At 38.6% G+C, this 120,000-nt stretch overlaps 6 protein-coding genes and 2 pseudogenes across 12 annotated transcripts; 5 read left to right on the top strand and 3 right to left on the bottom strand.

The window, feature by feature from the left end:
- Nucleotides 1–4,302: 4,302 nt before the first annotated feature.
- On the top strand, nt 4,303–16,763 carry LOC146452427 (uncharacterized). Of its 6 annotated transcripts, none has more exons than XM_085097903.1 (11): nt 4,303–4,477; nt 5,180–5,232; nt 5,836–6,004; nt 6,507–6,544; nt 6,904–7,046; nt 7,768–7,818; nt 11,598–11,763; nt 12,609–12,668; nt 13,382–13,606; nt 14,267–14,317; nt 16,358–16,763. In XM_085097903.1, exons 8-11 carry the CDS (start codon nt 12,612–12,614, stop codon nt 16,571–16,573), a joined length of 549 nt encoding a protein of 182 aa, XP_084954029.1. In that variant the 5' UTR covers nt 4,303–4,477; nt 5,180–5,232; nt 5,836–6,004; nt 6,507–6,544; nt 6,904–7,046; nt 7,768–7,818; nt 11,598–11,763; nt 12,609–12,611; the 3' UTR covers nt 16,574–16,763. The 6 variants fall into 6 exon arrangements, with proteins under 6 accessions (XP_084954029.1, XP_084954027.1, XP_084954030.1 ...); XM_085097901.1 differs by lacking the exon at nt 4,303–4,477 and adding an exon at nt 4,590–4,927; XM_085097904.1 differs by lacking the exons at nt 4,303–4,477; nt 5,180–5,232; nt 5,836–6,004 and adding an exon at nt 6,067–6,285.
- Nucleotides 16,764–26,695: 9,932 nt separating this feature from the next.
- Nucleotides 26,696–35,594, top strand: LOC146452426 (gamma-crystallin D-like; annotated as a pseudogene).
- Nucleotides 35,595–38,820: 3,226 nt separating this feature from the next.
- On the top strand, nt 38,821–46,828 carry LOC146452425 (uncharacterized). The gene is made up of 4 exons (XM_085097898.1): nt 38,821–39,236; nt 39,862–40,086; nt 40,873–40,923; nt 46,542–46,828. Exons 1-4 carry the CDS (start codon nt 39,162–39,164, stop codon nt 46,797–46,799), a joined length of 609 nt encoding a protein of 202 aa, XP_084954024.1. The 5' UTR covers nt 38,821–39,161; the 3' UTR covers nt 46,800–46,828.
- Nucleotides 46,829–48,818: 1,990 nt separating this feature from the next.
- LOC146452424 (uncharacterized) lies at nt 48,819–49,712 on the top strand. The gene is made up of 3 exons (XM_085097906.1): nt 48,819–48,919; nt 49,087–49,149; nt 49,344–49,712. Exons 2-3 carry the CDS (start codon nt 49,090–49,092, stop codon nt 49,551–49,553), a joined length of 270 nt encoding a protein of 89 aa, XP_084954032.1. The 5' UTR covers nt 48,819–48,919; nt 49,087–49,089; the 3' UTR covers nt 49,554–49,712.
- Nucleotides 49,713–64,544: 14,832 nt separating this feature from the next.
- On the bottom strand, nt 64,545–79,418 carry LOC146452423 (endoplasmic reticulum aminopeptidase 1-like). The gene is made up of 17 exons (XM_085097891.1): nt 79,332–79,418; nt 78,449–78,508; nt 77,613–77,735; nt 77,061–77,111; nt 73,731–73,993; nt 72,952–73,181; nt 72,289–72,438; nt 70,952–71,103; nt 70,276–70,389; nt 69,288–69,422; nt 68,091–68,156; nt 67,932–67,997; nt 67,373–67,560; nt 66,519–66,601; nt 65,529–65,659; nt 65,100–65,155; nt 64,545–64,612 (listed from the first exon to the last, which is right to left on the bottom strand). The coding sequence occupies exons 1-15, from the start codon at nt 79,416–79,418 to the stop codon at nt 65,574–65,576; spliced, it is 1,854 nt and encodes a 617-aa protein (XP_084954017.1). The 3' UTR covers nt 64,545–64,612; nt 65,100–65,155; nt 65,529–65,573.
- Nucleotides 79,419–85,007: 5,589 nt separating this feature from the next.
- On the top strand, nt 85,008–91,953 carry LOC146452422 (uncharacterized; annotated as a pseudogene). Its single transcript, XR_014859749.1, has 8 exons — nt 85,008–85,129; nt 85,391–85,456; nt 85,696–85,752; nt 85,912–85,980; nt 86,211–86,267; nt 86,508–86,552; nt 87,161–91,035; nt 91,131–91,953. The product of XR_014859749.1 is annotated as an uncharacterized LOC146452422 (transcript).
- A 2,921-nt stretch (nt 91,954–94,874) lies between these two features.
- LOC146452421 (uncharacterized protein F54H12.2-like) lies at nt 94,875–96,209 on the bottom strand. The gene has a single exon (XM_085097890.1). The coding sequence runs from the start codon at nt 96,207–96,209 to the stop codon at nt 94,875–94,877; it is 1,335 nt and encodes a 444-aa protein (XP_084954016.1).
- Nucleotides 96,210–101,752: 5,543 nt separating this feature from the next.
- LOC146452420 (uncharacterized) lies at nt 101,753–102,277 on the bottom strand. The gene has a single exon (XM_085097889.1). The coding sequence runs from the start codon at nt 102,275–102,277 to the stop codon at nt 101,753–101,755; it is 525 nt and encodes a 174-aa protein (XP_084954015.1).
- Nucleotides 102,278–120,000: the final 17,723 nt, after the last annotated feature.

The raw sequence follows: 120,000 nt of genomic DNA, 5'->3' as shown, positions 1-120,000 counted from the left end.
GTATCAGCTCCTACAACAGTGTAGACCTTCACTGCAGCAGTTCCAACAAATGCCATTTCGTTATTTGTTTCTTGTCAAGAAGCAGGCGCGCTAGGTGCCAGAAAAGCTGTAGCAGCTTCAACAGCAACGCCAGCAACAAGCAAAGCTGAAGCAACGCTATGACCACTACGAGAGGCTAACCAACAGTTTCACCTTCAGCAGCATTTTCAGCAGGTTCAGTAACCGTCACACGGTTCCTTCTTTGCTGCACAAATAATTATAACTTTTGAGATTGACTTTGTGGAAATGTTTTGAGCGATTAGCCAACTCGACGAGATACTCCATTTTGATGGAAGTTCTGCAAATGCTGTCGATTTCATTTAAACTTGAGCAAAGCTGCCATTTTCTTTCATGAACCTCCTCGCGCAGTGAAATGTTACAAATTTTTTCTTTAACAAATAAAGATCGTCTTCAGCTTTTCTGCTATGGTTGTTTTGAATCCTGCTCAATCTTGCAGAAAATAATCGCCTCATTTAAGTTTCAATGTCTTCGGATTGTGATAATATTTGTACAAAACGATTTTAGACAAATTCGACAGCGTTAATCAGAATGTGTTGCTCGAGTACTTTTATATTTATCCCAGTGGTTTGGGGGGAGTGAAAGTGCCCGGTTAACTTACATTCGTAACTAATTTCGTATTCAAGAAAACGCCATCAAACTTTGTAACTTCTTTCAATTTTGTTAGCAACAATTTGTCATGATACTTTGCTGTTCACGTGATTTGATGATGATGATGATGATGATAGTCTCGACAAACGGGCAACACACGTGTCCTTTGAGCTTTTGTTAGCGCCAATGGCTGTGTTGGCCCCACCGCATTTTTTATGATTGTGAAACAGGACGAAGTGAATGAACGAACTTTAGATAGACACCAGGGACGAGTTGCATAAAACTTAACGGCGGGAGTAAATGCTACTGTCAGACGTTAAAATACTGAATGTGACTGGGATGAATGTCTGGCGTTAGCAGTTACACCCGACGTTAAATTTTATGCAAGTCGTCCCCGGGGTGGTCAATGAAAGTGCTGTGAGCCGGGGCCTACGTTTGGCAACTGCATCTGACACGGATGTTTTCCAATTTGATTGGTTTGGTTGTTAGTACAAACTTTTAATTTTTCCATTGCAAGCTCAACATTTTAGTATCATTTTACCATTTCTTCATTGCTTTTCATTACTTTGAGTTTTGTAAGATTTTAGAGAAACCGGAGATGGAAAATCACATATGGCCGACGTTCAAAACCTACGACGAAATTGCCACTTCATACAACGCTAACTAACTAATTTGGCGGGCGTAACAGGAGAGACTTTTGACATATTAATATACCCTCAAGTTTAATTGTCTTGGTTTTCATTCTCAAGAAGATAAGAAGGGCGCTAAGTATGTCGCCCTTCCTAAGGGTTAGGAAGGCTAAAACAGCCCAAGGAGAGCACTATAGAACACGGAACATTGCACTCGCATTGGAATAGATCCTGTCCCTCTGCTATAAGTTTACTTATAGTCTACAGTTGGTGGCCCTTTGGGTGGTAAAAGGGGTTGAAAGTAGGGGAAATTAAAATAATAGTTAAAAAATGTCGATAGCGTGTTATATTTGGAACGGAAAAAGCTTGAAAGGGGCGGTAGCAAATCCAGATCGATTCCGTGGACTTTTTTCTTTTTGCCTGCTCAAATTTTAGAGAAGGGAAAAGTCCATGAAATGAAGGTTGGCAAGCGGGAAGTTCTAAGATCTCTCTTTGCTCCAGTATACAGTACACAAGGTATAAACACATGAAGAAGTATAGCCACGGACAGCTGTTCATCCTGGTTAGAACTCATTAGCATAGCGGGAACGTAAAAGGGGGAAAAGCCAAGCTGCGAGGTCCCATACAGGATTAAAATTATGGATTCGAGAATTAACTCTTGGGTGTATGTTAAATGGGCTCAGTAAACCCATAAAAAAATCCTTTTACTTTCGTAAAAGGAATTTTTTGGGACTACTTTTCGACTACGCTTGGTAACCGTTCACGAATGTAACGGGTGTGACCCGATGACAAGGGGACAAAAGTCCACTTATCAGGCAGAGAACAGAGCTCCAGCTGGGTAAGGAACATCATTTTGAAGTTTTTGGCACTCAGTATTTAGGATTCAGCACTTATTCGAAAAAGGTTAGCTTTTGTTTATTGTGATGCAGGCGCAGATCTAAGATAAACCGTGATCGATTTCTGAAACAAGGCGCGCCGAAGGTGGGGAAGTCTCTAGTGGAGGAAGGGGGCATGGCTGCCGCCGGGAATTTTTTTGGATTTTAACCCCTAAGTCCCCTTTCCTGGGTTTGTTAGTCATTCAGACAGGATATCGGTAAGTTCCACTCTCCTCAGATGAAGCCTTGTGAATCAGCGGATTATTTCATGAAAATCAATTTTCACACTATAGTGGATTTGTGGCAAGACAAGTCCTGCCAATCTCCGGTCCATGACATGGTGCTTCGCAAGTATGTTTTCATTCGCCTCAAAGCTGGCACATTTCTCTCACGCTCGCATACAGTGACTGGTAAAGTTGGAAATAGCTATAGGCTTAAAAAACCCCACGGCCAGAGCGTGTCTAGGCCCGAAAATTGGAAAAACAATTGTCCAATGCAAACCATTTCCGAGATTTCAACTTTGAAATGTATATTAATTAAAAAATATAAATTTATTATGAAAAATCTGACCGATTTCCGTACTGAACGGTACGTGGAAACCGGTATGGATTCGCGCCTCGTGATGAGTAACTCTATATTAATTCATTAAAAATTACAACCTTCCGTAGCGTAGTCCTCCTTGATATAGTGATTAACGATAGAAGAAACATGTGAGAAAAACGAAACGACCGACTCGAATTCGAGTGAATGTCCAAGGTCTGTTTGAGAGATGGAAACGGATGTTAACCGAAAATTGGGCCGAAAATTCTTTCTGCTTGCGGCAGTGTGAACATTTGTACCTTATAATGATAATAATAATAATAATAATAATAATAATAATAATAATAATAATAATAATAATAAAATCACCTATAGAGCGCCGTGTCCACTAATTTCTCAAAGCGCTGTACAACAATGGTTAAACTATAAAATACAGAGCTATTATCAGGAAATTATAATTAACTAAACTACAAATAACTAGACATCATAAGCCAATTTAAATAAGTATGTCTTCAACTGCGTCTTGAACTGGTCAACAGAGGTAACACTCCTGAGTTCAATTGATTCCATAGCCTAGCAGCAACAAAGCTCTATCACCATACGTCTTTAACCAAGATTTAGGCATTGCTAAAAGATTCTGAGAACTAGAGCGAAGTAAACGTGAACTATTATGGTAGTGTGAAAGTTCAGATAGGTAGGTTGGTGCCAATCCATTAAGGCACTTGTAGACTAAAAGCAATATTTTAAGATGTATGCAATAGTTTAGCGGTAGCCAGTGAAGTTTAAACATGATAGGAGTAATATGGTCAAACTGCTTAGTTAACATAACAATGCTTGCAGCAGTAGTTTGTATTAATCTCATGCTTTATCAGATACAGGATTGGACAACTGTCAGTCAGCTGTGCACAAAATTCCGGTCATGGTCGGGATCACCTGCTAGCCAGAAGTTATTCAAGTAAGAGAATTGTCATATGCTGCGAGAGCAGACGCCTTTGCCGGTTTTTGTTTCACCGGAAAAGGTGAAAAAACCACTCGGGTGCGGCTCTTGTTGGGTTAACACAGGAGCTTAGGCAGAGCAAACAGTCGTTGTTTCGCGGTGCCACCACTCGAGACCTTGAGTGTCGTAAAACCCAAACTAAAGCAATTATATTTTTGTCAATAACACTCAATAATAGACGCAAACAGCGCAATGAACAAATCTAAAATAGATCTGTTCTCGAAGCAAATACATGTAACCTGCGCCAAGCGCGGGAAAACACGTGCGAGCAAGGTACGATTGGTTTGGGTTTTGTTTTCCATTGGTTGAAAAATTGGCGCGAGTTTTGCCAGCCAATCACAGGGCGTATTTATACGTACTAAAGTCCTAATTTTAGGAATTGCTCAGAGGGTTTTAAAATGAATAAACCTCTTCATTCTTGGCTTGCTAGTATTTCAGCTGAAAATGCCATAAATATTTCACGCTGTTGCCCTGACACTTTGCTTCTTGCATGGCCAAATGTTTATTTTTGGGACAATGATGCTTCAGGCTTTGTTTACTATAATCGCCATAAGATCAGTACCTATAAACATTTTTCCGTTTGCGCACACAAGAAACATTTTAGACAAACAACGTTTCCAATCCGCAATAATCTTTCCTATTTCTTAACACGCCTTATGATACCGGTAGAAGAACTTCAGACTTGCATGTAATGAAGAGTCAAATTGATTTTAGACCAAGCAGTGAAGGGCATTGGCAAATGATAATTTAGTTCCTGTCTTAGGACGTTTCTCGTTACTTTCCGGGAGGTAGGTTAATTTAATCTGTTATAAGGACGAAGGTAAGACGTATGCGGCAATAGAACTTCAACACGGAAAAAATCTATTTCGGACACGGAGAACATTTAATTTGCGTCAGATCACCAAAGTGATTGACGTCGTTATTCCCAAGGTCTCTGAGAACCCGGAAACATTGTTTATCCAAAACAAGTTTCGCAAACGGAGGAATAGTTTATATTGGGGAAACAGAATATTGCTGAAAAGAATGAGAAACATTGAGGAAACACTGGTTGTACGTGGCAATGTTTCTTTTTGTCAGCGGGAATTTAAAATCATGCATGGATGATTGGTTGCATCCAAGTTCGGGTTACTTTGTACTCGGTCATATACATATGTGTTTCGTTGTACCACGCACAGGGTTTCAATATCGTTGCAGGATGCTCGAATTGAATGGAAAGTTGTTTCAAAATAGATAAAGAGGTATTGTAAATCCGTTTGAAAACAGTTTAGTTAAGATTCTCCTCATATAACCAACAGTGCACTACTGGAAAGAGACAATATTTTCCACTGTTAATTGATCTGAGTTTAAGACTTCCTTTATCCAGAATCAAACATATCGCGTGCATGCATGCTTTAGTGTTAAACCAAAGGTGCCGCCGATCGAGCTTTGACTGTTTTGAACAGAAGTATAATTAAATAATAGGATAACGGCGCATAACTTTTTTTTTTTAGGGAAACACTGAAGCCGATACGTTCCAAGCGTTCCGTGTTGTTTTGATTACAAGGTATGGAACACCAAATATAAGCATCCCCACTGATTAATTGTATCATAGGTAACTGGAGTTCTATTTTGAATAGCCGAGCACCCATAGGCTCGTTTCGGTAAACAATGGTGATCGTGAATATCTCGGTTAGGAAAGACATTACCGGCTTTAGGAGTTCGGATTAAACTGTGAAGGAAAACGAGCGTTTTCTTTGTCGAAAGGTCACCTGAAACTTTCGCAACATGGAAAACCCAATCCCTTTTACTTTTAGAGACGTAAAGAGGTCATTAAAAATTCGAAAAAGGCCATCTCCCAACAACAGCTCGTGAATTAAAAGCCTTCAGTTCCCCGAAAGGTTTTGGGGAAATTTAAATTTACGGGCAAAAGAACCCAAATAGCTCGAACTATGTTAACTGAATGCACAAATGTGCCTTTTACTTGTTGACAAGGCCATAAAATAATGTCAGGAATGAAGGAAACAACACTATTTTGCTTTAATGTTCTCGTTTCATGCATCTGTTGTAAACTGGGCAAATTCTGAACCTAAAATCGCAACAAACCCTTCGAACAATTTTTAAAACATTTCAGTATATTCCCAACTTTGTTTGCGTCTATCTGTTACAGAAAAACCCCAAGAAAGAACGGAAAAGAATAAAACTGGAGGTTTAACTTCCGGTATTTCTGAAACTGAGTGTGTGGGAAGCTCAAGAGCTGATCTATGACGTGCCTATTTGTTGATTTGATCTGCCTACGGCAGGATGAAATGTATAGTACAAAATGATGAAGATCTATGGTATATACACAGCTTGTCAGTAAAAGCCCGTTGGTGTACACATGTATTGCAAATGGCACGCTACGATTCACTCCACTTTGTTTTGAATGATCAGTATAGCACTTATTGTAATCGCTTTTAACCTGTATTAGTTGACTTCTCTGAAATTCGAAGTTTCGCCAAAACATAACATTTCAGTTATATTGATAGATTAAGCACAAGGAAACTATACTGATCAATTCGGCAGAGCGCGGGAATGCGGATGCTTTGATCAGTAAACAGGAACACTTTTAGGCAAACGGGTACGTGCTGTTGACGGCTTTGAATTGACGTCAAGTCGAGTCGATTCGATAGTATAACATCCTTTTGACTCAACTTACAGTTTTAAAACAGACTTTGTTACCAAAACTTGAACATGTGTATGGAATAATAATAAGATTGCATGCACCACGAGAAACGCATTCAGGACATACACTGTAATTTTACTGTTTATCCGAGATGCCTATTTTGTCCATGTTATCAGGGACATCAAGTTGCAAGTGATCCGGAAAAGCACATAAGGTAATAGGCACGATTTAGACGATTTACTTGTCACCCAGTACCTTTCGGCAGTTAAGTTACCAACTTTTCTCGCTATTATTATCTTTTTAAAAGGGATTTCAGCAGTGGTCGTGAAAAATCTTCGACCTCATACGCTAATGACAAACGGAATTTTGTAGGCTGTACGAGAATGCTACCTGACCTTATTTCGTATTTTCAACGACCTAATATGCCTCTTTGAAAAAAGGATTCCGTTTTTTCCGTTTTTATGTGTCCTTGAGAAAGAGAACCTTTCTCGCATAGGATAGAAAACAATGTAATGTTGCTTGAAGATCCTGTACTATTTTACAGTCTTTGATAAAATATCCTTAAAATTATAGGAACTGCATGAAGATTCGCTTGACCTGACACCAGATTTCCACTGCCCATGCATGAAGTGAAGTTTTGAACAGGCGCTACACCAGCTTGGATTCCATGGGCCTAGGAAATGCGGAAGAACATTAGAAGGTTCTTTGAGGATGAGGTAAGATTTGTTTGAATTATGGCTTGAAATTATAAATCAGACTGAAATAATATAATGACAGCCAAGAAGTTCTTATGGCGAGTAAACATCTCTGGTTATAACAGCTCAAACCCCAATCTCCACAAGTGATGGTTAAAAAATACGAAATTAATATTTAATTGGAAACTAATCTCTGAAACATGGCACTTGGTTCAATTATACTGAGGCAAGAAGCAATGTTCTGTATATATTTGTTGAAGTCTGCTTGCGTGCTCTTGTCGTTGTCAAGACCATCGAAACCGTACGGCTACGTTGCACGTTGCACACTTATTCCATACCGCCAGGTGAGCGAGCGTAAACAGTACAAAAGCGTTGATTGTATGTCTGGTGTCTTGGGAAAGAGATATTCTCTTAACATATAGCATATTTCCAAAGGATCATTGATGTACTCAGTGAAATTAATTCGAGCAGTTCCTTGTCCAGTATCAACCCAGGATAGACCATTTCAATGTTCGGCGTAATAACAGTTAAAATCAAAGGGAATGAAGTTAACACTTAGCATTTTGAAAAAATCAGGAGTTAATTGTTTTACCAGGATTATACCTGTAGACGCATTTTCCGATTGTACAGTATGTCGCCATGAACAAGATATCGTCACAAACGCACTTAGCAATGGCGTTGTAAAATTTACTGAGGGACGTAGATTAAAGTTAATTTTCCGGTATTTTTTCTTTTTTTGCAGACTGTGACTGTGATATTGTATGAGGATGTAGGCTGTGGAGGAACAAGATGAGTAAGGCTCAGTCCGATGTTAATCAATTATCAGTAACACTGAAAAACTATGTTGCACTATAAATAAGGAAATAGTAAATTCTTTAGAAGTGAATGGTCCGTTTTACTCTGACGCAGAGGTGAGTTGCAATATTAAATTGGGTACGCCACTGCTGAACCATCATTTTAAGTTCTTTCCACGGTCAAACCATCATTATTATCAGCGAACGTGAAACAGTCGGATGAAATCGCACTTAAACTACTCTACGTATTTCCAAAAGGTGTGGATAGTAGCAGATATGTCCATATTCTAAGAAACCACACAACACTTTATCATTTTGGTTTACACTATATATTCAACTCTGTGCTTTGTAATTTAAACTGAAGATGACAGAAATTTCTGTCGAAACATGTTTTCAAATTGGAAAAGTGTTGTGTGGTTTCTTAGAATATCTACATATTTATGGTTTAAGTGGTCGTAACAAGACTACATTCTCCTCCACAGCGAAGATTGAGACGCCTGCGTCTTATCTGTGAATATCTGTTTAAAAGGCCTTTGATCGCCTCAGAAATCCAGATTTAGTTTTAAAGAAAATCTAAAGTTTTCCTCCGCACAATGTCAGCACAATGTCAGCTCAACGTTTCGTAATACTTGAAAACTAATCCATTTCGTTTTCAGAGGGGCAAAAATCTCGGTATTTAAAATGCGAAGTAAAGTTAGCTGATATTTTTGTAACGCCAACAACACGCAGGTCGTAAATTTGCAAAATAAGATGCCTTTTCCTAAAACTTTCTACGGCTTAAATTTTCAGCTAACTGAGCTATTCCAACAGACCAAACTGTATTAGCTTACGTAAACACGCCTTTAAAATGCCACAAAACGATCAGGGAACACAGAAGACAACATTTTAAGTGTTTCGCTTAAACGTTCTTGGGTCAGGCCCTGAGTTTGCTTCCTTCAGTGATTTTATACCAAATAAAAGACGTGATCTACGAAAACGTTGCTTTGTGGTAGTTTTCAGTACTTAGTTGATGTTGGGTGCCGTTTGTACGTCTACAGAGTGATGATAATTCAGTGAACACAACTTGGATATTATTATTCATTTATAAGCTTTTGTTTGTCTCGTCGGTTGGTAACGAAGCATCAGTTGCTTAAAAGAGACCAGCCAGAGGTTTTCATTACTGTGTAAAAGTCCTGACTTAGCGGGATATGAGGAGACAACGAGCTGTGAAACATAATGCAGCACTAAATTCAGTTATATTTTAAACGATCTGAAGTCATCTTCTATACGCCGGCGTCGTTTAAAGGTTGACTTCTATTACCATTTCGTGACGTTGACTGTGCCTAAAGCTTGCTTGGGCTTAGTGTACCTAAATGTGTATACACTCGACAAGTTACTTTTCTCGAATAGCTCTCCAACTACTGAGGAGACAACGAGCTGTGAAACATAATGCAGCACCAATTTCAGTTATATTTTAAACGGATCAGTCATCTTCCACATACCGGCGTCGTTTGAAGGTTAAATTCTATTACCATTTCGTCAAGTTGAGTGGTGCCTAAAGCTTGCATGGGCTTAGTGTACCTATAAATGTGTATACACTCCACAAGTTACTTTTCTTGAATATAGCTCTCCCTGTCCGCATAGTCCTATTTTACGACAGGAGAACTTTTGCCATCTGTGACTTTTCCGGACGGATGTACTTTCAACTCAAACTTAATAAGTTTGTGTCTTCCTCTTTTTAATATTTTTGTCCGTGTTCGTCAATTTTAGATGGTCCACTAAAAGCTTTGATTTCTTACCGAATGGCCTTAAACGACAGCAGAACGAAGAGGTTCAGTGTCTTGGCAGTAGGGGAAAATTGCGTCAACTGGTCACACAGTTGAAAATTTCCCACATCCCCTGCTCATCAGAAAAGTAGATGTTCAAATTTCAAGCAAACTAATTCCAGCATTTATCCGTGACTCTAGATTTCTTTGATTAGAATTCAAATCTATACAGTTGGTGTCAGTTATATGAAATTTTGATACCATTTTGACAGAATGCATTGTGCATATTGTACTGAAAGGGATCCGGGTCGTCTTGTTTTCGTTTCACGGCTCTCGGTAAAGCGGCTTGTAGGAAGTAAGGTCCTTTTGTGAATCTAGATGTTCGTATGAACGCGGAACAAAACATTTCACCACTTGAACTCTATTTAACTACGGAGCTGTCTGTACCGACAGTGAAATCAGTTATGGTAACTTGGAAATCGTGGTCTCAAAAAAAAAATTGTTCGCTTTGATCGAATCGATCTTTATGCTTTGAAGTTCTATCCTCGCATGCATGGGTAGGCTTGGTGGTAACAATTTAGATTAATCGATTCCCCAGAAAACAAATAAAAGTATACCGACAACAACAACAATAACAACATAGTCGTGAATCATAAAGATATCATACGCCAAGCTGATGCACTCAGTTAGTGTTTGGTCTGAAAAAAGAGTTACACACGCATGCCCCAGTAAGAGGAGATTGTTTATTAAATGCAGATGTTGGTTGCATCCAGGATTGGGGTTGTACCATGTTATATACGTAAGTTTTACTATTTTGTTTGATGCGCAGTGTTTTCTAAAGTCGTTCGTTCTCCAAGCGCACGATGAACTCGCGTAGTTGAGTAGAAAATAAGTTGTCTCGAAATCGTAGATGATAGAGGTTGGACGCAGTCACAGTATTAGTCAGTTTTTATACATTTCAAGGTTCTTTTCGAAATACTGTTGTATTTTTGACTGTGCTTCAAATTGGAAAACACATTTCCTGGTTTTCTTTTTCGCTCAAATTATTATTATTATTTTTAACGGCCTCTCCCCAAATTTTATTTTTGATTGAGGTCATTTCCATTCACCCCACACTTTGGAAAACAAAATTTGTCGAATTCTTGCGTAAGAGGATTGCTTTCATGTCATAAAATTGCTTCATCTGGCCACACCATCAGCTGTTAGTGCGTGAAAAAATTCTTCCGTTTCCAAAATTCTTGGCAAGCTTTGGCCGTTTAATGATCTTATCTTCCCCTAATACCACATGCCACGTGGAAGAATGCAAATCTACAGTGTTGGTATGTGTCCCAGTGGGACTAGCGAGGTGCCTAAGGGGGTTCATTTAATAAAACTATGCGTATGTGGTGATTAGTTGATTTAATAGCTTTAGCCAACTCCACACAGAATAGCAGAAACGTTTTGTGACCATATATGGTAAAAAAAGCCTACCACATTCATTACATGTGTGGGTGCATCAGAACCGATACGGTTTTCTTATGAAATTGGTTGCGTTTGTATCAAAACAAAGTCAACTCAAAACTGTAAAATGCGCTTTTTATTCAAACTGCTGTTACGCAGTGTATATGATACTTTGCTCGGATATTTTTCATATGCATAGTTTACAAGAGGATAATTTTTTTGTTATCTGACGAGTTTTATTTCGTTTGTATTAAGTATATTGGGAAAATAGCTAAACTAACATCATCCTTTGTCGATCTAGATCTTCTACTAGACGCATGGAATAAGGCACATAATTAATGAAGAGAGGATAAGTTTCAATGAAAAAAGTGCTTTGGTCAGAAAGCGTGTCAATAAAGCCCATCTGGATTGCAAGAAATGCGCCTCGATTCACTCCACTTTTTGTGGCTAATGCGAACCAATTTTAAGATTTCCCTGAAATTTGAGGTTTCTGCAAGAAAAAAACAACATTTCAGTTATCGATATTAATAGGTTTTTGACCTTAAACATCTTGAAAGCAAACGATGATTTTTTTGTCTGTCCGGTATACTTAGAAAACTACTTGAGACAGCACCCGGACACCAATGCGGACACTTCTCAAAACAGGAACAGTTGGAATGAGTTTGCTCACTTCAAATTGACCTACTAAGTTGATCATCTGGCGATATAACATCCTTTCGACCCAACCTACAGCATTTAAGCAGCTTTTGACGCCAAAAGGTAAAGATTTAGATGGAACAATAACAAGAACGCGCGCACGTGACCAGCCCATTTAGGAGAGTGAACAATGAATTTTTGCTGTTTGTTAATTGGCTCATGTTGCTTAAAAGAATACTGACTTGAGAGCGAACTGAAACTCTTAAACGCAACAGGTAGCTCGAATCATCGTTGGTTAAACACCAAGGTGGGATTTACGTGTCACCGATCGATTTCACTTAAGTCGCCATCTTTTCCCGTTACTAGCTCAGCATTAAATAAATTTTGAGTTGGTGTGTATAATCTGCCACCTCGAACGCTATAAGCACTGTTATATTTAGTAAACTTCCTCCACATCCTCAGTTTAGCTCAATACTGAGATATGATTCATTTTTACATTATTTTTCTAATTTAACATTTTTAAGCCGGCAGTCGATGAGTAGTTTTCCGGCAAGATCATCCAGTAATAGTATGCTAGTTCGTAACGAACAAGAACCTAACAAAATTAGGATATCATCGAATTTTATTACTTTTCTATTTCGACATAAAGTTTCTATTTACAAAACCGCGATTCGCTTTACTGACAATGAAATTTAACGTAAAATTCTTCCTGTTTTTGACAATCCTCTGTATGGGTTTTCAATCGTTCACTGAAGACTGACCAGATCATCATTGGGAATGAAAATAAATTGATCGTTGTTTTCACTTGAATTTGCTGGTTGTTAAAATTGCAATTACTCAAGAAGTTTTGTTCAGCTATAACTGTGAGGTTTGTGTAGCCTTGGGGAATTCTTTTTCAACTTTTTCAAAAAACAAAAATTTGGAAAAAGTTCGTACATGGTCATTAATCCATAATGTTTTCCTTTCAGACCATGAGTCAAGTCACTGGTTATTTATATGAGAATGAAGAATACGGCGGGAAAGAACAAGTAAGACATAACCAGTTCTAAAAACGTATTCTCAGGGTAGTATGTGACCGAGTTTTGTGCTGAGAAATGCAGATTAAGTGTTGGAAGTATATGCGACTTAAATGTTGAAGCATAGCACACTGTGTAACATAACGTTCCCAGAGTTTTGCATAATGAAGACTTATTAAAAAATTTAAGCAAAATACTTCAAATATATATCATCTCTTGTTTTCCAAGCTCGTTTTAAGGTCCTTGAAAAGAGATATTTATGTACGCTAATACAATTTGATCTGCTCGGATCCCTAACTTAGGCTGAATTTTTTAGTCTCCTTGAATAGCGGTTAACCTTAGATCATGTTCTGAAATTTCATAGCAAGTTTTGTTTCACACTCTTAACGGCATTTTTTGTCCCTTCAATGTAACAGGAAGAAATTTTCTCAGCGTCACGAAAATTGTAGGTAAGACATTATACCAAAGAAAACGCTTGTTTTTGTTTAAAATTAAATCCAAATTTCTGAGGCGCTTAATTAAGGCGAACATATATTGGGCACACTACTCTTTTGTACCCCCAATTTAAAACTAAATCAGGATAGTTCTCTTTTGACATTATCTCGAGAATAAAGAAATAGGCACTAAGGGATCGGATAGACGAAAAACCTGCAACGATCAATCCATTTTTTTTTTACTGTTAACTGTACTTCTTGTAGTCATTAAAATCATCTTTTACATTGTAGAAATTACGTGAAGATTCCACAGATCGTAACGACCTGACACCTGACTTCCCAAACGGAGTGAACTCGATTAAAATGATGGAAAACGCGAAGAAATTGGAAGTGTTTACTGAAAAGAGTTATCACGGAGCGAAAGTCACCTTAGATCCCGGTCGGCGCTACACAAGTTTAAATGCCATGGGCCTAGAAAATCCTGTAAAGAGCATGAGGAAATTCCCTGCCGAAAAGGTAAAATTTGTATAAATTATGCTTGAAACAATCCAACTTCCCATTGGAATTACAGCTTAAAATTTCGAATGCTAAAGAGAATAGGAAAGGCAAATTTTTCAACATAATACTTAAAATGTTGTCTCCTGTGTTCCCAGGCCCTCTTATTAAGACGTAAGCTATAAATACAGATTGTCGTGTTCGGATTCTTTAGCTCATTTGAAAATGTAAGTTGCCCAGAGTTTTGGAAAACGGACTTTTCTCCCCTTAATTTACTAGCTGTTGATCGGTGTTTTTTGCTGGGAATTTTGGGCTGTCATTTTAAACTATAGCTTTTTTTTAAAGACTAAATCCAAATTTCCGAGTCGATTAAGGCTTTCCAAACAGGTGTCCAGTGAAAATGAACGAACCCGGTTGGATGCCCCCTAAAGTACTATTGACTTGATGTGCTGTGTAATTAGATGGACTGGCGGCTATTTGTCCAATACACTGAACAGTTCTGTATGAAACCCAGGATTGCCTTATCCTGAAGACAGTCTAATGTTCGCACTAACGAACGAAATAAAATACAATACAATACCAGGGTTATACAGACGCACTTTTCTTAATGTTACATGCTATGATAACGTCATGAAAACATCAGAAACAGCGTGGTAAAATAATTATTGTTATTTGTTACAGACTGCAACTGTGGTATTGTATGAGGATGAAGGATACGGCGGCAACAGAAAAGTAAGGCTTAAACAAATGCTACTAAGATTGAAGACATACCGTGTAGCATGAAAATTTTGCGGGTTCTAATTTTTGCGGATTTTGCGGATTGACCTCGATCCGCAAAAATTAGTTCCCGCACAAAAAAACCCCGCAAAATAAAACGCCACAAAAATTAACTCCCTTCAGTCAAATTAAAAACTCCGCTTTTAATAGACTTGTACCACTTGGGCGATATACATTGGACTTAAACAAGAACATTAACATGATTTTCCACTGGAAAAAAGCAACCCGAGCTTAGATACATATGGTAGTCTGTAGTCTGTATTTTTAAACCGTATTAATGAAACAGTGTTTTGTTGTGCATGGTAGGGGTGGGCTTTTTGTTTGGTCAGTGTTGTTTTTTAGTCCTTTTGCACAGTAAGGTATTACAGTGATGTGTCTCTAATATGTTAGTAGAGTGAACTGTGACTCAACATACAATAAAAGTTGAAAATATTAAGGTTTCTTCCACTTAAACGTTCTGTTGCTTGAACAGAGAATCGCAAAAATTAGTTCCCGCAAACCACAAAAAATCGCCAATCCGCAAAAGAACAACAACAACAACAACAATTTATTCAGGTATTTCCATATCTATACATGGCATTACCTAAGTTAGTTATTCAAATGTATAAAATTACAAGTTTTAGTACGATTTACTTAGGAAATAACCTTTTGTATCTAAACTTCATAATATCGAAAATGAAAGCAGCAACTGATCTGCAAATGAAGGGGTCTATACTATTAAAAAGAAACAAAATTTTTGAGTTGACGTCTAAGTCTTTAAAAGAGTTATATTTTTGAATGACGTCGTCAAAAATTTCGAACGGAAATTATTATAAACTATACAAGAGAATAAAACATGAGATTCATTTTCAATTTCGTTAGATTGACACAACGAACAAACTCTCAAATTTTCGGGAGTCTTGGGGACAGTGTGCCTTCCTATTTCAATGCGTAACCGATGGTTCCGCTAGCGAAATTTATTAATAGCAGTTCTGTGAAGAGGATTTTTTATAAAGTCTAAAAATACAGCTTTTTTGGTATCTGTTTTAAAAGTGTTGTAAAAAACAAGTTTTGTCTTAGTTTTAAGAAGTAAGAGTTGGTGATTAATTGAAGTTTTCCACAAATTTTGATTGATGTGAATTTATCAGCCATTTCTTTGGAAAAATGTAGACATCGTTTTGCAATATTACTATCTGGCAAAGTTTGCAGATGAAGCCAAAATTTGAAAATGGAAATGTCTATAGTCAGTTTTAACGGCAATCTACCTAGTTCATTTCTGGCTGCAACATTTGGACATTGCTTATTTACGCCTAAAGATTGTTTACAAAGGAAAATATGGGTTCTTTCAGTTACATCTTTTACCCAAGAATTAAAATCATCTTTATCATAAATCCCCCATATTTCTGATCCGTAAAGAAGGGTGGGTAAAAAGAGTGAATTAAAAAAGTTTATTTGTGATATCAATTGGTACTTTTGAGAAATCTAAATAACGACGAGTAGCAAAGAAAGATCGTCTTACTTTATCCTTTAGATTTACTTTACAAGTTTTAAAGTTTCCATTAGAAGAAAAGTTTATTCCGAGATAAGTGTAATTGCTTACAATTTCAATGCTCTGTTTATTAATCTGAAAACAATGTTCATGAATGATTGATTTCCCATATTTCTTCTGAAATATCATAACTTTTGTTTTCTTTGGATTTATAGATAATAGCCAATGATCACAATATTCTGAGAAAATAGAGAGTTGCTTTTGCAGGCCTTCAGCTGAGTGAGAAATCAAAACTAAGTCATCGGCATAGAGTAAACAATTTAGGAGGGAACCATTAGGTAAAACTATAGGATCTGTGCCATCACGGTCAAAATATTCATGCTACACGGTATATAATATACTTCCTTAAAAGTTTTATAAAAATACAACTTTTTGGAATTGTCAACAGCATGCTTCCAGTATTAAAGATACATCTCGTCTGGTATCGTTGTTTTATTACGTTAACATAATACTTGATTTTATTGCAGGAACTTAATAAAGATTCTCCAGACTCAGTGAACCTGACGAGTGATTTCCCCAATGGAGCCAAGTCGATTACTGTGGAAAAAGCGGCCATGAAATGGCAGGTGTTTACTCAAGTGGGTTATCAAGGAGCGAGCGTAACTTTAGATCCCGGTCGGCACTACACAAATTTAGATGCCATGGGCCTGGGAAGCCCTGTTAAAAGCATGCGGAAAAGATAATACCGCCGTTTCCGCTTAAGCTGTTGTACAATGATCAATGAAACTTTGTGATATTTGCCGTCGTTATACACCGCACTGCTGTCACGGTGTGCGGCTTATTAAGTCAGGTCGCTGACTTGTATTATGTTCTTCGCAACAGTAATTTGTACCTAGTTGAACACGAGATAAATAAAAAGCTACTTGTGCGCTATTTTTTTTAGCATTTACTTGATATTGGGTGTCATGTTGTTAGTTTACAAGGTAATTCAATAATTCAGCAAACACAGCGAAACTGAAATGATTGTCAGTTTGCCAATTGCGTTCTAAGTATTTTACTAGCCGAACTTCTCTTTCAGCTTTTCACATATGCCGGCTTTAATTATCGTTTTCAAAACTCGTAACATAAAAATATACTTGGTGAAAAGAAGTCAAGAAACTCTTATTTCTGAGTTCTCATATTTTAGATTGAATGTTTGATATATGGTATTGGAGAATCAAGTCTCTTGTCGTTATGTTCAGATGTCCCTAGATTTGAAAAATAGACGAATGTTGGTTTATCAACAGAGTTGATAACTAAAGGTAAATTGGCCACCGAAAAGAGATTCGAGTGCATGCTGACGTTTCTAAATCTGCATTTTTCTTTTCTCCAGGTCTTTCCTTTTCTTGTACTGAAGTCTTATATGACTCGGAACTCAGTAATAGCATTAATTTCTTACCGTATGGTATTTCCGAAGACATGACTGAACAGGTTTGTGGTTTGATAATGCTAGATCACCGTTATCACGGGGAGGTCAGTGTAAATCGGCGACGCAGTTTAATAGTTTTCCTTTCCGTCACCCATTCAGGCAGATATTAATTAAAATATCGTGCAAACAAACTCCAGCACTTCTAGGTAAGAGCCGGGCTAGTTTCTAAAGAGACTGTGGAGCGATGAGAGATTCATGACAGTATGCGTTTTGTATAGAATTGGCAGGGCTGTTTTTCGTTTTATTCTTTATATCACGTAACTATATAAGCTAACTTACAGGGTACAAAGAGAGTTGAATGACTAGACTCTCTTTTGCTATATCGCTATATTGAGCTACGACGTTTGCGCAAATAGATGAAGGACAATCGTCAGTTGTTGTCTTTACGAAGTTCCATGTACAAGGCAACCTGAAAACAACGTTTTTTACATCACTTTCTAAAGCAAAATTTTCTCTTCGCTCGAATTGATTTTTCCGCTTTGAAGTTCTATTTTGATATGCATTGTTAAGTTTGGTCATAACAAGTGAGTTCAAGTTATCTTAGAAAACGAATAAAATTCTACCAAAACAGTATCAAAGCCTTAGGTACGATATCATTTGCCGATCAGGGCCCGGTTGTTCGGAAGCCGATTAACGTTAATCCCCGACTCAAAGCTAACCGAGGTTTTCTTCTCGCTCGCTAAAATTGTTTTCAAAAGCCAATTTTAAGCTGACGGCAAAGAAAAGTCTACGTCCAAACTCTTTTGGAAGAATCTTTATCGATAAGTAATAAAACTTGAATCAAAGTTCACGTTAGGATTAGCTTAATTGGGCTTTGAACAACTGAGCCCAGGGGAGTAAAGTGCAAACAGCGTTCGTTATATAAGCATGTTACTTGGAGAAACACTTTGTCTGTAGGACGCCTTTACGTATAGGCGCGTCCTTAATCTGGGCGAGTTGCATCCAAGATGGAAACGGATGTTAACCGAAAATTGGTCCCAAAATATCTTTCTGCTTGCGGCAGTGTGAACATGCATTTGTACCTTATAATAATAATAATAATAATAATAATAATAATAATAATAATAATAATAATAATAATAATAATAATAATAATAATAATAATAATAATAATAATAAAATCACTTATTGAGCGCTGTGTCCACTAATTGCTCAAAGCGCTGTACAACAATGGGCTATAAAATACAAACTAATAGCTATTATAATGAAATTAACTAAACTACAAATAACTAGACATCATAAGCCAATTTAAATAAGCATGTCTTCAACTGCGTCTTGAACTGGTCAACAGAGGTAACACTCCTGAGTTCAAGAGGCAATTGATTCCATAGCCTAGCAGCAACTACAGAAAAAGCTCTATCACCATACGTCTTTAACCTAGATTTAGGCACAGCTAATAGATTCTGAGAACTAGAACGAAGTAAACGTGAACTATTGTGGTAGTGTAAAAGTTCAGATAGGTAGGTTGGTGCAAAGCCATTAAGGCACTTGTAGACTAAAAGCAATGTTTTAAAATGTATGCGATAGTTTAGCGGTATCCAGTGAAACTTAAGCATGATAGGAGTAAAATGGTCAAACATGTCAAACCGCCAGTTAGTTGACTAAGTAACAATGCGTGCGGCAGTATTTTGTATTAATCTCATGCTTTATACAGGATTGGACAACTGTCAGTCAGCTGTGCACATAATTCCGGTCATGGTCGGGATCACCTGCTAGCCAGAAGTTTTTCAAGTAATAGAATTCCCATATGCTGCGAGCTGACGCCTTTGCCGGTTTTTGTTTCGCCGGAAAAGGTGAAAAAACCACTCGGGTGCGGCTCTTGTTGTGTTTATGCAGGCGCTTAGGCAGAGCAGACACTCGTCGTTTGGCGGTGCCATCACTTGAGACCTTGACCAAACGAAAGCAATTATACTTTTGTCAATAACAATCAACAATAGACGCGAACAACGCAATGAACAAATCTAAAATAGATCTATTCTCGAAGCAAATACATGTAACCAGCGCCAAGCGCGGGAAAACTCGTGCAAGCAAGGTACGATTGGTTTGGGTTTTGCTTTTCATTGGTTGAGAAGTTGGCGCGAGTTTTGCCAACCAATCACAAGGCGTACTTATACTTACTAAAGTCCCAATTTTAGGAATTGCTCAGAGGGTTGTAAAATAAATAAACCTCATTTTGGTTTGCTAGTTTATCAGCTCAAAATGCCCTAAATATTTCACGCTGTTTCCCAGAAACTTTGCTTCTTGGCCAACTGTTTATTGTTCGGACAATCATGCTTCAGGCTTGTTCCCCACAAACTATAATGTCCATAAGATACCTATTACCATTTTTCCTTTTGCGAACACAAGAAAAAATTTAGATAAACAACGTTTCCAATGTGCGATAATGTTTCCTATTTCTTAAGACGCCTTATGATACCGGTAGAAGGAGTTCTGTCCTGCATGTAATGAAGGGTCAAATTCATTTGATTTTAGACCAAGCACTGAAGGGCATTGGCAAATGATAATTTAGTTCCTGTCTTGGGACGTTTCTCGTTCCTTACTGCGAGATAGGTTGACTTAATCTATTATGTAGACTAAGGTAAGACGTAATAATAGAGCTTTAACGCGGAAATATCTATTTCGGACACGGAGAACATTTAATTCGGCGTCATATCGCGGAAGTCGACGTTATTCCCAAGGTCTCTGTGAACCCGGAAACATTGTTTATCCAAAACAAGTTTCTTGTTTCCGCAAACGGAAAAATAGTTTATATTGCAGAAACAGAATATTTCTGAAAAGAATGAGAAACATTGAGGAAACACTCGTTGTGCGCAGCAATGTTTCTCTTTGTCAGCGGGAATCTAAAATCATGCATGGATGATTGGTTGCATCCAAGTTCGGTTTACTTTGTACTCGGTCATATACGTATGTGTTTCTTTGTACCATGCACAGGGTTTCAATATCATTGCAGGATGCTTGAATTGAATGGAATTGGAAAGTTGTTTCAAAATAGATCAGGTGGCATTGTCAATCAGTTTGAAAACAGTTTAGTTAAGATTCTCCTCATCTGATCAGCAGTGCGTAGGTTCAAATCTAACTTCAAACATTTTGTTACACAATTTTACAGTTTGTTTTCCAGTGGATTTTGTTCCAAATTGGCTCATGTTTCATGGCCGTTTTGCAGTCACCCCATACTTTGGTGGTAAACTGCACCGCCGGATTACTTAGTAATGTTGTTTACAGTTACGAAAGGTTTTTGTTGATGTTAGCTCAAACTTATTGCTTCGCTGTGACGTATTATCCACTGTTAATTGATCTGAGTTAAAGAATTTTCCTTTATCCAGAATTAAACATATCGCGTGCATGCATGCTTTAGTGTGTAACCAAAGGTGCCGGCGATCGAGCACAGAGATTTTGAACCAAATTTAAGTAGATAGGATAACGGTGCATAACCTTTTTTTTTTTCAGGGCAACACTGAAGCCGATACGTTCCAAGCGTTCCGTGTTGTTTTGATTACAAGGTATGGAACACTAAATATAAGCATCCCTAACTCTCTGGCTCCACTGATTAACTGTATTATAGGTAACTGGAGTTCTATTTTAAATAGCCGAGCACCCAGGGGTTCGTTTTGGTGAACAATGGTGATCTTGAATATCTTGGTACGGAAAGACATTACCCGCTTCAGGAATTCGGATTAAAATGTGAAGGAAAACAAGCGCTTTCTTCATTAAAAGGTCACCATTAACTTTCGCAACATGGAAAACCCAGTTCCTTTTATTTTTAGAGAGGCAAAGGCGTCATTAAAAATGCGGAAAAAGGCCATCTCCCAACAACAGCTCGTGAATTAAAAGTCTTCAGTTCCCCGAAAGGTTTTAGGGAAATTTAAATTTACGGGCAAAAGAACCCAAATAGCTCGAACTATGTGAACTAAATGCACAAATGTGCCTTTTACTTGTTGACAAGGCCATAAAATGATGTCAGGAATGAAGGAAACAACACTATTTTGCTTTAATGTCTCGTTGCGTGCATCTGTTGTAAACTGAGCAAATTCTGAACCTAAAATCGCAATCCGGCAATATCACACAACAAACCCTTCGAACAATTTTTAAAACATTTCAGTATATTCCCAACTTTGTTTGCGTCTATCTGTTACAGAAAAACCCCAAGGGAGAACGAAAAAGAATAAAACGGGAGGTTTAACTTCCTGTATTTCTGAAACTGAGTGTATGGGAAGCTCAAGAGCTGATCTATGACGTGCCTATATTTGTTGATTTGATCTGTCTACGGCAGGATGAAATGTATAGTACAAAATGATGAAGATCTATGGTATATACACAGCTTGTCAGTAAAAGCCTGTTAGTATATACATGTATTGCAAATGCCACGCTACGATTCACTCCACTTTGTTTTGAATGATCAGTACACCACTTATTGTAATCGCTTTTAACCTATATTAGCGACTTCCCTGAAATTCGAAGTTTCGCCAAAACATAGCATTTTAGTTATCTTGATAGATTAAATGCAAGGAAACTATACTGATCAATTCGGCAGAGCGCGGGAATGCGGACGCATTGATCAGTAAACAGGAACACTTTTAGGCAAACGGGTTCGTGCTGTTAACTTTGAATTGACGTCATGTTGAGTATTCGATAGTATAACATCCTTTTGACTCAAATAACAGTTTTAAAACAGACTTTGTTACCAAAACGTGAATATGTATATGGGATAATAATAAGATTGCATGCACAACGAGAAACTCATTCAGGACATACACTGTAATTTTACTGTTTATCGGAGATGCCTATTTTGTCCGTGTTTTCAGGGACATCAAGTTGCAAGTGATCCGGAAACGCACATAAGGTAACAGGCACGATTTAGACGATTCACTTGTCACCCAGTACCTTTCGCCAAAGTTGCCATCTTTTCTTGTTATTATTATCTTTTTAAAAGGGATTTCAGCAGTGGTCGCGTGAAAATCTTCGACCTCATACGTTAATAGGGGCATCGAATGGTCCCAGTCAATTTTAAAGTGCTCGCAAAATTTGGCCTTTGCTTGAATTGCTCGCAAACGTTACACGGGCGCTCGCTTGCTCGTGCTCGCAAAATTTTTGCAACTGCTCGCATGCTCGCATTCTCGTTAACATGTGATCGATTGTTCGAAATTTCGTTATCCTGCTTTGCACTTATTTTTCATACATATATAAACGATCAATTAGTTATGATATGGTTAAAACAAAAGGTTGAAACATCCCAAGTTACCTCTGGCTTCAGTCTTTCTTCAACAGTAAGCCTGTAACTGTTTTGGAGGCGCTGTATGTATTATGGGAAAACGCACGAAGCTCTGTGATAAGCATTTCGTTTATTGGTTTATTCTTTATCATATATCATCGTCGCAGACTTTCTGCTTGAGAGGGGTGCAGTTCCGCGGTTCAAATATGGGATCTTTCATCTATTCACTTGACGTAATTTGGCATCAAGCAGGGCACAATTAGTACAATTGGCTGTAAGATGCTGGGACTGGTTGAACCGCCCTAACTTTGCACCCATTGTTCTGTTTTGGAGGTGTTAGCCAGATTATTAGCTATTACTTGGCGCAAAACAACGTATCCTGTTAATAAAAGAGGGATTCCGGCAAGCGGAAAATTTGCGAAGTACCCGAAGTGCTCGCTGCTCGCCATCTGTATTTTTCTAAAGTGCTCGCTGCTCGCAAGGAAAATTTGACAACTGCTCGTGCTCGCAAAAATAAACACACCGCTCGCATGCTCGCAAATTCTCGCAAAGACCATTCGATACCCCTGCTATCTCACAACGAAACGTCGTAAGCTGTACGAGAATGCTAGCTGACCTTACTTCGTATTTTCAACGACCTGATATCCACTTTCGAAAAAAGGAACCCGTTTTTCAGTATTACGTGATATTTTGGTCCAAAGGCTATATTTTGATTTGTCCTTGGGAAAGAGAACCTTTCTCGCATAGGATAGAAAACAATGTAATGTTGCTTGACGATCCTGATCGATTGATTATTAGCTGTACTATTTTACAGTCATTGATAAAATATCGTTAAAATTATAGGAACTGCATGAAGATTCGCTTGACCTGATACCAGATTTCCACTGCCCATGAAGTGAAGTCGGTTATTGCTGCGAGAGAAAACGCAGAGAAATAGCGATTGTAAAGTGAGTTATCAAGGCGAAAAAACGGTTACCTTTGAACAGACGCTACACAAGTTTGGATTCCATGGGCCTAGAAAATGCGGAAGAACATTAGAAGGTTCCCTGAGGATGAGGTAAGATTTGTTTGAATTATGGCTTGAAATTATACAACAGACCGAAATAATAAAATGGCAGCCAAGAAGTTTTTATGGCGAGTAAACATCTCTAGCTATAACAAGCTCAAAGCCCAATCTCTACAAGTGATGGTTAAAAAATACGAAATTAATATTTAATTGGGAAATAATCTCTGAAACATGGCACTTGGTTCAATTACACTGAGGCGAGAAGCAATGTTCTGTATATATTTGTCGCAGTCTGCTTTCCTGCTCTTGTTGTTGTCAAGACCATTCAAACCGCCTGCGGCTACGTTGCACGTTGCACGTCGCACATTTATTCCACAACGCCGGGTGAGCGAACGTAAACAGTACAAAAGCGTTGATCGTACGTCTTGTGTCTTGGGAAAAAAAGATATTCTCAGGCAAACAAGTCCCATCTTATAACTGATCATAGCATTTTTTAAAGGCTCATTCATGTGCTCAGTGAAATTAAATCGAGTAGTTGAAATCGCACTTAAACTACTCTACATATTTATGGTTTAGGTTGCCTGAGGTTGTCAGGTTCACCTTAGAAAACCAAAAAGAATTTTGTCCTGAAGAGATCAATGATGGACTCGGCCAACAACAGCTCGTAAATTTGCAAAATAAGATGCCTTTTCCTAAAACTTTCTGCGGCTTTAATTTTCAGCTATTAAACTGAGGTATCCCAACAGATCAAACTGTGTAAGCTTACGCAAACACGCCTTTAAAATGCCACTAAACTATCTGGGAACACAAAAGACAACATTTTTAGTGTTTCGCTTATAAATGTTCTTGGATCAGGCCCTGAGTTTGCTTCCTTCAGTGATTTTATACGTGATACGAAAACGTTGCTTTGTGGTAGTTTCAGTACTTAGTTGATGTTGGGTGCCGTTTGTACTTTACAGAGTGATGATAACTCAGTGAACACAACTTGGATATTGTTATCCATTTATAAGCTTCCGTTTGTCTCGTCGCTTGTTACCGAAGCATCAGTTGCTTATATATTAAAAGAGACCAGCCAGAGGTTTTCATGACGGTGTAAAAGTCCACTTAGCGGGATATGAGGAGACAACGAGCTGTGAAACATAATGCAGCACTAATTTCAATTATATTTTAAACGATGAGTCATCTTCTATATGCTGGCGTCGTTTGAAGGTTAAATTCTATGACCATTTTGTCAAGTTGAGTGTGCCTCGGCTTGCTTGGGCTTAGTCAGTATCTAAATGTGTATACACTCCACAAGTTACTTTTCTCGAATAGCTCTTCCTGTCCATATAGTCCTATTTTACGACAGGAGAACTTTTGTCATCTGTAACTTTTCCGGATGTACTTTCAACTCAAACTTACTAAGTTTGTGTCATTTGCATTTGCATTTTGCATTTTACAAACTCGCCCTGAGGCAGGTGGGCATACAATAAAACATTAGGTAACCGACCACCTAACCATTTCCCAACCAACCATGAGAGTATACACACAAAGACCAGACCACAACACCGGGAACTACGTCCCCTACTCTTTGCGAACCGTGAGTGGGTTCTTTTAAGTCCCACAGAGTAATTTACAAACAAGGGTTGTGAGACGGGGCCTACGGTTTATCGTCCTTACCCGAGAAGACTGGAAAGTCTTAACCTCTTTTTAATATTTCTGTTCGTGTTCGTCAATTTTAGATGGTCCAGAATTAAAAAGCATTGATTTCTTACCGAATGGCCTTAAACGACAGCAGAACGAAGAGGTTTGTCTTGACAGTAAGGGAAAATTGCTTCAACTGGTCAAACAGTTCAACATTTCCCGTTTCCCCTGGTCATCAGTAAAGTAGATGTTTAAATTTCAAGCAAACGAATTCCAGCATTTATCCGTGACTCTAGATTTCTTTGATTAAAATTCACATCTATACAGTTGGTGTCAGTCATATAAAATTTTGATACCATTTTGACAGAATACAGTGTGCATATTGTACTGAAAGGGGACCGGGCCGTGTTGATTTCGTTTTCTCTATAAAGCATGTAGAAAGTAAGGTCCTTTTGTGAATCTCAGTAGATGTTCGTTTGAACGCGGAACAAAACATTGAACCACTTGAACTCTATTTAACTACGGAGCTGTCTCTACCGACAGTGAAATCAGTTATGGTAACCTGGAAATCGTGGTCTCAAAAAAAAAAAATTGTTCGCTTTGATCGAATCGATCTTTATGCTTTGAAGTTCTATCCTCGCATGGGTAGGCTTGGTGGTAACAATTTAGATTAATCGATCCCCCAGAAAACAAATAAAAGTATACCGACAACAACAACAATAACAACATAGTAATGAATCATAAAGATATCATACGCCAATCTGCCGGATGTAATCAGTTAGTGTTTGGTCTGAAAAAAGAGTTACACACGCATGCCCCAGTAAGAGGAGATTGTTCATTAAATGCAGATGTTGGTTGCATCCAGGATTGGGGTTGTACCATGTTATATACGTAAGTTTTACTATTTTGTTTGATGCGCAGTGTTTCCTTAAAAGTCGTTCGTTCTCCAAGCGCACGATGAACTCGCGTAGTTGAGTAGAAAATAAGTTGTCTCGAAATCGTTGATGATAGAGGTTGGACGCAGTCACAGTATTAGTCCGTTTTTTTACATTTCAAGGTTCTTTTCGAAATAATGTTGTATTTTTGACTGTGCTTCAAATTGGAAAACAAGTTTCCTGGTTTTCTTTTTCGCTCAAATTATTATTATTTTTAACGGCCTCTTCCCAATTTCTATTTTTGATTGAGGTCATTTCCATTCACCCCACACTTTGGAAAACAAAATTTGTCGAATTCTTGCGTAAGAGGATTGCTTTCATGTCATAAAAATTGCTTCATCTGGCCACACCATCAGCTGTTAGTGCGTGAAAGAATTTTTCCGTTTCCAAAATTCTTGGCAAGCTTTGGCTGGTTAAAGGATCTTATCTTCCCTTTATACCACGTGCCACGTGGAAGAATGCAAATCTACAGTGTTGGTATGTGTCCCAGTGGGACTAATGAGGTGCTTCAGGGCGTTCATTCAATCAAGCTTATGTGCATGTGGTGATTAGTTGATCTAATAGCTTTAGCCAACTCCGCACAAAATAGCAGAAACGTTTTGTGACCATATATGGTAAAAAACCGACGACATTCATTACATGCGTGGGTGCATTGTTCCCAAAGCAATAAAAAGGCTTCCACCTGACACATCTTTACGGATCTTCTGGATCTTTATTTCAGATACATCTCAGCACTGATCTAACTGAAGCTTCAACAACATCACAAGGTAAAGTTTTCAAAACGTATTTCTAGAGCCTGTCTTGACACCTGTTAATTCAAATTTGAAGTACGCAGAATTATTATGAGTTGTTTGGGAGTACAACTGACGTTTTTAGAGCCATAAAAGAAACCCGTTTTTAACAATACATTTTCTTTTTATTTCAGATCATGTCTAATGCCAAAGGGGTAACACTGTGGGCAAATGAAAACCAAGGAGGGAAAATGCAGGTAAAGCCGAAACATTACGTATACACTGAATTTATATCCACCTCTATAAAGGGGTAGTGTCAACTATTTTTTGTGTTACTTTAAATAATTGAATAGCCCAGAAACTTATTTGAGTCAGTGGAATCGTCTAAATAATGTTTCAATTTTGTTAACAATAACCCTACAAGTGCACAGAAACTAGTAATAATTATTTTTGACCGCGGATTGCTAAGATGGAAATGGATTGCAACCAGTGTTTTCAAGTTCTTCCTGTCTATTGTAGAGATGTCGCTAAAAACTGATTATAGCTTGTTCTTTTCCGGATAAATCCATTAATATTTTCTTCCCGGCACTCTAACAGCAATTTCATTTTAGAAAAAAGGTTATTTGTCAAATATTTGAGCTGTTTTGACCAAAAGACAGCAAAGTCGCTTTGACAATGTCCCTTTTTAAGAAAAAATCGAAGAAATCGAAGGCATGATCAAGCCCCACCGTCTATTGTTTTTATTGTCATTCTTTAATCTTTCAACTCAGCTCAGCTACATAAGATAATTTAAAAGATGGCTAAAACACACGATCTGTAAAATGCCAATGTTGATAACGACGATCTAATCACATATTTTCAAACTATTTAGAATATGACAGGACCCATGAACGACCTGACAACCACGTTCCCAAATGGTGTCAACTCTATCGAAATCGGTGCTGAGGCTGGAAAATGGCAGGCTTTTACCGACGTCAGCTATGGGGGCACGCACGTGGTTTTGAATCAAGGTCAACTCTACAAGTCTCCAGATGCCATGGGCTTAGGTGGTTCTGTTAAAAGCATGCGCAAGGCTGTTTAAGAGTTTGAAATTGACCTAGAAACAAGTTTTTTGCCTGTTTTAAAAAGTGCTGTAAGCTTTAAATTTGACGAGGAAAAGCTAAACTGTGATTAACTAGAACAGGTATAGTTCTCAATAACGACAAATGTAACGAGTGGAAGATAACTGCCATTAAAGCTTGTTTCAATTTCATTCTGGTGTGGTGTTGGGTACGTTGATTATATCGATTTCTTATGTGTCTCCTCTAGCACAGAAATGTAAAATCGTGTGAGTTTCTTTTTCATTTCCAAACGGATTAGAATCGAAATTTAGGATGCTTAACCATTTCTCGCCGGTTATCATGCATTCAGTAATTATCATGATTTTGCCAAAATTGAAACCTTATCATGGAGAATCAAGCGCTCCCTTGCCTAGCCTGCAAGCAAACTCTCTAATTGGGGTCTCACGCGAGACACGTATTTGGGGCGCGAAAAAACAAACAAACAAACAAATAAACAAAAACAAAAACCAATAAGAAGTATTGGGGTCGCGAGCGGCGAGCGAACCAAACCGGGAGCTGAGAGGATTGGGGCGGGGACAAATCCCGCCCAATCCTCTTGCCGTTCGCGCTCAGGGTATATCCACGTACAGCTAACCTTATAGAGAGCTTGCTCCCAGACTACCCTTCGCCTCTCTACCGAAACCATTTTTTTTTTCTATTCCCTGGGGAATAAAGTGGGGTCAGTTGAATAAACTCCATAATCTCATCCAGAGGGGTTTGTAATACGAATGTGCAAAACATGCCCTGTCGGAAAGGTATCCTACAGCTTAATGGGCTCCTGCCTACAGACAAAGTTATTCCTACATGCGTATGTAACGAACACTGTTTACGAGGATTCTTTTTGGAGACTATTAAACACTTGACTTCCCCTGATGGGCTAATGATATCCGTACCCAAGGCTTTGATACTGTTTTGGGACAATTTTATTTGTCTGCGAAGAGAAAACTTGATCTAACTTGTTATGCCCAAGCTTACCCATTCGTATGAAACTTAAATGAACTTCAAAGCGGAAAAATCGATTCGAGCGAAAGGAAAATGTTGCTTTAGAAAGTGATACAAAGTTCGTTATTTCCAGTGATTGTCATTCATCTATTTGACAAAGCTCGTAGCCCAGAGCAGTATAGCGATATAGAAAAATAGCCTGGTGATTCAATCCTCACTGTGTCCTGTAAGTTAGCCGTATAGAGGTTTCCCTTAAGGGCAAGGAAAAACGGTTTTAAGATGCAAGCGAAGATCTAAAACTGAAAGAGGAGAGTACTTTATGGTGAAAAGACGGCCAACGCATCAGTACATCAAGAATAAACTGAAAAACAGCCCTGCTAATTCTGTACCTGATACGCACTGTATATTCTCTCAAAATGGTATCTGACAAGTTTAGGTGACACGCAGGGAGATTTAGTTGTCAAAGAGAATCAAGTATAAATGCTGGAATGTTTGGTTTTATCGATAGAATTGATAACTGGTAATTTGGCCATTTCTTTACGGTAGGCAAATTACTTTATCAACTCTGTTGATAAACCAAACATTCACTTGCAGCAGCCCCCACCAACGCAACCTATTCGCGGTTTTAGAAACTAACCCGGCCCTTGTCTATAAATGCTGGAGTTGGATTGCGCGATTGGTGAAAGAAAAGGGAAATTGTTTAATTGCGTGATGCATGTCAAAACAGATACATGTAACGGGTTCCAAGCGCGGGAAAACGCTTGCGAACAAGTAACGATTGGTTGAGTTGGTTTTGCTTCTCAGTTGGCTGTGAACGTCCCAACCAATCACACAGAGGATAACAAAGCAATGCAAACGCGAAATTATTTTCGACACTTAATTGAAAAACGCTCTTTCCTTTCTGGGAGATAGGTTGACCTAATCTGTTATAAGGACCAAGGTAAAACGTATGCGAAAATAAAACCTCAACCCGGAAAAAATCTAATTCGGACACGGAGAACATTTTTCTTTAGATCACGATAAAACATCGTGATTTTCAAGGTCTCTGCAGACTCGACCCGAAACCATTGTTTCCTGAGAATGAATAGTCTGTTCACAGTCCCCCTATTTTCCGCGGGATTCTCGAGACTTGTAGGCTTCGATGGAACTGCCGTCATCTTGCGTGAGCCGGCGATCTGGGGAGAGTGTCTAAACTACCGAGGGGAACGGGAGTGGGGAGGCGGCGGGAAATATATTCCCTCCCCCTCCCCCGCTCAACTAACCCCCACTTCGGCTACCCTCGGTAGTTTGGACACTCTCCCCAGATCGCGCTCGCTTTTACAAACCGGAACGACGGCAACTCCATCGAAGCGTACCAGTCTCGAGGACCCTCGAGAATCCCACGGAAAAATAGGGGGATTGTGAATAGTCTAGAGAATAAAGTTGAACCCAGAAAAGAAGAAATTAAGTTGTGTTACTTATTGACTGTATTGTGAGGCATTTGAAATGCTCGTTTGTCCCCGCCGTGGAGCATTTGCCAGTACGTTTCAGACGTTCTCAAAAAATCCTAATTACCAGGGGTCAGCGTCCCTTCCCGGAGGGGAGGGGGGCAGGGGCTGGTACTTCTAGAAATGACTGATTCTATAAATTACTGCTCACGGAAATCTGAAAAAGAAAACTACACCAAGTTGAATAACAATGAATCTGCATAAGGCGGCCAAGTCCTTGATTGAGCTTGGGATAACAAAAATATTATATCTGGTTGTAAATGCGGCCCTATTGAAAAAAGCAACTCTCGATAGGTATGCAAAGGAAACTCGGCACCTCAGCAAACGGGTCCATCGTCCGTCTTTCCATCGATGTTTTGCATAAAAGCTGTATTCTTTTGTTATTTGGGAAAGCTCTCGAAGCAATGTAATCAGTAAGGTCCAAAATATGGTGTTGTCCAAACAATTTCAAAAAGTCGTTCTGGGATAGTATACGGTCGTATAAAACTCCCCATAAATATTGAGTTTAGAGAAAACTAGCAAATTATATTTCAACCTTGTAAGGTATTCCATTTTATATATCGAAATCAACGGTGGCCACAAAAATTTTGGTTAGCCAATTTTGGAAGCCAAGACTTACTTTTTCTCCTCTACCTTGTACTCTATAGAGAGAAGATTACTCAGCTACACTGATGTGATTAAAGTGTTTGCTGCAAATTTTCAAGCAAATATTAAAATATCACCGAGTTCCTCCGAACGATATTGTCGCCTTGGACACTTTGAGTTCTTCCACTCAGTAAAATGAAGCTTCTGTTTGTTAACGCACATTTTAAGAGCTGGAACATGCCGTTAGCAAACTTCAAACGTTTATCACTTTTGATGAATCATAGAATTACTGCAATGCTAAACTTCGTGTCGCTTTCCTGTCAATAGAAGCGGAATTAAAAGAAAAAAATTCATCGATGCATAAATCCTTTTCTATTAGAGCAAAAACAAAACGATCCAAGACGGGTTTGTTAGTTTACAACGAGCTTGACTCTCCGACATGCACGAAAATAGCGATTATCTTTCAACATGCTAGATAAACAGCTGAATTAAGACCATTTAAACTATCGAGTCAGAAAATTTTCCACTTATTGGCATAAGAAACGACAAATTAGGCCCATTTTCTGGCGTAAAATGGCTGATAAAAGTATTAACCTAGCTGTTACCCTTGCAAGGCTGTCAGGAAAATTCAAACTTTTTGACTGCTTTCGATCGGCTCTGTTCCGTATAAACGTCCGGAAAAAATTCGGCCATTTTGTTCGCAAGGCGTTAAATTTCAAAACTGTTGAATTTCCGAGCTGGGGTTGACTTCTTGATATTCCCAACATCACTTAGTCTCCTACGCAGCCGTTCTTAGGCTTATCACGCGACGCTCCTGAAAACGGCTAAAAACGGCTGCGTAGGAGACTAAACATCAGTCTGAAGATAAATAAACCCATAGGCCTGGTTACATGGCGTGTCGAAAGATGGCGCGTATAACATAGATTAAAAATAACGTGTACCAAATCCATGTTTTCGCGAAAACCACTGGGCACTGAGATATGGTTAAGGTGCTGGTTACTCCAGTAATATAAGGTCTTCCAAAATGGCTGTAACAAATCAATAACCAACGGGTGAAATGCAAATGAAAAACGAAACGCGTAGCATTGTGAAGTGCTGGAACGGTCGAAGCGGAAGCTGAAGCGGCGCGACGAATACATGCACTACACAGCGTATCCAGCTCAAAACAAACTTCATCCCACTTTGACTCTCAACAGCCAACAGATAGATTCAAGCAGACATCAGGTAAGTTTATTTCTTACACTTTATTGAATTCCGTTTACAGATTACAAATAGTAGTGCATACAGTTCACAAATTAGCAATTTGTGTCAACAATTTGTCGCTGGATATTGAGGTACAGTAATCATGAGTAATGCGGACACTTTCATGAACACTGAGTTTTAAAGGCAAATAAGTTTTCTTACCTTCTGAACTAACTAAGCCTGTTAAGTTGATTTTTCTTCGATACTAGTAACGCCCGTCAGATACAACCTACAATTGTGTAGTAAAATAGGTTTAATTTAAGGAAAAAGATAAAGTCACGCTGGATGGAACTATTCATTGACTCACTGCTCAGTTGCCCTGAGTTGCGTTGCTAAGCGGATATTAACTTTGACTTCCGAGAGTGCTGAAAATCTTGAACGCAACGGCCATGCTCTGACCAAATCATGGCCAGTCAATTTACTAAACGGCTGCCATCTTGAAACCCTTAAACTTAACAATGAATTTGAACGAGCTCTTATAAGTGTTTTTTTCCTCCAGAAGAATGCAGTGGAACAAGTATCTAACAACGTTTGGATACCACAGAATTTCCTCGCTTTTCTATCAGGTAATTTCGAGATAATGGCTCTGTTTATAAGACCGTGATTCACACGAAAACTAGCCTTTTCCTTTTTTTAATAATTACAAATTATTCACTTCATATATCGTGGAGAAGAGTTTTCAAACGAGTGTTGAAATACTGAATAGATGATTAGACGATTATTGGGATTATAAGCTGGAAAACGTTGCTTGAATTTGGTTGTCGTTAAAGAAGAGATTACTGGCAAAAAAAAAAAAATCACCTAGAAGTCCTCAGCGTCAAGCACAAGCACAAGCACAAGGTTTGAGAAACTCGCAATAGGATTGTTATATATTTTTTTCTTTCAGACTAGGCGTCTAGCGACTATTTTATTGTTTGAGAATGAAGGCTACGGCGGGAAAGAACAAGTAAGGCAAAATCTTATCCAGTTCTTCAAACAGTGCTTAGGATACGATATTACTGGATTCTGCACTAATTAAAACCTGCAGGTTTGAAGGAAAGTGTATCGACATAATGCGGAACTTTTGTAGTGTATTAACGCAGTTTTCAGACTCACACCCGAGTCCGCAGCATTATATTATTAGTGAATGATGGACCGCGTGTGATGGGCGGCATGCTTTTGCCGTTAAGTTATAGGATGGTGTAACGATTGGGTTTGGGAGCGGACAACTATGATGAGTCTTCACAATGCGCAGTGCAAGCCTGAATTTGTTGTTTCAGGTTTCGTTTCGAACATAACTACCATAGTCTTTCTTCGTCTATTAAACCTTTCACCCGCAGTTCAAATGATGGTAATTCATGTACTGTACATGGAATATGATTTTTCGGCTTTCTGAAACTTGGAAAGATTTTATTTACGAATATCCTTCCTTTCAGTTGACAAGAAAAAAAGTAGACAGAGGCTTGTTCTCCCCAATTCTGACATCCATGACACTTAAATTGTCTAAAAGCTAAATTGGTTTGCCCTTGGTAAAGAAAAACATTCTCTAAATAGGCGAGGGATAGAAAAGTGTAATGACGAGAGCTCATTTATAAATTGTCCGCAGATGTAATGTTTACCGGTCATTAATAAAATCATCTTTGAAATTATAGAAGGTCCATGAAGATTCTCCAGACCTGACGCCAGATTTTCCCAATGGAGTAAAGTCGGTAATTATGGATGAAAACACCAAGAAATGGCAAGTTTTTACTAAAGTGAGTTATCTCGGAGCAAAGGTAACTTTAAAACCAGGTCGGCGCTACACAAGTCTGGATTCTATGGGCCTAGGAAATTATGTTAAGAGCATGAGAAGGTTACCTGCGAATAAGGTAAGTATATGCTTACATTTGGTCAAGGCTTGAAACATAAAACCGTCATAACACCGAAGTATCGGATATTGTAGAACATCATCTTAACACGACCAGATGCAGAGTGGTCAGTTGTTTAACAAATAGATTCCATTTTGCCGTGCGTCTGTACTCTGATAACGCACAGATGACGTCAAAACGTGGTGAGAACAAAGAAGTACGCTACGAGCCGCAGGCGAGTAGCGTGACTGATGTTCTCACCACGTTTTGACGTCCTCTGTGCGTTATCAGAGTACAGACCCACGGCAAAATGGAATCTATTTGTTTTATACAATAACCAAGACATTTCGTGAGCGAGCATCGCGTTGCCTGAGCTGAGTCAAAAACTTTCCAGCAAACTCAGTTTTGGACTACTACACATATGCAATTGTGATCTTCTGAATTAGAGTATAATCCGGAAGAATTTCACTAACAATATTTTCAAAACTAACCTTTATTCCAGAAGGAAATCCTGACCTCCAAATATTACAGCATGTAAGTCGCTTCACTGCGATTTGTAATCGATTACTCGCCATTACCGCATTTCTATCGGCGACATATTTTGACAAATATTTGCTTCCTTTTCAAGTCACAACAAAGTTCTAGCTTTCCTATCCTGGTTGAGGTCACTCTCAACGGTCTTGCTCCAATTTTTTACTGAACAGTTTTCCTTTCCTGCGAAAATTTGCCTGTGTTTGCCCGCTACTCGCAAAAAAAGTTTGCAAAACTTTGTTGACCAGTCGCTCTGGCTGGACTCTAGACTCTGATCACCTGCGCCGGTCACACCACTCGATGACGTCAATCGTGCGTCTATACTCTAATCACACACTCCTCTAGACCAATCAAAACGCGAGTTTTACACAGTTCATTGTATAAATCCCTTTAGAACCGACAGGGCAGCAGGGTGAATAATCTAAATAAGGCGGGAAGCAATATTCTGTATTCGGTGTGTCCTGTTTCTCGGCCCACGTTTTGGAAGACCCGTTCAGAGCACTGCTGTATGTTCCAATTAGTGCAGGCGTGGGGTCAATGTGTTTGTGTGTTTCGATTCGTGTGACAAGCATACAGACATGAGTGTTTCATGCCTGCTATATATGCATGACGTCGTGAAGTCAGTGTAGAATAACACCAACAAAGTTTGTCTCATTTCCCATCTTTTGCAGAGTGAGACTGTGATATTGTATGAGGATGAAGGATATGGCGGAAAAACACAGGTAAGATCGAAATCTATGTTATCAATATCCCAGAAGGAAATCGCACTATCACACTAGGAAATCGTATCTTTTTGTAGCCATAACACCCTCGTTTCGTTTTGTTTCGTACGGTTAGCAGCCAAAATAATGAGATTCCTTTCGAAATTATAGGAATTTCATCAAGATTCTGCAGACTCACCAGAACTTCCTAATTTTCCCGGTGGAGCCAAGTCGGTCATTTTGGAAGAAAACGCCAAGAAATGGCAGTTGTTTAGTACCCAACCAAGATATCAAGGAGTGAGCGTAACTTTAGAGCCAGGTCGGCGTTACAGGAGTTTAGATGCCATTGGCCTGGGAAGCCCTGTTAAAACTGCATGATGAAGTTCTCTGACGATAATGCTAATTTGACACGAAAGCCTCCGGACAGCGAAACTATCTGATATTTGCCGCTGTACTGATACTCTCAACAGGTTCTTTTAGCATAAAGCTTTCTACCTCGGTCTCAGGGTAACACTCTTGATCCAGCCGTAAATCATCTTGAATTTTAGATTCGAGATCTTAATCTACAAACATATAATCTACGAACATTATTAGGTGCAAAATTACTGTAAATGTGATCACGAAGTATATACTTTTATGAAAGAGTTGCGGTAAATTACGTTGAGTGGTCGCTTACGAGAGCTTAATAGCAAAGGAAAGGACGAGTTGGTAATTCCCAAAAGTGGTCGCGGTCGCTTATGATTACACAGTTTCAGTGACACTGAATTCAAACGGGGTTTCACAGTGAAGCATAGTGGTAACTAGAGCTGGTCGCTTTCGAGAGAGGTCGCAAAGGGAGCTTAGACTGTATACTTAGACTCCGCGGTAGCACTTAAAAAGTGGGAACAGTGACTTAATTGTGGTGCTCAACTTGTTAGATTCAGGGGCACCCAACAGTTATTTTCGCTTCAGTGTAGGGAAGGCCTTTACCGCCTCAGATTTAATTCGAATGGAATTGTGAAACTGGAATTTTCCTTTGGAAATGTCACCTCAAACTTTCACATAACTGAAAAAATATTTTTTTGCTTTCGGAAGAAGGAAAATGCTGCTTAACGTGCGAGATGCGGCCAGCTAGCATTTTCGGAGAGACAGCACCAGCTCGTTAATCAGTGCTTATAAATGTATACATGCAAACTTGTTAGCATCAGAACCGATACGGTTTTCATATGAAATTGGTTGCGTTTGTATCAAAGCAAAGTCAACTCACAATTGTAAAATGCGCTATTTATTCAAACTGCTGTTACACGGTGTATACGATACTTTGCTCGGATATTTCTCATATGCATAGTTTACAACAGGATAATTTTTTGGTTATCTGACGGGTTTTCTTCCGTTTGTATTAAGTATATTGGGAAAATGACAAACTAGCATCATCCCTTGTTTAGTTGTTTTTCCTTGTCTAATGTCTAATGTTCAAGTGACGAAATCTGAAGAGGTTTGTTTTGATGTTAGAGACAATTCAACTACGTCAATTGGATACATGGTTGAATGAAAGAATTTTCCTCTTTCCCTTGCTTACGCACCTATCATGCAAACGAATTCCAGCATTTAACCTTGACTATACATCTCTCATAACATGAATGATTCACATTATTGATTTGGGTTGTTGTGTCTTTAAAGTATCACAGACAGACTTCTGATTTTCTGCATCGTTCAGTAACCAACGATCAACGTTGAAAAAGAAATCACACTTCTATTAGTCCAAGCGATCCAATGCCAGACAGAAGCATCCTTTACCCTCTTGATTATAAGCCCACTTTTCAGTTTGTTTGTCGTGACATTTTTGTACTGATAACAAGAATAACGGAAATAGAATACTCTTGTTTTTGAGGTCAAATAATGTGAACTAATTTCAACGAATCAATGATACCAATGAGCCATGATCTGATTGTAAGTTACATTTCAAAACCATTTTATTTGAAATAAAAGAAAGATCTAAGGAAACTATTATGTAACGATGCAGCTTTGTTGTTCATTGGCCGTGGAAAAAACGTCAAGGGTAAAACGAGTTACTAGCATTATAGAAGCCATTTTCTTGGATAAAGAACGCTAGTATCTTGGTGATATAAACTTAGCTGAGTCAAAGTTTTAAGGTGTAAATTGCGGCTAGGCCTAGGTTTTTGTGACTAGAATTGAGAGCCGTGTTTGTGAACTTGAGCCAAAACTTCCTGTATATTGGTAACGAACGAGGTGCGTGTCTCTTTCCCATCAATTACGTGGCATAAAAGGAAAATCAATCGATGCATAAATCCTCGTCTAGTGGAACAAAACAAAACAACAAGAGGTTAGTTTTGCAGTTAAGTTTGACTCTCTCATGAAAGTGTCGGTTCCATTGATAAAGTTGATCATACTGGCGGCTTGTAGTTAACGACTTTTGAAGCTTTTAAAAACAGAACACTTAGAGACATTAATTAGCAAGCGAGTTGTATACCGCAAATTGTAATTAATATCGATCAGACCTCAAACCTTCGGAAATAATTTATCAGGACATTCCCAATTTGTATTGAGTCTAACTGTTGTATAATCAATCAAACAACAAAGAGAAAAAGAAGTTCGACTTCCTGTCCATCTCGAGTGTGTCAGGGAAGCTTAGATGATCTATATTTCTTTTCTATTTGTCGATTTAGATCTTCTACTAGAAGCATGGAATAAGGAAAATAATTAATAAAGCCAGAGGTTACATTTCAATGAAAAACGGTGCTTTTGTCAGAAAGCGTGTCAATAATGCCCATCTGGATTGCAAGAAGTGGGCCGAGATTCACTTCACTTTTTTTGGTTGATGCGAACCAATTTTAAGATTTCCCTAAATTTGAGGTTTCTCCAAAAAATAACTTTTCAGTTATCAATATTAATAGGTTTTTGACCTTAAACACCTTGAAAGCAAACGATGATTTTTTGTCTGTCCGGTATACTTAGAAAACTACTTGAGACAGCACCCGGACACCAATGCGGGCACTTCTCAAAACAGGAACAGTTGGAATGAGTTTGCTCTCTTCAAATTGGCCTACTAAGTTAATCATCATCTGATATAACATCCTTTAGACCCAACCTACAGCATTTAAATAGCTTTTGACGCCAAAAGGTAAAGATTTAGATGGAACAATTACAAGAACGTGCGCACGTGACAAGCCCATTCAGGAGAGTGAACAGTAAATTTTTGTTGTTTGTTAATTGGCTCATGTTGCTAAGGAATGCTAACTTGAGAGCGAACTGAAAACTCTTGAATGCAACAGGCAGCTCGAATTATCGTCGGTTGAACACCAAGGTAGGAATAACGTGTCACCAATCGATTTCATTAAAGTCGCCATCTTTTCCCGTTACTAGCTCAGTATTAAATAATTTTGAGTTGATGTGTATAATCTGCCACCTCGGATGCTATAAGCACTGTTATATTTAGTACACCTCCTCCACATCCTCAGTTTAGCTCAATACTGAGATATGATTCATTTTTACATAATTTTTCTAATTTAACATTCTAAGCCGGCAGTCGATGAGTATTTTTCAGGCAGGATTATCAGTCCAGCAATAGTGCGCTAATTATAACGAACCAGAACCTAACAAAATTAGGATATCATAGAATTTTATTACTTTTCTACTTCGACACAACGTTTCTATTTACAAAACCGCGATTCGCTTTAACAATAAAATTTAACGTAAAATCTTCCTGTTTTTGACTCTGTATGGGTTTTCAATCGATCGTTAACTGAAAACTGACCAGACCATCACAGGGAATGAAGGGAAATTGATCGCTGTTTTCACTTGAATTTGTTGGTTGTTAAACTTGCAATTACTCAACAATTTTTGTGCAGCTATAACTGTGAGGTTTGTGTAGCCTTGGGGAATACATCTTCAACTTTTACAAAAAACAAAAATTGGGAAAATGTCGTACATGGTCATTAATCCATAATGTTTTCCTTTCAGACCATGAGTCAAGTCATTGGTTATTTATATGAGAATGAAGGATACGGCGGGAAACAACAAGTAAGATATAACCAGTTCTTAAAAGGTATTCTCAGGGTAATAATATTGTGACCGAGGTTACGCTGAGAAATGCATAGTAAAGTGTTGGAAGTATATGCGACTGAAATATTGAAGCATAGTACACTGTGTAACATATCGTTTTTGCATACTGAAGACTTCAGGGACACCCAATTTGAAAATTTAAGCATAATACCTCAAGTGTCATCTCTTGTTTTCCAAGCCCGTTTTAAGGCCTTGCAAAGAGATATTTATGTATGCTAGTACAGTTTGATCTGCTCGGATACCTGATTTAGGCTAAATTTTTTAGTCTCCTTGAATGGCGGTTAGATCATGTTCTGAAATTTCATAGCAAGTCTTGTTTCGCACTCTTAACGGCCAAAGAAAACGCTTGTTGTTGTTCAAAATTAAATCCAAATTTCTGAGGCGGTTAAGGCGAACATATATTGGCCACACTATCCTTCTGTACCCCCAATTCAAAATTAAATCAGGATAGTTCTCTTTTGACATTATCTCGAGACTAAAGGTATAGACACTTAGGGATGGACGAAAAGCCTGTATGATCAATCCATTTTTTCACTATTAACTGTACTTCTTGTAGTCATTAAAATCATCTTTTACATTGTAGGAATTACATGAAGATTCCTCAGATCTTAACGACCTGACGCCTGACTTCCCAAACGGAGTGAACTCGATTATAATGAAGGAAAACGCGAAGAAATTGGAAGTGTTCACTGAAAAGGGTTATCACGGAGCAAAAGTCACCTTAGTTCCCGGTCGGCGCTACACAAGTTTAGATGCCATGGGCCTAGGAAATTCTGTAAAGAGCATTAGGAGATTCGCTGCCGAAAAGGTAAAATTTGTATGGATTGGGGTTTGAACTGAACTATAAATCAGTTTAAAATAAACGGCAATGATGGAAATCACGCTTGAAAAAAATCCGACTTCCCCTTGGAATTACAACTTAAAATTTCGAATGCTAAAGAAAATAGGAAAGGCAAATTTTTCATCAGAATACTTAAAATGTTGTCTCCTGTGTCCCGTTTTGTGTCCTCTTAAAGACATATTTGTGTAACCTAATACATATTTGTTGTGCTCGGATGCTTTAGCTGATTTGAAAATTTAAGCTGCACAGAGTTTTGGGAATGAAACATTTTTAGCCCCCTAATTTACTAGCTGTTGTTCGGTGTTACATAAAATGCTAGGTTTCCATTTTTCGCATCTTAACAAAAATGCCCCTGCGAAAACGAAAGGAATTGGTTTTCCAGTGTTAGAAAATTTTCAGCTGACACTTTACCGAAGAAAACTTTACATTTTCTATATCCAGGACTATATCCAATTTTCCGAGTCAATTAAGGCCTTCCAAATATAGGTACCCAAATAGGTTGGGTGCCCTGAAGTATTATTGACTTGATGTGCTGTGTTAGGTGGAACAGCCATTTGTCAAGCAATACAGTTCTGTATCAAACCCAGGATTGCCTTATCCTGTAGACAGTCTAATGTTCGAACTAACGAACGAAATAAAATACAATACAATACCTGGGTAATACAGACGCACTTTTTGAATTTTACATGCTATAATAACGTCATGAAAATATCAGAAACATCGTCGTTAAATGATTATTGTTATTTGTTACAGACTGCAACTGTGGTATTGTATGAGGATGAAGAATACGGCGGCAACAGAAAAGTAAGGCTTAAACAAATGCTACTAAGATTGAAGATAAGGATTTAAACAGGATTTAAAGGATTTAAAAAGGGTTTAAAACAAGGATTTTGAGTTCTTCGCCCTGGCAGCCAAACAACCTCGCGCTTTTCCTTTCTCGTTTCATCGCTTAAGTGTCATTGTCTGAGAAAGTGTTCCAGGGGCCAAAACTGATGGTCAACCGATTTGGCTGAAACTTGGCACAGAAGTTGGTTGCCATGAGATATTTGAAAAGCCAATTTGGCTCACTTCTCTGACTTTAAGTTTTAGAGTTTCAGGGGGGGTCTCATTTTTTGCCCTTTGAGCACAAAAAATACAGCCTTTCAGGGGTCATTTTGAAAGTGCCATAAAACCCAACTGCTAAATTGTGCTGCCAAATGAATTTGACTATGAATATTACTATAATAGAGCTTTCATTTCATGCGTGCAACTTTGCCCTCAAGGTATTGGACAGAGAGGAGCCTGGGGCTAGAGTTAAGCCAAAATTAATGTCAAAATTACAACCCAAAATTGCCATTTTTCAAAAAATCAGTGTATCTACCTGCCTTCTTGCATAACATCCGTACCTAACCCATTATTTACTTTAGTGATCCAATTATCAAAATCAGTTGAGAAAAATTTGGCTTATCACGGTTTGTTGAATTTTTTTCACAAACACTCCATGCCTCTATAAGGTCATGCAAAATGGAATTTTGAGCATAATTCATGCCATAAACAAACCAAATTGTTGACATGAAGCCCTTATTCTGTATTTGGTCAGTGAAAATGAATTGTTAAAGCCAAATCAGTTTAATTGTTTAGAAATACTCTGATTCTTACCTTACAATTGCTCTTAAAGGCCTTTGATTAGCACAACAAATACCCTGATTTAGCCAGATTTAGCAAAACAAGGTTTAATTTGTAGTTTAAAAACCTAGTACCCATCAAACAGCACAAATGATGAAGGCCTTACCTCGATATAACGATCTTTCTAAACGATGCTTGAACTTTTCATTGATTAATATTCAGTTCCGGCAAATCATAATTCTTCTCCGTTGCTCCAAGCATGGAAAGTCTCTATATTTTGTCAGGCCTGATTTTTATTATGAAACATGCTGCATCGGAGCAAATCTTCCAACCAAAGCCCATAACAAATTGGCAAATTTTGAGACAATATAAGGGTCTGCGAAATCTGCGAGCCAGCGAGCCATGCGAGCCACCGTGCGAGCCATGCGAGTCACGCGAGTCATGCGAGTCATGCGAGCCACAGTGCAAATGTTAAGAATTTTTATTTGTTTTATTTCCATTCGCGTGAGAAAATTTTGGACGAATTTTTTTCTTTGTTTTTTTTATTTATTTATTTATTTTTTTATTTTTTCGTTTTTGTTATAATTTTGGAGAGAATTTTGCCCGTTCAAAATCGCCTAAGATGCGCAAAAAAATAAAAACAATACGCAGAAATTTATTAAGGTTCAAGACTTCAGAAAAAAAATCCGAGAAAAACATACGGCTGCACCGCTACTCGAATAGGTATCTATTGATACATGTCATTCATTGATATCCACGTGGAACTTCATTCAAGAAAAAAAAAAAAAAACAACAAAAGAACAGCACTTTGATCTCCGTGTGTTGGCGTCAAGAATGGTGAGTAAATCGCGCCATTTTAACAGGTTTGGTCTTTAGTTGAGAATCAGAGTTATCAGCACTCTTTCGGTTGGCTGACTGCTGCATGTGGTTGTCCTTTCCCTTAGACAAGTCTTTCTTCAAAACTCGCCACTAGAGTGGCAGAGGCTGGTTTCGAGATAGCATTCGACCCATCAGCTGACGGCAAATGCTTCTGTTACGCTGCTTCTTTTCAAATTGAATTTAGTGCAACAATATTGACTTCCCTCACCTTTGAGTACACATTTATCATACCTTACAAGTTTGGAATGACACTGACAATCAGCCCTGACGTGTCAATTACAGTCAACCCAGGTCACGCGTGAACAGTATTTCCAAGAATGAAATGAACATTCGAATTTATCTTTGTAATGTCCGACGTGTGAATGGAGTGTTGGACATTTCTCTGGAAATCGTTCCGAAAAAGACGCATTAACTGAAAAAAGAAAAAGATTCAAAGTACTTGGGAAACAATTGTTATTCTTGAAATATTCAATTTTGCAGTGTAAAGAGAAATTCATAGCTTTATACCGTCAATAAGCTAGGGAAATTTATACGGGAACTCTGAAATCTCGTTGGCGACTTTCAAAACTGACATGTAAATTTCAAAACTCCGTTCAAATTTCAAAAATATCGTTCACACGTGACCTGGGTTGACTGTAACAAAAAGTATCATGGTTTGCGTTGTCCCACTGTAAGAATTAAATATTGCGATGTTATTTCATCTTGTTCCGATGCTCTTGTTCTTGTTCTTATGTGAATGTAAATACAACAAATAAAAATTCTTAACATTTATACTGTGGCTCGCATGACTCGCGTGACTCGCATGGCTCGCACGGCTCGCATGGCTCGCACGGCTCGCACGGCTCGCATGGCTCACACCTTGGCTCGCATGGCTCGCTGACTCGCAGATTTTTATCACTCACAATATAAGGGCTTCTTAACGATGCGAAGCAGAGAGTCCATATACGGGAAAACATTCTGTACGTATGTCATGGTGTCATTATCAAGTCGTAATACCGTCTCAAAATCGAATGTAGTTTCTTTTTATCGTGATTCATCTATTCTTGTAGAAAAAAATGTTTAATCAATTAGTTGAGCTCAGAATACAACGAGAAATCTGAGATAGGCTTTAAACTGGGTATAAGATTCCTAAAATTATACCGTCTCTATTTACATACTAAAATAACTAATTATAAGTAATTAAAAAATGTATCCGAATAATTTTTGTTACTAAGAAAGTGATCCGTAAAACAAAACATTTTCTCGCTCAAAATGTCAATTTCATCGAAAAGCTTCGATGCAGCATGTTTGCAAAGATTTTTCAAGTTCTCTTATCTTAGACGAAACTGGCAAATATAGGAAACCGGTAGGGTTTCACGCTCGAATTGTGATTGCGTGATAAGCGTCTGAACAGGTAAAGCTGAATGTAAACAAACAGAGTGAGCAGACGAAAAACAGCCTTCAACTTCAAGTTATTCTTATCGTTGTTTTTGAGAGATTGTTGCGATAAAATAACTGCGCTCTTACCTTTCAAAGTTAGGGTTTTAGTCAACCCCTTTGCCCTTCCTGTGAACAATTTGTTGAATGTTTGTTTCTCTTCGCAAGAATCAAGTAAATTACCTCAGGAAATCTTCCATCAGTCATAAACAAAAAATTTGAGACGACAATATCGTAAAATATTGTGGTCTCTCTTCAAAAGGAAAGAGTCCACTGGATCGCGATAAAAGCCATTTGTGCGCGTGTATGATGCCTAACAGATAGTTTGAATCACCTGCTGCTTTGGTATGACCAGGTCTTCCTCTTGCCCCAGACGCACCTGACCCCTTGTACTTTTCCTTCAACCATTCAGTCATATCATTCTCGCAGGATAATAAAGGAACCATTCCTGTTTCGTGCAGAGCCCATGCAGTGGCACCGCACTGATTACTTACCCCTCCAAAGGAACAAAGTGCCATCGTGAAATTACCCTTGAATTTCTTACACCTGATAAAACATAGCCGCGAAACGGAAGAAGAACGTAACCTCGGTCCAGTCCCCACTCTCTCCTATGTCGAAAATGGCGGGCCAGTTGATTTTGCATCGTCTCAATGCTCTGGCCTCGTTTGGTTATTGTATTTAGCAATACAAGTTTTTTGTTTTACTATCGAGCTCTCCTAACTGTGCATTCCTTCTTGACAGATGGTTTCATTTACTCCGCTCTAGAGGACTCTGAAGTAACGGGTCACATCGGCACTGCTATAAGCTGCAGCTCGTATATCTCTACGTAAGTTTATATATCTATGTATGCATGGCCATGCTCCTTTACTGGTGGGTATTTACAAGAACTGTTCAGGCTGTTAACAGACCTAGATTATATACTAACGAACGTTTTCGTTAACTGAGCTAACTTTATCTTGTAATCATAATAAAAATCAGGCCTGACAAAATATAGAGACTTTCCATGCTTGGAGCAACGGAGAAGAATTATGATTTGCCGGAACTGAATATTAATCAATGAAAAATTCAAGCATCGTTTAGAAAGATCGTTATATCGAGGTAAGGCCTTCATCATTTGTGCTGTTTGATGGGTACTAGGTTTTTAAACTACAAATTAAACCTTGTTTTGCTAAATCTGGCTAAATCAGGGTATTTGTTGTGCTAATCAAAGGCCTTTAAGAGCAATTGTAAGGTAAGAATCAGAGTATTTCTAAACAATTAAACTGATTTGGCTTTAACAATTCATTTTCACTGACCAAATACAGAATAAGGGCTTCATGTCAACAATTTGGTTTGTTTATGGCATGAATTATGCTCAAAATTCCATTTTGCATGACCTTATAGAGGCATGGAGTGTTTGTGAAAAAAATTCAACAAACCGTGATAAGCCAAATTTTTCTCAACTGATTTTGATAATTGGATCACTAAAGTAAATAATGGGTTAGGTACGGATGTTATGCAAGAAGGCAGGTAGATACACTGATTTTTTGAAAAATGGCAATTTTGGGTTGTAATTTTGACATTAATTTTGGCTTAACTCTAGCCCCAGGCTCCTCTCTGTCCAATACCTTGAGGGCAAAGTTGCATGCATGAAATGAAAGCTCTATTATAGTAATATTCATAGTCAAATTCATTTGGCAGCACAATTTAGCAGTTGGGTTTTATGGCACTTTCAAAATGACCCCTGAAAGGCTGTATTTTTTGTGCTCAAAGGGCAAAAAATGAGACCCCCCCTGAAACTCTAAAACTTAAAGTCAGAGAAGTGAGCCAAATTGGCTTTTCAAATATCTCATGGCAACCAACTTCTGTGCCAAGTTTCAGCCAAATCGGTTGACCATCAGTTTTGGCCCCTGGAACACTTTCTCAGACAATGACACTTAAGAGACCAGCTTCGTCTTCAGTTAGAAAAATCAAACGGATCGGAGTTTGTCTACAGAAAGCAAGGATCAACTCTGAAAAAGTTTGCATTTTTGTAAACCACGGCTTTTTGCTGTCTCACAAAGTACCCAAGATGTGATCGAGTGCAGTTGTAGCTTGTGCTAGTCTATTGGAAGTGTTAACGAACTTTATCTTGAAATTTATATAATAACAACAAGTACCTTTATTTGCACGACCATAAAACAGTACTGTTTATTGCTAAGGGACACAATTATTTCCTAAATTATATATTTTTGAAAAAGTCCCTAAAGAGTTGAGTTATTCTTACGGCACAAAAGAAAATGTTTCAATTTTTCAATTTTCACTCTGGTAAGCAGTATGTTTGCAAATACGATATCTGGAGAGTTGGCTACAATCTGCCTAGTTTACTGAATCATTAATTTCTCAGTTTGTGTTTTCCCTCATTTAAATTTCTTGTAAGACCCTGCATGGTGTTTTATAAAAATCCAACTTTTTGAAATTGTCAACAGCATGCTCCCAGTAAGATACATCTCATCTGGTATCGTCATTTTATTACGTTAACATAATACTTGGTTTTGTTACAGGAACTTAATAAAGATTCTCCAGACTCAGAGAATCTGCTGAGTGATTTCCCCAATGGAGCCAAGTCGATTATTGTGGAACAAACGGCCATGAAATGGCAGGTGTTTACTCAAGTGGGCTATCAAGGAGTGAGCGTAACTTTAGTTCCCGGTCGGCGCTACACAAGTTTAGATGCCATGGGCCTGGGAATCTCTGTTAAAAGCATGAAAAGATTCTCTGGGGATAATACCGACGTTTCTACTGAAGCTGTCGTACAATAATCAATGAAACTTTGTGATATTTGCCTTCGTTATTCACCGCACTGCTGTAGTGTTATAATCACCTGATTATAATCAGGTCGCTGACTTGTATCTTGTTCGTCGCAACAGTAATTTGTACCAAGTTGAACACCAGATAAATAAAAAAGCTACTTTTGAGCTATTTTTTAAACATTTACCTAATATTAGGTGTCATGTTGTTAGTTAACAAGGTGATTTAATAATTCAGCAAACACAACAAAACAAATGGTTGTGAGTTTACCAATAGCGTTCTAAGTACATTAGCCGAACTTTGCTTTCAGCTTTTCACATATGACGGCTTTAAATATCGTTTTCAAAACAAATTATACTTGGTGAATAGAAGTCAAGAAGCAGAGTAAATGTAGCTCTTATTTCTGAGTTCTTAATATTGGAGAATCAAGTCTCTTGTCGTTATGTTCAGGTGTCCCTAGATTTGAAAAATATATAGACGAATGTTTGGTTTATCAACAGAGTTGATAACCAAAGCGAGTCTTTATTAGAAATAACATCATGATAAGATTCAACTTAACATCATGGGAAACTCGGAGAAACTCCGAGGTCCAGATGGGATTTGAACCCACGAACCTCCGTGGTCTAGTCCGGCGAACGCTCCAACCACTGAGTCACTGGAGATTCCATGGTAAACAGGGGTGAAATGTTTCACATTTCACATCCAAATAACGTGCAAACAGACTCCAGCACTTCTAGATAAGAGCCGGGCTAGTTTCTAAAGAGACTGTTGAGCGATGAGAAAATACAGTATGCGTTTGGTATAGAATTGGCAGGGCTGTTGTTCGTTTTATTCTCAGTTATGTCACATATATGAGCTAACTTACAGGGTACAAAGAGGGTTGAATGACTAGACTCTGTTTTGCTATATCGCTATATTGAACTACGAAGTTCGCTCAAAGAAATGAAGGACAATCGCTGTTGTCTATACGAAGTTCCAAGTACAAAGGAACCTGAAAATAACGTGTTTTACACCACTTTCTAAAGCAAAATTTTCTCTTCGCTCGAATCGATTTTCCGCTTTGAAGTTCTAGTTTCATATGCATTGGCAAGCTTGGTCATAACAAGTTAGATCAAGTTATCTCTTAGCAAACGAGTAAAATTGTCCCAAAACAGTTTCAAAGCCTTGGGTACGATGTCATTTGTCGATCAGAGAAGTAAAGTGTAAACAGAGTTCGTTGCAGCCGGCATGTAGGAATCACTTTGCCTGACATAGGACGTTTTTATGAGTTGCATCCAAGATAGGGATGTACTATATGGGTTGCATCAAAGAGATAGCTCTTAATTTGAAAACAGAGTTTCGAAATGTCCTTCGTTCTCCAATAATAGTTTATTCACAATGAAGGATGGATGTCTGTGGTTCAGCAGAAACTACATTTTACAGGATTTTAATAGGCGTTGGATGCAGTAACAATATGAGTCATTGTGCATGCAATTTTTAAGATTCTTAGCATGTTACGTTAGCCGTGCATTTACCGAGTTTCATTCTTGTATAATTGCCAATTCTGTGGAAAATAAAATGCATCAAATTCTTGTCTAATGGATTTGAACAAATTCATAAGTGTTTTGTTATGATATTAAAGAAAATTGCTTCATTTGGACACACCTTTGACAGTTAGCCGACCAAAAGAATTTTCCTTTATCCAAAAATAAACGTGTTTTCTTGACAAGCTTGGGCGGAGCTTGTTTAAAGAAAGAAGCTTATCTGGCTGATCTCAGGTGACTCCTATATCACATGCCACTCAAAAATACACTTCTATTGTGTAGGCGGGGCTAGTATTTTCATTGCAAGTGATTTAGCGTCACAAGGTGCTTAAGAGGGTTAAGGGGGTCAAGCCTTGACCAATACAGTTAACAGTTTATTAGTTTCTCCCTCGATGACTTGACAGATATGATTGATGGTTAAGATCCTAGCTCTAGTTTTTGTGACCATATTTGGTAAAATAAAACGACCACATTCATTACATGTGTGGGTGCATTGTCCCCAAAGCAATGAAAAGGCTTCCACCTTACACATCTTTACAGATCTTCTGGATCTTTATTTCAGATACATCTCAGCACTGATCCAACTGAAGCTTCAACAATATCACGAGGTAAAGTTTTTAAAGAGTATTTCTAGAGCCTATCTTGACACCAGTTAATACAAATTTGAAGTACGCTGAACTATTATGAGTTTTTTGGCTTTTTACGACAGTAAAACTGTCGTTTTATGAGCCATAAAAGAAACCTTTTTTAACAGTGCATTATCGTTTCATTTCAGATCATGTCTAATGCCAACGGGGTAACACTTTGGGGAGGTCCAAACAGAGGAGGGGACATGCAGGTAAAGCTGAAACATTACACTGAATTTATATCCAGCTCTTTATAAAGATTTAAGATGATCTTAGCTAGTCCTGTCGTCTGTTGGTTTTATTGTCATTCATTTATTTTTCAGCTCAGCTCAGCTCAGCTAGATAAGATAATTCTAAAGTTAGCTAAAAACATGACGGTCTAATCACATATTTTCATACTGTTTAGGAAATCACAGATACCATGAACGACCTGACAACAATGTTTCCAGGTGGTGTCAAGTCTATCCAAATCGGCAACGCAGCTGGAAACTGGCAGGCATTTGTCAATGTCAGCTTTGAGGGCGCGCACGTGACGTTGAATGAAGGTCAGCTGTACAACTCTCCAGATGCCATGGGTCTTAATGCTCCCGTTAAAAGCATGCGCAAGGCTGCTTAAGAAACTGACCTTGAAACAAGTTTTTAGCCTGTTTCAAAAAGTGTTGTAAGCTTTGATTAGGAAAAACTAAACTATGATTAACTAGAGTAGGTACAGTCCTAAATAACGACAAATGTAACGAGTGGAAGATAACTGCCATTAAAGTTTGTTTCAGTTTCATTCTGGTGTGGCGTTGGGTACGTTGATTATCTCTTAAAATTGCAGAAACCGAATTTAAATCACTTGAAACATATGGGAGTTTCTTATGTGTCTCATCCAACACAGAAATGTGAAATCGTGTGAGTTTAATTTCATGTCCCAACGGGTTGTACTTGAAATTTAGGACGATAAACCAATTCTTGCAGGATATCATGCGTTTTAGTCATTATTTTGCATGAAATTGAAACCTTAGCAAGGAAAATCAAGCGTTCCCTCGCCCCTCAACAAAAAGCAACTTAACTAGCGTTTCAGTTCTTCTATTCCCTGGGGAATTAAATGGGGTGAATTGGATAAACCCCCAAGTCCATGGAGAGTAGTAATACTCCTACTAGGTATCCTGTGATGGACTAGCATCTCATCCAGTGGGAGTAGTAATTCTAGACCTCCCAATCACTTCATGCTGGTTATCCTGTGATGCATAGCAGGAAGCCAAACTTCGGCTTTAGTTTGATGGATTATATATCAGGCCCCGGTTGTTCAAAGAGCGGATAACTTTATCCAGTGGATAAGTCGCTATCCAGCGGAGCAAATGTACTCCAAAGAACGCTTTTGGCAAGTTTTCCACACAATCCCATACTAAATTTGACATATGCTTCAACTACATTCACAAATAATAGGCATATCAGGAAAATCGTGCACACATTTTATCTGCCGGATAGCGACCTATCCAGTGGATAAAGTTATCCGCTCTTTGAACAACTGGGCCAGATAGACAATTAAAGTTTATAATGCAGTGAATAATTATTTCTGGAGGTTGAAAAGTTTGGAACACGCCCCCTAACTGACAAGTCCTAATTTAATGTTCCTGCAGTGGAAAGGGTCAAACTAATTAAAGTGGTAATTAAGCCATGAGCTAGGACAAATATACAGTGATTTTCATGCTTGTCACAGACTCAAACTCATTATAAACTGACAAACCTCTTGGGTCGTTTTGTTTTTTGTTCTAATAGAATTTACGCATCGATGAATGTTTTCTTTAAATTCCGCTTTTATTGACAGGAAAGCAACTCGAACTTCATTTTCAATGAAGTAATTCTATGATTCAGCAAAATCGTTTAACAGTTTGAAATTAACTGACATCATATTCCAGCTCTTATAATGTGCGTTAACAAACAAAAGCTTCATTGTATCTAACGGAAGAACTGAAATTGTGCAAGGCAACAATATCGTTCGAAGGAGTCGATTATATACTTTAATGTTTGATTTAGCTTAGTGGAATGCGTCGAAGAAATTTACAGCAAACATTTTATAATCACATAGTTGTGACTGAGTAATCTTCTCTCTATAGCGTACAACGTAGAGAGAAAAAAGAAAGTTTTGGCTTTCAAATTATAATGTGTTAACCTAAACTTTTGTGGCCACCTTGTTTTCGATATATAACATATAACACTTTCACGGTTGAAATACAATTTGCTAGTTTTCTCTAAACTCTGTATTTATGGGGAGTTTTATACGTATACTTTCCCAGAATTTTCTGGACAACACCATATTTTGCTTCTTACTAATTAATTAGAATGCCACGAGAGGTTTCCTAAATAACATAATAGAATTTTATGCAGCAGATCGATGAGAAGACGGATCCCGGATAGGCTCGCCTGCTGAGGTGGAGTTGCTTTTTCTAATAAGATCGCATACACAACCAGGTATAATAGTTTCATTGCCTGCTCAATCGAGGACTTCGCCTCATAATATTAGCGTGAAAGATATATTTCAAAATCCTTAAACTTCAACTCTTAGTGACAGTTTACTGAGCTGAAATTTTAAGTTACATTAAGATCTTACATCAAACTTTACGCCTTAAATTACTGGCAATTGAACAGGAGACTCGAACAAAAAAGATTTTGCTCCGCTTTATAATTTTACATTCCGCTAAAGTAACTATGTGAAGATGAACAAAGACGGAGGAGCGTACTCTCTGCGATCCTTTAAAAATGTGTGTAGAAAGCCACGCGTGGATCGTTTGCAGGATCATTTTCTACTCTTTGCAGGTGTCCCTTTAATGATGGTGTTCTTTAATGGGGCTTTTCCATGCCCGAGCTAGAACTGATAACGGAGAAGCGCCCCTGCAGTTGTTAATTGGTCCAAAGGATAATGCTGTGGTTTTGTTTTACGTTCAATGGCGATTCTCGAACCACTGTTCAACTTGCTTGACTTGTGCGGTCATCCAGCGAATATTGGTCTGAATCGTGTCCAATATTTTCTTGTTAGATTGAAGCTGGAGCATGCCGGAGTGTTTCTGGATGAAATCCTTGACCTACCATTCATTTGAGTTTTAATAAGATATAAAAAGGCGGAAATTGTAAGCAATCAAACCGTTGAAAGTTATTCCTCAAACATGCTTTAAGACTCGAAGGGTAGATGACACTGGCGATTTCCAGTTTGAAATAATTCGAGGTATTACTTGATTTTCATCACATAGTTGCCCCCAGGATTTTTTTGAGGTTTCCATTGATAAGTTTCGTTGGCACGTATTTTTGTACCTAGGCAGAGAGAGACCATGGTAGGCAAAGTTGTCTACGCATTCAAGCCAAAAATGTTCTTAGATAACGATTTCCTTAGAAAGAACTCGCTGACAGGCTAAATTTGAAGATATTTGTCAAAAAAAGAAAAAAAAATCAGTAACGGAAACATTCTTTAGGAAAAAAGATATTAATTTTTAAAAGAAAAATCTGGGAGATGACTTGTATAATTGAATTACATATTCAATTTTTTTTTTTTACCAACTGCGTGGTTAACAAATTTTAATAGGCCTTTGCAGCTACCGGTCACATGGTACAGAATCCGCTATGCTGGAGAGCAAGCTGCATACTGGGACATCCAAAACGACTTCATCCTCTCAAACTTCAATTTTCTCTGTTTTCGATGTTCCAGCGTGTAGCTTGCTCTCCAGCAAGGTGGATTTTGTATCATGCGACCATTAGCAGCATAGGGCCCTATTCAACCTTTAAACGGCCTGGGTTTTTTTACTACGCTAGCAGCATTCAGTCTTGTTAATACCTATAAACTGATTATTCCGCCGTACCTCTTTGAAGTCGTTTGGCATGTGTAGATTCTCTGTCGTCTTCTCTAGCAATAACATAACTGCCCTTGATTCTTTACCGAGCCTGAGGAAGAAAGCAAGACAAACGATATGAAGCCATGAACTGTTAGGTACAATTTTTCAAGCATCGAGACAAAATGAATAAGAAGGAATCTATCGAGAATACTGTTTTAGGTTTGAATGAATAAATTTATTAACGTGTCGGTGTTGTGTAGCTGAGAAGAGAAGTCCCCTCTACTAATTGTGGACACCTAAACGTAAAACATTAAAAGAATTCATAAATCTAAAATCAAACTACCGTATTTATTCGACAAATCGCCCTGGGGGCTCATTTAATTTTAGGCCCACGAAGAGCTTACTCAAGGTCGGGCGCTTATATTATTTTCGCAAGATTTTCAGCAAACGAGGAACGTTTTTAGAGAATAACAAAATAAGGGGTAACAATTTTATTTCGCTTCAACAAGACAAAACAAAGTGCCAAGCCAACATGAAAAAGTTCATTGACTACTGTATCTACTACTGTATTATTATTATTACCTTCTTTCTATGCAATTTAAATTCTTTACAAAAAATTTCCAGGCCAGGCGGCGCCACTCGGGATTTCCAGCCACTGCAGCGATAATCTGGATCATGTCTTGTGAACGAACCTTCCTTCTATCTAGGGAGTTTTTTAACAACCTTAGGAACAAGAAAGAAATCATTTCTTTTCCTGTGAATAGGCCCAAATCCTCGAAGGGATTTATATGCTACTTCAAAGGGATGATGCTGATTTTTAATATAGCCGACTTTCAGTTACACTGATGAGGGTTATGGCGCGTTTTTAGTGTCAAAATTCAAACTATCAATTCAAATATTCGATCCTTCAATTCAAACCTGCAATTGTTCGGTTCAAACATTCGATCCTTCAATTCAAATCTGCAATTGTTCGGTTCAAACTTTCGATCCTTCAATACAAACATTCAATCCTTCAGTGCAAAAATGGAATGGGTCGATTCAAACATGCCATCATTCAATCCAAATATGGAATTGTTTGTTTCAAACATTCGATTCTTCAATCCAAACACCCTTTTCTTCAATCCAGAAATGCCATTCTTCAAGTTAAACATGCATTCATTGTATTGCCTGGCCTATCATTCAGTTCAAGCATGCATTTCGTCGATTCAAACATGCCATTTTTCAATTCAAACATTTGATCATTCAATCCAAACGTGTATTTCTTCAATCAAATCCTGAAACTCAAACACTACACCATAAATTCCGCTTTCAATTTCGATAGAAAATGCTGAAATCCTGCTGTTGAAACATTCTGCACTTTAATTTTAAGATATGAAATCCAGATTATAAATTCAAACATAGTCTCACAATGTAGTTGTGCAGTGGCTCGATTCAAACATTCACTTCGGCGATTCAAACATCCACTTCGGCGATTCAAACGTTCACTTCGGCGATTCAAACATCCACTTCGGCGATTCAAACATTCACTTCGGCGATTCAAACATCCACTTCGGCGATTCAAACATTCACTTCGGCGTTTCAAAAATCCACTTTGGCGATTCAAACATTCAGCTCAGCAGTCCAAACTTTCAGTTCCTTTCCAGTAGTCTGGAACCGAGGGGACTCTGTAAAACAAGGATACGGACGGGCGGATGCGGACGGCGGATTAAATTTATTGGTTAATTGTCACCTTCTAAGAAATGCTAGCTTTGGCTTTTTTTTAATTTTTTTTTTTTTTAATTTGAATTGATTTTATATTTTATTGTCAGTCAAACAGCGAAAACGCTATGGGATGTTTCTTCTCGTTTTTCAACCAAATCAGTCTGAGTTTGCAGTGGAACTCCGTACATAAGTACGACACACCATCCGGCAAAACAACACGTTCACATTCATGAACATTTACAGGATAATCTGAACAGAAACAGAAACACTTTGTTTGGCAATTGCATATATTCCGTGTTTACATTCTACTTTTTTAGATACTGGTATGCTTTACAGCAAGCTATTCAAATACGACAGCCTAGGTTTAAGATAAGTCCAAACAAATTCAGGTCAGTTAGTAACTGCTTTAATACATTAATGCAGGATGGATAACGAAATTTCATCGATTAATTTCAAAATCGTTTCGCTAGACGTAAGAGGTTTAAATAATTCTATCAAACGTAGAAAAGTCTTTAAGTGGCTTCATAGGCAGACCGCTCACTGCTATTTCCTCCAAGAAACCTTTAGTACCGAACAATCTATAAACATCTGGCGATCGGAATGGGGTGGAAATATCTTCTACAGCCATGGATCAAATCATAGCAAAGGTGTGATGATTCTTGTTAACCCAAGATACCAATTAGAGGTGATAAGAAGTATCAAAGACAAAAACGGAAGATCAATAATTTTGGAAATCAGGCTAGATAATCAAAACCTCGTCCTTGCCAATGTATACGCTCCGAATGACATTTCACAGCAAATCAAGTTTTATCAAGATTTAAATCAAACTCTAAGTGGATTTTCAGAGTGCAACTTGATAATTGGAGGGGATTTCAACTGCGCGCTAACGCCAAAAGACAGAAAAAGTGTGAAACAACGTTCGAACAAACATACTGTCATAAACGAAATTGAAAATCTATGCTCCAACTTCGCTCTCACAGATATTTGGCGTGAATTAAATCCCCAAGCTCTGTCGTTTACATGGCATGACAAAGCATTCAAGTCTCAAAGCCGACTTGATTTTTTTCTAATTACAGCTGATTTAGTTGATCTAACAAAAGAAAGTAATATTATGCATACTCCTTTCTCAGATCACTCTGCTATTATGTTGAATATACAATCGGTCGACCAACGCAAAAAATCAGGCCCTGGTTTCTGGAAATTTAACGAAAGCTTGTTAGAAGATAAAGAATATGTAGAAAAAATGTGTGTAAACATTCCGGCTCTCATAGAAAAGTACAAGGATGTCACAGATCTTGGCCTGAAATGGGATGTCATCAAAATGGAAATCAGAGGCTTCACACTGCAGTACTCCAAGAGAAGAGCTAGATCAGAAAAAGACCAGGAAAAACAACTACTAAAAAATCTAAATGATCTACAAGGAAAACTATGTTCCTCTAGAAATGACCCTAATTTGCTGAACGAGTATTATTCACTAAAAGCAAAATTAGAAAAAATATCAAACAGAAAAATTAAAGGTACAATATTGCGCAGTAAAGCGCGATGGTATGAGCACGGAGAAAAAAATTCTAAGTACTTTCTCAATCTAGAAAAGAGAAACTTCTTACGGAAAAAGATCTCAAAGCTGAAACTATCTAATGGTGAAGAAACTGACGACGTAAAAACAATACTCGAAGAAGAGAAAGCATTTTATAAAAATCTGTATTCTACTAGAAATGTTAATCCCAACAACTTCGAGTTTGATGCTTTCTTTAACAACAACCTGCTAACACCCCTTAATGAGGATCAATCTAAGAAATGTGAAGGCTTTCTAACCGAACAAGAATGCTACCAAGCTTTAAAACACATGGACAATGGAAAGAGCCCAGGCTCAGACGGCTTCACGTGCGAATTTTACAAATTCTTCTGGGATTACGTTAAACAAAATGTTATTGCAAGCATAAATTATGGCTCCGAAAAACGCCAATTATCAATAAGTCAAAGAAGAGGTATCATAACACTAGTACCGAAAAAAGACAAACCGACCAATCTCCTTGGCAATCTAAGGCCTATCTCACTTTTAAACACAGACTACAAAATTGCCACGAAAGCAATCGCAAAAAGACTGGAAGCCGTCCTGCCGCTTTTGATAAACGCTGATCAAACTGGCTATATCAAAGGACGTTATATTGGTGAAAACGTCAGACTCATTAGTGACATTATTAGCTACACCGCAGCAAAAAACCTCCCCGGTCTTGCTGTCTTCCTCGACTTTGAAAAGGCATTTGATTCTATAGAATGGAATTTCCTTTTTAAGGTTCTTGACAAACTTAATTTTGGCCCTGACTTCAAAAACTGGATACAAACTTTTTATTCCAACACAACTAGCTGTGTCACAAACAATGGTTATGCCTCTGATTTCTTCAAGCTGGAGCGAGGCGTCAGGCAGGGTTGCCCACTATCAGGCACACTCTTCGTCCTTGGTATTGAAATTCTTGCACTTGCGGTTAAAAAAAAACCCGAACATTGAAGGCATTAGAGTTGGAGCACGCGAGATAAAAATCACACAGTATGCGGATGACACAACAGTTTTTCTAAAAAACCCGGAATCAATGAGTCACTTGCTTGACCTCCTAGAAAAGTTTGAAAGATGCTCGGGATTAAAAATTAACCACACGAAGTCAGAAGCAATGTGGCTGGGAAAATGGAAAAACAGAGAAGATACCCCGTTCAATGTTAAGTGGCCGAAAGACTCAGTTTATGCTTTAGGTATATACTTCTCAAACTCGGAAAAGGTTAGTAATAAGCTTAATTTCTATGAAAAATTAGATGTTTTGGAAAAGACCTTAAACAATTGGAAGAGACGGAAACTAACTCTGTTAGGCAAGATCAACATTGTTAAATCTGCGGGCCTCTCAAAGCTTATTTACAATTCATCCGTACTGCCAGTCCCTAAAAACTTCTGTGAGCAGGTAAACAAAATCACCTTCAATTTCATCTGGGACAACAAAATAGCCAAAATTAAAAAAAACACAATTATTGGCGAACGCAAAAATGGGGGTCTGAATATGATTGATTTTACCTTAATGAACAAAGCCCTAAAGTCCATTTGGATAAAGCGACTTCACCTGAGCGAGAATTCAGCATGGACGGTCATTCCAAATGAAGCCACATTACACCTGGGAGGCTTAACCTTCCTCTCAACCTGTAACTGTAACAGTAACGATCTTAACATCAAAGAGCTACCACTCTTTTATGAGAGAATGTTACAATACTGGTTTGAGTTTAAGAATGTGCAGAATAATAAAATGCCATGCACAAAGAAAACAATTATATGGAATAACCAAGATATTAAAATTGATAACAAGATGATTTTTTTCCGTACTTGGTTTGATAAAGGAGTTTACACCTTAAAAGACCTTCTCGACCCGAATCTAGATTTCCTTAGTTATGAAGAGTTTAAACTCCGTTATCAGCTACATACCAATTTTTTGACCTATTTTGGACTAATAAACGCTATTCCACAAGAATATAAAATGGCAATAAAGCGGACGGGGCTACAGCAAGAGCATCCTACACAACCGTGGGATAACTTGAAAGCGCTAACAACCAAAGCCATACACAAAAGTTTCGTGAAGCGTATATTTGAAGAACCCACCGCAAAACAACGCCTTATTGCCAATGGGTTAAAACCGGACCAAATAAGCAAATACTTTAACTTAGCTTTCTCTATCACTTTAGAAATAAAGTTAACTATGTTCCAGTACAAAACCTTACATGATATAGTTTTTACTAGAAGCAAATTATTTGAAGCTAAACTAGTGAGCAGTGATCTTTGCTATTTATGTTCAAAAACAAAACAAGATCTAAAACATATGCTTGTTTCATGTCCGGTGGTATCAGAGTTCTGGAAAATCTTTCTGGAATGGTATGAGACTCATACTACCATAAAACTAGAATTGTCAACCGCAAAAATCTTATATGGTATCATAGATAACGACAACCTTTGTAATTTAACTAATCACCTCCTACTAATTGCGAAATACTATATATATTGTTCCAGTATTAATGAAGAACCGTTGTCTTTTAGTACTTATCTAACAATAGTTATAAGCAAAGCTGAAATCGAAAAACAAATATCAACAAGAACTAATACAAATGAACGTTATAACAATAAATGGAAACCTTTAATTGACAAAAAGTTTGTGACCTAGAGCTGTACATTACTATTACTTTTCTTTGTACTTTGTAAGATGTAACGGAAATAAGCAAGCCATAGTAGTGAATGTAATTGTATTTTCTTTTTTCTTTCGTTGTATCCTAGTGTATTGTAAGTTAGTATTATTTGTACGTATTGTAAGGGTAATATAGATATTGTCAATAAAAAAAAAAAAAAAAAAAAATCAGTCTGAGTTTGCAGTGGAACTCGGTACATTAGTCAACACACCATCCGGCAAAACAACAAGTTCACATTCATGAACATTTACAGGATAATCTGATTAACAGGTAAAGAACTGTACGAGCTTTTGTTAGGCATTAAAGATTGGAAATCGTGGTTATTGTTCGAACAGACAGATCGATACAAGTTATTAAAAAATTATTTTAAGATGTCCAAAGATTTCCCGGCGTAGGATTTCTGAACGTGTCATTTTCTTCCCTTTAAATTTGTACACAAGCGAAATTTTCCTTGCAATATGGGGGCTTTTTTTGATCGGGTTTTGCGTCTTTTCGGTTTTGATATTCATTGCGGATTTTGGATTTTCTCATCTTGGAACATTCAGGTTATTTTATCTGACAGAAAAACATGTTTTTTTCGGTCAGTTTCTGGTTTTCCTCCGGTTGCCTCGGCGGCGGCCTTCAGTCCCCGGTCGTCTTCTCCGTGAACTTGGTACAGTCGAACCTCGATTATCCGGACTCGTTGGAACTTGAATAAAATGTCCGGATAATCGAAAATATGAATATTAACGAGACAGGAATGTAAAAAAAATGTAATAAAGAAAGCAGAATTTGTCTAACCAATCGGTTGATGCTTTGAAGCTTTCGCGATTGGTCGAACCAGGCCCCAGTTGTTCAAAGAGTGGATAACTTTATCCACCGGATAAGTCGCTATCCAGCGGAGCAAATGTACTCTAACTACCGGTAACGCCTTTTGGCAAGTTTTCCACACAATCCCATACTTAAATTTGACATATGTTTCTACTCTATCCATAAATTATAGGGCTATTGGAAAAATCTTGCACGCATTTCATCTGCTGGATAGCAACCTATCCAGTGAATAAAACTATCTGCTCTTTGAACAACTGGGGCCAGGCGTACAAGGTTTTATCCAATTGCTCTGACACGTTCGCAAATCTGACGCAGGGAAATCTTTGGACATCTTAAAATAATTTTTTAATAACTTGTATCGATCTGTCTGTTCGAACAATAACCACGATTTCCAATCTATAATACCTAACAAGAGCTCGTACAGTACTTTACCCGTTAATCAGATTATCCTGTAAATGTTCATGAATGAGAACGTGTTGTTTTGCCGGATGGTGTGTCGTACTTATGTACGGAGTTCCACTGCAAACTCAGACTGATTTGGTTGAAAAACGAGAAGAAACATTCCACAGCGTTTTCGCTGTTTGACTGACAATAAGATATAAAATTAATTCAAATTAAAAAATAAAAGTAAAATTTAAAAAAAGCCAAAGCTAGCATTTCTTAGAAGGTGACAATTAACCAATAAATTTAACTGTATCAACATCCTATTTTCTTCCACTTCTTCTTCTTTTTTTTTTTTTTTTTTTTTAAAGCCCCATCCGCCGTCCGCCATCCGCCGTCCGCATCCGCCCGTCCGTATCCTTGTTTTACAGAGTCCCCTCGGTTCCAGACTACTGGAGAGGAACTGAAAGTTTGGACTGCTGAGCTGAATGTTTGAATCGCCGAAGTGGATGTTTGAATCGCCGAAGTGAATGTTTGAATCGAGCCACTGCACAACTACATTGTGAGACTATGTTTGAATTTATAATCTGGATTTCATATCTTAAAATTAAAGTGCAGAATGTTTCAACAGCAGGATTTCAGCATTTTCTATCGAAATTGAAAGCGGAATTTATGGTGTAGTGTTTGAGTTTCAGGATTTGATTGAAGAAATACACGTTTGGATTGAATGATCAAATGTTTGAATTGAAAAATGGCATGTTTGAATCGACGAAATGCATGCTTGAACTGAATGATAGGCCAGGCAATACAATGAATGCATGTTTAACTTGAAGAATGGCATTTCTGGATTGAAGAAAAGGGTGTTTGGATTGAAGAATCGAATGTTTGAAACAAACAATTCCATATTTGGATTGAATGATGGAATGTTTGAATCGACCCATTCCATATTTGCACTGAAGGATTGAATGTTTGTATTGAAGGATCGAAAGTTTGAACCGAACAATTGCAGATTTGAATTGAAGGATCGAATGTTTGAATTGAAAGATTGAATGTTTGAATTGAAGGATCGAATGTTTGAATTGATAGTTTGAATTTTGACACTAAAAACGCGCCATAGAGGGTCACTGATTGTGATGAAGCAGCAACTCTACAGATTCACTAACATGACATATTAGAACATTTTTTACGAGGGAAAACTTCTCACGGTCGAGGCTGTCATTTTGAAAGTACGTAGTTCAAACAAAGCGCGAGACACTTTTGCGAGAGAATTTGTCGTTAAATAGTTTCAGTAAAGGTTGATTTATCCCCTGCAAGAATGCGAGTGAGAAAAACTTATGCTGGGCAAATTTGAGGTATGTCTTTATTGTGCTTCCCCTTTGCTGTCCTTATTTTTGGGCAGGCTTTAATTTTTTCTCTAATTTTATTGTTTCTCGCTGTCGAAACAAATGCACAGTAACACATTAATCTACCTTATTAAGTCATTTGATAAACCACAGGTTTGTGAACCTCTTTCAAAATGGCAGTCGATGACAATGAAATCATCTTTACCTTAAATCTTATAGTGGACACTACCTAAGACATGTAAGGGCCTCTTCACCGGGCTGGCCCGGTAGGCGGGACGAATTTTGTCTTCGGTTCATATGGGAAATTTAATCCCGGCTACCGAAATGAAAAATGTTCAAAAGGCTCCCCAAATAACTGTGAAAACGCGTTCCGACTTGTCAGCGACCTTACAAGCCATGTGCAGTTGAAAATGTTTCGTCCCGGAAAGTCCCGGTACTAGTCCGGGCTGGAGTGTTCATAAGGGGAAAAATTTCCAGCTCGGTTACCGAGATCTCTGTAACGTGACCAGCCCGCCTTCTCATATGAACACATCGAAATTTTTGTAAAGAAAAGAGTGGAGGCGAGATCTCGGAAACCGAGCCAGCCCAGTCGATACGGCTCATATAAAGAGGCTCTAAGATTGGATTCAATAATCCCTCCAGGAGAATTCCGTTATGCCCAAGGGTTGAGAGACACAATATGGAGTTCTAAATGAATTTTTTTTGAAGTTAATAAAAATCCCCACCTGATTAATGCGTCTTTATTCCTTGTAGCGCCCAAAGCGTAGATAAATTTTTCTCTTTCTGCCGCGTTTTTACAACCTTCGTATTTTCTCCACAAAAATTCCCACTCCATGTCACCTCCGTATTTAATAGCGGCGAGGTAGACAATTTTGCGAAGGTGAGGTGAAATAGAATGAGTCCTAACAGGAAACATAAATAAAACACGGTAAATTCAAAAGATCTGCTTTAGCCCCAAATCCGTTGGGGTCGATTCACGACGGTGCCTACTTATATCGTAGTTTATGACTATGAGGGAAAAGCAGATCTTTGCAAGGGCTATTGGAATCCAAAAATAAAATTAGAGGTAACCACGCATTTTTTAGAGATAAGCCACAATTATTCTAAAAAGCCGTAAAACACAAAGCAATGTATGGCGGTTTTTTTCCAAACTGAAGCTTTTTTATCTCTGAAAAATGCATAGTTACCCCCAATTTTCTTTTTGAATACCAAGAGCACTAGCTGAGTTCTGCTTTATCCGCAAAGTTTTAAACCGCGCAAAAATGTCCCTGTATTAGTAGGCACCACCAAGAGAGGATCAAGGCACCAGCCATAGGAAACGCGAGTACACAGTCAAACCTCCCGTTAGCGACCACCCCAAATGTCAAACCTTGGTGGTCGCTTGCGAGAGGTCAGACCCATAGGGGTCCAAATTTTCAGCTCATAAGCATAAGGTCACTCCAGAGATTTAGTAGCCACAAAAGTAGGCACCATGCAACCGTAACTTAGGTGGGTAAATTGAGGGTTAATTATTTTATAACAAAATGCTCTAATCTGACTGGTTCCTAACAGCCCTTATTTATTGCTTACAAGCTGCTTGTAATCGTACAGCTCAAATCGGACGCTTAAACAGCTATCACTGAATATACCACAGCAAATATTACTAGCCAATGCTAACCAATCAAAATCAAGGAAAATCTTGAGTGAGCAGGTTGCCAAGCTTTAGCTTGAAAACAAAAAGAAGTTGTACTTACTATTTAATTATTAAGTATTTGTATATTTTAGTCTCACCCATTTCCTTTCATCCAGTCTTTGAACAATTCCCTAGACCTGTTTACAGTTTCCTCATCACCGTGAAAAGCGAGCGTAGAAAGTGTCAGTTCGCGTAGAAACCTGGAAGAAAGGCGTATTTCAAAAATAATTGTTAATGTGGCTTCACCTTGTTACAGCACGTAGCACGAATTTAATTCAGCGGGTCATTTGTAACTTGTAAAAACATTAAAACTGTCTGAATAGACCTTTCTTCAAAATGGCAGCAACAGATTTGATTGAGTTAAAATTGAACTGAATGAAAAACTGATACCAGCACTGGAAAGAGCACCTTTACCTTAGTAATCTTGCAAAGTTTCACGATATCAGGTGTTATATCAGCTTGGGAAATGTAAGATGAAATTTGACAAATTTACAGAGTACGTTTGTATGACTGGGGGTATGCGTCATACCCCCAGTCATACAAACGTCTGTAAATTTTTCCTTTGACAACTTACATTTTCTCAGCTGATATTACACCTGATATGCTGAAACTTTGCAGGGTTACTAAAGTAAAAGTGCTCTTTTTAGTGCTGGTACACGTTTTTAATTTTAACTTATTTGAATTTTCGGCCGCCATTTTGGAGAAGGGTCTATTTTTTTGCCTACACAACTGTGGAAAGACTCCCGTAGAAATGACTGCGTGGGAGGCTATCGACAGGGCGGAGGCAAAGAATATTTATAATTCGATATCACCAAACCTCAAATTCCTTTGGGTTTTCTTTTGTAAATACATTTTTTAGTATATTAGGATAAGAAGAAACAAAATTAACAAAAAGGTTATTTTGTTGCATTATAACCTGTTCACTGTACGTATGAATAAGACGTTAAAATTATATAAAGGATGAGTTTGACAGTTCCTACTTGTCCACCATTTCTCCTTTGTCTTCCCATCCTAAAATTGCTTCCACTGGTTTCATCTTTTCTACAATGAATTGCTTGTTGAGGTAAACAAGCAAGGCAAAAGAAACCGATCAGTAAAATGACATATTTTAGTCACTTACAAACCCCAAGTCTGTACTCCATTTGCCGATCCGAAATGTTTCCCCTGAACAGTCAGGAGACAGGTGTTAAGAACAACTTTTTGTAGTAAAATAAAAGCCAATGTAATAGCATCAGGCATTAAAACACGAATAGTGCACTCTAAAACTGACGTTTCCAGGAAGATTATTGTTCCTTTGTTGATCGATATCCAGGAACAACACAATAGCAGGATTGTGAACCTGGTTTCCTCAGCCCTTAACATTTCCTTAAGCCCTTAACATTTCAAAATAAACTAAATGTATTAATAACTTTTTAATCGGGGCAATAAAGTCTTGTTGTTGTTGGGATTTATGAGATTTCAGCGACAATTTCATCTTTATGGCGGCTTGTCCAGAAATTCGACAACCTTTCTGCAATTTGAAAGAATGGGTTTGGATACTCTCGAGGATCGTTTAAATTTGTCTCAAAAACTGAACTTATTTCTCTGGTTGTTTACCTGGTAACACGTGTAGGACATCCTTGAGCTAAGCATTGTTCCAATGTAACCAAGTGAACGGAGAGTAACTGCCCACGGAACATATTCGCGTTCATGCTTTATATATTCCGTCATATCTAAAGCGACCTGATAATCAAGGAAACCGGCCCTGAAAAAATTAGGGCAAACATAAACATATGTCTAATGTCTCCCAAATGCTGTAGATTACCCAGTTTGTAAAGCGTGAAACGACAAGAAGCATTACCACCGACGGCTCCATTGTACGTAGAGTGTTATCCCATCATACGCGATCACCATGATCCCAAGCAAATACTCTAGCTTACTTTTATGTTTGCAAGCCTTAAAATCTGCGAAAATTATGATAAATTATCCGTTAAACTGGTTTTGATGATGTTTGATGGATATATTTTATCAGCTAAGTAAATACTTTAATAGTTTTTCTACTTTGTTTTTTCTTTCTTTCTTTCTTTCTTTTTTTTGTTTTTTTTTGTTTCGAGTATGCAATGTTCGCCTCCCTTAAACCATTTTCGAGATTTACCATGTAAGGAAAATACAGCCGACCTTAGATAAGTGAAAATAATAGAAATTATGGGAAGATAATCTTTAATAGGAGCTACTGTTTTATCTTAAAATACCTTGCTAAGCTCAATGCATCGTCTACAAGACCACTCCTGTCCAATGCACTAAGCACCTGTTGTAAGAATAACAAGAGTTAGTTATCAAAATAAGAGCCGAGAGTGACTTTTAATCAAAGAATTTAAAACCTGCTGAAAAGTTCGCGAGCATGGATGGTAATCGGAAGTTAAATGTTCCCCTTGCTGGCTTGATTTTGCTTACGGCAAAAGACTGAATACCTCTTGTATTGGTGTCTTCCGGCATGACATTGTGGATGTAACAGTATCAGCTTGCAGCAAAAGGGAAACGCTTAACTTCCCGTACTTCGTTTAATTTGCAATTGTCCTCAATTGCCAACTAAAGTCTTAACTTGCTAAATACAGGAACCGGCGGTTCCTGGTCCTTATAGCTCATGCAGTGTTACTGGAGACACGATTGGTTGTTAATACCTTGTGGCCATTCAACAACTGCTGACTTAGTCGTTTCCAGTTTTCCTAATCGTAGTTGACTCGATAGAAACCAGTTTGTCCAACATTGGCCTTTATCCACCCAGATGGACTGCTGGGAAGCAGGAATGTAACTGAGAAATTAAAATAAATTATCTCTAATTTTTTGGTTACCACGTGTTACATTTAACTCTAAGTTGATCTACTTATAGAGTATAATCATAATTCTCAAGATTTGTCTCATAATCATAGACGTGGTTTTACTAACCACAGAGATGGTTCTGATTGGCTCAGCACTTTTTCTTAATATTTTAAAGGGGCACTGTCATGGAGATTCCTTCGTGTTTAGGTCGAAACTGCTCAAATATTTGACAAGGCCAGGTACCTTTTCGCTAACATCAAATTTATTGAGAATGATGATTATTCTAGAAAGTGACGCAGGCATACTCAAATCCTAGCAGTATGCAGGATGTTTGTCCCATGAACCTAGTTTAATGGCCTTAGCTCCCACGAGTCTCCTGTAGCTCAGTGGTAGAGCATCCGAACTAGTAATCGGAAGGTCTTAGGTTCGACTCCTGATAGGAGCACTCGGATTTCTTTTTTCCGAGTATGCCTGCGTCACTTTCTAGAATAATCATCATTCTCATTCATTCACCAGGCTGGAAATATACCATCACATTTCTTTCATATCAAATTTATTGCTCTTAGAGCATCGAGAAAAAAAGGGTTAAGTGATTTCTCCTGGGAAGAACAAACTACAATCAGTTTTTTTTAGCGATTTCTCCAAAAAATCCATTTTAATCTTGGCCATCTACAGCCATAGTTAACTAACACTAGTTTCTGTGTAGTAGTAGGGTTATTTTTAACAAAACTGAACCATTAGTTTAACGGTTCCGTTGATTGAAATTATGTCAGTTTTTTGGCTATTCAAAGTAACATCACAAATAGGTGACAATGCCCCTTTAAAAATCAATGTTTGCATTCAGTCCATACCTGAAGTCTTGTTCATCCAAACAGTCCTGTATGTGTCCAGTGAATCCTCCGTCATGTACGTAACAGGAACATACCATCCAGGCCTTAGGAGTAAAAGGTCCGATGTTAATCAGCTTCCATAGCTTGAGACCATAATAATTTCGCCTTTTGCTATCATTATGGGAACTAAATTATGAAATTGTCCAACATAAAACACTTCCCTCAGTTCCTTTTTTAATTCTTTTCTTAGCGAGAAATCTTTACATAAGAGTGATTCAATGTATTTCGATCAAAAATAGAACTTTTTTAGTCTTTCAACGAAAATACGTTAAGAGGCCAATTTCACGAAGTCCTCCTAAAGTAAGAAATAACCAAAGTATTGTTTCTGAACAATAGTCTGTTGTTATTCCAACATTAGGCTTTTGTTAAGAAACCATACTTAAAAAAACATCTTATAAACTTAAGCGGGCTTCGTGAATCTGGTCACTGCACGTCGATATGTAAATATGCGACTATGATGCGGCTGTTATCAGGATCCCTTTTACGCACAAACAAGACGCTGTGGGAGCGTATACTTGGGCCTTGTTGTATTAGGAGTATCTGAGCATGCACTTTCAGTCTGATGACAGGTGAACAATAAAAGACTCGGGATATTTTAGTTTTGGAAAAAAAAAGACACGTCTTCATAGTATGGGAGGACGCAACGCTAAAGTTAATTGGGAAAATATCGGGATTGAAAATAAAGTTAATGCATTAGAGACGTACTCAGTCCCGGTGCCCAATAACTGATAAGACATATGGAGAAAATTAGATCCAGCACGTTTCACCAGGGATACCTGAAAAAAGACCCTAGTGGTATTCTTGCATAGACTTACCCCTCCATATGGTCGTTTTTCAATTGCTCCGAAGTCAAACCTCTTACAAATCGTCTCTGAGTTGCCGTGTACGACAGTCCGCCGTCTTTTCTCTGAACCTTGTTACTGGAGATTTTTATCACAGGAAATCCAGGCTGAGTCACCCAAGATTCCATGATTTCCACAACATCCACCAGTCCCCCTGAAGCCTGGTCACATGTACATGTGCAAGAGAAGTCGTTAAGAATTTGGGTTGAGAATAGGTGGATTAAGAATTTTCAAATTCGATACAAGCCGAGTTTCGATGTAAAATATCGCAAAACGTAACATGTTGCCAGGTATCGATTACTTTACGTAAGTAAATAGTTTAATTTATTTAATGTCAATGATCATGACACGGGGAGCGCGTGCTCAATCTCCCAAGCCAATGGCTCATGATAAAGTGCCTTGCAATAGTCCAGGTCGAATTGGAATTTGGAAATGTTGGTTAATACGCCAATATCATTTGACCCTTTTTAGGCATGCCTTACGTAAAAGGAAACACGCTGATAAACAGATAACCAAATTGCCACAGACACACCTTACTCATTGCCTTCCAAAGATCCGAAGCTTCGGCATTCGAAAATTGATGTTCCTTCAAGAAAATCTGAAAAACAGAAGGAGTATCATTTTTTGTCTTTAAACTGATTTGAAAAGGATTTAACAGAATTAGCATTGGGAAAACGTTCACAAAATTTACCTGAATTCCCTCTCTAAACTTGTCAACTCCAAGGAAGTTCTGCATCATTCGTATGACAGCCGAACTCTGTGTAAATAAATACAAATAATATTAACAAGATTTAAAAGTTTCAAGAGAACTTGTGAAGATGTTAGCAAAACTTTCCAAACCTTTCTTTTTTTTTAAACGGCAGATAAAAGTCAACCCACTGTACCAAAAAAGATGGCGGCTGTACATTTTACTAACCTGATACCTAGCAAATCCAACATAATCAATATAGGCACATAGAAAGCCATATCTCTGTATGCTAGGTTTGGAGGTTTTAAAACTTTTCTTTGCTTTTTTTTTTAATTAGTGTTTTTAGTGTTTTCGTACGCAAAGAATTATGGGTAAATGTACCAGGCGCCATCTTTTTTCGGTACAGTGGATTACAAGCAAGTGACAAATACAAGACGAAAGGACAAAGACCACCTATGCGCATGCGTTTTCAATGGGCTAGAATTACGCTAATAGGGAGTACCGTATTTGGTCGAAACAGCCCCTCGGCACTTATCGAATTTTTGCACTCTTTGATGATGCGGAGCTGATTTAAACTCATTTGCAATAAAACATAAATATTTGTAAATCGAACATAACTACGTTACCTTTCTTTCCTTTTTTGTCCAGAAACATTACCAACAGCATAACAACTGGATATTAAAGCTTAGTTGAAAAGGTGTATATCAGTGTTTCCTTCGAATATGCTACTAGAATTTAACTTGACTGTTCCAAATAAACGCAGTATCGTTGTTGAAGGGTGTGGCTTTTATTCCAAGGCGATGCTTATGAATATTTTTGCTCTCAAGTGCGGCGCTTATTCAAGTAAATACGGCAATGAATAGCTCGAAAGCTTTTGCTATTTACAAATACGCACTTAAGGGCGGTGCCTTTTTTTGCTACTGCGCATGCGCACGTCGGGATGGTCCGAGAAATTCTAGCTTCTTAAGACGGTGCCTACTAAAATAAAGATTCTAATTCAGTGTTGTTGCCTAATTATCTCTGATAAATGGGTGGTTACCCCGAATTTTCTATTTGGATTTCAGTAACCCTTACTAAGATCTACGTTTTCCGCATAGTAATAAACCGTGCAAAAATACTTCTGTGTTAGGAGGCACTGTCCTTAAAACACTCTATTAAAGAACTGACAATGGACCATCACAGCCTTGCCCCTTCTCTTACTTTATGATATGTTATTTTGTCCACGATATCGTTTATTTGCGCAGGGTTGTGGACCTCGACCGACACTGGGTGAGTGTGCAGTGAGCTGTCCACATCGAGAGCTTCCTTCATGGTGTCCAGCATAAACTGATCGGGCTGGAAAAACAAAGCAAGTCAGTGGATTAATTTCATGACCTTTCCAAATTATCCTTTTCAGTTACTTTTTGTAGCTTTCTACTTTTTATTCTGAACTTTTCTCACTTTTCTGAGAGAAAAAAATTACTTCCTTCTAATTGCACTAAGAAATCGCTTGCTGCGGACCAGTCTATAATAAGTCAACCTACTCCCCACCGACGGAGCACCACAGTTTCTCTAGAAACTAAACCCACTTATCCATGATAAGTTGTACTCAATTTGAATATAAACTTTACTGTTTAAAAAAGATGAGCTACAAAGTCAGTTCACTCAAAGAGTCATCGCAACTTGGCAAATCCGCTACAGTACACTTAGTTTGCGTTCGATTGACTGTATTCCGGAATAAGAATAAGCGGAATAGCTGTTAGATTTGCCTTTTCAAGTAAAGTTGGGACGACATTTCTGCAAGCTTTCGCTGACGCACGATAATTTAAGAGCCATTTTGTACTCCAGTAACTCAAAGAACCTGTTAGGAGCAAGTTCTTGTCATCATTGCTCGTAATCCTATTCCGTAATAGGGTCAATCGAACGCACCCTAAAATAAAAAAATTGTTAAAATTTCACTCCGACCAAAGAGAGGATTGAGAACCTGAATAAGCTACACCTAACTACGGTAACCATGGCCCCTGCGAGCAAAAACCACACGTCGTTGACGTAAACGTGATAACAGCGAGGCAAAAGTTTCATTCGAATTATCTGCCAAATGGCAGCAACATGGAAGCTCAGGATTAAAAATTGAATGCATTTATATGAGGTTTTTTAATTCTAACGAAGGCTTATATTTAGACAAATAGCTTTAGTTCTCCCGTCTCACCCGTTTCCATTTTTTGTTGAAGTTATCAGTGGCGAGGTATTCCATGTAGACCGCGAATCCTTCATTCAACCACAAATCGTTCCACCATTTCATTGTCACCAAGTCGCCAAACCACTGAAAAAGAAAGGAACTCTTTAACGGAAAGAAAAAAAAAACAAATGACACTAAATTAAGGAGATACATACTGCTTACGTCGTGGAGAGCGACAAAGCGGAGGTTTCAGTAGAATGACGTGATACCTAGTAGAGGTCACGTTCGTTGCTCTGTTACGAGTCACGTGGATAGCATGCTAGTATTGCTTCTAATGAAGAGAGAGTAGTGATATAATGACAATCATCTCCACTACTGGAAGCAATCAATCAATCAATCAATCAATCAATCAATCAATCAATCAATCAATCAGTCAATCAATCAATCAATCAACGTGTGAGTCTTCCATTTCCTTTACTGATTCAGAATTAATCGAAAGAAAGTTTCATATTCTAGATGCCCAGATTGAAATGGCTTAATCAAGTGTGTGACGGATTAATACATGTTTTCCAAGTTGATAACAAATAAGTACGTCACAACCGATATCAAGGCTTAGACTATAATGCCATCGCTCATTGTAGGGAGTCCAAGTAAGGCTAACAACATATTACTACTTCACTTTTCTTCAGGGGTACCTGTTTCTTACCTGGTGTGCAAACTCGTGATTCACGATCATTGCCACCAATTTCTGGTCAGCGGGACTACCTGTTGCTGGGTCAAACAGCATGGCGGACTCACGAAATGTGACTAATCCCCAGTTTTCCATAGCACCACCCATGTCAGGAATTGCGACAAGATCTGAGATCAATGGAAAGAAAAACCTGCTTTATCGGGGGTGAAATTCACTCAAGTGATTTTAAAGTGACTTTGAAATGATCGTTATAAATCATTTGAATCCGAGGCTAAAAAAATGTGTTACCTCACTGGTAGTCAGTGGCTCAATAGAGACCTTTAGATTCTAGTACGAGTACGACTGACGACTACGAGTTTCTCCAAAAGGCAAAGAGCGCGCGCGGGTGAATCAGTGTCATTTTGGCGGGAAAAAGAGATAGCTGTCGTCATTTTACTACGAGTTTTTGTAAAATCTCGTAGTGGCGAAAACGAGTCCTCGAAATGTAGGGGATTTCGTCTTTTTGGAAACACGAAAGGGCTTAACTATCATCATTCAAACCAACTACGTCAAGTTCGTCGTTCGTAAAGAGTGAAATGAAACATTCTGTGATATATCTGTTCTTAGTACTTCGATAAAAACTCGAAGTCAAATCTCGTAGTCGTACTTGTACTCGTTCTAGAATCTAAAGGTATCTAATGAATTTTTAAGGCTACAACGGCAATCAACGCCACTCTTTGTACAGTGAAAAAATATGGACTTGTTTTTTCTCTTTCACAGTATAGTATATTTCACTGATCTAGAATCATATTACAGTAATGAACTCTTGTTGCTTAGGAGAATGCTGTATAATTTACAAATTGCTTATATTCTATAACAAGAACTGATTAGCCAGAAACCCTTACTAAGTATATATTAAATTAAGCTGAATGTGAATGTACGGTAGAAACAAACGGTGACGGCAGTTTGAATCCGTGCAGTTGAAAAGTACAGACATAGGACTTCTTGTAACAAACTGAGCTGCTATGAAACTGCGGTTATTAAAAACTCCAGCCAGCCTGACAAAAACAGGAGTAATATTCTTACTTAAACCGACATATCTACATAAATGTCTTGGGAGATTAATTATTTTAATGTCTTTCTATAGTTTTGTAGAAATTCAGAAATCCAAGATGGAGCATCGAAGACGTCGAAAGATGGCCGCCGTTGGAAATCATGACGCAATTCCCACGTCATACGACGTCATTTCTCCCGTTGCGGAGGTACTGTTGACCCTCAAAGCCTTAATACTTTCGAACTTTGGCCCCGGAAGGCCAAAAAGAGCCTGGTCTAGATATGGTTAACTGGTGCTTATTCTAGTTTTCGTTTCTTACCTATTTTTGGTAGTGGATACGAAACCTTGAAAAATTCCTCGTAGTACTCCAAGGCGTGCTTGGCAGCATCAAGAGCAAAATCTGTACTGTTAATTGCGTCTGGTTTAGACCACACTCTTATCTGTGAGTTAGAGAAGAAAGAGCTATTACCTGATCATTAGCCACTTAAAGGGTCTCATGTTTGGGAATTTCTCAGTAATATAAAATCGTGATTGTATGAAAGGGGCCCCTTAACCCGTAATGATGTCACGAAACATTCGCTTGGCTTCTGGTGCATGTTTCTCAAAACTCCTGCAGAGCTTTTCGGGCCCGAAAAGTGTTTTTCGTATCCGTATTCTGCAGATTGCCAGTTATATTTCGTACAAATCAACTCAATGTGTTTCTCAATCATAGAAAACTTAAAATGTTTTTGCTATCAAAATTATCAAACTTGAATTTTTGGTAATGTACTTTTAGTATGTAAAATAGTTTTCGGGTTCAAAATATTTTTGGGCTTTGAGAAACGTACGCCAGGTTAAAAAGAAGTAGAAAACGATCGCTTTGTAACAAATAATCTGTTTTCAAAATTCACCAACTGTACAAAGATTTTCATAACTTGACTTATCACTTGACTTGTCACCTTTTTTCCACTTTTCGTTTGTGTTTTTTTGTAATCAAAATCACACACAATGAACGCCACGAGGTAAGTTGCCATGGGAACACTTGCACTGAATTGGCTTTCCACAAGCCTATTACGCTTTCTATCACGTGACTCCAGGGGCATGTTTGACAGTGCTACGAGATTAACGTCATGAGCTACTGTGATGCGAAAGACCGCTTTGAACGCAGGCTCGTCGAAACATGGAAAAGCTGAGCGCGCATTTGTGGTTTCAAATTGAGTCGTAGCAAGATATCTAGGAACACAAGAAAACAAGATGTTTACAAACTTTCTAAAGTTCTGGTTAATTCCAATAGACTCAAACAAGCAGAACCTTTAAGCAAACACAGAAATAATGGAACCTTCTAATGGACTAAGAACAAAGCGCAACGTTTCTAGCCAATCATAATAAGAGCCTGAGAGCATTCTAGAGAAAACCCAAAACAAACGCAAAGTTTTTGTATTCGACATTGGCTTAAAAACCGCTTAGAAATGTTGTTAAGATAAAGAACTGTAAAAAATAACGCCACTATTTCGGCTGTTTCGGCTTAACTGACTGACACACATCGCCTTGTACATTTTAAAATTGTAAAACTCCGATATAACAGTTTGAAGAAATGTTAGGAATCAAACCGTACGACTGCTCGGTAAACACTTTTAAGCATGTAAAATACTTAAAAGGCTTTGAATAACACGAATAGCTTAAATACTTAAAAAAGTTATCCACAGACTCAACATTTACAGCAAACATGAAGGATGGTGTTTCCGGGAAGAAAAATGTTTAAGAATAATTACAACTCCTGACCTCACTTGGCCGCTATTTGTTTTGTAGCTGCTTTTGTAAAATCCTTCCATGTTACTGGATAAAGCTCCCTTAAATTCCAGGTAAAGTGTGTAGATCGCCTTCACTTCGAGCTCTTTCTCGACAGCTATTAAATACTGTTGGTTTTCCTTATGTTCCATCCGTCGCACGATTTTTAACTTGTTTCCTTTTGAATCCGTAATTCTTGAATCCCCGACGCAAAGATCTCGCAAGTGTAGTATAACATTCCTTGTTGGCCGAAGGCACTGTAGAATAATTTTGACTTTGCCAGAGAAATTGAAAGTTGTTAAATTTGGCTGGATATACAAATCGTATGATACTGGGAGGATGTCTCTTGGCAGACGTACATTTTGATACGGAAATGTCGCTTCTGAAATAACCAGTGACTTGACTCATGGTCTGACAGGATAACATTTTGGATTAATGACCATGTACGAACTTTTTCCCAATTTTTGTTTTTTGAAAAAGTTGAAAAAGTATTCCCCAAGGCTACACAAAGCTCACAGTTATAGCTGCACAAAAATTGTTGAGTAATTGCAAGTTTAACAAACAGAAAATTCAAGTGAAAACAACGATCAATTTTCTTTCATTCACAGTGATGATCTGGTCAGTTTTCAGTGAACGATTGAAAACCCATACAGAGGATTGTCAAAAACAACCGAAGATTTTACGTTAAATTTTATTGTCAGTAAAGCGAATCGCGGTTTTGTAACTAGAAACGTTATGTCGAAATAAAAGTAATAAAATTTTATGATATCCTAATTTTTTTAGATTCTTGTTCGTTACGAATTAGCATACTATTACTGGATGATCTTGCCCGAAAACTACTCATCGACTGACGGCTTAAAAATGTTAAATTCGAAAAATAATGTAAAAATGAATCATATCTCAGTATTGAGCTCAACTGAGGATGTGGAGGAAGTTTACTAAATATAACAGTGCTTCCAGCGTTCGAGGTGGCAGCTGATTATACACCGCCAACTCAAAATGATTTAATACTGAGCTAGTAACGGGTAAAGATGGCGACTTTTAGTGAAATCGATTGGTGACACGTAATTCCTACCTTGGTGTTTAACCGACGATAATTCGAGCTGCCTGTTGCATTCAAGAGTTTTCAACTTAGTAGGCCAATTTGATGTGAGCAAACTCAACTGTTCCTGTTTTGAGAAGTGTCCGCATTGGTGTCCGGGTGCTTTCTCAAGTAGTTTTCTAAATATACCGGATAGACGAAAAAATCATCGTTTGCTTTCAAGGTGTTTAAGGTGAAAAACCTATTAATATCGATAACTGAACTGTTATTTTTTGGGGAAACCTCAAATTTCAGGGAAATTTTAAAATTGGTTCTCATCAGCCAAAATAAGTGGAGTGAATCTAGGCGCATTTCTTGCAATATCCAGATGGGCTTTATTGACACACTTTCTGACAAAAGCACTTTTTTCATTGAAATCTATCCTCCCTTCATAAATTATTTTCCTTATTCCATGCTTCTAGTTGAAGATCTAAATCGACAAATACAGTAGAAAAGAAAAAATAGATCATCTAAGCTTCCCTGCACACTCGAGATGGACAGGAAGTCGAAGTTTTCTCTTTGTTGTTTGATTGATTATACAACAGTTAGACTCAATAAAATTGGGAATGTCACGATAAATTATTTCCAAGGGTTTCAGGTCTGATATCAATTACAATTTGCTATTTAGTGTGTCTCTTTAGTGTTGTTTTGAAAAGCTTCAAAAGTCGTAAGCCGCCGGTATGATCAACTTAATCAATGATACCGACACTTTCATGAGACGGGGTCATGCTGAATTGTGAAACAAACCTTTGTTCCACTAGACGAGGATTTATGCATCGATTGATTTTCCTTTTATTCTACATTATTGATGGGAAAGAGACACGCACCTCGTTTACGAATACTGACAGGAAGTTTTGGCTCAAGTTCACAAACACGGCTCTCATTTTAGTCACAATAACCTACGCCTGGCCGCAATTTACACCTTAAAACTTTGACTCAGCCAAGTTTATATCACCAAGATACTAGCGTTCTTTATCCAAGATAATCGCTTCTATAATCCTAGTAACTCGTTTTAGCTTTGACGTTTTTTCGACGGCCAATGAACAACAAAGATACATCGTTACATAATAATTTCCTTATATCTTTCTTTTATTTCAGATAAAATGGTTTTGAAATGTAACTTACAATCAGATACTTGTTGGTATCATTGATTCGTTGAAACTAGATAAACAATAGCCGCCATTTGGCGCGAAAATATGCTCAGATATTTGTCCGCGGACATTATCTGTTCCGAGAAGCGAACAGTTTTCCGAGAGCGAAGCTCGAGGAAAACTGTGAGCTTCGAGGAGCAGATAATGTCCAAGGACAAATATCTGAGCATATTTTTAAAGCCAAATGGAGGCTATTGTGGTTATTATCCTTCAAATATTTTTCGCAACATGTAGCAACGAGCTTGAGTATTTGAACATTTCGTTTAAGAACAGTTTACGGTCAAAAAGGTTTAGAGCGTTTGTTGTTTCTGATACTGCTTTATCGATCAGCAGGTTTATCTCTCTTTCTGTCACAAAAGCAAACCGTTTCCCCGTCTTGACATTAATTTTAATTGTAAACAAGACGCGCCTTGAAGTTTTTGAAATTGGGGAATATCACTTGGGGAATATCCTCGGATATTCCCCAGTTTTAGCTGGGGTATATTCGGTCACGTGAGGCGTTTAGACCAATCGCGTGCGAGCGAAAATATTTGATGGATTTTAATTCACATTATTTGTCCGCAAAAACAAGAGTATTCTATTCCCGTTATTATTGTACAAAAATATCACGACAAACAAACAAAAGCAGGCTTATAATCGGGAGGGTAAAGGATGCTTGTGTCTGAGATTGGATTGCTTGGATCATATTTATTCTTTAATACAAGATCAGTACTGGTAGAAGTGTGATTTCTTTTTCAGCATTGATCGTTGGTTGCTGAACAATGTATAAATTCTATATACCACCACCTGAAGTCTGTCTGTGCACAACAACCCGAGTTAAAAATGTGAATCATTCATTTGTGAAATATGTATAGTCAAGGTCAATGCTGGAATTCGTTTGCATGATCCGTGCGTAAGCAAGGGAAAGAGGAAAATTCTTTCATTCAACCATGTAATTCCATGAAATTCCTACAAGTTTGAAAGGAATCTTATTATTTTGGCTGCTAACCGTACGAAACAAAACGAAACGAGGGTTTTATAGTTACAAAAAAGATACGATTTCCTAGTGTATTATTTCTTCTGGGATATTGATAACATAGATTTCAATCTTACCTGTGTTTTTCCGCCATATCCCTCATCCTCATACAATATCACAGTCTCACTCTGCAAAAGATGGGAAATGAGACAAACTATCGGTATTACTTTACACTGACTTCACGAAGATGCCATGCACTAGGCATGAAACACTCATGTCTGCATGCTTGTCACACGAATCCAAACACGTTAACACATTGGTAATCCCATGCGTGCACTAAATATTGCAATATACAGCAGTGCTCTGAATGGTCTTCCAAAAGGTGGGCCGAGAAACAGGACACAGCGAATACAGAACATTGCTTCCCACCTTATTAAAACTATTCACCCTGCTGCCCTGTCGGTTCTAAAGGGACACAACTGACCACTCTGCATCTGGTCGTGCTAAGATGATGTTCTACAATATCCGACTGCTTCCGTGTTGTGACGGTTTTATGTTTCAAGCTTTGACTAAATGTAAGCATATTCTTACCTTATTCTCAGGGAACCTTCTCATGCTCTTAACAGAATTTCCCAGGCCCATAGAATCCAGACTTGTGTAGCGCCGACCTGCTAACGTTCTAAAGTTACCTTTGCTCCGTGATAACTCACTTTAGTAAAAACTAGCCATTTCTTGTTGTTTTCATTCATAATTACCGACTTTACTCCATTGGGAAAATCTGGCGTCAGATCTGGAGAATCTTCATGCACTTTCTATAATAATGATTTTATTAATGACCGGTAAACATTACATCTGTCGACAATTTATAACTGAGCTCTCGTCATTACACTTTTCTATCCCTCGCCTATTTAGAGAACGTTTTTCTTTCCCAAGGGCATGCACACCCATTTAGCCTTTAGAAAAAAGTGTCATGAATGTCAGAATTAGGGAGAACAAGCCTTTATCTACTTTTTTTCTTGTCAACTGAAAAACATCTTCGGAAATAAAATCTTTCCAAGTTTCAGTAAGCCGAAAAATCATATTCCATGTATATGAATTACCATCATTTGAACTGCGGGTGATAGGTTTAATAGACGAGCAAAGACTATTAATGGTAGTTATGTTCGAAACGAAAACCTGAAACAACAAATTCAGGCTTGCACTGCGCATTGTGAAGACTCATCATAGTTGTCCGCTCCCAAACCCAATCGTCACACCATCCTATAACTCAACGGCACTATTTTTTATCGTCTGACAGTAGGCAAAAGCCCGATTGACATGCCGCCCATCACACGCGGTCCATCATTCACTAATAATATAATGCTGCGGACTCGGGTGTGAGTCTGACAACTGCGTTAATTCACTGCAAAAGTTCCGCATTACGTAGATACACTTTCCTTCAAACTTGCAGGTTTTGATTTGTGCAAAGTCCAGTAATAGTTTATCGTAAGCACTGTTTGAAGAACTGGATAAAATTTTGCCTTACTTGTTCTTTCCCGCCGTAGCCTTCATTCTCAAACAATAAAATAGTCGCTAGACGCCTGGTCTGAAAGAAAAAAAAATATATAACAATCTTATTGCGAGTTTCTCAAACCTTGTGCTTGAAGGCTTGACGCTGAGGACTTCTTAGTTGATTTTTTTTTTGCCAGTAATCTCTACTCATAACGACACCCAAATTCAAGCAACGTTTTCCGGCTTATAATCCCAATAATTGTCTATTCAGTATTTCAACACTCGTTTGAAAGCTCTTCTCCACGATATATGAAGTGAATAATTCCTAATCATTATTGATTAAAAAAAGGAAAAGGCTAGATTTCGTGTGAATCACGGTCTTATAAACTGAGCCATTCTCTCAAAATTACCTGATAGAAAAGCGAGGAAATTCTGTGGTATCCAAACGTTGTTAGATACTTGTTCCACTGCATTCTTCTAGAGGAAAAAAAACTTATAAGGGCTCGTTCAAATTCATTGTTAAGTTTGAGGGTTTCAAGATGGCAGCCGTTTAGTAAAATTGACTGGCCATGATTGCTGAGCAGTGAGTCAATGAATAGTTCCATCCAGCGTGACTTTATACTTTTCCTTAAATTTAACCTATTTTACTACATAACTGTAGGTTGTATCTGACGGGCGTTACTAGTATCGAAGAAAAATCAACTTATCAGGCTTAGTTAGTTCAGAAGGTAAGCAAACTTATTTGCCTTTAAAACTCAGTGTTCCTGAAAAGTGTCCGCATTACTCATGATTACTGTACCTCAAAATCCAGCGACAAATTGTTAACACAAATTGTTGACACAAATTGCTAATTTGTAAACTGTATGCGCTACTATTTGTAATCTGTAAACGGAATTCAGTGAAAGAAATAAACTTACCTGATGTCTGCTTGAATCTATCTGTTGGCTGTTGAGAGTCAAAGTGGGATGAATTTTGTTTTGAGCTGGATACGCTGTGTAGTACATGTATTCGTCGCGCTGCTTCAGCTTCCGCTTCGACCGTTCTAGCACTTCACAATGCTACGCGTTTCGTCTTGCGTTTGCATTTCACCCGTTGGTTATTGATTTGTTACAGCCATTTTGGAAGACCTTATATTACTGGAGTAACCAGCACCTAAACCATATCTCAGTGCCCAGTGGTTTTCGCGAAAACATGGATTTGGTACACGTTATTTTCAATCTATGTTGTGCGGACCATCTTTCGACATGCCATGTAACCAGGCCTATGGGTTTATTTATCTTCAGACTGATGTTTAGTCTCCTACGCAGCCGTTTTTAGCCGTTTATAGGAGCGCTGCGTGACGAGCCTAAAAACGGCTGCGTAGGAGACTAACTGATGTTGGGAATATCAAGAAGTCAACCCCAGATCCAAAAATCAAAAGTTTTGAAATTTAACGCCTTGCGAACAAAATGGCCAAATTTTACCGGACGTTTATACGGAACAGAACCGATCGAAAGCAGTCAAATAGTTTGAATTTTCCTGAGAGCCGTGGTTAACACTTTTATCAGCCATTTTACGCCAGAAAATGGGACTAATTTGTCGTTTCTTATGCCAATAAGTGGAAAATTTTCTGACTCGATAGTTTAAATGCTGTTTATCTAGCATGTCGAAAGATAATCGCTATTTTCATGTATGTCGGAGAGTCAAGCTCTTTGTAAACTGACAAACCTCTTGGATCGTTTTGTTTTTGCTCTAATAGAAAACGATTTATGCATCGATAAATGTTTTTTCTTTTAATTCCGCTTTTATTGACAGGAAAGCGACACGAAGTTTAGCACTGCAGTAATTCTTTGATTCATCAAAAGCGATCAACTGTTTGAATTTTGCTAACGGCATGTTCCAGCTCTTAAAATGTGCGTTAACAAACAGAAGCTCCATTTTACTGAGTGGAAGAACTCAAAGTGTCCAAGGCGGCAATATCGTTCGGAGGAACTCGGTTATATTTTAATATTTGCTTGAAAATTTGCAACAAACACTTTAATCACATCAGTGTAGCTGAGTAATCTCTCTATAGAGTACAAGGTAGAGGGGAAAAAGTGCTTGGCTTCCAAATTAATGGGGTAACCCAAATTCTTGTAGCCACCGTTGATTTAAAATGGAACGCCTTATAAGGTTGAAATATAATTTGCTAGTTTTCTTTAAACTCAATATTTATGGGGAATTTTATGCGACCGTATGCTATCCCAGAACGTCTTTTTGAAATTGTTTGGACAACACCATATTTTGGCCCTCGCTAATGGCTCCGGGAGCTTTACATACATACTTTATTACCACTTCCCCAAAGAGGATTTTCATACAGTTAAGCTAAAAATTATATATTAAACTAGCTGACTTAAAAAGAGCAATGACTTATATAGCGGAAGTGCTAAAGTTACTTAAGAGGCGAGACCAAAGCCTGCCGCACACTTGAGGAAACAGCTGAGCAAACTGCCTCGGGAGGCGATTAGCTCAGGAGACGAGTTAAAGTCATCGTCTCAAACGTTTTCTACTCGCTCACCGGCATGAAAATTCGGCACTTCCACCAAATTTTGTAAACTGTCATTTTACGAGTGTATAATTTTGCGTAATAAGCCGGCCAAGGTTTAGCATAAAAAACTGTAAATGCTGAGTGCCTGGGGCAGGTAATGGTTAAACAAGTTACGGATTATTTATTGTGTGTTATCCAATAAACCCAACGTCCGTCAGTGTGGTTACAGAAGTCGGGGTTTTCACTATATCATAGCGTTGCTCGTGCTACGCGTGCAGCAAACACAGAGAAACTAGCGTTTCGATTTTTGTATTCCCTGGGGAAGTAATCGGGGCCGGGTGAATTGAATAAACCGCCCTCGTTGGGGAGTAGTAATACTCCTAGTCACTTCATACTTGAAGACCTAGAAGCAGCTGGTACATTAGACTTTTTCCACAGCCTGTTTCCAGAATACCGGCCATGCATTTCTTTCCTTTTGACGTTAAAGCTTCGCTCAGATCTCGGTTTTTATATTTTAAGTTCAATGCCAGGAAAGAACTTGAGAGAGAGCCCTTTCTAGCGCTTTCTCAAAGTAGTTTCCATCCATTAAGGGCCTACATATGAGAAAAAAAAAACGCTCAAAGAAATTATTAACTTGTTCTTAATGGCTTCACTTGGTCTTCACGGTTGTCAGCAGTGTATTTTCACTTTTGTGCTTTGGGAGTTTTCTATTGTTTTGAGTCTGTCATGATACAGCATTCTTGTTCAGCACGCGTTCAATAATGAGTGCATTCGGAAGTCAGGCAAGCGTGGTCATTGCACGCGTGCTGAACAAGAATGCTGTATCATGACAGACTCAAAACAATAGAAAACTCCCAAAGCACAATCTCAGCCAAAATGCTAAAAATCTTCAATGTTTACTCAAGTTTGGGCTTATAGAAGATAATGTCACAGTTTTTCAATGACCATGAAATTCAGCATCCGGATAGTTAGTTAATCAATTGTGCCCCTGAAAAAAGTTGAGGGAAAAAAAACGACGAATTTTTAAGAAAATGCTTTTTTTGTGAGGAGGACTCTGAAACGTTGACAAGCGTCAACAAATACAGCTAAAACTATAATTTCTATATGTTTGCATCGCTCGAAATCGGGCGCATTTACAAGGCGCTAAAGCTTTTTGCTGATTTGCAAGGACCCATTTGTTATAAAGATCCCCAAAATAAAGGAATAAATCTCATAGTTTATTAGATATAATCGTGTAAAGTTTGCTTACCATTTTTACTTAAATTATGACCTAAATTTGGAAAGCGCTAAATTTCTCGAATTGGGTCTTTGTGATTTTGTTGAAACTTTGTTCAGCGCAAGGAACTAATGCGCACTATGTGTAGCCGAGAAATTCTCACGAAAAAAAGCCGGCAACAGCAGAATTTCGACTCAGACCTCAAAGGGGCGTGGCACTATAACCAGGTGACATTTACTCCGATCGCCAAATTTTTTTTGCTATATTGTAGATTGATCTATTTGTTATACATTCTATGTGTTACACTTATGATAAAAGTAAAGGTGGGGATACCAGAGAGCTTCAAAGTAGGGTGGTACCACCAAAAAATAACTGGGTCGAGTCACCTTAAAACAGGAAGATACGACAACATACCCCGTAATGAAAGGATGTGTAATGTTTGCAACTGTAAAACCATTGAAGATGAAATTCACTTTTTATTAGATTGCCCAAGCTACGCTTCTTTAAGGGATATGTTCTTTATTAAAATAGAACCTAGCCTTCCATTTCCACGATAATTAGCAAAGGAAACTTTACTATCGCATATAATAAACTCATTTTATTAACACTCAATTAACTTCATTTGTTTCCTCGTGCCTTCGAATTGAGAGATAAACTTCTCCCCGGAATGATTACTTCTACTGTATGAATAGTTTAAAATAAGCAAAGACTGATCATTCAGTTATACTTTATTCATTATTATTATTTCTTTTTTTCAATATTTATTTAAAGTAACACATCTTTAACAAATTACACGTATATCACAAATTACAAATTACGACGACAAAGTACTCTGCTAAGGCCTCCGATATTACAATATACATTGCTTATTTACACTAGGTGTTACTTACATACATTAGGAAAATGAATAAAATAAAATAATTAATTAATTCTGAAAAAAAAAACAAAAACAAAAACAACAAAAAAAGATTAACAGCACGGGGATGGGGGGGGGGGGGGGGGGGTAGGAACGATTTCTGATCTTAATTAAATACAATAAAGAAAACTTAGTCTGAAAGGTTTATGAGGAGCATAATCACGTTACTAGTATTTTGTTCGGTGTTAAATTATAAATTTTCAACTTTGTATTTATAATTGATTCTAGTAACAAATTCGTTCAGTACAAGTGAACTGTTCTTTAGTTTACTTACATACACATAGAATTTCATGAAGAGGAGGGTGTAATTGAATTTTCTCACTAGCTTCATGTATCATTAGGTGCTTAAAGGTGGCGAAAAGCATTTCCTTTGTATCCGGTTGAAAGTTGGAAACATTCTGATTATTAAACCTATTAATGACTTTGTTTGTGAAGGTTTTTGCAAATTCGCAGTCTACAAAAGTGTGATTTATGGAGTCTGGCTCACCGCAGTAAATGCAGTCACTGTCTGTATTTATCCCATATCTGAAGAGTTCTTTCTTTGTGATGACAATCCTATGAATAAATTTGAATTGAAATTCTTTCAACTTATTTTCTTTGCATATTTTTGAAGCCACTTTAAAAACATCTGCCCAATTCTCTGTGTCTATTGAAATATCTCTTTTCCATCTTTCTGGGCCAGTGTGAGGTGATTGGTGTTTCTTAACGAGAAGTAGGCGATAATAGTCCTTTGCCCTGGCCTATACGTTTCAAAATTGATTTGACTAGCTTCGCTCAGTAAGGAAGATTCCCAGTTTTCTCCGTAATTGAGAATCACGTTTTGCCCTAGGACTCGCGCTCTGTTCTTCAAACGCACAGGAATTGCACTCAAGATTTGATAGAACTGGAGAAAGTTTGTGTTGCAATGATATTTAGCTTGAAATTCTTGAAAAGTTAGATATTGACCGTTTTCGTTAAAAAGTTGTTTGATCGTATGGATACCCTTGGTAAACCATTCCCTTATAAATAGCGGGTTCCCATCAACTAAGATGTCTTTGTTATTAAAGAGAATGGTGTCGGTTCCTTGATCATAATTGTACAGAGTCTTGATTTCATCAAATGCAATAAGTATGTCTCTATAAAATGCCTGAATGTGCCTTAAATACTTGACATCATAATTACATCGAAGCAGGAAATTTAGTCCTCTATGTTTGTTAAAAAAGTAGTCCGGTACTATTTTCCAATTGCAGTTATCTCTAAAAAGAAGTCTTTCTTTCCATGCAAGTCTGAGCGATTTAATCGTAAGTTCGATGTCAACCATCCGCAAGCCTCCTGTGGAAAGATCTTGGTACATACTAGTACGTTTTATTTTGTCCTTCTTATTTTTCCGAAGGAAACGAAACATTTTATCTTTTACCATAGGCACTATATCCTTAGGAGTAGTATATAATGGTCAAATTTAACCGCGCCATGGATTTCCGTTGGATTTCCCGCATACTAATTTGGATTTCCCGCATACTAGTTTGGATTTCCCGCATACTAATTTGGATTTCCCGCATACTAATTTGGATTCCCTTTTTTATGACAATAGAAACAATAGGCCTGCCCAAACTTACCCTCTTAGTCAACACTGATTGGATCTTAAGATTTGTATTGTCCGTTTGAATAAAACGCGTGAATTCGACGAAAGCGTCATTTCTGAGGTTAGTTCGCCTACTTGGAAAACTTTTCGCACTAGTGCTTAGAAAACTTTGTTCGATTTTCGAAAATTTATTACGATGGCTTTTTTCACGGACGCCGATGTTTTCCAAGCCGCTTTGAGCGCTTGTTTGTCTCTCCGTAACTGGGATTTTCTCGTGGAGTCGTTCTTAATTCCGGACGAAATGATGCCGATGGCGTTCGCTAGGCTAGCTGAACTCGCGGCACAAGAATGCGCGGTAAGTTCTGTTCTTTCAAATTGAATTTTGTGATCTGTTACTTTCTTACTAGCGTTGATTCACAGCTAAGTTGTGGTTCGGTTCTTTTACAGCTTCCATCCGATCATTCCGCTGAAAATGTTTTGCCGGCATCTGAGGCTATTCCTGAAACCACGATAATGGTAAGTGAAACGCTTTCAAGTTTGCTTAACTTTCTTTCCATAACAATTCCCACTCAGAAAACAAACGCGCTAGCGAAACATAGATTTCTAAAACTTTCTTCTCGTAACTATTTTAGAGCGTAAATTTTAACTCTTAGATCATTCAAACATTGCTTTCAATAACGGTTAAAATTTTAACTCTTAGATCTTTCAAACATTGCTTTCAATAACGGTTAAAGAATCAATCTTTTTCATAACGTAACTTAGTCTCTTATATCACAGGCATCAAACAATGACCTTTCGCCAACAAACGTGGAAGCTGATTTTGAGGAGGAACTGAGTGATTCGGTGAGTTTAATTTTCCCAAGTCAAACTTTAAAAGTTTTGAAGTTCATTTTCAGTTGAAACAACGTTAATTATGCGACCTTACACAAGCTTACGCTAAGCTAAGCTAAGCTAAGCTAAATTTACTTGAAAAATAAGTGCCTCTTTGTTCAATGAGTTAAGACACAATAAGACTTAATACCCACAGGATTTATATTTTAAAACTTGAACCCGTGTTGAAATATTGTTTTTTTGCTTAACAGATGACAACGGCCGAATTGGAAGACATTGAGAATATGGAACGCTTGGCACTAGAAAATGTAAGTCATGTTTAATTTGCGAGTGAATGTTTTATTGTTTAGTGACTTCAACGCTTTAGGTGTTCAAAACAATTACGCGACTCCATGCTTTGTAATTGATTTAGAAACCGTTGGCTGAAGTTTTGAACGTTCAACAAGTGTTTTGATCTTTTCATTCAGACATCAAGCAATGACGCGCGATCTGTGAGTGTCGTAGAAGCTGATTTGGAGGAGGAACTGAGTGATTCGGTGAGTTTAATTTTCCCAAGTCAAACTTTGAAGTTGATTTTGAGTTGAAACAACGTTAATTATGCAACCTTACACAAGCTTACGCTAAGCTAAGCTAAGCTAACCTAAATCTACTTGAAAAATAAGTGCCTCTTTGTTCAATGAGTTAAGACACAATAAGACTTAATACCCACAGGATTTATATTTTAAAACTTGAACCCGTGTTGAAATATTGTTTTTTTGCTTAACAGATGACAACGGCCAAATTGCAAGACATCCAGGATATGGAGAATATGCCGCCCGGCAATGTAAGTTGAATATCAGTTTTCATTTGTCCGAAACATTTTACTTTTTGTTTAATAGCTAGCTATTTTTTGTCCCGTTTATATAAAGCACCCATGTAATCTACAGGTTTTGTTTTCAAGATCGCGAAATTTTCTTTGGTGGATTATGTTAAGTTTAATACACGAGTAGCAGTGTTTTATCAGGTCTAAAACCCCGGTGTGTTTTGTTTAAAGACTCATGTTCTGTTCTTTTTTTTTTTACAGTGCTTGGGAGAGGCGAATCAACTGCCAAATTGGAATCGACAAACCGTAAGTGATTTGATTTATTGTACTTACTAGTTTTTTTTTTTTTTGGAGAAAATAAGTTATCAGAAACGATCTGATTAAAAGCTCAATTCTCGTTTCATTGTTCATTGGAATTACATTCTCGTTCGGTTTTGTTGTCAGAGAATCAATTAAGTTATCAGAAGCGATCTGATCAAAAGCTCAATTTCCCTTTACTAAAAATTTTTAGACATGTTATTAACCAAGTTGTTTTCCGAACTAACTGTTTTCATAGTCTTGTTCTAAAAGCATGTGTTATTTTTATTCGATCAAAAGCTCAATTCTTTCTTTATCGTTGATTGATCCAACACTCAACTCTCGTTTCATTGTCTGTGATGAATGAATTAAATCTCCTTTATGCCTGACCGAGCGAAGACTGGGTAATCCAAAATGGCGGACGAAATCAAAACAAACGCTGGTTTCTCTCGAATTTTTGAAACATTTCAACTTGTTTTAATTTTTTTATACCTCCAAATAATTAGATGGACTATTTGCTAGTGAAATGATCTTATTTACTCGAGTAACGTTAAGATAAGAACTTATTTATCGATCGTAGAGGGTTATATAACTAAGACTAGATAATATTATTTTAGGGTGCTGGTGGTCACCCTCCGTCCAAAAACCCTCGCAAAGAGCATCGCTGCGACACCTGTGGCAAAACGTTCACTCGCTTAAACCACCTGGAGAACCACCAGCGAAGCCACACCGGCGAGAAACCGTACGAATGCACCCGCTGTGATAAACGATTTCAAACGAGATCGAATCTAAACAAACATCTCAAGGCGCACGACAAACGCGTTGCCGAGCGCACCTTCACTTGTGGAACCTGTGGGGAAACCTTTCACAACCTCGCACCTTACAACACGCATATTCCCACCACTCATCAATCTTCGCAACCACCCACCACTGCCTCCGTTAGTCGCAAACGCACCGCCGCTAAAACCACAGACGCGCCACCCTCTAAGAAAAGCAAGAAAACCCCAGAACAAGCCCCAGCAACAAGCCCTGAAGACACCGCTGTCAGCTCAGATTGGCAAGAAGATTCTGCCCTGATACCTTCGAACTTGGTTCCTAGTAGCGAAGCAAATATTGCTCAGATGTACCACCAACACTGGCCCCAAATCAGGACCCGCTTTAGTCGCCGTAACCGCTTGCAAGATTGGTACAATTTTCGTCTATCCACGATCAGTCCAGCTTCCCTTCGCGAACAGCTAAACCGAATCTTTGCTGACCAGACGACCGTTTTCAAGGTGAACTTTGCTTTTGGGTTTATTCTGCGAAACACGGAAACAGGTGCACTACAATATCATCACCCCTCCGCCAACAACAATTTCGTGCTAGAACAACCGTTCCAGATCTCAAATCAAGACGATTTAGACCGTGCCATACAAGAGATCACCAACATAGATTTCCTAGAATGGATTCGACAGCAAAGACCGAATAGTAAATGGGTTGTGGATCTCACCACGAATGTCACCTGGTTTGTAACGAAAATGCGCGATCACCCGATCGGCCGAGGGAAATATCTGCCCGGGCATATCGTGGACAATCGTGGTATTGACGCCTTGGAAACAAATGCGAACACCGGGAAACCCTACGAAGACAATCTCTGTTTCTTCCGCTGCCTAGCCCTTCATAACGGCTGCCACACAAAGAACGTGGAGAGGGACACGCAGCACTATTACCAACAGTACAGGGACGCTGGGCTATCCAAGAAGAAGTTTCACGGGGTCAAGCTTAATCAGCTAGACGAGTTGGAGAAGCTTTTTGAAGTGAATATACAAGTGTACAATCTCGCTCTGACTCAGAAAAATGGCGAAGAAGATGAAGAAAATGAAGACAAGCCCGACATCGCCGCTACACTCATTCGCCGCTCTCACCGTCATTATCCAAGCACGCTGTACTTGAACTTGTACGAAAACCATTTTTCGTATATCAAAGATCTCGCCTGCTATAGTAAATCGTTTCAGTGTTCAAGATGTGGCAAGTATTGGAAAGGTGCCAATAACTTAAGAAGACACGAGAAGACCTGTGACGGCAAAGTGCAGCTGAAATATCCCGGCGGAGCATACCATGTACCCAAAACCGTCTTTGAAGAATTAGAAGAGGAGGGCATTATAGTCCCTGACGAAGCACGGTACCTCCCTTACAGAGCCACCTATGACTTTGAGTGCTACTTCGATCAAGAAAAAGCGCAAGAATTAAAGAACACCGAAAAATTGACCTGGCAAACGTGGCATGTACCCCTTAGTGTGAGTGTCTGTAGTAATGTGCCTGGATACCAAGCGCCCAACTGTTTTGTCTCTAACGGTGACCCGAAGCAGATGCTTGAAGATTTTGTACAGTACCTAACCGAGATCAGTACCAAGAGCTCTTCTCTGCTACGTGAATATTACGCAACCGTGTTTGAAGCACTCAAGACAGCAAGAGATCCCGAAAAGCGAGAAACGGACGAAGACCGACTGGCACAAATGCTTGTAGAATTGCAAGAAGGAAATGAGCAAGAAACAGAAACTGGAGAAGAGAGCGAACATGAAAGGAGAGGGATCGATTTGATGGCAAGTGATGATGAAGGCGACGAGGAAGAGATTGAGTCAGAGAACGAAGAAGATCACGCTTTCTTAGATGAAGAAGTGAGTGAAGACGATCCATCATTTTATAGAAGATTTAACGTAGAGTTGGACCAGGGCAGAAGACTAGATCAGAGGCAACGGCGCGAAGAGCTAGCAGAGCTCGAAGATTTACTGTTTGGAGAGGAACAGACCAGCGATAGCAAAGTGTTGAACAAGCTCGAAGAAAAACTGAACGCATACCTTCAAGAACTGCCTGTACTTGGTTTCCATTCTGGCCAGTATGATCTCAATGCTGTGAAAGAATTTTTATTTCCCCACCTCATCGAGACTCAACCAGTCAAGTTCACCGTCAAGAGAAACAGCAATCACATGTGTCTCAAGACGGAATACCTCAAGTTTCTCGACATTTCCAACTATTTAGCTCCTGGGTTCAGTTATGACCAGTTCTTAAAGGCATACGAATGTCCTCAAACGAAAGGTTATTTCCCATACGAGTGGGTTGACAACCTGGACAAGCTAGAAGAAACGTCATTGCCTCCCCACGAAGCTTTCTACTCAAGTCTGAAGAATGCCAACATAACAACCGAAGAGTACGCCTATTGCCAACAAGTCTGGGAAGAAAACGAGATGACCAGCTTTAAAGATTTTCTAGTGTGGTACAATAATCTCGATGCGGAACCTTTCCTAGAAGCGGTAGAGAAAATGAGTCAGTTCTGGCAAGAGAGAAAGATCGACATGTTTAAAGATGGCATTTCTGTTCCCGGTCTCACGTTAAAGTATCTCTTCTCTTATCTGTCGCCGCAAACCTATTTCAGTCTCTTCGACCAAGCCAACAGCGACGTGTACCACCTTATCCGGGACAATAACACAGGCGGGCCTAGTATAATTTTCCATCGCTACCACGAAGCCGGCAAAACAAAACTCAGGGAAGCAGAGAAAGGCCAGGCTGCTAAGCTGTGTCAGAAGATCGTGAGGTATGATGCAAATGCTTTATACCTGTGGGCTGTGATGCAGAACATGCCCACTGGAAGCTTTACAAGAAGAGTGGCAGAGAACCAGTTTAAACCAAAAGGTTCTATGAAGATGGCGATCGAATGGCTGGAATGGGTGGCGCAGCAAGAGAGAATTCACATCCGCCATCAACTCAACAACACCGAGAAGCGTATCGGCGATCGCAGACTCCCTGTGGACGGATTCAACGCACAGACACAAACCGTCTATCAATTCCATGGCTGCTATTGGCACGGGCATAACTGTTCGCTCAACCGTGGTACAGATTTTAACGAAAAGCGCAAGAAGCCCATGTGTTAGCTGCTGAAAGAAACAAGAGCCAACACCGAGTATATCAAGAGTAAAGGATACAACGTGGTAGAGATGTGGGAGTGTGAATGGCGAGAGATGAAGAAAACAAATCGTGAACTGCAGCGATTCATCGCTACCGAAGTAAAAAGAAAGTTGGATCAAGTGAAAACGATGAGCGCCGAGCGAATTTTGAGCGAGGCGCGAAATGAGCGTTTGTTTGGTTGTGTGGAAGTGGATATTCGCGTGCCAGATCACCTCAAGGACAAGTTCAGCGAGATGTGCCCGATCTTTAAAAACACCAACATCAGCCGTGACGATATTGGGGAGTTCATGAAAAGTTACGCTGAGGAGAACAACATCATGCCACAACCCCGACGCAGTCTCATCGGAAGCATGAAAGGGGAAAAAATTCTGCTTGCACGCCCCTCCTCAAATGGTATCTTGAGCATGGCCTGGAGGTCACAAAAGTCTACCAAGTCATTGAATATACTTCTGAACCCTGCTTCAAACCGTTTGGTGACGCAATATCTGACGCGAGACGAGCAGGAGACGCAGACCCTAACAAAGCCATCATCGCAGATACAATGAAACTGGTAAGTTGTTGTTTTGTTATGGAAAATAAGGGGTGGGAACAATATACATATTTCACGGATAGACAACTGATTTCATTCAATATTATTATTTCTAGTGTGGAAATAGCGCTTACGGCAAATGCATAACGAACCAAATGAAGCATATGAATGTGGAATTTTGCAGTGACGCGGAAGCTAGCAGAAAAGTGAACAGCCCTCTCTTCAGGAAATTGGACAATATAACCGAAGATACGTATGAGGTTCAGTCCTGCAAGAAAACTATTAATTTAAATTTACCTATTCAAGTCGGTTTTTTTGTGTATCAATACGCAAAACTTCGCATGTTAGAATTTTATTATGATTTTTTAGACAAGTATTTGGACCGCTCAGATTTTCAAATGTGCGAAATGGATACGGATAGTGCGTATATCGCAATTTCTGGGGAAAGCGTGGAAAGTCTGGTCAAACCAGAGTTAAGAGAGGAATTCGCACTAGATAAGAGTAACTGGTTTCCGCGTACCGACATTCCAGAGCATAAAGCGTATGACAAGCGAACCCCCGGGTTGCTTAAAGTGGAATGGGAGGGACAAGGCATTATTGGGTTGTGTAGTAAGACTTATTATTGTTTTGGGGCGGATAATAAGTTCAGTTGTAAAGGTGTCAATAAGAAAACAAACGAAATTAACAAAGACAAGTATCTCAATGTACTGTTAACCAAACAGAATAGTGCTGGGGTGAATCGAGGTTTCCGAGTACTCAAAAACACGATGTTTACTTATACTCAAGTTAGAGATGCGTTCTCATATTTTTATCCTAAACGTAAAGTTTTGGCTGATGGAGTCAGTACAACTCCACTCGATATTTAAGTTTCATTTATACATAGATTTTTCTCGCTTGTGAATAATTTTCGCTTTTTGTAAATAGTTGTAAATATATAGATTCTAGTTGTAAATAGTATTTTTCATAGAGTTGTTTTGCACATAGGAAAATAGTTTTGTAAATAAACAAAGTTGGCAGAATTGTAATCATGGCTTGTTGTCTGTCTAGTCACGCACGCGCGACATCCGCGCGGGAGCCTCCCACGCGCGATCCCAGGGAAACACACACCTCAAAAGCGGCGATTATGGCGTCTTTGGCGTTTATGGCGGTTGTTTTGTGTTAAATTAACAATAAATTTCGTGTTTCAAACAGTTTTATTCAGTTGAAAGCAAACTTTCATACTGTCAACATGAAGAGAAAATGCAAGCATTGCCCGATCCCCGGTTGCGGGTCCAAATTTTTAGTTCGATTGGCGGATCATTTAGCTCGTGTGCACGACTTAACTGAACTGGAACGGAAATATTGGCTCCAATTTGCTAAATTACAAAATACCAACATGATTCGCGTGTATGAGAAAGAGGCTGAGCCTAAAACAATTTTTCTATAAATCAAAGTGTTCGCAGTTTAAACCGTCAGTTATGACTATGGATCCGAGGTGGATACATCCCTTCCCAGCACTACTGGCCGGCCCAACGTGTTGGGGTAAAAGTCAGTTTGTTAAACGCTTACTTGAATCTGGAGAAGAAATGATTAATGGCGCGCCTGAAAATATTATATGGTGTTATGGAATGTATCAACCAGCGTACGATGAAATGCTTAAAACTATTCCAAACATTACGTTTGTCGAAGGAGCGCCTGGCGATTTAGAATCCATGATAAATCCATCGCTTCGAAACCTTGTCGTTCTTGATGATTTGATGCAAGAACTAAGTAATAATCAGCGGATTACAAATCTATTCACCAAAGGATGTCACCATCGCAATCTCAGCGTTATTTTTATTCTCCAAAACATTTTTCACCGCGGAAAAGAATTAAGAGATATGAGTTTGAACTGTCATTATCTCGTGGTGTTCAAAAGCCCGCGTGACAGTAGTCAGATCAATCATTTAGCAAAACAGATGTTCCCCGGTCATATAAAATATATGCAAGAGGCTTTTGAGGATGCGACCATAAGGCCTTATGGGTACTTGTTATGCGATCTTAAACCGGAAACGCCTACAGACTTCCGGTTGCGTACGAATATTTTCCCCGGGGAGACTCAGTACGCCTACGTCAGAAAACTATAAAAAAGCGTGAACCACATCAAATTTCTTCAGTTGAGCATGGCCCAGCGTCTGAGAAAGAACCACGATTTTCTGAAGCTCCTTGTCAGGTGTACTCCAGCTCAACGTAAAGCCATTTTAAAAGTAGCCGACGACGCTTTAGTAAGAACCATTTGTGAGTGTGTTTTAAACGTGCTTAAAGGAACAGTGCCTGTCAGTAAGCCAGCTAAGAAAAAGCTTTTGCCTCACAAGAAATCTTTGATCGCTTTAGCCGAAAAAAGTACACCGCTTGCTAAGAAAAAGAAAGTGTTGGTACAACACGGGGGAAACTTTTTAAGTGTTTTGTTACCTCCCGTGCTTCGTGTATTAAGTTCGATTCTTACCTAAAATGAATCACACAAAGCGTATGGTTCTCGTCCCCGAGAATACATTGGAAAGATTGCAACAACGCCAGCAGATATTAACTCTACCAGTGACACAAACTCTAAAAAACTTAGACGGTGAAATGGGTCAGATTTTATCCAGTAAAGAGCTCGATGATGACGAAAAAGCGAGGCTTTACAACCAAGTGTTGCAGCGGTACTTGACTTATTACGATCAGAGAAAAGGTCAACCACTTCAAGTGAAATTAACAGCCCCCAAAGCTACAGAAACACCTAAACCAGAGGAGAATGAACAACCTACGGGAGAAACAGCCACCGAGGTGGGAACTATACCCACAGCGGTCGAAGAAGAAGTCATGAAAAGTCTACTTAAGATGTACAAAGCTGGGGCGAGACAACTCTTGGATAAAATAAAATAAAACCGAGATCTCCTGCATTGGAATGATAAGGGAGAATTGCTGTATGAAAACAAACCGATACCCGGGTCTCACGTGGTGGATTTAGTCAATGATATAGTACGTCACCGAAAAGGTTTTGAGCCTGTTGGATGGTCAGTGTTTGCGAGAGGCCTGGCACGAATGAACGTCCCTGAAAACTTGGTGCGTAATCCCCAGAGGCAAAGTACTATCCGGAAATTTAAAACCAGGTTCGAGACGAGACTCCAGCTAGCTCTTCTCGTTGGCTTCCTACCCCGCCCACTGCCTCATCACCCATGAAAAAACAAAAGCGAGGGGTCGCGAGTCCACGCCCCCAAGCTGTCCGTTGGCTAAAGTTATAAAAAACCATGGCGAGAGACATTTTTTCATTGTAATCACTTCTTTATTTTTGATCACTCAATAAAATTCATTAAAATGAAATTACTTGGTGTCTTTACTGAACTTTGTGCTGTGCTTTTGATCTTTGCTTGTTTACACGGGTATGATATTTTTTTAGACTTAAAGGGAAATGATTTTCGATAAAGCGTTTTACAAGAAAATCATTTCGACGTTTATTGCCAGCAAACCTATGTACAATGGTGCTCATCGTAATATTACGGCAGCGAAACAAGGCATAGTATAAGCTAAAATGTCCACACACTTTTGAGTTTATGCTTTGTAATGTCACAGAGTTAAATATCCACTGGTTATAATTATTTTTCAAGAAATCAGTAAATGTTCCAGTATAATTGCTTGGCGGTAATCCGCAAGAGTCGAAAAATTCTCCCTCGCGGTCTTTGGTGAAATAAAACGCAGCCCAGTGCGATCCGGGCTTGTCACTCGTATCCACATTGGCAATGAACAGGGCTGGGTAGGATGAAACACTTTTTGGTAGTTTATCTGAAGGATACACTCCTTGAAACACGCCTCGGGTATATTTATCCTTTCTCAAAATGAGCATCAATTGAACGGTATCCATTCTAGTTTGTGTAGTCGTACAGAACGTTTCGGTTAGCGTCAATCTCGATCACGTTTTGAAACTCAGCGTAGACGATGAGGTTAATCGTATTGGCGAGTGCCTGTGCGAAATGAAGCTCCACGCGCAGGTTGCCTTGTTTTATAAGCTCAAAATGATCACCTGAGCAATGGTCTGGGGACAGGTCAAAACAGAACGCTGTGTAACCGGAACCGTAATCACTTCTATTGATCTGGTTGCCTGTATCCTGGGAGAGCTTTCCAGTGCCTAAAAACAGGCTTTGATATCCAGCAATGAAATTCTGACCACCGGCCTCATCAAATTTCAGAAACAGGGGTTTTCGAGGAATTTGTTCTCCGTCTACGTACACACCCACTTGAGTCAAGTTGTGGTGCTTAACGTTGAACGGATTGGAGGCGTAAGTTCCGTTAAAGGCTTCTGTATCCACCAACAGCAGTACTAAGCGCTTGGGTATGTGCCCCAAGAAAAGGTTATCTGGGGTAAAGGTGCTGAATCCTCCTGGGATGGAGAGAACTTTGCAGTCAACTCGACGGATTGGATACTTGGCACTTGTTTGCTTTAGCGCAGCCACATGTCCCAGAATAATGGAAGAGGCTACTTTAACTTTGCGAACGTACAGGATCGCTTCTGTAATCACTACCTTGAAATCGGGAGCTGCGGCTGATGAGAGCAAGCAGAACGAATTCTTAGCTCTGTTAAGCTTGATTCTCAGATTGACTCCGTTCAGTATTAAGCGGTCTTGGAAGAAAATATCACTGTGAATGGGGCCCAACATATCCACAGTGTCACTTTGTTTCGTGAATTCATAACGAGCTTTTAAACCCATGTTTGCATCTTTATCTTCAGCCACAGGGTTCACGGCATCCATCTTTCCAGGGGTGTCTTTGTAAAACATAGCCATAGACAGTTGACTTGTTTTGGCGTCTTCCCCATAGTTCAGCAAAGTTTCAATCATGGCGCGATATGGGTAGGTGTTGGTCGATGGTGAAATCAGTCGCTCGTTCAAAGAAACATCCACTTGTGAAAACAAGGAATGTAAAAATAGGTTCACGGGTCCCACTTGTGTGTTTGGGTCTAAGGCAGTACCGTTTGCTTTGGTGGTCTTGGCTTTAACAAACAGCTGGGTTCTTGCCAAGTCTAGATATTCTTCTCCAGTTCCAGATACATTAAATTCTATAGGACCACTTTCAGTGATGTTACTGAGGGGATGATATTCAATCCATTGACCTTTGGTGATAGATGTTTGTGTAGCCGGAATGGTGAAGAGATCAAGTTCTGATTTCGTACACTCTCGAGAATCGTGATGAACAAACGCCATGCTTGCTTTGATTTACTTTGAAAAAAATGTTTCCAAACTTGCTCGGGGCTTCTTTCGTTGTGGAGATGCTTTCGCTTTCTTAGCTGGAGGCAGACTGACATTTGACTGTTGCTGTTTCCTTTTTGTACCTTTTTTACCAGCACCTGACTGTGCTTGCGGGGAATTCTGGGATGCTAGTCCGATCGCCTGTTTCCCACGCTTTTTAATTGATTCTTTGAAATTCTGCCCCTCGAGTACATCTTGTCCAACATTAACACCCGTCTGCAAAGCTTTTTTACCAATCATTTTAGCACCCTGTTGGAGGTGGGGCATCGCCCAGCGAAACAGACCTCTAAATATGGAACCTAATCCATATCCTCGCTGAAATCGAGCACCATGAAAGGCTGGTAGATTTCCACCTTGTTGTTTTGCTTGGTCTATATAGTATTGCTCATACAATTTGTGATTTGGAGTGTGAATCTTCTTCATGTTCAAAGATACAAAGGTCTGCTCTGACGAAAATGAAGTGTAATCAACACTCTTCCGAACTCAAATGGTACCGGCTCTCCTGTGTCGCGCTTTATATTGACTTCGATCGTTTCAAACTGCTTTCTGCTTACAGGTACGTATTGTGGGCGCACAAATGATTTGCTGACCCGTTGACCGTCTTTCCCTTCTACGGGAACAATGCGAGGCCCATGACGAGACGCAGCGGGGTCTGACTGGAAGTATCTCAAAGGAATGCGGGGTAAGAAACCCCGCATTCCTTTCATATTTCTATTTTGCCCCCGATGGAGAATAAACTCCTAGACGGTAAAAGGTGTTATAAGCCACGGCTTTCTGTCAACAAAGGTCATGAGGGGACACAGTTAAAATCTTTGTGGTTCCTTGAGGCGTCTGTAATCTTATTCAATATGCCATAAAATGGACGGCTCATGTTATTCTCACTTCTTTCTTTGCGATCTGGACAGTGTTTTTGAATATCGTAACTCGATACAAAATTACCGCATTACTCCTCATATAAGAAGATGGCGAGAATAAATTCGAACAAATAAGTTTGTGGCATGACGGTGCTCACATACATACCGTCTAATGAGAGATACCCTTCAATTTTAGCGCAAATTGATCATGCCGATCAAAAAATATCTATACCTATAATTATATAGAAGGTGCGCGTCGGTAAAATACTAAGATCGTATGACGCTTTGTTTGTCCACGTACTTTGTTTTGCAATGAATCAACAAGATCGATTTTCGCGAATTTCGCCTTAATTGCATGGTGAATAAATATTAGACTGAATTTCGTCAGATGTGACGCCTCTGCATCCTGTGCACAAAGGTCGCAAACTAATCGCCATCCTTTAGATCTAGTAGTTGTACATTCACTTCCGGAACAAAGCCTTACCAGCTAATGTTTTCTATCTATCACTAGTTTTCTATTGTTGTGCGATAAGCCGCTGTCTCTTCAAATTTGGATAATAAGTATCACTGTGTAGAAACGCGGGCAAATATACAAGTATCTTGAACCGCGATCGCGGAATTATATTACAGTACTGTTTAGCGGGAACGGGAGGAAGTGCGCCCTTCCAAAATTGTGATCGATCATGCCACGAAAGTCGCGTTAAAGTTCATTAGAGGAAAAAAAGAAAGATGCGCAAAGCAAGGAACAAGGAGGCGATTGCTTAGGGCTGCTAATGAAAGGGAGGCCAGACAAATGCGAAGACAAACGAATGAGAGACGTATTCTTCTACTAAGGAATTGGCGCGTGTTAATTATGCGAAACGGTACGCATTGAAACAAAGGAAATACAAGGGACAGAACCAAGGTAAGGCTCGCTTAGCCAAGAAGACATAAGTTATCACAGAAGAGTATTTGTCTAGACAACCACAATTTTGAATATTCAATCTTAACGTAAACACGACTAACATGATCTTGCGATGCACACCGTCCGGGCAATTTTTCCGGGGGTAGGCGTCATGACATTCATAGTGTAGGAGAGTGGCCCCAAAATTCGAATTCCACTCCTGAACTTACGATGAAATGGAACAATCCATATTCACTTTCAGAACAGGGGGCACGACAAATTCACTTTTTGCGCGAAATGTCCAAATTGTAAATCTATCTTCACACCAGACCAAAACCATTACCAGGGGACAATGTAGATTATTATTTATTATTAGCTATAGTGAGGCCAGTATTTTACAAAAAAAGCAATAAAAAACACGAAACTATATATCTGGTGAAGTAATGAAGGAAGTGACTATGAAGCAAACTCGTAAAAAAAATTAAATGCATAAAAAAAAAAATGCACAGCCAGTGTCGTGGTTGATATCGGTGTCATGGTCTCGTGTAACAAAAAAAATAGCGCTCATACAGCAACTCAGCCTTTAATTTTTTATCCATCAGAACGGCGGGTGACGCACCTGATACGGTCTGATGTAACTTAGAACGCGCTAACACAGCAACTTAGCCTTTAATTTTTTATCCATCAGAACGGCGGGTGACGCACCTGATACGGTCTGATGTAACTTAGAACGCGCTAACACAGCAACTCAGCCTTTAATTTTTTATCCATCAGAACGGCGGGTGACGCACCTGATACGGTCTGATGTAACTTAGAACGCGCTAACACAGCAACTCAGCCTTTAATTTTTTATCCATCAGAACGGCGAGTGACGCACCTGATACGGTCTGATGTAACGTAGAACGCGCTAACACAGCAACTTAGCTTTTAATTTTTTATCCATCAGAACGGCGGGTGACGCACCTGATACGGTCTGATGTAATATAGAACGCGCTAACACAGCAACTTAAATGGTATGATGTGACAATGCAGTCACCAGTGCAGCCAGGCATCGGATTGATATCGATCAGAACGGTGAATACCCCCCCCCCCCCCCTACATACACGCTCTAAAATAACATAAAATAATTTTTTCCACAAGACTGAAGGTTGTTTCCCCTTGTACGGTTTACTGTAGCGTCGTTAATATGATGGAACAAGACAGAGGTATGCACCCAGGGGTATGCATAAACATGTCCATGTCTATTATTTTCCCCTCACCACTCATGTCGCGCGTGACATGTAGTGCGCGTTTACCTCGCGTTTTTCGTAAGCCCGCGAAACAAACGCGAAAAATAACGCTTGTTCTGCGGGGTCAGTCCGGTGTTTCTTCTATGGAAAAGTGCGTGTGCATTTTGCTTCCGTCTAAAAGTTAGCTCTTTTCCGGTGCAATTGTTGTACTCAATTTTCGGGTTCCTTTAGCCTCTTCGTAAAATCAATTAGTCACAACAGGACCGCTCGCCAAATGCCACGGGATCTGATAATTTTGTCCACATAAGACTCCATTACCCGGCTCAACTTTTTCTTACAAATATGATAATACTTAAAGTAAATTTAAAGCAATAGAGAGCAACCGTTTACTATGGTAGTGCCATGAATATACATATTTTTCAGGATTCACCTTAATCAATGCATTTGTTATCGTACTGTGTTGACAATAGCACTCGTGCGATCACCTTTTTCAGGATTTCACTCACAAGCTCACGATGTCTTTTTTGTTTTTTCTAACCGTGTCTCAAGGCAATTTATTAGCGCGCTTGATTTAAGTATGTCTGCCCTCTTTAATACACTCCGGGAAAATGTTGCACTTCGTTTCAGAAAACGTATCATTTGCTCGATGATAAAATTTAGATCATATTCTTTCGGCATAAAAAGAAAAGATTATGACAACTTTGTGGTCTCAAAACAGAATAATCTAGGAATGCTAGTAAATTCTACTCCACGCTACTAACAGTAGAGGACGCCTGTGCCTGTTTATATGCGCGTGATTGTGTCGTAATCGAAACTGTATATTTTCACTGTCAAATTCTTCAACCGCGGAAAAACAAATTCTTTACCACAACTGTTTTTGTGTGTACAGGAAAACTGAGATGAGTCATTTACGACTTGATTACATGTATTATTCGGCCATTGAGTCTGTACATTTCTGGTTTCCTTTCAGTACAAGAACATTTATGTGATTTTGGCCGTGTTCGAAAATTCACTGTCACTGTAGAAATATCACAAGTCACGTTTGATGACCCGGTTTACCCGATTTCCAATTAAAAACACAGGGCGCAGAGGAGTTAAATTTGATAAAATTACGGCTTAAATCCCTGGGAAATTGCGTCTCAGGCGGCCCAAGCTCAAGCTGTGAGTTGTGGTGATCATCTTGCGTAATAGCGATCACGGTGCAAATTTAAGAGTTTGTATGGGAATATTTACGATCGGGTTTAGGAGGTAAAAATTCCGAAAATTTCTCAAAAAAAATTGACATACCTTTTGTATACGGTGTACTGTTTGTTGTTTCTCTGTCTCCTTTTGCTGATTTGAGGTAATTTTAGCGAGTTATCGTTTCCTGGGTTTCACACTCCTAAGAGAAGGACCTTAGGAGTGTGAAACCCAGGAAACTCTTAAATTTGCGAGTTTATGTAGCTCGGAAAAAGTTTGAAGTGTCGCGAGTGGGTCGTTCGCTTAGTAAGCAGAGAGTACGCAAACTTATCTGGCTCACTGGATTCACTTAATCCTTCTTAAGGTAAATATAATAATTTGGATAAGCGAGAATCAGGAATTACAGAGAAATCCTATGAAATCTTCGGACTCCCGTACGAATAGCAAATACAAGTCGCCGCACGGGTGCCGTACGAATAGCCACTGTGTATTTTACTTCACCTTTACAACGGTAATCGGAACCATATACATGCGACATGTCAATCGACAACTGTAAACTGGATGGTGACATTTAAATCTTATTTACCTGGCACCGTTGACACAGCCTCAATTAAAAGTAAACCGCAATTTACTTAATCACGGAATTCCGGTACTTCCAGTTCAGACCCGTCTGCGTCTTGTCATGAGAGGGACTAGGGAGTCTCCCACATATTGTGATTGTACAATATCATAGTAAATGAAAAGGTCGTGAAAGCCATAGTCCAAGTCCGCTTCTCTTTCTGCAGTAGTGGTGTTTGAAAGAGTTTTGTCCGGAGAAAATCCCAGTAAATATGCCACATTATTCAAAGTCATGTCAGTGTTATTTTGCAACTGAATGGTGACCTTTCTACTGAGTGTGTTGTAAGAAAATTTAACGTCATCTTTGAAACGCTTTTCATTATCCACCAACTCGTTCATCTTTTGTAGTATGTCTTCAATGGAAGAATAATGACCCGGTGGAATGACCATAGCTTCCCATACTCCTTCTACCTCTTGGTTACGTAGATAAAAGCGGTTCCAAAAGTTCCCACGTACATTATCCCAAGTATGTGGGTAATGGATTTCCGTCAAAGCCACTTCCCATTCCCCAGTCAAACTGATAGTCTCGGGTAAACCAACTCGGTATTCAGATACCGTGTTATTTGGAAATTTATCCAGGCTACTGTTGCTGGGAAGGTGAAGATAAAACTGTGTTACCTCCATGATATCCTGTGCGCAAATGAAATTTCTACATGGGGAACAATTATTTTATAGATTACTACACCAGACGGAATTGCATTTTGAATAACTCCTTTATTTACTACGTCACAATCTTTACAACTTTGAAATGTTACTTTCTGGTACCCAACTATTAAATTTGTCAGGATAGCCTTTCCATTTCACAAAATATTCAACCACTCCTTTACGCTTTCTCTTGCGCAAAATCTTTTCCACGCGGTAGACATCATCGTTCTTGATTATTTTCTGCAGTTCAGTTTCATAAAATGTACCATCCAAGATTTCACCCGCATCATCTTTTAGTTTATAAACTGGTACCTGACGCGCCATTCGCTTATATACGGTAAACAATTCCTCTGTGAAATTAGGAAGATAAGACTTTTCAAAGAGTCGCTTAACCTTACTAATCCTTACACGATCCCCCACTGCAAACTTATAACGAACAAGTTTGTGTACATCGTCACCGTACAAGGTGTCCCACACTTTTGCTTCGTTGGATTTGGTCACTTGAGTTGGTTTCATCTTAATACTGCGATGGTAGGTGTTATTATAAGATTTCACTAACTGGGGTAGCACATCGACGTAAGTGAGAGTGTTTTTGGCCGTAAAATATTTATACATCTTGCCCTTAAAGCTGCGATTAAAACGTTCGACCACCGAGGCTTTTAAACCAGAGTTTACTGTAAAAAAAATCGATGTTGTTGTTACGCAGGAATGTCTGGAACAAGCGATTGAGGAACTCGGACCCCTGGTCAGTCTGAAGCTTCAGTGGCTTGCGCCCAGAAGATAGAATCGTTTGAAAGGCCTTGACCAGCTCTTGTCCCTGTTTTGTCTTCAAAGGGACAACCCAAGCATACTTGCTAAAAATATCTATGCAAGTTAGCAGATATTTGTAACCCTTGTTGTATCGACTCAGGCTTTGTACATCCACCAGATCGGCCTGAAACTGAGCATCTATGCCAGGTACAATAACTCGACTTCTCTTGTAATGCCTGCGCGCAGGTTTGTGAAGCGTATAAACATCTTGTTGACTCAGCCAATGTTGGACTTGTTTACGGGAAATTTTAGTCTTCCCTTGCTCTTTCACTGCTCGGTACACAGCATCTAAGCCACCGAAACTTGCGGGATGACTTGGGTTGAGATATATGCTCTCGAGTGTTTTCTCCATCGCAAAACTCGGAGTTTTGTACGATGACTTTGGCACCGCAACAAGCAAATACGCAGCGAATGCGATTAAATAATTTTTCTAATCCTATGGAGGATGAGAGTGGACAGCAACCCATCACTAGTGATCACTGGAAAGGCTCGTACTAGAATGGCTGTTCCTCCTATGTTACTCACTAATATAGCTACCGTCGCGTATCTGGGTAAGAGTGGGGACGAGGAATTCAAACAATAGTTCCCATTCTTCCGAGGTCAACCCCAGCTGCTCCGCGAAATTTAAAAAGACCACCAATCGACCCCAATTGATTTCTGAAAAGACTTCTGAATGAAGGCATTTTAACTTGTCAAGCATCGGTCCTGGAAGTTCACCAAATTGCTCTCTAAGAGATGTTATTTCATTTGAAGGTATACTCCTCGCTACAAGGCGGTAAAAGTAAAATCGTGTCCTAAGAACAGAGAGCGTTTGACCCATGTTAACGTGTAGATAGATAAACACACACTGGATCAAAATCAAATCGTGTACACATTTTATTGTTTTAAAAATAGAATTTGTTTTGAATTTCGTTAATTACATAGTCAAGGTCCATTCCTTTTTCTTCTTTTCTGATAATGTTTATAAGACACTGCACTTCTATCGGGTCAACGTTCATAACTTCTTCAGCGTTGTCATCTTTGTAGATTTCCACACTACTGAAATCGTTCGTTTTAAGACCACAAGGACCGTAGTAAAGAGCGTGCAATACGCGTTCTTTCATATCTTCATTATAATTTTCGAGCTCCAAAGAAGTGAGATATAGACTGGTCCAAGGCAACTTCGGCAACTCCGTCAGATAACTTTCCCATGTCTGGCCAAGCTTCAAGCCCAGAGTGCTGCAAACCCTTTCCACAGTTTTCATCACCACAGCAAGATCTATTTGCTCATGGGCTACATCATGATAATAGAACCACGCGTCTTCAGTATCCAGCATCAGGCAAGAGTGCTGTCTTTGACTGGGATGTTGTATAGTGCAACCATGGCATCGATTAACTTTTTCCTCTTGAACGAGCTTGTCAAAGAACGCAGCATAGGTAAGTTGAAACACATGCCCAATAATGGTCGCTACCTTCTTGCGTTGGATTTGTTCAACTTCGTCCACGGTTAACAGAGGTGTAGCGCTCAATTCGACTTGCATGTTTGAGGTACACATATTGGAAAAGAAAGCTTTGCTCAAGTTGACTGAGAAATGATAACGCTTTTAAAAATTCTGCGCCTTTTATTCAAACAGACAATACAAATATTAAGATCCAATCAGGGTTGTTATGGACCGGGCAAGTTTGGGCAGGCCTATTGTTTCTATTGTCATAAAAAAGGGAATCCAAATTAGTATGCGGGAAATCCAAGGGAAATCCATGGCGCGGTTAAATTTGACCATTATATACTACTCTTTTGGAAATTAAAATTAATCATATCTGTCTAGTCCATTAAGGGAGAAACTAATAAACTGTTTACTGTATTGGTTAAGGCTTGACCCCCTTAACCCTATTAAGCACCTTAAGACGCTAAATCACTTGCAATGAAAATACTAGCCACGCCTACACAATAGGAGTGTATTCAGTTTTGAGTGTCACGTGATATAGGAGTCACCTGATATGAGCCAGAAAAGCTTCTTTCCTTAAACAAGCTCCGCCCAAGCTTGTCAAGAAAACACGTTGATTTCTGGATTAAAGAAAATTCTTTTGGTTGCCGGCTAACTGTCAAAGGTGTGTCCAAATGCGGAAATTTTCTCTAATATCATAACAAATCCGTTAAACAAGAATTCGATGCATTTTATTTTCCACAGAATGGGCAATTATACAAGAACAAAACTCGGTAAATACACGGCTAACGTAACATGTTAAAAATCTTAAAAGTAGCCTGCACAATGATAAAGCCTAACGTTTGGGGTTACATTTCTTACGTTTAGTGGTTATAAATAATTACGTTCAGGGGTTAAATTTCTTAAGTTTGGGGGTTATAAATCCTTGCGTTGGGGGGCTACAACTCCTTACGTTCGGGAGTTAGATTTCTTAAGTTTGGGTGTTACAAAAACCTTACGTTCTGGGGTAAGATTTCTTACGTTTGGGGGTCATAAATACTTACGTTTGGGGGTTACAAATCCTTACGTTCGGGGGTTAGATTTCTTAGGTTTGGGGGCTACAAATCCTTAAGTTCGGAGGTAAGATTTCTTACATTTGAGGGTTAGATTTCTTACATTTAGGAGTTATAAATCCTTACGTTTGGGGGTTACATTTCTTACGTTTGGGGATTGCAAATCCTTACGTTCGGGGGTTACATTTCTTACCTTTGGGGGTTAGATTTCTTACATTTGGGGGTTATAAATCCTTACGTTTGGGGGTTATAAATCCTTATGATCGGGGGTTAGATTTCTTACGTTTGCGGGTTATAATTCCTTACCTTCGTGGGTTTTATTTTTTTACATTTAAGGATTACAAATCCTTACGTTTGGGGGTTAGATTTCTTACGTTTGGAGGTTAAATTTCTTACATTTGGGGGTTATAAATCCTTACGTTCGGGGGTTGGATTTCTTACGTTTCGGGGTTATAAATCCTTACGTTTGGCGGTTACAAATCCTTACGTCCAGGGATTAGAATTCTTACATTTGGGGGTTAAAAATCCTTAGGTTTAAAGGTTGGATTTCTTATGTTTGGGGGTTATAAATCCTTACGTTCGGGAGTTAGACTTCTTACGTTTGGATGTTACAAATCCTTACGTTTGGGGGTTTTACATGTAAATCCTTACATTCAGGGGTTACATTTCTTACGTTTGGGGGGGTAGATTTCTTACGTTAGGGGGTTATAAATCCTTACGTTAGGGGGTTAGATTTCTTACGTTTGGAGGTTAGATTTCTTACATTTGGGGATTATAAGTCCTTACGTTTGGGGGTTATAAATCCTCATGTTCGGGGGTTAGATTTGTTACGTTTCGGGGTTATAAATCCTTACGTTTGGGGGTTAGATTTCTTAAGTTTGGGGGTTATAAATCCTTACGTTTAGAGGTTACAAATCATTACGTCCGGGGGTTAGATTTCTTACATTTGGGGGTTACAGATCCTTACGTTTGGGGGTTAGCTTTCTTACGTTTGGGGGATATAAATCCTTACATTCGAGGGTTAAATTTCTTACGTTAGGGGGTCATAAATCCTTACGTTAGGGGGTTATAAATCCTTAAGTTTGGGGGTTGGATTTTTTATGTTTGAGGGTTAGATTTTTTACATTTGGGGGATTATAAATCCTTACGTTCGGGGGTTAGATTTCTTACGTTTGGGAGTTAGATTTCTAACGTTTTGGGGGTTATAAATCCTTTCTTTTGGGAGTTAGATTTCTCATGTTTAAGGGTTATAAATCCTTACGTTCGGGGATTAGATTTCTTACGTTTAGGGGTTAGATTTCTTACGTTTGAGGGTTATAAATCCTTAAGATTGGAGGTTAGATATTTTACGTTTGGGGATTATAAATCCTTATGTTTGGGACTTAGATTTCTTACGTTTGGCGGTTATAAATCCTTAGCTTTGGTTGTTATAAATCCTTAAATTTGAAGGTTAGATTTCTTACGTTTGGGGGTTACAAATCCTTACGTCCGGGGGTTAGAATTCTTACATTTGGGGGTTACAAATCCTTACGTTTGGGGATTGGACTTCTTATGTTTGGGGGTTATAAATCCTTACGTTCGGGGGTTAGATTTCTTACGTTTGTATGTTACAAATCCTTACGTTTAAGGGTTATAAATCCTTACATTTGGGGGTTAGATTTCTTACGTTTGGGGGTAAGATTTCTTACGTTAGGGGGTTATAAATCCTTACGTTTGGGGGTCAAAAATCCTTATGTTCCATTGTTAGATTTCTTACGTTTGGGGGTTATAAATCCTTACCTTCGTGGGTTAGATTTTTTACGTTTGGGGATTACAAATTGCTACGTTTGGAGGTTAGATTTCTTACGTTTAGAGGTTAGATTTCTTACATTTGGGGATTATAAATCTTTACGTTTGGGGGTTATAAATCCTCACGTTCGGGGGTTAGATTTGTTAGGTCTCGGGGTTATAAATCCTTACGTTTGGGGGTTATAAATCCTTACGTCCGGGGATTAGAATTCTTACATTTAGGGGTTACAAATCCTTACGTTTGAAGGTTGGATTTCTTATGTTTGAGGGTTATAAATTCTTACGTTGAAGGGTTAGATTTCTTACGTTTGGATGTTACAAATCTTTACGTTTGGGGGTTTTAAATCTTCACATTCGGGGGTTACATTTCTTACGTTTCGGGGTTAGATTTCTTACGTTTGGAGGTTAGATTTCTTTCATTTGGGGGTTATAAATTCTTACGTTTGGGGGTTATCAATCCTCATGTTCGGGGGTTAGATTTCTTACGTTTCGGAATTATCAATCCTTACGTTTGGGGGTTCGTTTTCCTAATTTTGGGGGTTATAAATCCTTACTTTTGGGGGCTACAAATTCTTACATCCAGGGGTTAGATTTCTTACAGTTGGGGGTTACAAATCCTCATGTTTGAGGGTTATAAATCCTTACGTTCGAAGGTTAGATTTCTCACGTTTCGATGTTACAAATCCTTACGTTTGGGGGTTAGATTTCTTATGTTTGGGGGTTATAAATCCTTACGTTGAGGGGTTAGATTTCTTACGTTTGGATCTTAGAAATCCTTACGTTTGGGGGGTTTAAATCCTTACATTCGGAGGTTACATTTCTTACGTTTGGCGGTTATATTTCTTACGTTTGGAGGTTAGATTTCTTACATTTGGGGATTATAAATCCTTATGTTTGGGACTTAGATTACTTACGTTTGTTGGTTATAAATCCTTAGCTTTGGTTGTTATAAATCCTTACGTTTAAGGGTTAGATTTCTTACGTTTGGGGGATATCAATCCTTACGTTAGGGGGTTACAAATCCTCACGTGTGGGGGTTAGAATTCTTACATTTGGGGGTTACAAATCCTTACGTTTGGGGATTGGATTTCTTATGTTTTGGGGGTTATAAATCCTTACGTTCAAGGGTTAGATTTCTAACCTTTGGATGTTACAAATCTTTACGTTTGGGGGTTTTAAATCCTTACATTCGGGGGTTACATTTCGTACGTTTGGGGGTTAGATTTCTTACGTTTGGAGGTTAAATTTCTTACATTTGAGGATTATAAATCCTTACGTTTGAGGGTTCGATTTCCTAATTTTGGAGGTTATAAATCCTTACTTTTGGGTGTTAAAAATTCTTACGTCCGGGGGTTAGATTTCTTACATTTGGGGGTTACAAATCCTCACGTTTGGGGGTTATAAATCCTTACGTTCGAAGGTTAGATTTCTCACGTTTGGATGTTACAAATCCCTACGTTTGGGGGTTAGATTTCTTATATTTGGGGGTTATAAATCCTTACATTTGGGGGTTAGATTTCTTTCGTTAGAGGGTTATAAATCCTTAAGTTAGGGGGTTATAAATCTTTAAGTTTGGGGGTTGGAATTCTTATGTTTGAGGGTTAGATTTCTTACATTTCGGGGTTATAAATCCTTACGTTCGGGGGTTAGATTTCTTACGTTTGGGAGTTAGATTTCTTACGTTTTGGGGGTTATAAATCCTTACTTTTGGGGGTTAGATTTCTTATGTTTAAGGGTTATCAATCCTTACGTTCCGGGAGTAGATTTCTTACCTTTAGGGGTTAGATTTTTTACGTTTGAGGGTTATAAATCCTTAAGTTTGGGGGTTATAAATCCTTAAGATTGGGGGTTACAAATCCTTATGTTTGGGACTTAGATTACTTACGTTTGGTGGTTATAAATCCTTACGCTTAAGGGTTAGATTTCGTACGTTTGGGGGTCATCAATCCTTACGTTAGGGGGTTACAAATCCTTGCGTGCGGGGGTTAGAATTCTTACATTTGGGGGTTACAAATCCTTACCTTTGGGGATTGGACTTCTTATGTTTGGGGGTTATAAATCCTTACGTTCGGGAGTTATATTTCTTACGTTTGGATGTTACAAATCCTTACGTTTGGGGGTTATAAATCCTTACATTCGGGGGTTAGATTTCTTACGTTTTGGGGTAAGATTTCTTACGTTAAGAGGTTATAAATCGTTACGTTTGGAGGTTATAAATCCTTATGTTCGATTGTTAGATTTCTTACGTTTGGGGGTTATAAATCCTTACCTTCGTGGGTTAGATTTTTTTACGTTTGGGGGTTATAATTCCTTACGTTCGGGGGTTAGATTTCTTACGTTTAGAGGTTAGATTTCTTACATTTGGGGATTATAAATCCTTACGTTTGGGGGTTATAAATCTTCACATTCGGGGGTTAGATTTCTTAGGTCTCGGGGTTATAAATCCTTACGTTTGGGGGTTAAAAATCCGTAGGTACGGGGATTAGAAGTATTACATTTAGGGGTTACAAATCCTTACGTTTGAAGGTTGGATTTCTTTTGTTTGAGGGTTTATAAATTCTTACGTTCAGGGGTTAGATTTCTTTCGTTTGGGGGTTTTAAATTATTATATTCGGGGGTTACATTTCTTACGTTTGGGGGTTAGATTTCTTACGTTAGGGGGTTAGATTTCTTACGTTTGGAGGTTAGATTTCTTTCATTTGGGGGTTATAAATCCTTACGTTTGGGGGTTATAAATCCTCATATTCGGGAGTTAGATTACTTACGTTTGGATGTTACAAATCCTTACGTTTGAGGGTTAGATTTCTTACGTCTACGGGGTTATAAATCCTTACATTCGGGGGTTAGATTTCTTACGTTTGGGGGTAAGATTTCTTACATCAGGGCCCAGTTGTTCAAAGCCCGATTAATCTAATCCTGGATTAGCGTGAACTATAATTGAGTTTAATTTCTAATAAACAGTGAATTTTTCAGAAAGATTTTTTCCCCTCAGTTTTGACTTAGACTTTCCTTTAACATTAGCTTAAAATAAGCTTTTAAAATCATGTTTAACGATCGAGCTGAAAACCTCGGTTAACTTTTAGTCCTGGATTAGCATTAATCGGCTTTCGAACACCCGGGCCCAGGGGGGTTATAAATCCTTACGTTGAGGGATTGTAAATCTTTAAGTTTGGGAGTTGGATTTCTGATGTTTGCGGGTTAGATTTTTTACGTTTAGAGGTTATAAATCCTTACGTTCGGGGGTTAGATTTCTTACGTTTGGAGGTTAGATTTCTTATATTTGGGGGTTATAAATCGTCACGTTTGGGGGTATATATCCTTACGTTCAAGGGTTAGATTTCTTACGTTTCGGGGTTATAAATCCTTACGTTTGATGGTTAGATTTCTTAAGTTGGGAGATTAAATTTCTTTCGTTTGCGGATTATAAGTCCTTATCTTTGGGAGTTAGATTTCTTATGTTTAAGAATTATAAATCCTTAGCTTTCGTTGTTATAAATCCTTACGTTTTAAGGTTAGATTTCTCACGTTTGGGGTTACAAACCCTTACGTTTGGGGATTGGATTTCTTATCTTTGGGAGTTATAAATCCTTAGGTTCGGGGTTAGATTTCTTACGTCTGAAGGTTATAAATCCTTACATTTGGACGTTAAATTTTTTACGTTTGGGGGTAAGATCTCTTACGTTAGGGGGTTGTGAATCTTTAAGTTTGGGAGTTGGATTTCTGATGTTTGGGGGTTAGATTTCTTACGTTTGGAGGTTAGATTTCTTACATTTGGGGATTATAAATCTTTCTGTTTGGGGGTTAGATTTCTTATCTTTGGGGGTTATATATCCTTACGTTTAGGGGTTAGATTTCTTACGTTTCGGGGTTATAAATCCTTACGTTTGATGGTTAGATTTCTTAAGTTTGGGGGTTATAAATCCTTACGTTTGGGGGTTACAAATCCTTACGTCTGGGGGTTAGATTTCTTACTTTTTGGGGGTTACAAATCCTTACGTTTGGGGCCAGTTATAAATCCTTACGTTCGGGGGTTAGATTTCTTACGTTTGGAGGTCAGATTTCTTGCATTTGGGGATTATAAATCCTTACGTTTGAAGGTTATATTTCTTAGGTTTAGGGGTTATATATCCTTACGTTCAGGGGTTACATTTCTTACGTTTCGGGGCTGTAAATCCTTACGATTGATGGTTAGATTTCTTAAGTTTGGGGGTTATAAATCCTTACGATTGGGGGTTACAAATCCTTACGTCTGGGGGTTAGATTTCTTACTTTTTGGGGGTTACAAATCCTTACGTTTGGGGGTTATAAATCCTTACGTTCGGGGGTTAGATTTCTTACGTTTGGAGGTCAGATTTCTTGCATTTGGGGATTATAAATCCTTACGTTTGAAGGTTATATTTCTTAGGTTTAGGGGTTATATATCCTTACGTTCAGGGGTTACATTTCTTACGTTTCGGGGTTGTAAATCCTTACGATTGATGGTTAGATTTCTTAAGAGCGGCTTCCCACAAATATCGACCGAAATCAACTTTTGGTGGCACAAGTCAAAAAATCGATTTCGCTCATATTTTGCTCATAGGTAGGCCCTATTAAGAAACAAAACGAGCTGTAGTTAGTTTGCTCAAATACGGCTTCCTTACGCGTAAACATGCGAAAAACGATTTTCAACTCAGTTGAGCCAAAATCCGCTTCCCGCCGGACGGAATTTTCCTTAACTTTGGCCGGCTGCGTATCAATCCACAGTCTGTCACGGATCTTGAAATAACATCTACTGTTTTTCTAGGTCTTCTACTTCTGTTCCACAGAAAAACATTCAAAACATACGTTACTTTTATGCCCGAAACTGATCTAGAACAACATGCTATAAATGCAAATTTTTAACAACCAAATTTTCGAACTTAAATACCGGCAATTTTACCCATGGGCAATAACTTAGATTATCATAAAATGACTTTCTATGGCTTCACTGTGTACTTATCAATCATAATATCAAAACAAAGGTTTGGGTAAATTATTTTAAGTGACTCGCAGGGCTTCGAATTTATCACCTACCCTGTCGAAAATCTGGCATTCGCATTGTAAACAATGGCGTGGCATAGCCGGTGACCGCGAACTACGAAAGCCAAAAGAGATTCAAAAACGTGCATTATTTTGAGACATAAAGGTAGGGAAACTAAGCTGATACCTTAATCAACAATCTAACATAAGATTTGGGCATCTTCTTCATCTATCTGTGCTCGATACAAGCATAATTAGTGTGTCGACGAGTTCATTTTTAGTATTTCATGATCATTTCATGCACGTTTTAACAAGCATTTAGCATCGAATTCTTCATTAACCCGCACTGGAATTATTTCTGTACTCTTAGGCCATGTCCACACGTATCCGGAAATTTTTTTTTCCGCAAATATTTTTTTGCGGATGCGAAAATTTTCGCGTCCACACGCAGCGTATTCGAATCGTTTTCAGCCGTCCACACGTATCCGATTGTATCCGGAACTTTTCTGATTTGCTCTAGTGCCCAGTTCTAAAATTCTCTCTCCATTCTTCTTCGATCGTTGTGCCATTGATAAAATTGTCCCACTATGCGCTTGTCCTTCCTGGTCGCGTCCAGAATAACAATCTCAAAACATCCTGTCGATCTCTAATGTATTGGTTGTGTAAATTTATCACAGCTGCATTTATCTGAACGCATGATATCAAGCTAGAAATCAGAGCAACTAACAAAGAAGCTACAACCCGGTTTGCTGTACGCCATGTTTGTTTATAATGCTCGCCGTGAAGACTGGATCCAAGAGAATGACGAAAGCGTATTCAAAAATTTCCGGATACGACCGTCCACACGTATACGTATTCGTATCGGATAAAAAAATTTCCACTCTGGAGAGCGTTTTCAAAAATTTCCGGATACGGCCGGAAAATACGCTGGATACGTGTGGACGCAAGCCGTATTCGTAAAAAAAATTTGCGTTTTCACAAATTTCCGGATACGTGTGGACGACGCCTTACCCTCTGAATCAAGAGAACTTTGACAAAACAATCCAGTTTACGAATTAATAAACATTTCTGTATTTTTCTAATAAACAACTAGCAAGCTACACTGTTGCGTGACAACCATGAACCGGAAGTGTCACCATAAAGATTTCTATGTTTCGATGTCTTCTTCTGCCATGATGATTTAAAATTGGGGATAAAGACCATTTTAAGCGACTAGTTTTCCTAACTAATGTCCGTTTGCTTCCATACTTCGCACGAAAAATAAATACTCAGAAACGAGCACATTATATTCGAAGTCCAACAAAGCATTTTAAATGCCGTCAAATTTGGTCGGTATGTTAATTGTCCCCTTTAACTCATCCACAACTGATGAAGAGGAAACGACTTCTTTCTGGAGAGAAACGAAAAATAACTAAAACAGAACATTGTGTCAATGTCACGAAGTAGCAATAAGGACATGCTACGGCTCCTATACATTTGGTATTTCTGGGCGTTTTCCATTTACCAAGATACTCCAGAAATTCCGGTTGGGTTGTAAATGGAACATGCTTTTTTTGGTTCGCTCCACTGAAACATTTCCGGAAAGAATGGAACTTGTGAAAAGGTAGTCCCGTTTTCCCGTTGAAAACTTTTCCGATGGAACTGCGTGTTCCATTTATGAGTTTCACAAGGTTTGACCAGTTCCAGGCTGTTCACGACCATATCTTCGGTAAGGAAATATGCCGGCTTCTTCTACTCCCTCGGTGATTTTCCTATCCTCGAGTAGTACTTTATACGAATGCTCGGTGTGTCATGGCTTGGCTCCAGATTTTCAAGCGTTAATTTATCACAACTGTGCCATGTATGTCAATGGTAAGTAGTATTTATCGAAGAAAACATTACATCTCACCCTCGGGTTCTTTGAGTGTTCTGATTATTTCCCGCCTTGAAGCCTAAAATTTTGCATCTGTAATTAAACAAGGTCTTTTGTCATTCACCCTTTCACAGCAGCTGTTTCAAGTGCGTGTCGTTGAGCAGCTCTTCCTGTGGCTTGTACTTCTCTGCACAGAGCTTCAATGGTCCCTCAAATCATCCTGGAGTGGCTTTTAAATTCATCAATCGTATAAGCTTATCTATATCGCGGCAAAATACTTTCATAAAAACCTTGATTTTGGTGAAGATCGCGTCTCATATAGGTTGCAATCGTCGCCAGGATAGCAATGTCATCATAATTTTTTGAATTCACGAGACTCTCTTCTTCCAAAGACCGACTCTACAATTTCGTTTAACCACAAAAATTGTGCCGCCATTTTGTATTTTTTGTGCGGAATACATCGGACGGAGAAGGAAATGGATGGAAGATGTGTTAAATGGAACACGTTCTTCACCGATAAACATTTCCCACCGAAATTCTCGGAATTTTCCGGAATCTTTTGGTAAATGGAAAACGCCCGCTGTGTCTACCTTCTCTCCTATTTATCCAGGAATACCTTAAACTGCCTCTTATAAGCCCTGGGGCCCGTTTCTCGAAAGTCCCAGTAACTTACCGGGGCCGATAAGTGTCTTTTGTGATAAATGTTTCTCAACAGATAAGCCCAAATCGTCATCGTCTTGATGTTTCGTGGCCGAATGGGCAAGAATAAGCTGAACCTCGTTCCACATCTTAAAAACCATAACATGACTTGTGCTGGTCAATATTCTTTGTACAGGACAGCAGGGGTACTGTCTCTCTGGACCTTGTTCTGTCTGCGATCAAACGAACATTGCCCACCAACTATCAACGTAAACGAACACCAAACTTCCATGCTCGCCGTTTAGTTTACAGTTCCTTACTGTTTCTCTGGTGTAATAATAATTCAATTTATTCATACGTCCAAAAAAGCAATGAGGACGTTCAAAAATCTAATTAGTTAATTACGTTGATCTTCACATAAAGAATATTTCAGGATCAAAAAGCGCAGCAAAATAACATTACTAATAACACGGGTATTGACCACTATCTTGGTTTCATTAAATTTGTTACGGCCTTTATTGTTATTACTTTTTGTTATTACTTTTTCCCCTTTTTTTGGTTGTTGTTATTGTCGTTGAGTGTGCGTGTGCTTTCTTTTGCAAATTTAATAAACTAAATCACGCAGTTTTTGCATCTATAATTCACTAATCACGAGCTCTCATTTTTAGATGTATGATGATTGGAAAACTCTATAGACAATGTTTTTAAAAACGGAGATGGACCCTTTATGCTATTTCTCTTCCCTTTCTTTATTTACAGAGATCTAAAAAACTCGCTCATGATCAACGGACGAGTGAAACAAACATTACTTCGAACGTATATTTCACGCAAACGATGCAGTAATTAACATAACAGTCGAAACTTTTAATCAGGTTAATGTCGTTCAAATCTGCTGCGTTTTACCTATTTCTAGTTTAATTTATTCATGGCAGTGATAAAGAAAGAAGGAAAAAAAATTTCCAATTATTTGTTTCAACATAATATTACACAATAACGAACTGGACTCCGCATCAGAGCGAACGGATACTCTGAAATTTCCAGTTATGAAAGGCAGCCGAAATATATATTTGTCCGTAACGCTACCGAACTTTCGATCCAAAGATTTTTCGAATGCGAATGAAAAATGCTTCCTTTTAAAGTCGCTTTATTTTTTTTTTTCTAAAAGGAAAAAATATTTGTACCCGTGACAGTGTGTCACGCCATCTTTTTTACGCTTCGATCGCCAAATCTCAAGAAAATGCTGACAAATCTGAAGCCTAGCAGGTCATTTATTTTCATTTACCCAGAGTTTTGTTTTTATATTATGATCAATAGGTATACAGTGAAGCCATAGAAAGTCATTATAGGGAAATCTAAGTTATCGCCCGTGGGTAAAATTGGCAATGTTTTAGTGCTTAAATGTGGTTGCTGAAAATTTGCATTTATAGCATGCTTTTCTAAACCTATATCGGACGTAAAAGTAACTTAGGTTTTAAATGTTTTTCCGTGAAACAGAAGAAGAAGACCTAATAGAGCAATAAATGCCATTTGCAGGTTAGTAACAGTCTGTGGATTGATACGCGACCCGTCGAAAGTTAAGGAAAATTCCATCCCGCCGAAAGCGGACTTTGAGCTCAAATGAGACAAAATCGATTTTCGCATAATTACGCGAAAGGAAGCGGTATTTGGAAAAACTAACTACAGCTCAGTTTGTTTCTCACTAGGGACTACCTATGAGCAAAATATGAACAAAATCGATTTTTTGACTTGTGCCACCACTTGGTCGATATTTGTGGAAAGTCGCTCTTAAATGTTAGGGTTATAAATCCTTACGATTGGGGGTTACAAATCCTTACGTCTTGGGGTTAGATTTCTTACTTTTGGGGGGTTACAAATCCTTACGTTTGGTTTTTACAATTCCTTACGTTTGCGGGTTAGATTTCTTACGTTTGGAGGTTATAAATCCTTATGTTCGATTGATAGATTTCTTACGTTTGGGGTTATAAATCCTTACCTTCGTGGGTTAGATTTTTTACGTTTGGGGGTTATAATTCCTTACGTTCGGGAGTTAGATTTCTTACGTTTAGAGGTTAGATTTCTTACATTTGGGGGTTATAAATCCTTACGTTTAGGGGTTATAAATCTTCACATTCGGGGGTTAGATTTCTTAGGTCTCGGGGTTATAAATCCTTACGTTTGGGGGTTAAAAATCCGTACGTACGGGGATTAGAATTATTACATTTAGGGGTTACAAATCCTTACGTTTGAAGGTTGGATTTCTTTTGTTTGAGAGTTTATAAATTCTTACATTCAGGGGTTAGATTTCTTACGTTTGGGGGTTTTAAATTCTTATATTCGGGGGTTACATTTCTTACGTTTGGGGGTTAGATTTCTTACGTTAGGGGGTTAGATTTCTTACGTTTGGAGGTTAGATTTCTTTCATTTGGGGGTTATAAATCCTTACCTTTGGGGGGTTATAAATCCTCATGTTCGGGGGTTAGATTTCTTACTTTTCGGAGTTATAAATCCTTACGTTTGGGAGTTAGATTTCTTAATTTTAAGGTTATAAATCCTTACTTTTTTGGGTTACAAATCCTCACGTTTGGGGGTTGTAAATCTTTACGTTCGAAGGTTAAATTTCTCATGTTTGGATATTACAAATCCTTACGTTTGGGGGTTATATTTCTTACGTTTGGGGGTTAAAAATCCTTACATTCGGGGGTTAGATTTCATACGTTAGAGGGTTAGAAATCTCTACGTTAAGGGGTTATAAATCCTTAAGTTTGGGAGTTGGATTTCTTATGGTTGAGGGTTAGATTTCTTACATTTGGGGGTTATAAGTCCTTACGTTGGGGGGTTAGATTTCTTTCGTTTGGGCGTTAGATTTCTTACGTTTTAGGGGTTATAAATGCTTACTTTTGGGGGTTAGATTTCTTATGTTTAAGGGTTATAAATCCTTACGTTCGGGGGTTAGATTTCTTACGTTTAGGGGTTAGATTTCTTACGTTTGAGGGTTATAAATCCTTAAGTTTGGAGGTTAGATATCTTACGTTTGGGGATTATAAATCCTTGTGTTTGGGAGTTAGATTTTTTACGTTTGAGGATTATAAATCCTTTACCTTGGTTGCTATAAATCCTTACGTTTGAAGGTTAGATTTCTTACGTTTGGGGGTTATAAATCCTTAAGTTAGGGGGTTACAAATCCTTACTTGCGGGGGTTAGAATTCTTACATTTGAGGGTCACAAATCCTTACGTTTGGGGATTGGATTTCTTATGTTTGGGGGTTATAAATCGTTACGTTCGGGGGTTAGATTTCTTACATCAGGGCCCATTTGTTCAAAGCCCGATTAATCTAATCCTGGATTAGCGTGAACTATAATTGAGTTTAATTTCTAATAAACAGTGAATTTTTCAGAAAGATTTTTTCCCCTCAGTTTTGACTTAGACTTTCCTTTAACATTAGCTAAAAAGAAGCTTTTAAAATCATGTTTAACGATCGAGCTGAAAACCTCGGATAACTTTTAGTCCTGGATTAGCATTAATCGGCTTTCGAAGACCCGGGCCCAGGGGGTTATAAATCCTTACGTTGAGGGATTGTAAATCTTAAGGTTTGGGAGTTGGATTTCTGATGTTTGCGGGTTAGATTTTTTACGTTTAGGGGTTATAAATCCTTAAGTTCGGTGGTTAGATTTCTTACGTTTGGAGGTTAGATTTCTTATATTTGGGGGTTATAAATCGTCACGTTTGGGGGTATATATCCTTACGTTCAAGGGTTAGATTTCTTACGTTTCGGGGTTATAAATCCTTACGTTTGATGGTTAGATTTCTTAAGTTTGGAGGTTATATTTCTTACGTTTGCGGATTATAAGTCCTTATCTTTGGGAGTTAGATTTCTTATGTTTAAGAATTATAAATCCTTAGCTTTCGTTGTTATAAATCCTTACGTTTTAAGGTTAGATTTCTTACGTTTGGGGTTACAAATCCTTACGTTTGGGGATTGGATTTCTTATCTTTGAGAGTTATAAATCCTTACATTCGGACGTTAAATTTTTTACGTCTGGGGGTAAGATTTCTTACGTTAGGGGGTTGTGAATCTTTAAGTTTGGGAGTTGGATTTCTGATGTTTGGGGGTTAGATTTCTTACGTTTGGAGGTTAGATTTCTTACATTTGGGGATTATAAATCTTTCTGTTTGGGGGTTAGATTTCTTATCTTTGGGGGTTATATATCCTTACGTTTAGGGGTTAGATTTCTTACGTTTCGGGGTTATAAATCCTTACGTTTGATGGTTAGATTTCTTAAGTTTGGGGGTTATAAATCCTTACGTTTGGGGGTTACAAATCCTTACGTCTGGGGTTTAGATTTCTTACTTTTTGGGGGTTACAAATCCTTACGTTTGGGGCTTATAAATCCTTACGTTCGGGGGTATCATTTCTTACGTTTGGAGGTCAGATTTCTTGCATTTGGGGATTATAAATCCTTACGTTTGGAGGTTATATTTCTTAGGTTTAGGGGTTATATATCCTTACGTTCAGGGGTTACATTTCTTACGTTTCGGGGTTGTAAATCCTTACGATTGATGGTTAGATTTTTTAAGTTTGGGGGTTATAAATCCTTACGATTGGGGGTTACAAATCCTTACGTCTTGGGGTTAGATTTCTTAATTTTTGGGGGTTACAAATCCTTACGTTTGGGTTTTACAATTCCTTACGTTTGCGGGTTAGATTTCTTACGTTTGGGGGTTACAAATCGTCACTTTCGGTGTTAGTTTTTTTTTATGTTTGGGTGTAACAAATCCTTACGTTCTGGGGTTAGATTTCTTACCTTTGGGAGTTGCAAATCCTTACGTTCGGGGTTTAGATTTCTTAGGTTTAGGGGTTAGAAATCTTTACGTTCGGGTTTTAGATTTTTTACCTTTGGTTTTTATAAATCCTTAGGTTTGGGGGTTTGATTTTTTTCGTTTGTTGGCTACATTTCTTACGTTTGGGGGCTAGAAATCCTTACCTTTAGGTGTTAGATTTGTTACGTTTGAGGGTTTGATTTCTTATCATTGAGGGTTATTAATCCTTACGTTCGGGGGTTGCATTTCTTACAATGCCGGTTGCAAATCCTTACGTTTGGGAGTTAGATTTCTTACGTTTGGGGGTTAGATTTCTTATGTTTGATGGTTACAAATCCTTACGTTTGGGGGTTACAAATTCTTACGTTCGGGGGTTAGATTTTGTACGTTTAGAGGTTAGATTTCTTACGTTTTGGGGCTATAATTCCTTTCGTTTAGAGGTTAGATTTCTTACGTTTAAGGGATATAAATCCCTAAGTTTGGAGGTTAAATTTCTTACGTTTGGGGGTAATAAATCCTTACGTTTTGGGGTTACAAATCCTTACGTCGTGGGTTAGAATTGTTACATTTGGGGGTTACAAATCCTTACGTTTAGGGGTTGGATTTCTTATGTTTGAAGGCTATAAATCCTTACGTTCGGGGGTTAAATTGCTTACGTTTGGATGCTACAAATTCTTACGTTTGGGGTTTATAAATTCTTATATTCGGCCGGGGATTAGATTTCTTACGTTTGGGGGTTAGATTTCTTACGTTAGGAGGTTTTAAATCCTTACGTTAGTGGGTTAGACTTCTTACGTTTGGAAGTTAGAATTCTTACATTTTAGGGTAATAGATCCCTACGTTTGGGGGTTAGATTTCTTACATTTGGGATTACAAAACCTTACGGGGGTTATAAATTCTTACGTTCAGGGGTTAGATTTCTCACGTTTGGATGTTACAAATAATTACGTTTGGGG

Source organism: Pavona decussata, unplaced genomic scaffold, assembly GCF_977016875.1.
Source record: "Pavona decussata unplaced genomic scaffold, jaPavDecu1.1 SCAFFOLD_369, whole genome shotgun sequence".
Classification (NCBI taxonomy): Eukaryota; Metazoa; Cnidaria; class Anthozoa; order Scleractinia; family Agariciidae; genus Pavona; species Pavona decussata.
Note: the sequence above shows the minus strand (reverse complement) of the source record. Positions and strands in the feature narration are given on the sequence as shown.

What these genes read in the sequence shown, in the direction of transcription:
- LOC146452424 (XM_085097906.1), top strand. Translation starts at nt 49,090, where the DNA reads ATGTCTAATGCCAACGGGGTAACACTTTGGGGAGGTCCAAACAGAGGA. An exon ending in ACAGAGGAGGGGACATGCAG is followed by an intron (nt 49,150 to 49,343) that starts GTAAAGCTGAAA and finishes CATACTGTTTAG; the next exon opens with GAAATCACAGATACCATGAA.
- LOC146452427 (XM_085097903.1), top strand. Translation starts at nt 12,612, where the DNA reads ATGAGTCAAGTCACTGGTTATTTATATGAGAATGAAGAATACGGCGGG. An exon ending in AATACGGCGGGAAAGAACAA is followed by an intron (nt 12,669 to 13,381) that starts GTAAGACATAAC and finishes TTTACATTGTAG; the next exon opens with AAATTACGTGAAGATTCCAC. An exon ending in GGAAATTCCCTGCCGAAAAG is followed by an intron (nt 13,607 to 14,266) that starts GTAAAATTTGTA and finishes TATTTGTTACAG; the next exon opens with ACTGCAACTGTGGTATTGTA.
- LOC146452425 (XM_085097898.1), top strand. Translation starts at nt 39,162, where the DNA reads ATGTTTTCCTTTCAGACCATGAGTCAAGTCATTGGTTATTTATATGAG. An exon ending in GATACGGCGGGAAACAACAA is followed by an intron (nt 39,237 to 39,861) that starts GTAAGATATAAC and finishes TTTACATTGTAG; the next exon opens with GAATTACATGAAGATTCCTC. An exon ending in AATACGGCGGCAACAGAAAA is followed by an intron (nt 40,924 to 46,541) that starts GTAAGGCTTAAA and finishes GTTTTGTTACAG; the next exon opens with GAACTTAATAAAGATTCTCC.
- LOC146452421 (XM_085097890.1), bottom strand. Translation starts at nt 96,209, where the DNA reads ATGGCGTTTGTTCATCACGATTCTCGAGAGTGTACGAAATCAGAACTT.
- LOC146452420 (XM_085097889.1), bottom strand. Translation starts at nt 102,277, where the DNA reads ATGTATAAATATTTTACGGCCAAAAACACTCTCACTTACGTCGATGTG.
- LOC146452423 (XM_085097891.1), bottom strand. Translation starts at nt 79,418, where the DNA reads ATGTACTACACAGCGTATCCAGCTCAAAACAAAATTCATCCCACTTTG. An exon ending in TGAGTTATCACGGAGCAAAG is followed by an intron (nt 77,112 to 77,612) that starts GTAACTTTAGAA and finishes CATCTTTTGCAG; the next exon opens with AGTGAGACTGTGATATTGTA. An exon ending in CCTCGTGGCGTTCATTGTGT is followed by an intron (nt 72,439 to 72,951) that starts GTGATTTTGATT and finishes GCTAATGATCAG; the next exon opens with GTAATAGCTCTTTCTTCTCT.